This window comes from Triturus cristatus, chromosome 4_1 (genome assembly GCF_964204655.1).
Source record: "Triturus cristatus chromosome 4_1, aTriCri1.1, whole genome shotgun sequence".
NCBI lineage: Eukaryota > Metazoa > Chordata > Amphibia > Caudata > Salamandridae > Triturus > Triturus cristatus.
Genome location: NC_140585.1, coordinates 703,413,250 through 703,557,428, shown reverse-complemented (window position 1 = coordinate 703,557,428; position 144,179 = coordinate 703,413,250). Strand labels below are relative to the sequence as shown.

The 144,179-nt window shown below is 44.7% G+C and overlaps 1 protein-coding gene across 1 annotated transcript; it reads left to right on the top strand.

Annotated features, from left to right (window-relative positions):
• The first annotated feature begins 35,270 nt into the window (after positions 1 to 35,270).
• Positions 35,271 to 135,403, top strand: SMIM30 (small integral membrane protein 30). Its single transcript, XM_085653173.1, has 3 exons — positions 35,271 to 35,407; positions 49,545 to 49,621; positions 133,558 to 135,403. Exon 3 carries the CDS (start codon positions 133,627 to 133,629, stop codon positions 133,816 to 133,818), a length of 192 nt encoding a protein of 63 aa, XP_085509299.1. The 5' UTR covers positions 35,271 to 35,407; positions 49,545 to 49,621; positions 133,558 to 133,626; the 3' UTR covers positions 133,819 to 135,403.
• Positions 135,404 to 144,179: the final 8,776 nt, after the last annotated feature.

The following is a 144,179-nucleotide window of genomic DNA, read 5'->3' as shown; positions in this document are numbered from 1 at the left end:
CAAAATCCCAATCTTCCATTGAAATATTCGTGCACAGAGGTACTACAGATGGGTCAGGTAGCACTATAGACTTACAGGTACCATTATGCGACATCGGAGGCGTCTACTACACCTGCAGAGCGAGAGGCAAAGTGAGGCCTACTCGCATGGTACATCCGGGAGCTAGAGTGGAAAGATGCACCCGCAGGACGAGGTACAGACAGAGCCTCGTGGAGGAGGCAGAGTGAGGGTCTTGTGGTAGCATGGTGCAAAGGTGCCAAGTATCTGACTAAAAGTAGTGACTATTCGGACCAGACGGACAGGAACACTGCTTGGAGGAGCAGGGGAGAGCCGGATAAAATGACAAAGCTACAGTGCCCTGCGGTGCAGCAAGAAGAAAACGTAGCGATCTGCAGCTGTGGATCGGGAGGAGTGACATACGGGCTTTGGCAGTGGAGGTACACAGTGGCAACCAACGAGACTCGGGCGGCCCTGAAGAAGCGGACCTGGCGGAGGGAAACAACCAGTGAAGCGGTCGAGGCCTGCAGCACTAGAAACGGATGGTAAGAGCGTGCAGGACCCCAGATACACAAGAGTGAAGCCTCAGCATCTGCCTGGGGTGACCCTTCCTTCAGAGTGGCCTACCACGAACTAGGAGCAACGGCCCACAGAGACGGGATGATACCTAAGAAACCCCCCAGTCCGCAATTCATAGAAATCAAACCTGATGCAGTTCTGACTCTAGCAGGGGTAGAGGAGAGCTGAAGACCCTGCTGGTGCCTGTGACGCAGCCCAGGCTGAATGGTACTCACCGGGACCAGCCTTGGTGGAGGCCACAAAAATACTAAAGTGAAGCACCGGCTGACTCCATAGACAGAGAAGTACCCGCGTGGATACACGCAACACCGGCCCGGCGAGCTATGCAGGTGGCGAATTAATACTCCACAGCGGCTGAACAAAAGAACCCCATCTAGAATAAACAACCACCTACCCACCAGAATCAGTGACAGAGGCCCAATGGGGCTGATATTTGAGGTGAGGGTGGCCCTCTGGTGACTCGGCGAGGGCACAGGTAGAAAGTGAAGTGGTATTCTCACCAGGAGAAAACTGAAAGTCCACGTGGAGCATTAGACCATCCAAGGCAGGCAGCGGTGAATACCCCGGAGAGTAACTTGCACTTGTTGGACTGCTCAGACACCTCGCTATAGGCTGCACACAATAACAGGTGCTAAGGGAATGCGCAGCTCCCATCAAACCAAGCTGCAGTTTGCAAGGGAAAAGGTCCAGGAAGCAGCAGAAATTTCTCAATATCCATTGCAGTCTCTCACCCAGCCATCATCCGAGAAAGAAGACCTCATGCTGCACAATATCATGGCAGCCATTAACAGAGTGCACACCTCCCAGGAACCACGAATAGACTCAGTAACAACAGAGGTCTCACCCATCAGGGCCGACCTCTGAAATTGCATTGCCAGACATCCATACATATTATTGGGTGGCCAAATTAGCGGTTATCAACCAGTGGGTGCACCAGCCGCATGATGAGCCAACCTACCGAATGGACAGATTTGGCCTGGGTTCGGGGGGATACATGCAGGCACTATACACTAACCACAAACACCGTTACTTTATGAGTCCAACAGAGCACAGTGTTACACTTTGGCACCTAGAATCAAGAAGTTGGAGTGGCGTAATAAAGTGACCCAAGCTATACCACTCTGAGATGCAGAAAGGTTAGGTACGCTGCGTAGCTGCCAGGGCTTCGATAGATGGGACCTCATAGGAATCTCCAGAGTGGGGGAGGTTATCCCATTTACGGGCCTACAATAGGAATATGACCTAGCTGCCACAGTAACATTTAGATATCTGCAAATCAGGCATGTCTTAATAGCATCTATTTCACAGGGAAGTGGCCTCCTAGAAGCATCCCCATTAGAATACAGGCTACTAACTGACCATATGAACAGTAGGGTGATTTTCCTGACCTATCAAAAACTAATCAATAACTCTGCTGACCCTCTTCTACATCTCGGGGAACACTGGCACTCTGACCTAGGAGAACTGGAGGACGAAGATTTGCTGGAGGCCCTCACTTCCCCAAAAGAGGCAGCCATGTCGCCAAAGCTCAGATTTATCCAGCTTAGAATACTCCATAGATCCTACCTCACCTGCAATACATTAGTCAAGATGGGCAGGGGATTCGACTCCAAGTGTCGCAGAATGTGCGGGCTAGAGGGTACTTCTTACCACATACTATGGGAACGTTCAGCAGTGAAAACCCATTCGGAAGCTGTCATACAAAATATGCAGGAGGCATTAGGGGTGGACCTGCTACCCTCACCAAAGTGTTGTCTCGTTAATATATAGGTAGCAACTGATCTGAGCCATAAAGAGCAAATCTGGGTAACTATAGGGATGACGATCGCTAAACACAACACTACCCGATGGTCTATGGCGTAAGCTGCACCAACCCTCAGAGAGTGCGAGAAAAATATGGACTGGTGCATGGTGGCTGAAAAAGTCATCTATGGAGGCAGGGGCTGCCCCAGGAGATGGGAACAGATCTGGGGAAATGACACGCTTACAGGGTTGATATGTGCATTGCGCCCTCCACCCTACTAGGCGGGGTTGCCTCGAGAACGGCTGCCGTTGCTAAACATGACAATGAGACCGAGGGGGGAATCGGGGTTGATAATGGAAACTGTAACTTGTTCTGTAACTTAACCTGTTTGGGAGCAAGGGCGCTTTGGTATACTTGCTGCTGTACACTTTGTTGTATACTTAATAAAAATAGATTTCACAAAAATAGAGCCTACTCCAAGGGTAGTGGCTATGGCCTGTGTTGCTTGAGTTCCTTTCGAGAGGATGGTCCTGGAATGGCCTGTGGGGCCCCAGTCAGTTTGTGTGACACCTCCTGATGTGCCATTGCTTTTGGAGGTCCTAGTTTATAATTCCTGCCTCTCTTCCAGGCTCTAGCCACTTTTCCTTCCGCAAACAATTTGCCCATCCCATTGTATGTCTGGTGGTAATGCTCCAACCTGATGTGGCATTGCTTAGCCTCATCCACTGTCATGTTGTCTGGGGAAGTAAAGAAAAAATATATCAGCAAAAGGTAAAACTGTACATGATGTCTGCAATAATAGGCTCACATTCTCTGAATATAACATGAGGCATGTCAGCCCAAAACCACACATTGTGAAAGATAAATTAAAATTCCTCCCAAACATATACTTCTGTTAATGAAACAAGGCAAACGTACTCAAGTGCTGGCACTGTTGTTATACGAAATGGCAGTGTGAACACAAATACACTTATAACCATATCAATCCCGAGACTGAGTTTCAAGCATAATGTGGTGTACACCTGGAATTTAACACATGGTCCACATATGGACTCTCTGGTGTTGGTTATGCAGCATGAAACTGGGTATTTTTGTGGTTAATTACCTATGTGAAATAAATTATGTCAAGCAAGTTCATGTAGTAAGCCCCAGCATTGGTTAACTCATCTGGCAAATATACAAGGCCACATACATTGCTGCATTGAATGTATGTGCCAGGTAGTCAAAACATAGATGGAGGGTGGGTAGTTCTCTCCCGTAAAACCGAGCTGTTTGATACTTCACCAATATTGACTTAGGCAAATACCAGGAACCCTCAAACATAGCTCATAGCATACAGTTCCAGCACTATCATGGTGACCTCAACATATCCTAGTGTCTGTCAACACATGTCAGCAAGACTGTTTTCCTTGATGCACATTAACAAAAACCCTATCCATATCAGGAGTGTCTACATGCATGCTGTAAATTTCTGTAAAATGCTGTCAGCGGCCTTTGACACCATCTCTCACAGGATCCTGTTGGGCAGACTGTTGGGGATTGGTGTCAGAAACCTGGCCCTTAAGTGGATACAAAGCTATCTTGCAGAGCGCACTCAGAGCGTTCAGTTGGGTACCTTTGTGTCACAAACCTCATTGGTGGACAGGGGAGTCCCGCAAGGATCTATCCTGAGTCCCACCCTGTTTAATGTGTATGTGGCTCCGTTGGCGGAAATCATTAGAAGCTGTGGGTTTGAGACTATCTCGTATGCCGATCACACACAGCTGATTGTCCCCATTGGGGATGACATTGCATCCAGTCGATTAAAATTTAAAAGCTGCATGTCTAGCATCGCAACTTGGATGAGGAAGAACTTCCTACTGCTCAACTCAGCTAAGACAGAGATACTGTTGTTTGGGAAGGCCGAGGAGATCTGGTCCCCCGATTGGTGGCCGCTTGAGCTGGGAGAGGCACCTGCCCCCAAAAAATGGGCCAAGAATCTTGGCATCAGGATCGATAACAAGTTATCCATGGAGGAACACGTGAAGACTTTGTCAGGGACCTGTTTTGGAATTATGAGGATGCTAAGGAAGATTTTTCCTTGGATTCCACTCTCGGCTAGAACCTCCCTTATCCAGTCACTCTTGGTTAGCCGACTGGATTATGGCAATGCCTTGCTTGTCGGAATAAGGGAAGACTACAGGTGGTGCAGAATACGGCACGTCTTGCCCTTAATAAGCCGGCCCTTACTCCCTCTGCTCCCCTCTTGAGCCAACTTCATTGGCTTCCCATTAGGAAACAAGCTATATTTAAGATGCTATCTGTGGTCTTCAAGGCCTTACAGGGGAAGGTCCCTGCCTAACTTAACAAGAAAATTACCTTATATAATCCTATGCGGCATCTAAGATCTAGTAATTGTAATTTTCTGAAAATGGGGGGGCCGTGCCTTTTTGTATCTGGCCCCCAGTCACTGGAACTCCCTACCAGAAAATATCCGGTCTTGCACCGAGATATCCTGTTTTAAGAAACTTCTGAAGACGTGGTTGTTCTAGGAGACTTTGACTAGTGCTCATTTCTTTAAGCGCCGAGAGATCCCTGTTGGGATGATTCGTTTGCGCTATACAAGTGAGTAAAATAAATAAATAAAATAAATAAATGCTGTAAATTTCATGTGTATCAGTACTTTGTGCTATATCTAGCAGGTAACCTTCCACCATGTGGCGCAGCAGGCAGAGTGGCAGACTCTGGAGCACAGGGATCACGGTTTAATCCCCGGCCGCAGCTTAGCTCAGCATCATGTTACTTTGGCCAATAGCTCACTTAATCTCCCTGACGGCCCCCAGCACCTTCAAACCTTAAGGGGTGATATGTTCGCGCTTTACAAATATGGATTATTATTATGAATCAAGGGTGACAGAGTTGGTACCATGGATATCATCTGGTTGTAGTCAGGGGTTGCAGCTGTGACCTCTAGCTTGTTCCCTGCTAGTCCTGGTACCTCCTTTGCAGCCCCAGGCCTCAGAGGGGGCAAAACGTTTTGCTCCTTCGAGGCTAGGGGTCGCAGAGGAATTGCCAGGAGTAGCAGGGAGCAAGCTAGCGGTCACAGCTTCAACCCCTGATTACCCTCAAATGACGTACATGGTTGGTTTTAGCCACTAGAAGTTACGCCACCAGAAGATGAGCAGTGTAATTGGCTGTCACAGTGCAGACCTGAATGTGGTGCTTTCCACATTGCATCCAATGAAAAACTCCCTGCAAAGGTATGAATGTTTCCCAGGAATAGGACATTGGGTACATGAGCCCATAATTAAGGCATTTAACTGCATTTCCATGTGCAGAATGGTGGCATGTGCCACATGTACTGCAACCTAATCGGTCTGGCGGAGGTAGGATTCCTTACATCCTGTCAGGACCTGCCAAGTCATATGGACATACCTTGCCATGTTGACATCTACACTAGCAATGTACAGCAGACAGGCAGTCTGAAGATGAATTGTCCAACACCATGGTAACATAGAGTTTCTGCCCTACATTCTTACATCCCCCATGGCATCTCTGTAATTGCTCTTCTGTCACCTCATCTCACATACGTATGATATGGAGTACTCTGAGGGATGTTTAGCTACCCCTGAGGCAGGACTACAGCTGCCACACCTCCGGTTAATTGTGGCATGACTGTGAAACAAAGTAGATGATCCCTACTGACAATGTACTTACACCCTCACAGCAACATATGTTGATACACCATATGTCCTCTGTGATTACTACAACTAGGAATAACTTTGCCCCTCACACCAACATATACAGCATCTACCATAGGGAGGAAGGTTGGCTTGTGATGCCTTGCCTGCTGACAGGGTTACACAAGTTTGCCTGATTGTGAATTTTGACTATACACATAGCAACTGGTACGTGTATTGATCACAAACTATTTTAGTTTTTGAACAGCATGAATGTCTGATCATGCCTATAGTCTTTCACACTGAACTCATTTTGGTAGTGAGGTTAAACGTATGCTGCATGAGTGAGCACAGTATGATGCTAATCAATAATAGTATAAGTAGTATATTGGAAAATATAATAACTGTCTATAGGATTCCATAACACTGTAATGTTGACTATTGTTGTCTGGGAAATGTGTCACACCTCACCCACACTGGTCTCATGCTCCAACATGAACATAGGCAAACATACCATGTCCAGACAAGCTCAGCCTATCTCTTTCCACTTTGCTGTAGCATTTGTTGAACAATAGGTCATTACGTTTGTGCCATGGTATAGGTGTAAAACAATAGAACTCTGACCATCTGTAGATATTATGGCTGCTGATGGTACAGGTGCCTTAAGCATCCAAACAGAATGTGGGCAAACATGACAAAAGCAGGTAAAGAGCCATGAATCAGGTGGGCCTGCGTACATTGCCCTACATTCACATTGACATTCATCCTTGTTCATTTAACATGTTACTGTGTGCTACTTCATTGGTGAATTTACATGTACTGTAAATTGGTTATAGGGGAATGATGCTACCCCATACGCATCACAATGTTACGACTATTATACATCACACACAATTCATACAGAGCTACAAACATATACTATTTACACTCACTGGTAGCATTGGGATCCAGGGAAGACTCCACCTCGCTCCAGATGTATGGTGCAAGACCACCTACAAGATAAAAACATGGTACAGTGCTCGGTAAACATTGCAAATACACACTATCTATATATGATGCACAATCCTCTGACATCACAATGATCTGGTATATTCAGCACGTTGGACACATAGCATGTGGCAAAGTAGGGATGGAATAATCAAGAACAGATATATGCCATATGGAACTGTTTAAGGACAATTTCTGACAAATCGTGTCACTGGTGCACAGACTGCAGAGTAGGCGCAAAGCATGCTACCTTGCAACATGGTGCAAGGGTTCATGCCTTTGATGTCTATGTCAAATTCCTATCTTGAAAGGGCCACCATCTGGAAGGAATTACATTGGTAAGGGGATGACTAACTTTCTACATGTGCTAAGCAATGCAGCACACATTAGTAGATCATCAATTTGGGTGAATGATCATTACTTTGCTCCTTACATGTCACCTGTGCAGGGCATTTCAACATCAACCATTTATGTTCTGTACAGGCATGTATGTGAATTCAGGTCATGTATTCAAAGAAATGCATGTGAAATAAGTTGGTGTAACCCAGCCAATGGTATAACGAAATGTGATGGGTCCCCCCTGCAACTTACATGGAGGGGTGCCCATCTGCTGTGGACCAGTCATAAGCGCTCAGGCCAGGGACCCACCCTCCCTGCATAGTGCCGGGGAGGGCCCTGGAGCTCTAGGCCTCCCCCACACTGCGGGATCTGCAGGGGATATTGCTACGCTACTGTGAACAGCCCCCTGGGGCATGTGTTACCATTTGACAGATTTAGCCTGTATTTTGGCATCCTACCCCTTAAAATATCGTCCCTTACTGTTAAGAAATAGATTGCAAACTATTAAGATATGCACACAACTACATGCAGATGGTAAATATGTACTTACCAACAGAGCCACAAATTTCCATACCAAAGAGATATGGGAGACCGGCCTCAAGGTTCACAACATTTGTTCGCTGCTTTCTGAGCTGATGTACGTTGAGGTCGACACCAAACCCCTTGGTCATGTGTCACTGCACTCTCTCCCACAGCTCCTTGTGCTCCTTGGAGGGGGAGCCCTGGCTGACCCTAATCCAGTAGCAATCATGTTGGGCAAATAATGTGCCAGCAGCCGACATGGCCTATCCTGCTCTATACCCACTTTGTACTATACAAAATACCCCTTAACCTTACCCCTACCTCTAAAATATGAAACACCTAAATGGACTAACACCCAGCAATACAGTGACAAAAACAATACAATTAACAAATACAACACACAATTAACACAATTGGTACAAGACAGGGACAGCACAACACCGACAAGACCAAAATACTCCAAAATCACCAAGACAATCCACAAAATACCTTCTACAGCGATCAGACAAAAAAAGACTTTAAATGAAAGTGAAAGTAACTTCTCACTTCCTGGTTTGCAGCCATTGCATCATTTCCTGGGTGTATCCCACCCATTTTTGACAAATGTGTTGTTTTTTATGACTCATCAATACACCCCCCCCTATTTTCACTCTTCATCAATGGGGTAGTAGACTTCCTGGATAGGGATGGGTGTGATGCCCCTAAAGTAGGTGAGAGAAGAGTACCTACACTACTCTTTGCCGACAGTACCCTACTAATTTCCAAATTCCCACAAGGCCTCCAACAACTATTGAATGACTTTATACGGTTCTGCAATGAGCAGGTTCTGGCATTAAATGAGGCCAAAAAAAAAATAAATTATTTTTTCTAAAGGGATTGCTAAACCATCCAAAAGATGTATGTATGCAGGAAGTAGCACCCTTGAGCAAGTATCTGTTTTTGACTATCTGGGCATCCGCCTAACACCTAACTTAAATTGGGCTCCCCATATTAAAAAAGTACAACTGTCGCTAATCCACGTAAGTAAAATTCACAAAAGTATGGTGTCCAGGAGAGTGGCCCAAGATTTGAAATTTATAATATCAAAGCCCTGGAGGGGCACTTAATGGGTAGTGAGAACACAAATTGCCTTACCACCATAGAAAATCGTTTTTTAAGATCACTTTAAACCTACCCATTAGCACCCCCCTGGCCCCAATGTTTCTGGACCTAGCCCAAAGACAAATGGCCCGTAAGTTGGACTACAAGCTATTAATGTTCTGGTATCGTTTGTAGTCTGTTGAAGAGCTTGCCCCCTATCGAGCCATTACGATTGGCCTCCTGAAACAGCCTCAGGTAACCTCCATCACATGGTTTAGCTCCTTGAGAGATCTACTTAGGAGACTAGGAATGGAGGCATACTGGTTTAACCCAGAAAGGCTGTCCCTAATACCAAAGTGCAGGGTCAAAGTGATCTATTGAGAAACAATAGTGGAGAAGGAGATGGACAAATCGGAGGGTACCTTGACTCAGGATTTTATGAATCTTAAATTTGCTCCATTTTATGAGGAAACTATCGATGACATTGTTTCACCTTTGGCACGCAAATTATATATAAAATTTCAATATAAGACTTTACCCACCAAACTGTTTAGTAACAAGTGGAGCAGTAATGTTTCCTCTGACGACCTTTGTCCATCTTGGAAGGCCAGTTCTGAATCTATAGTTCATTTGCTATTTTTTTGTCCCCACTATAAATTTCTGAGGGGCAAGTGGATTAGTCCGCTGTGTAAACTAATTGGTCTTGGCCACTATCGTGAGGTACTGAGAATTGTATCTACTGATACCCGTAGGGTAATAGTCTTTGGTTTGGCCAAGTACTGGCATGCACTATGGATCAAACATTTTAAATGTATTGTATGAATTGTTTTATGTCCCTTTCAAACTGTACTTATGGAAGCCTTGTCCCCTTTTAATAATGGTTTTTATCTCTATATTGTCTTAGCCTGTGCTGTGCTATGTACTTTTTAAGGTCTTTGTGGTCGAAATAAAGTTATATGATTGGCTGACTCATCCATACAGAAATAGCCAAAGCATGATTAACGCACAACGCATTCTAATGCACAATGGATTGTTTTAAACACATTGGTGTCGATAGGTGGCTTCCGACCAACGCTCCAGGTACAATGAGTCAATATGTGGGTTCTGACCCATTCAACTGGCCTATTGTCTGCGATACTCTGTAGTGAATTGTGCAATGCAGGTAAACAAGCCATGGGCTCACTTTCTTTGCTCTTCTTTTTCTTACCTGACAGGCTTGATATGTTCGGATATTTGGAAGTTCATTGGTAAAAGTGCACCTATGTGCGAGCTTTTGCCTTCCTCGTGCTGACGTATTGAGTGACAATATATTTATGTGAAAAACACATACATATTGTGATGTGTAGAAACATTCCAAACCTTTAGTTGGTTTTGCGGTTTGTAGTATGCTCGGGTGAACGTAGGTAGCTACAGAGTAGGCATCTTTGTGGTCAAATATATTGCGTTGCTATGTCTATGAAATGCACTATTGTATTCACTATTATGCGCAACATCTAAATTTATACTATCTTTCTGCATTCCTGCCATAGGACGTGTTACGGATGCAATACAGACTCAGGGAAGCACAGTGACTGGATGGTTCAGCCAGTCTACAGAGTATATGACATCCTGCTTACCAATTAACTGGATAGATATGATAGGTATGGTGTTAGGCTAAGATGACACCTGTGATTGTCGGTAAGAAATCAAGGAGCACACTAAAATAGCCAACTTCTGCCATGAAATGTTATGGTACAGACACATCTGCTGTCTGGGCATTGTGTCTTGAACAATATGTGTGGCACATGCACAATGCACCTTGGAAAATGTCTTTGCTAAATCTGTTTACCTACAGTTTGAGAATCACGAGTCGAGCTTGAATAGGCCAGACAAATATGATGAATACCGAGTGCCACTGTATATAGCAATTCACTGTATTGCATTACTCTGCACCAGAAAGGCTTTCTTTAATATTTGCATGTGGGTGGCCAGCCGCACTAGATGGTGATATGTGATTTACTGACCCATGACACCAGGCAAACCTGCAATGTGTCAGTGAGTACTATCTTCACAAGAGTGACACTACATGTAGTTAGACCTTGGCATCTTATCTTTACTTACCATGTTATTTGTGTCTTGTGTGCAGCAACACACATATATGGAGCACTAGAGATCACAGCACACTTTGGTTATCAGTAGGACGTACCATCACGGTCACATCCATTCTTGCATGTAACAGTTGCATCCGTGCCTCTTGGGCAATTGTGCCTGCACTGGGCCTTTAAAGCTTATCCAGCACCAGCACAACATTTGCTATGTTAAATACCGTACTAATCCTGTTATGTGCTTGCAAACATTGCTGTGGCATAGGGAGACAATCTGTGCTGCACTGTGTGGCCATGTCCATTTTATGCCCCTCTATTTACACTCACAGGATATCATGTAAACTACACTGTGCTCCACATATGCAAGACGGCAGCAAAAATCATGAAATGCAGGACACTCACTCCGTCATTGCACACTGTTTGATACTACTCTCACTTTGGACTGAGGCAGAGGGTCTGTAGTAGAACACACTTTAGCAGCACACACAATCTCTGCATGTGCAGACTGTTACATATTGCAGACTTCCTTTTGCGTATGTCTTGCACAGGCACACATGTGTCACGCGTGGTATTATCATACATACATACATATATCAGAAAACATGATGTAGATCTGGGGTGAGTGTGTCACACAGCAACATACCTTTTGAAAAGGCGAGTAAGCCATTAGTCACCACTGCAGTGAAACATGGTTGAATAGTTCATCGTACTTGCGATGTTCAATTAACAAAATGCTGCCATTCACACATGATATGTGTCTTAGTCCTGTCAACGTTAGTAGTAGTACATCAGCATGCCTTTGTGTGTGCCTCCTAGTCCAAGGACACTGCATTCCCTGACACTGGCATATGTAAAGGCACATACTCAACTAACATTTCACCTTTGGGTGAATATTATATTTGTGATCTGCTCAACTATACACTTGTACACTCAGGTCAGAGGTAAACAACTATTGCAATGCAATGTAGGTTTATATCAAAATCACTCCACTCCATCTGACTATGTCCAATGAGTTGTGTATATGCACATGGATTTTTAACTGACTTTTAATCCAAGTGAAATCACACTCTTGACATCTCAGTATCCTTCAGGTGTTCAGCTGTTTCCATACAACCTATCCAATGTCATACTGCTCTGGCCATTTACTCACTGCACAATGTCATCTGATCATGTTGTATTTTTACAGGCCTCTGTTTCTCATTGCATTGCTAGGCAATGCATGGCAAATGTGTATTTTATCTACTGTAGCATGATGAGGTATATGTGACACTGTAGGCAGCAAATAGTTCACATGTTCTTTGTTTTATGGTAAGCCATACATGCATATATGTGTTCTTTCCAAGGGACTGCTTTTATAAGTTTACATGACAGTATGCCTTTGTCCATGACAACTGTCTCTCATGATCTCTGATGGTATCTGCAACAACATTAGTTCCAGCAAAACGCCATGATGTTGCATGGGAACACATTGGTGAGACACACTACAATGTGAGGTCATTCTCGGGTATGGTAGTTTGTGGGTTGTGTTGCAAGACTGTTAGCTGTGCAGCTCTTCACTGCTCAAGTGCAATGGGAGAATAATGATCAATTTTGATTTTGAAATGTGGCATGGCTGGCCTGTTTCTTTAATGTAGTACACTGCTTCACATAGAATTTCTATATGTGTGCAAATGATAGATGTGAGGCATGGCTCAATGTTGGTCAACAGGTCTGAAGACATGATTGTTATGTTTTGAGGTCGACTTCTAGTTGATGCGATGTGGGTGACTTAATGTTTACTGGGAATAATAGATTCAAGCTTTTATTTCCATGTTGAACCTTCCTATTATGTTTGGACATACTGGCCGTCAAACTACATGTAATTCACAAGAAAGAATTTTACACGATGTGGGTGCGTCGCCTTTTTCCAGCTACTATATTTTGGATCCCTCCTCCATCCTCATCCTCCAGTGGGTTCTTCTCATAATGGTCCACGTCTCATAGGACATTTGTCCTGACACAGATGTTGTGGAGAATGGCACATATTAGTATAATGTTGCAGACCATAAGGGTCGAGTATAGCTCCCCTTGACTTGTCCAAGCATCTGAACCTGGACTTCAGCACACCAAAGGTTCTCGTCACATGTTCTGGGTCTTGGTCAGTGCCTCATTGTAGTGCCGGTACACCTCAGTCTGGGGATGTGCTATTTTGGTCATGACCAATGGTTGGAGACCATATCCTTGGTCAGCTGAAAGTTACAAAGAAAAAACACCTGTCAGTGCTTTAGCTCTCTGTTACAGCTGCATTCCTAACCATGTGTGTTATGTGTACTGATTAACTCATACACATGTCTGAAGGTATTTCACAACATGTTACCTATACAGTTGGCCATAGGTTTCCACACGCCTCTTTCATTCCTCTGTTTAATGGCAAATGATGAGCATGGCCTGATACGCTGTACAGTTCCACATCCTAACTTTCATGATTATACAGTAGCTTACTGTGAAGGCTATTTGGAGATGCTCCAGATCACTCTGTTACGTGCACTCACTACATGTGTGAAATGACAGATTTGCAATCAGAGGTTTGGTTCATTGGTCCTCCCATGGTAGGTAGTGACATTGCCAACATGTATTACACTCAAACGCACACATATGTTCATGGTAAACCACTGATTTCGTTGGTGGCCTACATGACATTGGCACAGAATTTTCATAGTAAACTTACTTGACCAGGTGATTTTGGTTCATACATGTGGTGTAGTTCAAACATGTCACCTCGATTGTAATGCTATTTGTTGTCAGGCTTAAACTATTGTTTTTGACAGATGAGTTGTAATGGTGCACTTTGATTAACACATATGTATTGCAATGAGGGCCATCTTTCTGTGGGACATAACATAACATAACACGTGTATTTGTAAAGCGCACGTTCACCACTACGGGTATCTGGGCGCTGAATAACAGATGTTTATTGTTACCCAACTCAATGGTACTCATTTTATCGACCTCAGATGGATGAAAGGCTGAGTGGACCCGCTGGGATTTGAACCCGTGACCATGAGGTCGAACACAGACCCCTGCAGCAGATGCATTAGTACACTGACCCACCAGACCCGGCTGACACACTGATGTTGTTAGAATTAGCTGTCTACTACAAAAGTAAACACAATGCATTTGTTTTTCAAATCTATGTGTATGCCTCTAACTTGTAGGGGATTGTGCACTTCTATACCTTAATGTTTTCCTCATTGCTGTGGCACATGAATGTTGAGATTGGTATCCTGAGTACACTGTGGTGCCTTGTCCAAGTTGGATTGTATTTCATGTTGATAACTTTTGTATGACATGTTTGGCAGCATTGTGTTTGCTTTAATGATTTTCACATTGCTGGATTAATATGCTTTTCCGCTGTGCTAATTACTACACGGAACAGGTGAGTTACATCAGTCAAAGCGGGTGTCTGCTTATATATATGTGTACGTAGATTGTCAGTATTACTGTGACATATATGTGTGTTTTGGACAGTTGGTGTCACAATGTTATCCTGTATTAACATTTATGCATGCCTGGGACCTACACTGACATGGCATGCCGCACAAGGAAAAACATCTGAAGTCATCCAAGTCACACAGCTTTTCCACATACTTCTTCCTGTATTGCTCCTGAAACTTTGATTAACAACATGTATACTGCCATGAGTAGCACACTTGCTGATTTCCACATTATTTGTTCACACAACACTGACATTGTAGACCTTTGACTGATACCAAAGAATTTTAACGCCACTGTGGACACACTCACCTCAGACTTGTGTTGCCTTTGTACTCATAATTAGCTTGTTTGTCATGCCACTTGATTTCATTCATGATTCTTTAACCAGTGTAGTTGATGTGGTTCCATTCATCCACACAGAGTGAAATTAAACATTGCTACTCACTGATGTTCTGCCGCTACTTCCATTGACAAATGAGTAAGTGCATGTCAATGTGCCATATCATTGTGTACACATTGCAGTGCATTGTTCCCACTATGTGCGCATGACACAAGGGCCCAGATATTTGGCAAAGTGCCACTGTGCAGTGTAACAACTCCCCTGTCTGCACTGCATCACTGAGAAAGGAAAATAGTGCAAAGTATTTAGGCCATACAACACATTGCTGACCTTTCACCCTACACTGGCACACAATGTGATACCTTGCACAAACACAGACACGTTTGCACCACAGCAGGATTGTCTTTTTGCAGGAGGGGTCACAGTCCTGCACATGATGAAACCTCACAGGCCTGATCATCAATGTATGTATGCCACAGATTGCAGCACACATAGGAGGCGGGAGTGACTTGATGACTTCAGTTCTTTTTCCTTGTTACACAATCACCTGGGGAAACCAATTGATTTGTCACATTCCAAAGGTTACATGGTGTGGGATACATGACGTGCTTTATGAACCCTCGGAGTTCCATGGAGACTCCCCCACAATGACAATAGAACTCCTCCCTTGCACATAGTTTTGCTACACTGCATTTTGCCCAGTGCTGCATTATTCTGTACCTTTACCTCATTCAAAGGTACGCAAAGTGTGTCTTAACATGTGTGACTTGCGGATTTGCATGGTGGATGTATGAGACACACCCCTCATATATGGCCCTATCTCCATCAACAGACACAGAGATGGCTATTATGTCATTCATTTCTACCTGTTAATAGGTCTCTTATATCTTCTATTCTTATTTAGTTTTATATAGCGGGAACTCGACCCGAAGGTATCAGAGCGCTTTACATGTGAACCAGTTAAGTTACAGACAGACACATGCATTTGTGGTAGGCACAGGGATATTAACTGAGATGCCCAGAATCGCAGGAAGTTGAGCGTCCCTGTCGAGACTCGAACCCGGTTCACCAGCTTTGAGGTCAACCACTCCAGCCATTAGGCCACATCCTCTCCCATGTTATTTACTTCAGTTTTGCTCAGCAATAAAGTAGGTTATTCCCACATCGCCCATTCTGGAAGTTATCATTGATGATGGAGTGCCTGAATATGTAGGCATCATGCACACTCCCTGGGTATATTGGTGAACACCCCAGCCAGTCCACAATGGTATGAACATTGATAGAGGAGGTGTGCTTCTGGTTCCTGTACAGGCATCCAGAATAGAGGGTAGGATGGCATTAAAAAATGGCTGCGATATTCCTGTCACTCCGACTGTTGTGATCTGGAATGAACCAGATGCCAGCATGTGGAGGACAGACATCAGCTTGAGGGATGTTGGTGGGCCATGCAGTTGGTGGCCGAAGCCTTAGCCCTATCTGGTCAGAAGTTCTATTATGGATTCCCTCCTCAGTCTGTAGTATGTGATGACCTCATTCCCCCTGAGGTAAATGATGGAAGTCCAATGGCAAAAAAGGCACTCCCTGCTCCTGCACTGCCTATGTGGTGGAGTTTGGGGTCTCTTCATAACTCCCAGCTGAAAAATGAGCACCTCTATGGCGTAATTCAGCTTGCCAAACATTTTTGTGAAGCCAGTCTTCAGGTACCACAGCCAATGCGTCATTTCCTACGCCTGGGTTGCCAATGCGCAGGAATTATGACGCATTTCAGGCTCTGAGCAATGCTTGACGATGATGCGTCGCACATTGACAATATCATAAATATCACTACATGGCTTTTACGCTGGATTTTATGGGGGAACGCCTAGTTTGAATATTTTAGTCTCTGCATGGCACAGCCGGTTCTGGCGCAGGTATTTTCCGAATCTGGCCTACCAAAACTAACACATTTGGCAACATGCATCTATTTGTAAATTTAGAGTACTGCCATCACCGCCTGCATGTCAAAATTAGTGATGCAACTGCAGTGCAGGTTTCTCATAAATAAACCCCTTCGTTTTAAATGTGATGGGGAAGGCTGTCACCGTTGTCTGTACGTACTTCTTGATTTGGATGAGTGCTGATACGCTGCTTTTGAACACTGTGGGAGTGTTTGTGTTCTATATATATAATGTTTGGCCGCTATTACTGTACACAAAGTACAGTAATCTGAAAAATATCTCACAGTTACAATACAATACAATTTATAAAGCGTGCCGCTGCCTCTGTGGAGGCGTCCCAGGGCTAGCGGTTCTGTGGTGTACTGAAGGATTGAAGATCAAAATAGTTACATAGAGCCTACTTATCAAACAGGTAGGTTTTCAACTATTTATGGAACACTGATGCAGAGGTGGCAAAGCAAAGGGTTGGCAGCAAGGAGTTCTACAGTTTGGTGGTTACACAGCGGCAAGACACCAGACAGCCGCACTGCCCACAAAACCGCCATCCGCAACCACCACCACCTCATCAGGACCGCCAAAAGGACCTCCTTCACAGACCGCCTCGACACAATGCACACAAAAGCAAGGAGCTCTTCACCATCGTGAAGGAACTCTTCAACCCCAGCTCCAACGCCAACGACATCCCACCATCGCAAGCCCTGTGCGACTCCCTCGCCACCTTCTTTCACCGGAAAATCACCGACATCCATGACAGCTTCAGACCCCGGGTGACCCCTACAGACCACACCGCACCGAACCCACCGCACCCCACCGCCCACGACGCCCTGACAACCTAGGCCAACGTGAGCATCGAGGACACAATCAAGACCATGGGAACAATCCACTCCGGATTCCCGTCCGACCCTCTCCTGCACCACATCTTCAACAAAGCCAGCAATTCTATCGCACCCCACCTGCACAAAATCATCAACCTCTCCTTCGAGACCGCCACCTTCCCTGAGAACTGGAAGCACGCAGAGATCAACGCCCTACTGAAGAAACCCAAGGCGGATCCGAGCGACATCAAGAACTTCCGACCCATTTCCCTGCTTCCGTTCCCAGCAAAGGTCATTGAGTAGATCGTAAACACCCAGCTCACCCGTCACCTCGAAGACAACAACATCCTGGACCCGTCCCAATCAGGATTCCGCAGCAACCACAGCACCGAGACCGCCCTCATCGCCGCCACAGACAACATCAGGATCCTGCTAGACAACGGCGAGACGGCAGCCCTCATCCTCCTGGACCTCTCCGCCGCCTTCGACACCGTCTGCCACCGCACACTACGCACGCGCCTCCATGACGCATGGATCCAAGACAAGGCCCTGGACTGGACCACCTCCTTCCTCTCTGGCAGAACTCAGAGAGTCCGCCTCCCCCCGTTCCGATCTGATGCCTCCGAGATCATCTGCGGCATCCCTCAAGGATCTTCCCTCAGCCCGACGCTGTTCAACGTCTGCATGGCACCACTAGCACGCATCGCCTGACAGCACGAGCTCAACATAATATCCTACGCCGACGACACTCAGCTGATCCTCTCCCTCACCAAGGACCCCCTGACCGCCAAATCCAACCTCCACCAGGGAATGAAGGCCGTCGCAGACTGGATGGAGGATAGCCGCCTCAAACTGAACTCAGACAAGACGGAGATCCTCATCCTCGGGTCCAACCCCTCCGCATGGGACGACTCTTGGTGGTCCACGTCACTGGGGTCCCCCCCGCCCCCACCGACCACGCACGCAACCTGGGAGTCATCCTCGACTCGAAACTCTCCATGACCAATCAAGTCAACGCAGTCTCCTCCGCCTATTTCAACACCCTCCACATGCTCTGCAAGATCTACAGATGGATCCCGACAAACACGAGGAAAACAGTCACCCAGGCCCTAGTCAGCAACAGACTCGACTACGGAAACGCCCTCTACGCCGGAGCCTCGTCCAAACTCACCAACAGACTACAGAGAATCCAGAACGCCTCGGCACGCCTGATCCTCGACGTCCCACGCCACAACCACATCACCCTCCACCTGAGGAGCCTGCACTGGCTCCCCGTCAACAAAAGAATCTCCTTCAAGCTCCTGATCCACGCACACAAGGCACTCCACAAAACCGGCCCAGCCTATCTCAACAGTCGACTCTCTTTCTATGTACCCAACAGGAAACTCCGCTCCGCTGACCACGCCCTGGCCACGGTCCCACGCATCCGGAGAACTACTTCCGGAGGCAGATCCTTCTCCCATCTCGCCGCCAAGACCTGGAACACCCTCCCCCTCTACCTGCGACAAACCGAAGACCTGCTGACCTTCAGGAGACAACTCAAGACCTGGCTCTTCGACCAATAGCAGCAGCTCCCCCCCCCCCAGCGCCTTGAAACCCTCACGGGTATGTAGTGCGCTTTACAAATTATGTGATTGATTGATTGATTGATTGAACGACAGAAATTAATAAATACAATATATCCATCTCTGTGAGAATAATTGTATCATGAGATCCATGGAGATGAATATTTGCTGGGCTGCACTATGACCGGCTGCTTATTTCCATATATTATCTTTTATTTTCGACTACCAGGCAGGGCTTATTTTAGTTTGTATATTGAGATATTTTCCTCTGAGCCTGCTGGTACATCTGTATGCAGGAGCCCCCTTTGCTTTGTCCTATTGTATGAAGCTACTCTGCCAGGTAGATTTCCTTTAAATCTGTTCTCTGGCAAAACACAAGCGCAGCTCTGGAGCGTTGTATGGTGTCTTTTAAAAACATAGGTGAAAGGAAATACCTTTGAGCTCTCAACGAGCTTTCACATAACAATATAAAATGGATGACTGTTTCAGGGCCACCCAAGGAGCAGCAGCATTTGTCTCGATTTTTATCAGTTGCCCTGATCAATGTTTTAGTGAAGGACCAGACCTGCAATGTTCATAATCTGAAATTAAGATAGAGGGCTCTTCTCATTTTGAAATCTCAAATCCAGATATGGCTTGAAGTGAGGCACTGGTTTTAATTTCAAATTATATGTCCAGAGTGTGCATCTTCTGATTCTTCTATGGACGTCAATTAGGGGCCGCAACTACAACCCTTTCGCTACCCTTTGTAACCCCTGTCACCTTATTGTGACCCCTGGCTGTTTGTCAGCCTTTGCAAGTACTCTGATGGCATTATATCAGCCAAATAGTGAGCAACACTTAATTGCACTGCTTTGCTGAAGCTCTGCCTGCAGAGACATCATGATGGCCTGCAAGCTGGCCCTTGGCGGAGTGAAAAAATACGTCTAACTCGTTGCTATGGTGACCCCAGGCTGGGCCAGCCAGCGCAGTCCTTGATTTGATACATTGTATGTATCTGCTGCAAGCCTTGGCCAGGAAGCTGAGTGAATGAGCACGAAGCAAACACAGTATGGCTGGGCATGATGGGACAGTGACTAACTACACGTGCTACGGCTAGCAGCACATGTGTGTAAGCGTACACCTGCTGTACCCTACCCTAGCCGAGGATGTGGTGCCTAGTGTAGTATGTTTACCACCATTATTGAGACTGCTGACCAGGTCCCAGAGTTGTAAATCTGGTAGCGCGTGAAAGCACTACCAATGATGATGGCTCTGGCAAAAATTGCTGTAAAAGCCGCAATGATACGGTGCGGCCTCAGAGTCAAATCTGACTAATGCATGCTGCATGGGTACCAAGACTCTAGAGTGACTGACTAGAATACATGCAAGTTCGAGACTGGGCCATGAGTGACTTGCTTCACTTAACTGTCACTTTCTGACTGATTCGGACGGTTGGGCCTCGGGTGGGCCGTGGGGCAGGTGTAGTCGTGTTAGAGTGAGACTGAATGAGTCGTCACATCTACTTGACTAGAATCTCAACTCTCCAACTCTGCTTGTTGTGGTGGTGCTGGTCGCCGTGGGAAAAGCTCTAAAAAAAGCAACAAGTAAAGTAAGATAAGATTATCTGTTTTTGGAGTTGGCACAAAATTTTCAAATGCCATGCAAAACTTCAGAAATTATTTTTAAAGACCACATATTTCACGTCCAACCCTTCTAGCGGTCTAGCCATCATTTAGGTAATGTGAATATCACATTAATTGCCATTGTTTTATGTCGAACACTGCATCCTTGTAGCCACGGCATGCGCACGCCGGTCAGTGAGTGCTGGTGGACTGGCCAACAAGATATTGTTTTGAACACCACCAAGGCCGGAATTGCCATACGGTGCATTGGGCAACGGGTGGGCATTCCCCTGGGAGGCTTGAAGGGTGACGGGCAGGTTTTGTTAGTAGGGCCAGTTTTGTAGCAGTTTAGCAGTTTTAAAAACAATGCAAAGTTCCTTGTATATTCACCAGTTTTTAGATTACAATAAAAGTGTCAAGTTAACTCTAGTGATTTATTAATGTACCTGCTGGAGAGAGATGGGGGTTTTGTCTAGTGGCATTTTTCAATTATCTAAGGTAGCACTGAGGGTTAATATGCCTGCTGCCAAGCACATGTACCATGCATATCAGAGAACAATATTTTATGTGGATCGCTCAGTGGGTTACTGCTTTTGTCACAGAGATTCAATTGTTAATGTACAATTCATAAGTTACATTTGTGATCTAGAACAGTGAGCTATGAACTGTCATCTAAGAGCTAAATGGAAGATGCATGGTACATGCTAGAAAGCTATGTCTTTTTCCCAGTATTTCTAGCCTGGTTATGCTATGAAAGGTTTGTTTGGGTAGAAATAAATTCTTACGAATAAAGTCAACCCTAACCACTGTGTTATGTTCTGAATCCTGGGTGTGTGCTTCTCCAGACCAAGCACCCCTAAAAAGTGCCTACCAGTATGGATGACATGTGAATCCTACACATTGTAGTCTCATTTGTCTTATGTAACATTTCCTATACACTGATTTCCACACATATGATTCATTGTCTCTGTATGTGTGTGTGATAAATTTAGAAAATGCAGAACTTTTTGCTTTAGGAGCAGTGATTAATGGAGTAATTTTGAAATGTGGACTGTAACATCCGCATTTGTAAAGCAAGCATTCATGTCTTTGGGCATTCTGGCTGCTAGATAAAATGCTTATTGCTGGTAAGGTATGCTAATGCACAACAAGCATATTATTGATCAACACATGTTTTCTGTAGAAGAAAATAATGATATTAAACCTGGAAAGGTTAATTGGCCCACAGGTTTAGGAGTATGTATACAATGCCATGGAAGGGAAGGTTGCTGATAGAACTTGACCTACATTAAATAGTGCTGTAATCTACGTTCCACGTGGTGCTCTTCATCTGAAAGAAATAATAAAGTGAACTTGTTTTAACATTATAGGCCCAACAACCTTCCCATTTTATAATTGATTTGATATTGATAATGGCTGATTTTAACTTGACTAGTGAATTTTCCATTGTTGTACACTATTTGATATGTTATTAATCAATGCTATCTGAAACTGCATTTTCAATATGATTTGAAGTATGTCTGTTTATAGGGTACCTCCTTTGTATCTGTAGTGCTTTTTCAGCATCTGTGTGCGATGTAAGTAACCAGAAGTTAGATGCATCACTTCCTGTGATTCCACCACGTCAAAGGTCATGAAATGTTGTATCTTTTCATTTCATGGAGTCCAAAGGTTACGTGATTTAACTTCCTGTGATGTCATATGGTCAAATGCATTGTGATGTCACTTCCTATAACATCATTGGGATGGGTCAAAGGGCAGGTGATGTTACTTCCTGTGATGTCACCAGGTCAACATTCATGTGATGTCACTTCCTGTGTCATCAGGTGGGGGTCACATTGCATGTGATATCACTTCCACTACCCAGGCATTTTGATGAATCAACGTTCATAGCTTCTTCCTTCCTCCTCGTATGCGCCCAAAATTGCTCTTTTGGCAGTTGTAATGCAGCCCTACTCATCCGCTCAGGATTATTACATAGGACCTTGTTAGACCTGGCATCTTTTGGCATCTTTCCCCTGTCTTTTTGCTTTCCGACGTCCTAGTTTTGACTCTGTTTTTGCTGGTTTATTGTATCTGCACACTTTCTCACTGCTGTTAATTGTTAAAGTGCAAGGGCTCCTATAGTAAATTGTATTATGGATTGGTGTTTCCATGATTGGCATTTTTGATTTACTGGTAAGCCCCTAGAAAAGTGCACTGAGAGTGCCAGGGCCTGTAAATCAAATGCTGCTAGTGGGTCTGCAGCACTGATTGTGTCACCCACAAGAGCAGTCTTTTAAAGGGTTCACAGACCTGCTGGTGTCTGCGCGCAGTTTTTACTGCCATGTCATCTTGGCAAGTGCACCCACTTGCCAAGCCCTAACCTTCCCTTTTATTACGCTATGGGAAGGGTGCAGTGTATGTTAAAGGTAGGACATGTACTGGTATGGGTGACATGTCCTGATAGCGAAATACTGAGTATTTAATTTTTCGCAATTGAAAGGCTATCTGTCCTATAGGATAGAATGGGAGTTTACTTATACCATATTATGAGTATATCTTTCCATTAGGACAAGATCTAGAAATGGAGTTTAGTATGCCTGAACTCAGAATGTAGAAATGCATCTTTTAGTAAAGACGATTTTTATGTTCTGTGTTTGAAAATACCACTTTTAGAAAGTAGGTATTTTCTTGCTTAGTCATCCTGTGTGCCTCTGCTGGCTTGTGGGTTGACTGTCTGGCTTTGAAGTGACAGGGGCTGGGGATGTGCATTCTCTTCAGACAACCACTGGGGGGTAGGGGGATGAAGTGTGTCCTGCCTTTCTTGGGTGAATAAAGGTTGAGCTGAAGAGACCTGGGCTGCATTTAGAGTAGTGGGAAGAGATTTCCTTGCACCTGAATAGGCCTGTTCTTCCTTGGACAATGCTGTCTCCACCTCCTGCCAGGAAGCTAGGCGAGAGAGGACCAAACTGGTTTGGGCTGGGCACAGATACTCTCTGCCCAAAAGAACAAAGAGAAACTGAGTGTAAATATTGGGGCCCAGAACCCAGGAACCTGCCAAGGAGAAAAGCTGGAAAAACTGCCCGGAGGAGCACTGTCCCTTTGCTGTTTTGTTGTTTTGTTGTTTTGGCCTGCAGTTGATGCCTCTGTCTTGGGCAGTGAAAGGACTGAACTGAACTTTTCTTCACTTTTTGCTGAGTATCTCCAAGGGCTTGAGATAGAGCTTGCCTCTTGTTCACAAAGTGTCAAGGACACCAAAGACTTCACTTACCTCTGGGTACCGCCTGTGGGACAGCATGTCTCAGTTGCCACAGAGGAAAACCGCAACCCAACGCAGTCACCAAGACCATCGACGGTTCCGTGACCAGAAAGCACCGCAGAGGGTACTGCTGCACTTTGCACCGCAACCCTGGTCTCACCGATGACGACCACCGTGACCTGTGGGCACCGCACTCCGCACCGCCTTGCTTCACTCTGCCACCCGGGTCTCACCAAAGATGCTGTGGCCAGCTGACATTGGCGTCATGGCCTGCACCGTGGTCTGAGGACACCGCTCGTAAGCTACACACAGCACCGCCCCGTCCCACACTTCAGCCCACCAACGCAAGCCCCAGCGACCGCCGATCCTCGATGGCCGCTGAAGCTTGCACCGTGACCATCAGCACCACAATGAGCACTGCCTCCCTCCGTACTGCAGCCCTGGTCTCACTGACACCACTGGATAACCGCCACGGAGCCGCTGTCTCCATCACGACGTGAGGGCACCGCATGCCGCACCGCTCCGCTTACACCACAGCCTTGAGAACCGTCGCCGCTGGAACACACCACCACGGTCGACCGGGACAAAGAAACGGTACTGTTTACACGTCTTCTGACACCGACGCTGGTCCGCACCAAAGAGGTCAACTGACCCGGTTGGATTTGGTTGTTTTCAGCACTGTGGTAGCACCGGACAGAGCTACCAACTTCAGGGAACTGCATTTTTAAGGTTATTCTTGCAGAGTATAGATTTTGAGTATTGTATGTTGGACTTTTATTGCTTTGGTTTTGGTTTTGGTTGCACAGATAAATATTAATTATTTTTCTAAAACTGGTGTGGTGTCATTTTGTAGTGTTTTCACTGTATTACTGTATGTTATGTGCAGATGCTTCACACACTGACTGAGAGAAGCTTGACTGCTCGTGCCAAGCTACGAAGGGGGTGAGCAGGGGTTATTTCAGTAGTGTATCCCCCTTATCCTGGCTAGAAGGAAGGGTCCCTATTTGGACAAAGGTGCAAATAATTGACGACTAGAGACCCCCATGTCTAACAGTCCTCATACTCAATTACCGTGAGCATATTTCCTACGTGCCCAATTCATTGCAGAGTTTTACATTTTTGGCTTAAATGAAATTCATGAAAGTATTCCAGTATCAAACAGCAGACAAGGCTATTTAATCCTCCACTTTGCCCATGCCCAGTTCTGAGCTGAGTGTTTCAAGTGGGGTCCCTGTGCCTGGTCTTGTGTTTTTTGCAGGGTGGGCACTTTTTTGTGGCCTCCATCTTTGTACCCTATACCTGTTACTGCAAGTGCTACAATTTTGATTTTGTAAGCAGTTTTAGCCAGCGTGATTAATCGATTGCCCCATTTGCTTGAAAATCTTAGTACTTCACCAACCTGGTGGCTCAGGGTTATTTTACTCTTTACTGGTTGATCAGCCCCGCTGAGAATTTTATTGATACATACGCAGAAATAGTCATAACATTGCACCTGTGCCAGTGAAAGTAGATGTAGATTTAATAATAATAGATATTGTTTTTTCGGTATTGATGGTGAGTTTTCTGTTACAACAGATGATCTCAAAGTGAGCCAAAAGATGATGCATTTTTTCTGTGCATGCAAGTATCGTAGCATTGTGTGCAAACAGCAGGATTGGCACACATGTTTCCACTAGCTTGGGGACATCAAGGGTAAAGTCAGTTGGAAATGTCCTTATTCCATTTACGTAGATATCAAATAGTGCAGGGGTTAATATGCAACCTTGTCTTCCTCCAATGTTTATTCAAAGTCATCAGTGTTTTCCCTTGCTTTCTTACCGTTACGCAGGTCCATCAATATTCTCAAGAGCTTATTGCTTAGGCTTTCCTTCTCCAGAATGCTCCAAAGTACTGGTCTATCAACACAGTCAAATGTCGTCATTAGGTCAATGAAAAACATATATAGTAAAGTTTTGCAGAACTGCATTTTTTTTTTAAATATATTTTTATTGCAGAGAAAGCAAACAAATGTTTAATGATAATAACATAAAACACTGTAGCATAAAGACCCAGTCATACAAATTCACTTTTCCTTTGGCCATTAGAAACCCCCATACCCTCTCCCACCCCCAAAGTTCACAAGGTGCCATTAGACCTGAGCGTGCCAGGCATAAAGCATCAAGACCGGTACTCTCAATGGAGGCACATGGGCCTTCCCGATGTTCATTTCACTTTCCCCATATTTTGGCCCAGTGTTTGGGACAGCCCCATCTCTCATAGACCACCTTCTCTGCTAACATGTACCAGTCCATGTCCCGCTCTCACTCTCCCAGTTGCGGTGCCAGATCAGCCCTCCATAAGCACGCAATATTGCGCTTAGCCACTTTCAACCCCAATGTCATCCAGATCTGATCCATGCGGGTAAGGTCAGTTGCATCCCAGACATTCAAGAGGCACCACTTTGTAAAGGCTCCTATGTTACTCCCACAAATGTTATTCAGACAAGTAACCACTGACTCCTAATATTTCTGAATGGCTGGCCAGCTCCATAATATGAGTAAAAAACGTTCCTACTTGTATGATTTTAATTGCACTAGGCGGAACCTAAACCTTATAGGCACTTCCCAGGGGATGTCAAGGCCTCAGGCCACTTGTCATTCTCCAGGCCCGCAAAATCACGCTCCCATTGTTCCTGTAGCTGAGCTAGGGTATCAGGGGAGTGATTAATCAGTTTTCGATAAGTATGGAAAATTGCCTTTTGGGCATGTGGTTATCCAGCAATCTGTCCTCTAGTGGAGATAATTTGAGGAGCTCCTTTGGCAATGCATGTTGTATTTACAAATAGTGATAGATTTCGATGGGTGCCAGGTAGTATTCATGTTGCAGTTCATTGAGCGGGATCATTACTCCTTTTGCCCACAGGTCCCTCCTGGAAAGACCAATCAAATCCCATTTGTCGAAAACCCAGTGTTCTCAGTTTGCCCAGTTGTGCAGTGTCCCACATGGGGGTGAAATGTGTAATCCTATCTCGCCTGCCCAATGCATTCAGTGTTGAGTTCATGAGAGTGAGTTTGACTGTTATTGGACACAGGAGGGACGTGCAGCGTGATCCACAATAAATGGCCCTAAGGTAGCCCCCAATTGCATGACCTACCTATCCTTGTGAAAAGTTGGCTCTCTAAAGAAAGATGAAACCAGTGATTGATGGCAGTGAGTTGCATCACCCAATTGTATTTTTGTATGTCGGGAAAGTCAATTCCACCATCGACCGGCTTCTCATCAGCTCTTTAATAGCTATCCGTGTAGGGCCACCATCCGAGAGGGTTTCACTCTCATCGCATTGAAGTAGGTTGCTGGGAGTGGGACTGAAGCACACAGAGAAACAGGGTAGTGACATAATTTTAAATAAGGCCGCTTTGCCGAGTAGCAACTGAGTCAGGGCCCTCTAGTGCTGGACGTCTCACCTCAGGCGCGCAAGTGGCAGCTCTAGGTTATTGATGTGGAAAGTGTCAGGGTTCGTAATGATGCGGATCCCCAAGTAGTGAAACCCATCCATGAGGATATGCGCCACACATTTGCAGGGTAGTTGCGGTGCGTGTCCATGAAGGAGATAAATCAGGGGCTTGCTCCAGGTGACAGTGTAGCCAGAATATTGGCAAAACATGGTGAATATGTGCATAATTCTGTCAAGTGTAAGGAGCAGGTCTGAGATGTAGAGTAAAATGTCATTTGCATAAAAGATCTTGTCCTCCCATTCATCGGTCCACTTCAACCCTCGTACCATAAGGTCACGCCAAATAAAGTCCACTAACAGCTCCAAGACCAAGGCACAAATTCAGGGTGATAGCGAGCAGCCCTTTCTGGTATCATGCTGGAGCTGAAACACGGAGGACATTCCTCGGTTTGCTGTCATCTGGGCTAGGGGATCGCTGTAGAGAACCCGTACCCATGACAAGAATCGTAAGCCAAAGCCCAGCCAGGTTAGCACCTCGAATATGAACAGCCACACAACCGTATGAAATGCCATTAGCACCTCTAGAAAGAGCCCGAGGGCATCCTCATGAATCTCAGTGGCACGACCTAGGACACCATGCAGACACCACAGATTGAGAGGGATGTTTAGACGAGGCATGAAACTGGATTGATCCGGATGGATCGTCTTGATGACTCGGATGAGCTGGGAAGCCACTAACTTGGTCAGCATTTGACCGCTGCATTTAACAATGTGTTGGGCTGTTCGGGCGCAATCCTCTGACGGTTTGCTGTCTTTATGTATGACAACTACATTGGCCAACCTCTGGTCTCTGGGCAGAGGGACCTGCTCGAGGCTTTCCCTAAACATTTGCAGTAGGTAAGGTGTAGCATAGAAGCCATAAGCTTGTACAACTCAATGGGCAAGCCATTAGGACCCACTGCTTTACTGGAGTTCAAATCACGGACTGCCTTCACTACTTTGTCTTCAGTGAGCTCCGTTCTAGGAGTGCCCTGTCTGATTGTGTAAGGCCTGGGAGTTGAATGTCTGCCAGTTATTCGTGAGATTGGTCTGTCGTGTCAGGAAGTGCAAGGGATTACAGGTGCGTGCAGTAAGCCTTGAAGGCGTTTGGCACTCCCTGTCTCTCACATGCTCCTCCTTATCAGTCATTATTTCCATCACCCACCAATTTCCTCTCTCTCTCTTGACAAGCCAGGCCAGGAGCTTTCCAGCCCTATCACCCACCTCATAGAGGCAATGCTGAGTTGAGCGATGGCTAGCTCTAGCATCCTCTGAGGCAGTGTCTCTATAGTCCTTCTGTTTAATGGTTAAATTATGTTGGGAGCTCTCTTGTTCAGGGTCAGTGAGCTTGGATTCTAACTTGTGGATCTCCCGCTCATGTGTTTCTGTAAGGGCCCTTTTGTATTTTTTGTTCCCCACAATCAGTGAAGGTTGGCACAAGCCTAACCTCACCAGATTTCTTCCTCACCACCACAATGGAAGAGAGACATTCAGAAGAGTCACAAGGCACTATGGCCCCCTCAGCACACAAAGTTTTGAGTACAGTTTTGAGTTCATCTCTCACACTCAGGGGAAAGTGGATTACCTTGTGAACCACTGGTTGGGCATCTGCCTTGAGACTAATATGGTGCGGAAATCCTTTGATGGTCCCAAGTTTGTCTGTAAACACATTGGGACATTGTCTCGACACACCTTCAATGTCTGAAACGTGCGTGATATCAACACAATATACATGAAGACCCTCTTCATGAGCAACTTCCTCTGAATACCCATCAGGCATATCTCCGAAAGCGTTGGGGTGATCCGCACCAGGTATAAAATATAGACCCAACCTTGTTAAGCTCTGACAGCCCATGACGATACTTCCTTTGACAGCCACATAAACCTTGGTGCAAATTCACCAACCCAAGCACTCCACTCTGGATATGAAATACCCCAACATATCTATGTCAGACTCCCCAAATGCCTTGGGGCACATATCCGCCTGAACTAAACTGACTTTACCACCCCACTTGTCAAGAAACATGACCTCTGAAAGAATTGTAATTGGTGGGCCTGAGTCAGCCATAATTGGAATTTCAGTATCCCCAATCACTGCAGTACCCCATTGCAGTACCCCACGGCACCACATTTTGGGGTGCCAGTACCAATTTATTGGTGTTAAAAACTGTCTCCAACACTTTTAAAGGCCTTTTCCCCCAAGGCGCCAAACTACATCTTAGCTCAAAATGTCAATTTTACACTGCAGCTGCCTTCAAACGTACGCTTAGTAGTACAGTACAGTAAGAGGGTTATCTTCCTACCCTCCCCTACACTCTCTGGTTTCACCTGACAACGTCTGCAGCCAGGTTCATACGCTGTACCAAGACGTATGTTGTTCGTATGTTGTTCGTGGTCCTTCACACGCTGGGTATCGTAAAGTTTCTCTGTCCTCACATTCAATGTCACCCAGAAGGATGAATGCAGGCTGGCTAGTTGTCATCAAAATATTGTAAATAGATCACCATACATACCGCAAATCTGTTCATAGGATAAAGCTTTTATTAGCCTGCCACACCGTGAATTCCTCCTACCAGCCCCAACAGTAAACTAACAATATAAGAAAATAAAACAGTGACATTCTTAATGGAACCCGAGAACATAGCTTCCACTTACTTCATGAATACGACATAGGCCTCACTCCAGGTACACAGGATAAAAATGTCCTGTTCACTACTACTGATCACAATCCGGTATGCTGCCAACACCACGCTTGTGCTGCGTAACTTCAGGTAAAGGCAGTAGCCTTCACCACTATGAGAGGAGCGTTTTGGGTGCCCCATCCCGGTACAAAAAGACCGCAATCCGTGAGACAGGCCTATGTCATGGTGCACCCGCATTATCCGTGTTCACCTTTAACAATAAAATCAGCATTAAGGATCCAGACAGCAGTGCAGCTGGGCACTCAAGGCAGGGTTACTGATCTCTTGCCATGCAGAAGACTTTACGCACCCAAAAGGAACCAATGGTTAAGCAGCGAGCGGGCATTGAGCACATTGGAAGCTGACAATAGGTCATTTCGCCGAAGGCAGCTTGCGCTGTCGAGAAGATGCGACTTTAAAAGGGGTAATTTCTGACAGGCCTACTAACTGAAAGTCAGGATGTAAAATCCAAACCAGACCTTATGGTGTTGCCAGTGTTTGCTACATAGTTCGTCAGATCTGCATGTCACCACTTCATTTACTACAAACCCTCAGCAAAATCACAAAAAGTAATCGGCAAGCAGCTACACACTGCCTCATAATTAAGTCTCCCTATTTTCCGTTTTTACTGATTTTTACAGATAAATACAGACAGAAAACCATTTATTTTATTGTCTGTATTTATTTTTAAATGTGGATAAAATTGGAAATTGGGTGCTTTTTGAGTGATTCTAAATACACTTTGTCATGACTGCCAGGTCAATAACTGTGTGGATTGATAAGTAAAGGGGTTTTAAAACAAGCATTGGAAATGCATTAGGTCTCGTATTTGTTTGAGGTAGAACCATTGGAACTGTAAATAGCAATGTCTTTTACACATGTGTTATGGAGTGTATGTGGTTCGTAGTAGAATTATGTGGGTTGGATTGGAATTGTTAGCGGTGGAATTGTGTGGCATTGAGTTGTATGGGGCGTAGTGGATTTGTGCAGTGGAATTATGTGGCATGGTGTATAGTGCAATTATGTGGATAGTGGTTATGTGGTATTGAGTGTAATGGAATTATGTGGAGTGGGATTGTGTGTTGTGGAGCGGTATGTAGTGGAGTTTATGTGTTGTGTTGTTGAATTTTTGTGGCATGATATGGAATTCTGCAGTGTCGATTGGATGTATGTGGCGTGTTGTATAATTGTGTTGTTGAGTTGAATTATGTGGTTTGGTGTTGAATTTTGTGGTGTGGAGAGGAAATGCGTGCAATTGAATTTGTGTTGCGTGGAACTGTGTGGAGAGCTTGGCCTAAATGGTTTTGTTTTCTTATAAATTTGTGTGGTTGCTGTGTGTTATGTTTCTACCTATTTGTTGTACAGGGGTGTTGAGTGTAGTTTAGTTCATTTGAGTAGAGGGTAGTGTTATGCAGTGGTGTGTAGTATAGTGGTGTTGACTAAAGATGAGTGGGATGGTGTGCTATGGATTTGCATGTTGTGTTTTGTTTATATATGGAGTATAGTGTTGTTTAGTTGAAGGGTGTAGTGCGGTAAATAGAGTGGAGTATAGTTTTTGAGTGTATTAGAGCATTGCTATGCTGTACTAAGCAAACGTCTGAAAGCATTCCCAGGGCAGAGCATCCATTTTCGAAGAGCTACATACCCTGTATAATAATGCTGAGTGCCCACCTATACTTTACTCTAGTGTTGAGATGGCAGACATCACTTCCGCCTTTGAATCAAAGTTCTGTGGTTCACGTGCACCACATAGGCGAGAGAGAATTCCCAAATGAAGATACATTAAAGAGGCTATCACATCGCAACAAACAGTATACAATGTCTCATTCTCACACTACAGACCATGGTAGCGCTGTCTGTTTGATTTTGAGATCAGTAAAACAGTGTTTAACAACTCACTATACATTTAAAATAAATAATGTCTGCCCCCAGGCCAGTCTTCTAGCTGTGGGTGGACTATAATAGCCTAAATTGTAGGAGTGCGATGGTTAGTAACTGTTTTGGTACTGTCACTGGAAGCGCAGGCAGGGGCAATGGGGCTGCAAGCTGCAGTGATCCCCTGAGAATTTACATACCTGGCACTTCCTATTTTAAAAGTTAAGCTGGTCCCCCGGAAAATTCGGGTCTCATGCTGGAGCCAGCCATTAGTAAATCTTTGCCTCTGTCTTCGTGTGGGATCATGCACCCTCTGCTGCATCCACTGATGGAGGGGCAGGCCGGCTTTCGGCCATCACAGCAAGGGCTAATCTCCATATAATTATCTGCCGGGACAGGCACTTACTGTGAGGCACGCTGTGTTGTCTGTGGAGAGCTGGAGCTGGTAATGTTCACTAAGCACAGGGGTACAGATGAGGCGTTCAAGTGGACTTTAAACCCTGTCCACTAAAAAAAAAAAGTAATATCTTTCGAGTATCCGTATTCCACACATAGGGGCCTATTAGGATCCACCACCCTAGCGGTGCTGGGACCGGCCGCCAGTGATGCGGCGGTCCCGCACCAGCAATTAGGATGCCACCGTGGTGGTGGCATTCTCTATTCCCAGCATTGTGCTGGGCGGTGCTCAACGTGGCAAGCACCACGCGGTGCCTGCCACATCGTCCATGCAAATGCAGGGAGGTACCCCCCATGTGCCCTCCCCATCATCCAGGGGGCCCGCAACGGGCCCCCAACTCAGGCATCAGTATGCCTTTCTGCCGCCACGGAAAGGCTGCTTCCCGCTGGCATCCTAATATGGCTGTCAGTGTCTAGCACCGCCACCATATGCAACCCTAATCCGCCCGGTCGACCAGTCGACTGGGCGGAAAAGCAGCGGACGGTCTTGCCATCCGCCGCGGTCCCCCCCCCGCCATCATAATATGGCGGGGGAAATGGGAGGCGGGCGGGGTATGATGTAGGGCGGATCACCACCGCCATGCTTGCGGTGGCGATCCGCCCTACATCATAATAGACCCCTTAGTACCTGCACCTACAAGTTTATACACAAAATAACACACGTGTGCTGGTTTTTTCATATATTATTTGCTAACCCCATTTTGTAATTGGGAGAATAAAAAGCTGACGTGGCCACAAATGATCTCAACCTGGGATCTTGAAATTACTCACCGATTTCCTCAAGATCAGCATTAATTTGTGAGTTATTTTAATGCCAATATCGGCTGGGCAAGAAACTCAGGTAGTAATGTAGCTTAGTGGGTTATGGCGCTGAATGCTGAAATCTGTGTGTATGCAGCGGTTCTAAGTAGGTAAGATAATACTTTTGGTTAATGTGCTTGTTATGGAGCACTGTGTGTAACTGCATGTTGCATGCTTAAACAGGTTTTCTTCGGGCTCGGCCAGACATCGTTTATGTTAAGATCAGTGTTGCAGTCAAACTGATGTCCTTAGTGACCCCCTTTCTCCCACCTGGGCTGGGATTCCCCTATCAATAAGGGTGATTAGCATCAGCAGCCATGGCAGGGGAATGGAAGGGTGCTGCTGGGTTTAGACAGGCAGTAGTGGACACTCCAGCTAGGGAAATCCATCTATATAAAGACCCGATTTAAGTCAAGTAAAACCATTAAATGAGCGAAAAAGAGGAAGAGGGGTTAGGGCCAAGGTCTGAGAGAGCACGATAGGATGCTGTGATATGAGGGGCAATGTTTAGAGACAAGCTGTTTATTTTAGTGCTGGTGGTTGGAGACCGGGCCCAGGCGGCGATCAGCTTGAGATTTCGCAGTCAGATAAACAAAGGGGCCACCTGGTGCCAAAGCCTCTGAACAGGGCAGCGGGCCTCCATGGCACAGCTAACACACACTGCCATTTGCATATATAAAGAGAGACTACGCCGAACCAAAACAAAACTAAAGTGCAATGACAAGTTGGTTTTATACACAAGATGGAGTGGAATGAAAACAAAAGTATTGCTTCACTAAACAACAAATTAACTTGAGGAGTACAGAAAACTAAGACGCTGGCGGAAAGTAGTCGATAGAGATAGATAGCATTGCAGCAGGAGGGAGGCGGGAGGATCACGCGAGGACAAGAAACATCAAAGGTGCCGACAATCCTAAAACACATCAGAAACAGAAAAAGAAATGTAAAAAGGTAACAAAATAGACACAGGAGGGATAATAATTGTAAGAGGGCCAGTCGCCAGGGACAGGAACCACCTACCAAAGGGAGGTACAAATGCAAAAATTGGCCACTGAATGTAAGGGAATTTACACAGGCACACAAAGGAGCAAATGGGGAGTGAGGTGTGTAATTAATGTCACTTGAGGAGCTACAGCATGCCTCGCAGACTAGCGCACGCGCTGCTAGGCTCGACCTAAAAAGAAAGTTTAGTAAAGAGGCTTAAACAGCAGTAGCTATGCACAAGACTGATACTGAAATGTGCATATTTTCATATAAGTGTATTGATTTATCTTCTGTGGGTGTTCATGTCACTGAAACCTGGGAGGCATTCAAGCATGACTGCATATTTATTGGTCAAATAAATGCGGAAATATACCAGTTTCAGCTTTATTTTTTCACAAAACCCATAATAAATAATGATAAATAGAGATAAAATTGACAACAAATAAATATGGCTACATACAGACGGAAATGACAAAAAATAAATACCATTAAACCGGGAGCCCTACTCATAATTGCCTTTCTGCGACATCATTGCCCTGTTAAACACATTTCATCAATATGCAAATAGTTCCACTAATAGTACCAAAACTCATCCGAAAATTGTAACAAATAACACGAACGTGTGATTTAATCAGCTGCTCATTTAAACCTTTGCCCTTCTCAAAGTCGGTTTTATTGGCTGAACTAGCAAGAACTACATTTGCTTAATTCTTTAAGTGTTCAATGTTCGCTCTGAATCCTATGCTTTATGATCTACCGCCTAAAATAATGCTGTCGCTAAAACACATCATGTCCAATGAAACGCCACAAGCAACACCAATATGGCGATTTACATAATATCAAAAAAACGTATTACGTGCTTCCGAGTAGAGGGGATGAAAGCACGTGATCAAGTAGCGTCACACCGGCAACTTGCAGCCCCGCCCTCTCACGGAGAACATGGTGTTCATACGGAATACATTTCATCCACACGAGAATGTGAGAAAGAAAACAGTTAACTGTCGATAGCTAATGCGCTTTATGGGAGTTGTAGGCAAATGTCTTCATGGGATTTGTAGTAAAACGCTTATTTCCGCCTTTTCCGAATCTTGTTGCGTATGTATGTGCTGAGACGACCGTGCTGTGCCGTGCAGTTACACTTCAGTTTTGAACCGTCAAAGACGGATATCACGTAAGTGGTCTTTATATATATATATTTTAATTAATCAGGAAACGTACTGTTTTGCTAATTACTTGATCAATACGTATTGCATACAAATTATCCTTTTTTTAATCTCTTCATTTGTCATCGTATTTGCATATGTACTTCCTGTTCACTTAAATACAGCTCTTAGCGCACTTTGCATGTTTCGCGTCAACGTCAGTGCTGCGAGTATTGTTTGGTTTCGCACAGCATCATGACTTACAGTCACCCTCTTTTTAAACGTGCAGTTTTTGCAGATAAACCAAGCTTGCGGACACCTGCTGAGCACACATTCCACGTGGCATTTGATTCTGAATAGCTGTTAAATGAGTAGCTGGCAGGTTTTTTGAGTCCTTATTGTTGGGAACAAGGTAATCTGACATGAGCTGTCACGAGCGTGGTCGGCTCGTAACTGGCTCGTGTCATGTGAAGAATGTATCGTTTGAAAATGTTGGAAGGTTGAGATGGTTCTGGTGGGGAGGTTATTTCATTCGTATCTTGAACTTGTATTTGTGCAGACGTGTCATTAAAATCACGTCCCATCATCAACCTCTGACTCTTGTTTTTTTGGATGGATATCCACACTTCCAACACTTATGTGTGACATTTCCTTGATCTTAGCCTCCTTATATATGACATTACATTGCCTATCAATCAATCGTCAGTACATTTGTAGAGCGCGCTACTCACCCGTGAGGGTCTCAAGGCGCTAGGAGGAGGGAGAGGCAGCTATTGATCGAAAAGCCAGGTCTTGAGAAGTCCCCTGAAGGTCAGGAGGTCCTGGGTCTGACCCAGGTGGATGGGGAGGGTGTTCCATGTCTTGGCGGCGAGGTGGGAGAATGATCTGCTGCCGGTGTTAGTTCGGCGGATGCGTTCGACGGTGGCGAGGGCGCAGTTAGCGGACCGGAGCTGACGGTTCGGGCTGTAGAAGGTGAGTCGTTCATTGAGGTATGCTGGTCCGTCGTTGTGTAGCTCTTTGTGAGCGTGGGTGAGGAGCTTGAAGGTGATCCTCTTGTTCACTGGGAGCCAGTACAGGTCTCTCAGGTGGGGGCGGTGATGTGGCTGTTGCGAGGAATTCTGAGGATGAGTCGTGCGGAGGAGTTTTGTGCGCGCTTGCGTCATCTTTGGAGTTTGGCCGTGGTTCCCGCTTAGAGGGCGTTGCCGTAGTCAAGCCTGCTGCTGATAAGGGCTTGGGTGACCGTTCTTCTGGTTTCGGTGGGAATCCATCTGTATATATTGCGGAGGGTGTTGAAGCAGGAGGAGGAGACAGCGTTGACTTGCTGGGTCATGGAGAGCGTTGAGTCCAGGATGAACCCCAGGTTGCGTGCGTGGTCGGTTGGTGTCGGTGCAGCTTCCAGCGTGGCCAGCCACCAGGAGTAATACCATGCGGAGGTGGTGGAGCCGAGGATGAGGACTTCCGTCTTGTCAGAGTGCAGTTTCAGACGGCTGCTCTTCAGCCATTCTACGACGGCCTTCATTCCCTCGTGGAGGTTGGATTTGGCGGTGGCCGGGTCTTTGGTGAGGGAGAGGATTAGCTGGGTGTTGTCAGCGTACGAGATGATGTTGATGTGGTGCGGTCGGACGATGTTGGCGAGCGGTGCCATGTAGATGTTGAAAAGGGTCGGGCTGAGGAATGATCCTTTGGGTACGCCGCAGGTGATCGTGGTGGCTTCGGATCGGAAAGGGGGGAGGCGGACTCCCTGGGTTCTGCCGGTGAGGAAGGAGGTGATCCAGTCCAGGCTTTTGTCACGGATCCCTGCGTCGTGGAGGCGTGTGCGCAGGGTGTGGTGGCAGACGGTGTCGAAGGCCGCAGAGAGGTCCAGGAGGATGAGGGCTGCGATTTCGCTGTTGTCCAGCAGGGTTCTGATGTGGTCGGTGGAAGCGATGAGGGCGGTTTCGGTGCTGTGAGACATGTGACAGCTGAAGTGATACTTTTTCACGAGCTATTCCAAGCAGTGAAATCCATGAAATTCGATAATTGTCAAAAAGTACCATCTTCAGTCCTGCCAAGTACCATGCATCAGGGGTTAGACTAAATCAGTTTAGTGCTGATGTCTGCATCACTGCACTAAAATGCATTAGTTGTGGACAATAGCACTCCTGGGGCCACCACAGACAACAAAGGGTGCTGAATGAAGCTGCTTAGCAAAGGCAGCTGGCATGGTAATTAGCTACTACTTTGACATCTCAGTAACCTGAGCCAATGATTGGTCCAGGAAAACACTAAGGCGGCAGCTTTGGTTTTTCCTTGACGCCAAAGGAAACAATCAGCGCCTTGTGCTGCTGCGACCCCTCACAGTGCTCTCTGCTTCAGGGGAGGTCCTGCTGGCAGCATTTGTTTTTTAGCCTGGCAGGTGAGCTTCAATCTTGAGCCCTCTTGTCACGCCCATGCCTCGTCAGCAGCCTCCCAGGCCAGATATTGTACTGCCTGCTGGGCCAGCACCCCCTGTGACACTGCCTGCAGCCAGGAATCACTTGTTACTACACGGCGGGAGACAGAAAGACCAGCGCCTGCCTCAGCAGTAACAGTGCCTCAGCAGTAGCAGTGTGGTAAGTATCACTGTAGCCGGGAAGTTGCATTAAAGTGACTTTATTCTGTAAAAGCTTCACCCACGATGGGCAGAGACCGGCCGGCTCAGATCCAAGAAGAAACTGACATCGTCAGCAAGAATCCTAGCCACCCGATCTAGGGGACGGGCCGCGTACAACAACAGTACACTAAAATGCCACCACAGAGTTGATTATAAACACAGCAGTGTGGCTTGAACTGGAACCACGAGCCTGCAAGCAGGAAGTGCACCACGAGCCACACCACTGTGCATCACATCATCTTCCCCCCCCCCCCCAAAACACAAAAAAAACTTCAAAATTTCTAGAAAAATCCAGAATTAAGGCAAAAAGCAAAACCAACTTTAATACATTGTATAGTCCTTATATGTACCTAGTCTCATAACTTTGCGAGACCTGGTGCATGCTACTGTGGGTGCAACACCACTAACGGCGGTTACTTTCTTCAGCACTTGTGAACAGATCACAACTAGGGGTGGTATATTCGCTGTCTCCAGCAGGTTGTACCACTGCGTCCAATTTAAGCCTAAACCAGTGCATTCCTTCTGAATAATGATGTTGGCCTTTTAGTAACACTGAACTTTTACTGGCCCTTACTACTTTCAGTTGGTGCTGAAAAAATGGATTTCCCTTTTTTCACTATGATGGGTTTTTTGATCACGACTTAATCCTCAAAAATGGTAAAAGTGCCATGCTTGTGAGTGTTGTTGCCAGACTGTGCCATTTTAGTCTGTTTGCCACAAGCCTAGGTATATCCTTTTCCTTAACAGTAGAATCAACATCTTTATCCTTGATGACCAGTTAGTATTTTAACCAGGAAGGGAACAAAGCAGAATGAACTTGAATTAACTCCTGTGGTGCAATGTGGTGTTGTGTTGTTCTCCCAGATTTTCTGTTTGATAAACTGTTTCACATTCAACACTGCTGCTATGCCTGTTTGGACACCCTCCTTAATTACCTTGTTCCCTCTCTCCACCAAACCATTGAACAATAGTAAATAGATATCAACCCTTAAGTGTTTAACATCATGTTTGGCCAGAAATTGAAGCATTTGCTCTGATACCGAATGTGACACATTTGTAGTAACTAAAGTTCTGGGAGATCCCTCTATTGAGAATACGTGTTCCAGGAATTTAACAGCAAAGTCTGTAGAGGAAAAATTGGCAAAAGAAAAATTTAGCCACATTGAAAAATAATCAACCAAAAGAATGACATATTTCAAATATCATGGCAAGTTTATATAAGGTCCTGAAAAGTCAAGACCTAATCTGTCCCAAGGTGTGTCAGGAATGTGAACTTGATGCAGAGGTACTTTGGTTGATAACCGAAGCACACTCTTCTCTGAATGCAGACAGTGCTGGTGCTTGTACAATTACATCTTTTAACTTTTCAAAACCTGTTTGTACTTCTTCAGACCAAACAAATTACTGACCCTTCCTAAGTAAAAGCCTGAGTGGTTCCAATGATAAAACATGAACTGAAACAAACCTTCCGTAGTATCCAGAAGAACTAATGAGTGAAGCTCATTGCGGTCTGTAGGTGCAATTTCCTCCTTGATGGCCTTCACTAATGAAAATGTAATGCCCGATTCTGATATGGTGTGTCCTAAGTTTTCCAACTCTTTGGTAGCAAATGTTCATTTATCATTTCTAAGTGTCCTGCACCTGTGTATTAGGATGGGCTATGCCTTGTCAAGAATAATGTTATGTTCCTCAAGAGAATTTGCTAAGACCAGTATGTCATCCTGGTAGGCCTGGGCCCCTTTTATGTCAGTAAACAATACATCCATTAACTTTACTTTTGAAAGATGCTGTCAGCTGATGCGAGCCCGAAAGGTAGCCTGAGATATTTGTTGGCATAGAAAGGCATGACAAAAGCTGTCCGTTCCTGAGAGGCATCATCTAAAGCAATTTGATGGTAGGCCGATCTCGAATCTATGACGGAGAACCACTTGGCGTTGCCTAAGTTAACTAGCATTTTCTGTATCCTAGGTAGGTGATGACAGTCCACTAAAATGTTAGCATTCAGGGTTCTCAAGTCAGCGCAGAGCCTAATCACACCTGATTTTTTTTCATGCGACTACGATTGGAGCCACCCACTGAGATGACTCTACAGGTTCTATGGTGCCTTGGGTGCATAAATCCTTAAGCAATTGTTTAAACTTTTCTCTGACAAAGTAATTTTTTGCACTTTGTGAACAAAAGGTTTGGCATTGGGTTTAACTCTGATATGGTGTACAAAACACGCAACAGACCCAACCCATTCTGTGAAGAGTTCCTTGTGTTTAACCAAAACTGTCTCCAATGGTTCTTCCAAGCTACATACCAACTTCTCAGGTATGTTGCCTAGCATAACTGGAACCAGGAACCAGTTGTAGACCCATTTTGGCTAGGTCCTGCCAGCCAATATTGTTCTTAATTTTGATAGTGATGTACACCATGGTGATAGTTTCTCTACCTGAGCACTGTATCTTGGCCATAAAGAAACCCAGTATATCAATAGGTTTCTTGCCAAATGCTTTGGGATTAATATCGTTTGTAGATCGCACTTTCAACGTCCTTTAGCATAGAAAGTTGTGTCATGGAGGATAGTTATTGGCGAGCCTGCGTCTGCCATCACCTGTAAGGAAAAATAATCAATTATAGCATCACAAATGGGACCTTTCACAGTTGTGCGCAGCATAGTGCAATCAACCGTCAAAATCACACTGATAGAAGGAACTGTTCCCTGGGTAGGCCATGGCAGGCTATCAGGATAGCCAGGGATACCAGCACTGAAGCCTCACAGAGGTCCACCACTATGATCATTCCCACCTCTGTCCATGTTGCAGTTTGTATTGCTGTTAAAACGGAAGGAGGGGTACCATGGGGCAATCCAACCAGTGAGAGGGACGCAGCATAAAAGGGATAATACAGCATACAGCGAACACACCGCCCTAATCAACTAAGGGCAGTAGATAGCAACAGGCCCACGCCTCCTTGCCCTTGGACACTCACCGCATAAGCAACGCTATCAATGCACCCTCATTTTTTGCAGTTACCAAGCTCCCCCCAAATTGGTCCTGTCCAGCCTCCTAGTGATCCACTGCCGATGGGCTGCAAGAAATAGGACTCAAAGTTCAGTACTCGCAGACCCCCCCTCCAGGATAGCCCACTTGATGGTCTCCCGTCCCATAATAAGGTCCCAAAGCAGTGGGTCCAGCTATCCAAACCACATTTCCTCTTTAAACTGTGCTGTGCCCTCCAGGCATCTTCCAGCTTCCCAGCCAATCCTGGCAAAAACAGAGTAGAGCAGTTCAAGTCAGTGTCAGTCACGCAGTTCAACTCTCCCTTAAGGAGTAGATTCCCGTCAGCTCTCATACCCATTTGTGAGGGAGGCAAAATGGGAAAGAATAGCAGATGGTCCTGGTTTGGAGAATACACGGAACCAATAGTCAGTATCTTACCATGTAGCCTTCCTTCTACTAACATATATCATCCTTCCTTATCTGTTCTGACCTGTAATGTCTCAAGGGGACCCCCTCCCTGATCCATACCAGAGACCACGTCAACAGTCGGATCGCTACAGGTAAAGCCATCGCATCCAAATGCCACATCCCTCTAACGGGTAGGCCTCCCTTGGCCCCTTGCCATCGTGCAGTGTCTCAACTCAAAAGAATACCTAGAGCCTAGAACCTAGGACACAAACAAGCAGATCCTACCTCCCTGACCCCAGAGCGGAATGGGAACAGCCAGCTGCCCAAACATAGGTATGGAGAATCTCTAGTCTACCATGCTACCACCATCCAGGCAAAGTTGACTTGGTTACTGGGGTGTAAGCGTCACACAATCGGTGAAGAGACCCCACTCCCACCTCAATTCACCCCCATCAGCCCCCTACATTCGCTCCAGACATGGGGAATCCAAGCAGTTAACAAACATCCTCCGACACCCAGTTCTCGTTCCTGAAAACCTGCAAAAGTCATTCCCATCCCTGCCGGCAACCAGCGGGCCACAGTAGTGAGTTGATTCCACACAACAGGCCAGTACATGATTGTTCACCTTCAACGATCTAGCAATTTGAGCCCTTTTCCACAGGCCGCCCCTGTACACCTCCCAATGGTGGCCACAATGTAAACCACCGTCCACTGCACTTCACCCCAAATGGAACCAGCTCACCCATCACGGTTCTTAATGTTAAACCAGGTCCTCTGCCGTTTGGGGCATCATACGGCCTCTGTCTGCTAGTGGAAGTGACATCCAGGGCGAACTCCTCCGATCGGTGATCAGACCAGGTATCTTCCTCCGAGTCCATGGAGCCCTCTTAAGTGAGCCCAGTGGCAGTCAACACCTCAGCTGCCATGTCCTCAGCCGCCTCTTCCTTCAGTGACTTCCTGACTTGTGTATTGTTCAATATTTTCCTGCATCTTTTCCGTGCACACCGGTGCTTCCTCGGGCCACTTCTTGCCATCTTGTCTCTCGTACCCTTCATCTGGTACTCTCAAACCACTCCCACGCATCGGAAGGAGTCAGGAGTATGTGCAGCACACCCAGGGCTCGAAAAATCCAAAATATTGTACTAGTCCTGCAGGACTAGTACCTTGAAAAATCTCCTCGACCTAACTGCAACCTACTTGACCTCCGTCTCTGAAAGCGGAGTAAATGTGACAAGATAACAAGATTTAAAGGCATCTTTATTGCTCATTAACTTTGTGAGCAATAAAAATGCCTTTAAATCTTATCTTGTCACATTTACTCCGTTTTCACAGACAGAGGACAAAAGGTAGTTTGTCTTCCTACTCGCCAGAAAGGGCGAGTAGGACCTAAAAACAGCTCGCCCTCGTTAAAGTTAGCTCGCATATGCGAGCGGTCGAGTGGATTTTTCGAGCCCTGAAACCATTGAGAGGCACCCACAATTTAGCTAGAAATAAAAAGGAATATCGCAGCCCAAATTTGTGGAGTCCTGTCTTGACTTCTGTAAAGGAGGCCCTTTTAGCTCGAACAGCAGTAGTGAAGTCAGGGAACATGATCACTGCTGTTTTCTCGATATGAAAGGGATCATCTGTGCGCGCCCTCTAAAGCAAAGAGTCACGGTCCCTACAATGGAGCAACTAGGTTACCACTGGCCACGGTGGCCGTCCCGGTGTTGGAGGCGTCGCTAGAACCCTGTGTGCCCTTTCAAGTGCAAAAAAGGGAGAAATGTATGTGGGTCTTCATCCACTGCTCCAGGAGGGTGACTCTATCATTGCCCTCCACTCCCTCTGGCAGCCCCGCATTCTGGTTGTTATTGTGCCTGTTGCGTCCTCCTGCATCTTCATTTCCTGTACTTAAGATCCACACCCGCAAGATGTGCATTTGTTCCTCTATAATCAAGCAATTGGCTTTTAACTTTATCAGCCAGTTTGCGATGATCTACCCTAAGAAGGCCCAGTTAAGTGACCACCACTCCCAAGCTGGTGCTGCAGTGTTTCCTTGGAATCCACAATAGCAGACAGTATTTTATTCAGTGTGAGCTGCAGAGCAGGCGTCGGAGCTTCTAGACCAGGTCCCGGGGCCAACCCCTCCTGTGTTGCCCCAGTGTTTCTGCAGATGGGCCGCTGTCTTTTTGCCTGGTTCTGCCCATCATCCCGGCACTACCAGGCCACCCACCGGGCTCTATATCGGCAATTCGCTCAGTAGCTACTCTTATCCACCTCACAGTGCGATGTGGTGAGTGCCCCCAATACACCAGATCTGTTCACTGGGGCACACAGCCACTCGCCTCCAGTCTCAAGCCACCTCCTCCTCAGCGGTTCACGATGCGTGTATAGGCCCACGCCTGAGTAACCTCTGATCCGAGCACATAGGATCCCTACCATGCAGCCAGAGCTCTATCCTGGACCCCTGCCGAATCTCCATGCAGCACCGGTCCCAGTCATTCTCCAGGGCTGCAATAACCAATCAATGACAGTGGATGAAACCAAAGTCCCTCTCTTCAGGCAGCCCTCCTTGTCGCTTCCCGCAGGTGTGCTCCCGAGGTGCCATCTGCAGAAATTGTCAGGAGGTGGACCTCCTCGCCACCTCCTGGGGTCTCCTCTGGGACACCACCTATTGTTCAGGCCTCTTCTCTAGGCGGCGGCTGATTTAGCACTAGGCCCCAGCCACCTCGTGTAAGGGGGGACCTAGTTGTCCCACGGGGCAATCGCCCCGTGTTCCGTTTCCTCACCTGCCGTGCAATCTTTAGCTGCTGGGTGGGTGGGGTTGTCTGCCGTCACCACCAGGGGCTTGGGGGGGGGGGGTGGGTTCAGAATTGGGCCAGGCCCTAGGCCGTGCAATGCTGCGTCTCTCCAGGCATGGGCGGGTGTTGTATGTCAGTTTTGTTTCGTATCAAACGGACCCCAGACAAAGGTTCTGGCTCTTTGGTGCAATTCAAGGCTGCAGTCTACTGGCTCAGGGGGTGCCGCTGCGGTCGCAGCCCGTGATGCCCAGCACGATCGGGCACGGTGCCTCTAGATGCACTGTCTTCTTACAGGGCTCCCTCTGCGATCGTTCTCTCCATGGACCGCCTACTGCAGCTGCGGCACACCCTTGCGCGCTGTGTACTCTTGTTATCTGCCGGGATCAAGATTGCATCCCAGGCGGCTTCCAGGAGATTGTTAGTAGATATAAGAAGACTGTCGGGAGAGGAACGATTGCTTCACACGTCCACCATCTTCATCGGCCAACCCCTTGTTGAGTCCTCACTTACTTTGTTCCACTACTGTTTAGTGCAGTTCTGTGTCTGGGACTTGCCTGTTTTCCTCCTGTTGTATTCCATCACCCGCTCGCTTTTTTTGGCATTTTTGTTGTTGCTGTATTTTCCCTCCCACTTCCCGCCTCTTGCTAATCCCGCCCACCTCCACCCAGTGCCCTTTCCTCCTCCCATGACCTACTCAATGAAGGTTGCCTCTCAGATGCACCGCTAGTGTGCTGAAGGAATGCCCAAGGCAAGTCCTCCTGCACCCATCCGAGCCTAGACCGTGCCAGGAACCCTGGCTCTCCTACCACTCGAAGATACACCGCCTACGAGCCCTGGCGCCGGACTCCGCCACAACAACAGAGGCTGAACCTCGCCTGGATCTGTGATGGGACCTTTTACCTGCCGGCACTGTCTCTTCTCGTGCAACACAGGAGCGTCTGCAAGCACGACCACAACCACCACGCCAACCATGACCTCTTCAGAACAACTCCACTGCCTCCTAGTCAATACATGATCCACCGAGATTTTGGACACCATCTCCTCCCTCACCCAACGTCATTTTCTTCACTGAGACCTGGCTCAACACCACATCTGCGCCCGGCATAGCCTCAGCAAAGCCTGACAACTACAAGATAGCAGACCAAGACAGCATCAACAAATACAGAGGTGGAATCACCACCCACAAAGAAACCATCCACTGCGCCACCACCACAGACAACACCACCTCAATCATGGAACACCTCAACTTCCAACTCCCAACTGACTACAAAACCTCCAGGACCTCACCCCAGCTTTTGCGACTTCATCCCAGAATTCATCGCCCCACTCACCATTGACTCCAAACACTACATCTTCCTCTGAGACCTAAATTTTCACCTCCTCGACCTTCACAACACCAACACCGCCAACCTCCTCCAAAACTTGAACAACAGCTGCACCACCCAACTAGTTACTGACCCCACACAAATCGAAGGACACAAATCAACCCCATCTTCACGGCTAGCAACCGAGTCTAGTACAACTATGTCACCAAGGTCACCTGGCCAGACCATGCCATCATCCACATCACCATCACAGAAACCCCCTGGTACCATCACCAAGCCGCCCAGCACCTCACACCGCAGCTGGAACAAAGTATCAGAAAGCCTGTGGACTGACGACCTCAACACCTCGTTGGATCAGCGATTGCGCCAACAGTTACCCCGGTCAAGCCTACCAAACTCAAGAGATCCTCCAAACAAGCCAGTTGGGACACCATGGAACGGAGAACCACAAAACACAAGCAGCTTGAAAGGAATTGGCGGACCAGGAAGGAGCCCACAGACTGAGCCTCAGTCAGGACATCCCTCAAGCAATACCATCAACTCCTGAAGGAGTCGAAAAGGAGCACCCATGCCGTCCGCAATTAAGCTACTTCTAACCACAGCAAAGAACACCTCAATGTAGAGAGTCCTCCAACCCCTCAGATACCGAAAACTTTATAACCTTTTCCCAGGAACTCTGCAACACTCTGGCACACTTCATCCACAACAAGATTTCCCCCATCTACAAAAACATCAAACCCCAACCCAGTGCCGCTGATATCCTCAGCCTCCTTGCTCCCACAGATGCAAACCCTGACCACCTGCTCACCACATGGAACCAACTCACCACACAAAATACCACCTCAACACACAAAATACCACAGCCATCATGTATTCCGTCCACTCAGTGGAACCCCTGTCCCCACCACATCTTCAGCCTTGGAAGCAAGATGATCAGCAACAAGCTCGCCGTCATCTTCAACTCATCCTTTACCACAGCCACCTTCCCCAAAGAATGGAAGCACACAAGAGTCAAATCCTTTCTCAAGAAACCGTCCGCCGACTCCAGCGAACTCGAGAACTACTGTCCCGTCTCTCTGCTCTCCTTTCCCGCCAAAGTTTTTTTAAAGGCCATCAACCGCCAACTCGCGGAACACCTTGAGAAGAACAATCTTCTGGACACCTCCCAATCCGAATCTCGCACCAACCACAACACCGAAATCGCCCTGATAGCTGCCACCGACTACATCAGAACCCTCCTTGACCGGAGAGAAACGACAGCCCTGATCCTCCTTGAGCTCTTGGCAACAATTGACACCCATACCCCACCACACTCTTATCAAGAAGCTTCACCACATTGGAATCCAAGGAGACACCCTTGAATGGAACACCTCCTTCCTCACTGGAAGAGGCCAAAGAATTGGCCTACCACCTTTCACCTCGGTACTCGAGAGCATCATTTGCGGCGTCCCTTAAGGCTTGCCCCTGAGCCCTACACTGTTCAACACCTACATTACCCCCTTGGCCAACATTGTCAGAACCCATGGACTTAAAATCATACCCTACACCGACACCCTACTCATCCTTGCACTATCAGAAGACCCCTCCACCATGATGGTCAACTTCCGCAAGTGCATAACGAGTGTCGTCAACTGGATGAAAGACAACTGCCTAAAACTCAACACAGAGAAAACAGAAGTAATTTTCAGGAACAACACCTCCCCATGGAACGACTCCTGTTTGCCTTCCGAACGAAGTCCCTCACCCACTCTGACAGACCTTGACTGCAGCCTTGGCATCATTTTGGACAGCAAGCTTGCCATGTAAAGCCAGGTCAATACAGTCTCCTCTGCCTACTTCCTCACTCTTCGCATGCCCAATAAGATCTTCAAATCGATCCCAACACCGGATGTACTGTCATCCCAGCTCTAGTCACCGTCCGGCTGGACTACGGCAACGCACTCTACGTAGGAATCATCTCGCGCTTCCTGAAGAGACTGCAACCGTGCATAAATCAGCAGCCAGACTCTTCCTCAACCTCCCAAAGCGGACTCACACCACCCCCTGCCTCAGGAAGCTCTGCTGGCTCCACATTCAGAAGATATGTCAATTTAAGATGCTGCTCCACACTTATATAAAACCCTACACAATCAAGGACCAGCATACATTAACCAATGTCTCAACTTCCACCAATCCTGTAGACACCTGCGCTCCGCCAGTGTCTCCCTCAGTCACACCCCTCACATCAGCCTAGGCAAAGTGGATGATGCTCCTTCTTCTACCTCTCTGCGAAGTCCTGGAATGACCTCCCCCTTCATCTCTGGGCATCATCCTCTACTGGAATTCTGGGAATGACTCAAGATCTGGCTGTTTAACTGTACCGTCCCATCGCAGCAGGGCCTTCAGCACCTGGAACTTAATGGGTGATTAGCCATGATTTATGTCTTATTTGATTGAAAGTCAAATATGCCACTCTTTATTTCAGGTAAAAAGGTACAAAGCCCATCCATCAACCCCATATAATGCACGGGTGGCAAAAGACTCCAAATAAAAATGTACAGCGTTACCATCTGGATTTAAAACATTTTAATCTTTGCAATAAAAGTATATTAAGTTTTTCTAAGAGTATGCTACACCTCGGCCCCAAATTTATGAGTTCCAGGAGTCATTTTTTTCCCCCATTTCCAGCATAACAGTGCAGGTTTTATTTTTATGCCGAGGTGTGGCAGTGATAAGGACATGGAGTCATGAGAGGCGGAGTCATGCAAAACAGAGGCTGACCATCAACTTATACATTTACGCAGCTGACTTAGGCAGCTTAACTTACTGCAACCTCCCCACATTGGGTACTTTACCTAAAGATGGATTGTCATCCCAGCGTTTTATTTAGGGCTAATTAAGAGTTCAGCCATTTCACCATGGGAATCTACCCTGGAAACAGTTTATCGTTCCATCAAATTTATTAAAGCCATTACATTTGAGCCTTCCTGACCGCCAGTACCCCTCCCCGCGATAGGTGCCTGGCTGGGCCCTTTGTGAGTACCCTTTTCTCCTTTTCACTCCCACACGTTGTGCACCACACGGTCTTGCAGTCATCCCCGGGTGCCCCGTCATTGTGAGGTCCTGATGAGACCCCATATCGATAGTTGGGTCAAAACGTCGTCGACTACTTGAAGCGGACCATTTTTTCAGCCACTATTATTGTATTAGTAGGCTGCGAGTACCTATCATGTATTGATTTAATGATCATCTTAGTACAATTTGCTGAAACCTCGTTTTTATGTCACAAACAGTCACAACCTTTAAATATAGGTTTCACAATCACTTGGGACACCAGGCACTGGATTTAAAGTAATGTGATTTCAGTATTTAAACAACATGATTACATACTAAATTCGTGTTGTATGCATTTTCTCTTTCAGACATCCCTTTGCCTTCGATTATTGTGATTGTGCTATTACATAATAAGTATTAATTGTTGATTGTCCACAGGAACCGTTGTTTTTGTTAAATCAACTTATTAGAGGATATAAACTTACAGAACATAATATCATGTCTTTATTTTGAATCTTCTCTCTATTTCTGCAAAACTTCTTTCAGTGTCTTATATTTCTCTTTCTGTCTCACAAAGTATCCCATTAAAATTAGAATGCATTATCTCCTCCATTTTCTTTGGCACTCTTGCTATTTTCCTGACATACTTCAGTGTACTTCGTCCCGCATTTAATGTATCTCACCATAAAGTTTTTCTCTTTTGTCCAACATCAATCATTCTTCGTCTGTATTCAGACTTGTCGCAAGCGTTTTTTTCTGGGTTTTTTTTGCCATCACTTCATGCGTTTCTCTATTCACCTGCATGCCACCCTTTTGATTCCATTATTCTCTCTTCCTGTATACAATTTCCTTCTCTGCCAATTCTTACTGTGTCATCATGTTACCACTTTGTTGTCACCCCTAATGGGGGTTGTCCCTTATGTTACCAGTCTGTATAATTACTTCCCCGCTTTACTCACCATCCCGTTTTTTGAATTTGTTTTTGTGTCTTTCTTTTTTTCTAGGTGCCTGACAGCATAGCTCTTTTCTGAAGTATTGTTGCAGATTCTTTAAAATATACTGTGTCTTTGGCTCTAGCCTGGTGAGTATTGCCCTCTCACCACATACTATTGGCTGTCTTTGTCTATCATTCCAACTTCTTTGCATTGCAGTGGATAAGGCACTGTTTAACATATGAAAAATGCATTTAAATTGCACATTAAATTCTTTCTCATAATGCCTTGTATACAATAGGCAATCCTCTTGTATTTCTTTGAAAGAAATCAACTTTTTTAAATGTCTTTGGCAGTGCGTTTGTGCAACCCTGACATTTAGGTAATTACCTCATTGTTTTTTTATTTTCACACAGGTCTGTTTTTATAGATCATAACCACCACTATTACCACTACCACTACCACAACCCTTACCACAGTCGCCATTATCAGAACCACATCTTTACATCTACCACCATCATTACGACCACAATTACCTTTGTGATTACAACAGTTACCCCCAGCATCACTACTATCGCCAAAAACAGCACTTCCCCACCACTGTTTCTGCCACAACCACCATATTGCTCCTACCACCTTTATCCCCACCATCATTACATCGCCACAATTACCTCCACTATAATTATCATCATTGCCACTGTTACCATTGCAGCCACCACCATTACCACGAACACTATCGTCACCAACACCTTTTTCACAACTACCAGCAGTAACACTACCACCATTATTACTAGAAAAGCTAAAATGTCTGGACTTAAAAGGCTAACACATACAGATGTTGGCATGAAAACATTTTGTTTTCATGGATTCAGTCTTCAATGCAACATCTATTGTATTTTCAATGCAGGTTTATTTATCTGTCATCTTTTGCACTTTATGCCATCCTTTTTTGTTTGGACAGCTAGTGGGCTGATCCTGAATGTGCTAGTTAAGGGTGATGGGATGATGTGGTATTGCAGGTTTTGGAAGGAACTTTCTCCTTGTATAACTCTCCACTTCCATTTTAAACCCCATGGAAATAAAAGATAATTTGGGAAGAAAAGGAGCAAAAGAAGAAGAATTGAACCACTTGGTGGGTAAACCCCATTCTATGGTAAGAAGACCCTCTCTTGACTTGTACTTCTGAAAAGTCTGTCCAAAGTGAGCACAACGTGTTCCCTACCAGTCTCTTGGAGCCCATAATGGGTGGACTGCCTTGGAACCCTGAACGAAGGACAACTGTAGACTGGTCCTCATGGGTGCCCTTAGTGGGTGAACGACACTCCTGAATACACAGGGACCCTGCAAGTGGCTTAAGGCCTTGGGGTGTACTGTACAGAGTGATCTGCCTTGAGGACCATGGGAGTGCCTCTGTAGGAAGACCCCTACAAATAATGCAACTACCATGGGTTGCACTGGAGGTCTAGGCTGTTAATTACACCTGTTTCTTCAGAGGAGGAAGCAGCAGTCTGAATGGTTCATGAAGAGCCATCAAGATGTCAGCAGCTAAAATCTGTGAAGCAGAATGCTGCAAAAGAGCATTCCTTGTGGCTAGAGTGTGGTATTAGAAATCCATTGGGGAAAAACCCATGCTATTTTGTCCAGTGAGTCGAAGGGTTCCTAAAGCGAGACAGACGCTCATGTGTGGCTTTTTGGAAGGTTGCTGTAAGAATTTGTAAGTTTTTATTGAGGCGGAGAAGGATACCTCTCAATCAATAGCCACAGTCCTTGTCAGGGTGAACCACTAAAATCACCAAATGTGTCTGTGTAAAGTATTTATACAGTACTCAAGCTGTAATAAAGTAAATTCACAACACGAGAAAACTCCAAACCAATTTAGAAAACCAAATTAATGTTTAATAAATCAAATGACTCCAAAAGGACAAAAACGGAATAATAGGATTCGGAGCTATGAATTTTTTTAAGTTTAAGGTTCAGAATAGTACCAAAAAGCATTAAGCGGTCATCTGGTTGCGCTTGAGTGATACCAAGAGCAAGTGATGGCTGACTACACTGAAGAGTAGTTCGGATATAGAAACCAGGTTCAATCCAGTCAGAAATTTTACCTTCGGCCTCTGGAATGGAGGTTCAGAATCCTCAGTGGGTCAAAGCAGTAGGCTGTGGACAAAGAGAGCCCTCTGTCAGAAAGCCGTTGGATGAGGTCTTGGTTAAGCCTATTTACTTTTGGCGGGAAAACGAGTGGGAGAAAAGGCCCATCTTTGGCCCAGAAACCTTTTGCACCTGTGTGCGATAATGTTTTCCACCTTCTGACAATCACTTTTTTTGAGCTCAGATTCTTCCAGTGGAGCAATACTGCAGGCTGCAGCCGAACGATGCACCACAAGGCTGCATACCTTCTACGTATACGTAGTGAGAGCAACCTGAAATTTTGACCCAGCAGCAGTGCACCTTCAGCGAATCTACTTGGCAGGTTGGATATGATCCTCCACCAGTTCTCAGAGCAGAAAGTTGGCAACATTTGTTAGGAGGAATACACTTTGACACCAGCGAAGAGTCCACCGCCTTGGAGACAGCACTTGAGGGTCAAGGCTCACTGCATCAGAGGCCAGCAGCTGGGTCCAGGGTAGGTCCAGTTGGTCAGCTGGTAATGGAGGAAACGTGCCTCTGGAAGATTATTTTGTCCCTGTAGGTAAAACTGGAGGTTCTATTGATCACCCTTAGAGTCAACTTATTTGTGGGAGAGGAGGTCCAAACTTAAGGGCTCTTCTCAGGTCACAGACAACAGGTCAAGTACTTTGTTTTTCTTCAGTTGGTCCAGAAAATGTTTTGTATGGGGTGCTGGTGATGCCACATTTATGCCCAGTGCCAGCCTGTGTATGGGTTAAACTTCTAACCACTCCCTTACCAATGGGGTAAAAGTTTCCAGGGATGATCATACCTACTTTTACAGTACGTCCTGTATGCCATACTACAAACAGTCCCTCACTGCCTCTCTCTGCTTAATGCCAGTATAGCAGAATCGTTTGTCTCTTGTGCAGAGCACCTGTGCCTAGGTGTGGCTAGGGAAATGAGCAAACCTTCCCCTGAGGCCACTCTAAACCAGTCGGTGGGGCAACTCCTCTCACTGGCCCTGTTGCCTGAATGTGAAGGGGGCAGGCCCAGGTATTAGCTACATATGCCTGTGACAGGGTAGGCCTCTTTGAAGGTAAAGAAGTTCCCGAGCACAGCCCAAAATCAAAGCCTTCCAGAGGAACAGAACACCTCCCCAAACTCGAGGCCTCTGTCTCATCTCTGGGAGCAAGTTCACACCTTATCAGAGTGGCAATTCAGCTCCAGTGGGAAGCTCATTCAAATGTGCGTCTTGAGACTTTGACTTTGAGCAGGCAACTTTCTAAAAGTAATTATTCTAAAATATTCATTACATATCTGACATTACCAAATATTTGGGCTTGTAATAAATATTTTAGCAAGTCCAAGAAATAATTTTGTAGCTGTGGCCTATGCATAATATAACCTCTTTTTATTTTATTTTTTTAAACATTGTTTCATTTTAATATTGGATCTCCATGCAGCCATCCCTGCTGCAGGGAAATTAGCTTTCAGGGCTTTCTTTTACTATAAGAATATGTTTAACATAAAAATATCATGGTTTACATCTTTTTATTGTGTTTTCAAAACAAAAACCACCACCTACATCCAACAGGCCGGTGGGGAAACATAAAGTAGATGAGGGGAGAAAGGAAATTATGACTAGAAAGAAAAGGAAGAGGAGAGAGAGCGGGAAATTAGAAACACAGCGCTGGCTATTATCGTGTGTTACTAGCATATATCATCTTATATCTTTAGTTCCCGGTGTGAGGCTGTCTTCGGGTCCTGGAAGAAATCCCTAGTTAGTCTGAGCACCCGTAGGTACATGGGACATGTAAGTTCATTAAATTCAGTAGATGAGAACTTCAATGTGGATCTCCAGGTTTTATCAAAGCGGGGGAGTCTACGTGATATGCTAGCTGTTATCTTTTCCATTCCTACTATCTTCCATTCCTACTATCTCCCATAGCTTATGTAGCCAATCCAACCTGGTTGTGACAGCCTCCTTACCCTCCTTAGCCAATATCACCTGCTTGGCTGCCCCCAGAGCCTGCGTAATAGCTCTTCCCTGGCATGATCCAAAGGAGTATGTTAAAGTGTTGGGAAGGCAAAGTAGTATGTAACTTGGGAATCGTGGCAGGTCGGTGTCGTAGGTAGTACTTATTTCAGGTATTGTGGAGTCCGAGAGGGCTGTATCTTGGGGCATTGCCACAGTAGATGGGTCAAAGAGCCTACTTGGCCACAGCGGCTCCAACATTGAGCGTCTCCCCCTGGCGCGCCACCCTGTCTGAAGTATAGTACCAGTAGTGCGCTATTTTGAGGAACATCTCCTTACCTGCTGTACTGCAGGAGGAGGCTCTAGCTCTGTGAACGATGTCCTGCCATTCTTTTGGAGAAAATTCCTGCACACATTCTGTTTCCCATCTACGCTGCGCTGGTGTCTTACTTCGCTGTGTGGGTGTAATTAAAAATGCATATATATCTGACAGTAAGCGTTTGCCTGAAAGTCTAGTTATTAACCATTTTTCAAATTTTATTAAGGGGCGACCTGCGTGTACGCTAATATGCGGTTGTGTGACCCACTGCCTTATGGCCAGGTACTGCCAATACGTTGTTTTAGGTAGGCCGTAGCTCCAAGACAGCTGGGGGAAGTCAATTATCCCCTTCTCATCAAAGAGATCGCCCACCCTTTTGCAAATGGCTTCTTACCATGTAAGGTAACCCTGTCCAGAGCGAGCTGGTGGGAATTCTGGGTGACCAATGAAATAAGTCAAAGGGGACTTAGGAGTAGATAGACCCTGAGCCACCTGAACCTTATCCCATTCAGTCATCGTGGCCCTCAACGCCGGGGAAATGTAGTCCCCCACTGGACGGTGTCGCCTGTGAAGCCATAGTACCTTCCTCATATGTATACCCGATATTGCCCGATCATTAAAGCAGCAATGTTTTTCGGACATTTGCCTGTACCATTCTATCATGTACCACAGTTGGGCTGCTTGATAGTACTGCAGTAGGTGTGGGACCCGCAGCCCACCATCCACCTCCTTCAAGTATGTTTGATGGCGTGCCATACCAGCCTTTTTCCCACCCAAAATGTGGTCAGCCAGTAGGTGCTGTAGTTTGGCTAGTATCTGAGGGGGCCTACAGCGGGAGAGTCTACATTACATACAGTATGTGGGGATGAATAGCCTTTTTTTACGGCAGCCAGCCTACCTAGCCATGACCAGCGTGAGTTGACTCCAACGTTGGAGTTCTGCCTTAGTGTTGGACAGTAGGGTGACGTAGTTCTCGCGTGTCGTACGGTCAAGCGTGGAGAATATTTGGAGACCCAAATAGGGGATGCCCGACTTAGCCCACCCAAAGGTAAAGTCAGTTTTTAGCCGCCCTAGGTCAGTGTTGGAAATGGTTAGGCTAAGAGCTTGTGTCTTTTGAATCTTAATCTTAAAGCCCGAGACCCGACCAAACTCTGTGAATTCCTGCATGAGTGGAGGTATAGAGGTAAGTGGTTGAGTAAGAAAGAGCACCACGTCCTCAGCATAAAGAGAAATCTTGTGTTCCCTGTCCCCATGTAGATCCCAGTGATTGCGGCGTGTTGTTGGACACGCTCCGCGAAAGGCTCCATGTACAGAGCGAATAGTAGGGGTAATAAGGGACACACCTATCGGGTGCCTCTCCAGATTTTAAAGGTTTGGACTTGACCCCTTTTACACTAATCCTTGCCTTCGGTGCTTTATATGTGCTATTGACCCACTGTAAAAACCGCGGCAACAAGCCGAAACTCACCAAGGCCAGGCACAGATATGGCCACTGGACCTGGTCAAAAGCCTTCTCGGCATCAACTGACAGGAGCAAGGTCTGCTTCTGGGAGCGCTGGGTCTTGTCGATAAGGTGAAGCAAGAGCCTGGTGCCGTCGCTGCAACCTCTTTCGGGATGAATCCGGACTGGCCAGGATCCACCAGCCCTTGCATGTGTTGTGCTAGGTGAGCCGCTAGTATGCTAATGAAGGTTTTTAGGTCTACGTTCAGCAAAGAAATGGAGCGGTATGAAGCACACTTCTTCTGTTTCTTGCCCGGGTTTGGCAGGACCACCACTGTGGCCATGCGCATGGAGGGAGGTATAGTTCCTTCTTTGCTGAAAGAATGGAAGAGTTGTGTAAGTAGTGGGACCAAGCTTGGCGCGGAGGTCTTGTTGAACTCTGAGGAAAACCCATCCTTCCCCAGGGCCTTGCCCGACGCACAGCCCTGAATCGCTCTCAATACCTCATCTGGCGTGATGTATGCATCTAACTTTTCTGCGTCCACAGTCAGGACAGAGGCGACCTGTGCCTGAGCTACGTATGCCGCAGCTGCTTCCTCATCTAGGGAATCTGCCGTATAGAGAGCTGTATAGAAGTTTTCGAATTCAAGAGCTACTAGATAATCTTCTTGCACTGTATTACCGTGGGGGGTTTCAATCTCTACTATTTGGCGTTTAATTATTTGGGAGCCTACCTGGCACACCAGTAGCTTCCCGACCTTATTCCCCCATCATAAAAGCGCAGAAGGGAGTATTTAACCCTATCGAGGTCCAGCGCTTATAGTTGCTTGCGGGCATTTGTAAGTTGGCGGCGGGTCTGGACAGCACCCGTCTGGCGGTGCACCATCTCCTGTTCTTTGGCCTGAAACTCCAGTTGGCCCCTTTTCTCCTTCCTGTCCCGGGTCAGTTTGGCTGCTATTGAAAGAAATTGTTCCCGAATGACCGCCTTCAGTGTGTCTCACAGTAGGTGTACATTTGTGTGACCATCATCGTTGGTGTCCAAAAAGGTTTATATGGCCTCTTGGACTTCTTTAATGTTGGCTTTATACGTAAGCAATTGATGGTTAAGTCTCCACACCCTATGTCTCTGAAAGTCACCCTCTAACTGGCAAGAGAGGCTAATAGATGAATGGTCTGAAAGCGATGCAGTGCCTATGGTAGTGTCTAGTATCCCTAGAGTAATTTGTGGTGTAGTTAAGGAGAAGTCTAGGCGAGCGTAATAGTGTGCCGCTGACAAAAAGGTGTAGTCACAAGCCGTAAGATTGTGCTGTCGCCAGGCATCTACAAGTCCCACCCCCACCAGCCACTGTTGCATCGATGCTGATAGTGCCCCAGGGTGACCCGTCCTCTGTGTGGTTCTGTCGAGGGCAGGGTCCTGTACTATATTGTAGTCTCCCCCCACTATAAGATTTCCCACCTGAGTTTTCCAGGACCAAGCTTAATGCATCCCGAAGAAACGCCTCTTGTCCTTCATTTGGCCCATATACCGTTGCCATTGTATAATTGTGACCTCACACGACCACCCGTAGTGCCAGCAACCTCCCTGGTATTTCTGTCTGCACATCTAGTTTCTTTCCGGAGAAGTGTGTCGCAAATAGAACAGCTACACCTGCTTTCTTCCCTGACATAGATGAAAAGAATTGGCGATCAAACCAGCGAGACTGAAGGCGTGTCCAGTCTGTGCGTTTTAAGGGAGTTTCTTGCAGAAAGCTTATATCGCATCGGATTTCCTTGAGGTGTGTCAGGAATGCCCACCGTTTTGCTGGTGTGTTAAGGCCCCGGACGTTGAGGCTCAATATTAAAATGCTAAGGGGTACCATTGGGATATTGTGGGTGTGTGTACGTCAAGCCGGGGTTCCCTTCCCTCCCGACAACCAGCAGCCCTTTCCGCATGGTGTCCTCCTGGTTGCGGGGGCTACCCGGATCTTTCCAGTTAAGGGACTCCCAGCCTCGTTCCAATAAAGTAGCTATCCCTCCCCTCGTGGTGCGTAGACATTGAGAGGGCCCTACCTCTAGCTATGTTGGTCCCTCTTTGGCAGGAAGTCCCTTCCTTGCCTTGTCCCACCCTTAAATATACCGTCCGGGACTTATGAGAAGGCCCTGCATAATGTGTATCCAGAAATCCCCGTTCAGGGTCATACCCAGTTCCATAAGCCTCTTGCAGCGTACGCAGCCATGAGTTGTCCACAAATTCTCAGTTCTAGCTGGGGGGTGTTGCGTCAAAGAGGCGCAAGTGAGAGAAGAAAAGCAAGAAATCTGTACGGGAGGTGAGCTTAGAAAGTGTCAACGACAAAGAGACTGCTCATACTTGGGCACCTGTAGCACCATGGCACATGTGTCCGTCTAGTTGGGTGACATTGCAGCACCATCTTTTCATACAGTGGGTGTGTCCCGGATCCGCCGGCAGCCAGCAGGTCGCAACGGTCTGGCAGATGTGCTTAGGGCACCCTCATTCTGTTGCTTGGTCTCCTCCGCCGTTCCTGGCCTGCAGCTAATGAGTGCCTTTAGTTCCTTCTGACTCTCCTTTTCTGAGGATCATGTACGCGAGTCTTTTCCAGTGCGGTGCCCTCTTCTCGACTTTAATGTTTGCTCAGCTCCCTCATTGCCCGGGTGTTGGTCCTCCGAGCCACCGGCCACAAAGTCAACCCCCAGGGCTGTCAGCGTCTCCTGCAGGGACCTCACTGCCTGTGTATCTTTATTCCATATGAGGAGTAGTGTATAGGGATGGCCCCATCTGTAGCAAATCTTGTGATCGCGCAGGAATGTGGTGACAGGGGGCAGAGTCCTGCGGCGTTGGAGCGTTTCTAGGGAGAGGTCCTGGTAGATGCCTACTTGTAGGCCTTTGAACTGGATATATATAAGGCGGCCTGCCCTGTGCGTGCAATCCTAAATGATCTCCTGGCCCTCTAGTGCCGGGGCAACGCATCAGAAAAGCCGGAACACAAAATCCTCCAATTTCCCTGCATCTGCGCAAAGGGGTACTCCTTTAATGGGAACATTAGAGCGCCGGTGCGTGACCTATTTTCCAAGTCTTCAAGTCTCAGGCATAATTCTTCTTTACAGTCTCTTAGGTTCATCAGCTCCTGTGCGTGCGAGTTGAGTTCTTCCTCCCTACCGTTGCCTGCCTTTTCCAAGGAATCCACGTGGTCCCCCAGCTCGCTAATGTCCATTCTGACCTGTTTACAATCTGTGGAGACCTCTTGTCGCAACCCCACAAAGTCGTCCCGTTTCGTGGTAAACAGCTGTTCCATGAAGCGCTGCATAATCGGCTCCTCTTTCTCCTCGTCAGACTGGCCTAGATCCCCTTCCTGACTTTGAGATGGTGACAAATCCGCAGCTTGCCCATTGGGTCTTTTGCCCCCTTGTTTCTGTAGGAGGTCTTTAATGTTAGCCTCCTTCCTGGCATGGCTGGACGCCATTTTGGTAGATCCCCCGGTGTGCGTTGAGCAGGTCTCAGACCATCTCCAGTACCTTTTTAATATGCCTGACTCCAGGTGAGTTCAGTCAGGCGGTTCCTCGGCGAGCCTCACCACGTGTGTCCTCTCTGTGAGCCTTAGCCTTGCCGCACTGGCTTCCCTCGTGCTGGGTCTCTCCGGCTTTCCGCCTTAGAGACCAGTGGAGATCTGGCTTTAGGGATCTATGTGTCGCTGTCTTTTATCAGGCCATACAATAGTTTACTGTATCCAGATGGCCCTGGCCGCCTTCCATTCCCAGGGCGGACTCTGGCTTCGCTTGGACCCTGTCCCCACCACCTCCTCTAAGGCTTGAGTAGATCCCTGGGGCTAGGGCAGGCCCGCCCGACCTCCGACGTCTCAGTCGAGGTTTCCTCTGTCCCACATCAATCAATCATGGAATTTGTAGAGCGCACTACTTACCCGCGAGGGTCTCAAGGCGCTGGGGAAAAAAAAAGGTGGGGGTGCTGCTACTGGTCGAACAGCCAGTTCTTGAGTAGCCTCCTGAAGGTCAGCAGGTCTAGGGTCTGTCGTAGGCTGAGTGGGAGGGTGTTCCAGGTCTTGGCGGCGAGGTGGGAGAAGGATCTGCCGCCGGTGGTTGTTCTTCGGATGCGCGCGACGGTGGCGAGAGTGAGGTCGGCGGAGCGGAGCTGGCAGTTAGGGACGCAGAAGAGGAGTCGTCTGTTGAGGTAGGCTGAGCTGGTCTTGTGCAGTGCCTTGTGTGCGTAGATGAGGAGTTTGAAGGAGATTCTCCTGTCGACGGGGAGCCAGTGCAGGCTTCTCAGGTGGGGGTGATGTGGCTGTGGCCTGGTACGTCGAGGATGAGGCGTGCAGAGGCGTTTTGAATGCGTTGCAGTCGTTTGATGAGCTTGGCCGGGGCTCCCGCATAGAGGGCGTGTGTAGGAGAGTACGATCTGCTTCACATGGGTACCCTCACTTTTTGCTGGTGTTTCACTGTTTTTCGACATCAGTCTGGCTGTGGCCCTGCTAATCGGGACCACAGCCTAGCTCATTCCTCTCTAAAATGGTTTCCATGTACATTAGGTACATATCTAATTGGATTCTGGAGTGCCTTATAAGCCCCTAGTATATGGTATACTATGTACCTAGGGCATAGGTACCTCAGAGGCCTACCAGGGGCTGCAGCGTGTATTATGCCACCCCTGGGAAGCACTCCAAAATGACACCACAGGTCTGCTACTGCAACCTGGGTAAGGGTGTGCTTGCACCCCTTACTGTGGTATAGGCTACCTATATCACTACCTTATACAGACACATATAAACCTATAAGCCACTCCTATGGCATGCCTTGACAATCCTGAAGGCAGAGTGCTTGGTTTCATGTGAGAGGGTGCCCAAGCATGAGCTGAGCCCCTCTGCAGCATTCGGAAATACTTCCTTATGGCCGTTCTGTGATACAGCCATACCATATACTCTTAAGTGCATTATAACCTCGCGGTAAATGCCAACTTTGGAATGGCTGCATCAAAACATGTCGTGCTTGGTGTCAAACGCTTTGGAATATTACCACCCTGCCAGTTCTGGCGGCGGGGGTAGCATTCCACCCTTCTAGAGAGACATGTTCATACTGGCTTAACCCGGTTAAAACCTTTCAAAGCCCTGGCATCACAAAATGGATGCCACTGCCACAGACACGGGTCTGGCCTCCTGCTGCTGGAGGAAACTCCGGCAGGGGAGGCCTGGACAATAGGTTTCCTGTTACAGGGAGGTGTGACCACCTCCCCAGACAGGCTGATGTGTATTGGGGCAGGGTGGGTGCATTCACAGAATGCTTTTGAGACACTGCCTGGGGCACACAAGGTGTCCCTGTGCATAGCCCGGTTCAAACTGGTTGCAGGGGCACTCAGCCCCTGCTCTGGCACGAAACTGGACAAAGGGGAAGGGGTGTAACCACCCCCACCCCAGGCCCACCCATAGGAGGAGCCTTAGAGGTAGTCCATCCCCTAAACTTAGTATAAGTATAGGAACCCAGTCCCTAGGACTTCAGATTACCCTGGACGAACCTCTGAAACATATTTCCTGGACCTTCGACTTTCTATCACGACTTCAAGACAGAAGAAATCTCCCTTGGGGTCAAGGAGTGACTCCCCTGCTTGGCAGGCACCAAAGAAGCAACTGACCGGTCTGCATTACTGAAGCACCCGCCGGACGCCGAAGTCTCTGCATCCCCAGAGGTGGATTTCCAGACTTCCCCGAGGCTACCCTGAGTCCACAGCAGAGCTGAGGCCTGTGGCTATCGTGGGTAACGTGGAACCATGACCCCTGGACACCGTGAACGTTTGCAGCAACAACACCTTCCTGATCATCCTCGAAGTTGTGCTTTGGGCTCCGAGTAGCCCCAGCCTTGAGCACCTCCTGCACCGAAGATTGTTGGCCTCCACTCCACGAGTGACCCGTGGGCCAGCTCCAAGTGCGACCGCTCGAGGCTCCTTTGCGATCACTAGCCCGTTGGCTAGCATGTCCCCATGAAGGCAACTCCACTTCTACTTGTGCTTTTCTGGTTGCTCCGGACTTGTGCTTACTTACCCTCGCTGGGTGAGTCCATCAGACCTTGCTGGTCTGCACCGCAGTCCTTTCTCTGATTTCCTGGGACTTGCCGTTGCCAAGGCTTGTTGGGTCTTTCCTGGTCGCCGACACCGCAGCACTCGACAGACTTCGTGGGACAGCTCGAATCCGGCTCGTGGACTTCGTCGATGCCTCCTGGACCTCGTGGCTGAAGAGTCAAGACCTTCGACAACTCACCTGAAGCACCCAACATCTGTGGGCATTGGTCCATCCTGCCCTAGGTCACTGGCAACTGACCCAGACTCTGTCCCCTCTGCTTTCAGGTTCCTTACATCCTAGATCCAGGCTTGGATCTCTCCGGACACTTCTCCTCTTCTCGGCAACAGCAGTTCTTTGCAGGCTTCCATTGGAATAGATGACGCAACCCGACGCCAAAAGGCACCTATGCACCTGGCTTCCCTGGGTGAGGTAACTCAAGTTCTCCGGTACTCTCGAGGGTGCTAGCCCTAGAACTGTCTAAGTCCAAAAGGGTTTGGTCCTAGTTCGATTTGAAGTGTCCCTAATCTTCAAAATTCCAACCGCGACATTCCCCTTAGAAAGTAATAGGAACCCGCGGTTGTGTTTCCACACTGCATATGGCTCCCGTGGGTCTCCGACGTCCCTACCTTGGATGGTTCTTTGGGGTCCCAGCGATTCTAGAGGTGATGGGCACCTTGCCTATCTCAGTCCTGGTTCTTATACCACTATTTTAGTATATGGTTTGTTACGCCCCTAGGGCCCAAACATGTATTTGTGCTTTTACTGATGCTTAAACACTTGTAACTGAAGTACTTCGAACTCCAGTCTCATAAAGAGACTAGATGGGTGTGATTTCTTAAATACATATAGTTTGAATTTACACCTGGTGTGGTTGTCTTTTCATTTGATCATTCAAGAGATTATAGACTGGTAAAACAAGCTGCCTTACATTCCTTCAAGACTTAGCCTGAAGGCTGCTCTCCATAGCTACCACTAGGATAGCTTTCACATAAGGTTGTCTTTAACCTATCGCCATAAGGGGTTGTTTGGACTGATACAAGGTGCCCACTAAAACTAGTGGACAGCATATATCAGGCCACCTTCTCACATTGGTGTGCAGCGTGTGGGATTCCAGCTTGCTATTGTTTTACCAGATAATCTCAATTGAATTGATCAACTGAAAACCACTAAAGGTACCTAAGGTACATATAATATCAAGTTTAGCTAAAGTAAGTTCTACTGAACTTAGAGTTGTGTGTCAAGGGATAGCACACCCTTTCTACAACTCAAGAGAGTTTAGTAGGCCACACTAGTGTAGGTAGTACAATACACCACACCACATTAGTAATGTCTAACCAACCAGGAACCTCTGATTCCCTACCAGGAACCAGTGAGCTCCTTCCCTACAAGTATGAGGATCTCTCCTTTGCTAGACTTAGGGCCTTATGCACCATTAGAAAGCTGAAGACAGGCAAAAGTCCATCCACACAGCATCTTATAGAGATACTGAAACTGGATGACATTACAAGTCCTAGTGGGCCTGTAGATGGAAACAGTGTGGGTGGGGCAGCACTTGAGACTGGGTCCAGAGGTGGAAACTCCCCTGATCCTAACTCTGATGCTGACCAGACTGGTGACAATGACCAGACTCTGGTGGACACAGACCATCAGGATGAGGACAATAATGCTCCTTCCTTCATTCCTCCTGGTAGGCCTGAACACAGGGCTAGAATGGATAGATCTCTGTCAAGGGGATCTATTCAGTCTAACTCCTCTATTGGAACCTCGATTTCTTCTCATAGAGGGAGGGAAACCTCCCAGGAGAGGAGAGAGAGGCTGCTGAAGTATGAGGAAGACGAGTTCAACCTCAGAAAGCAGCAGATGGCCTTAGATAGGGAAGCCCTGGAGCTCTACAGAGCTACTAAAAAGGAGGGACTAGAGTCCCTTGGTGGCAGCAATTTCCCTAGAGATAGGGAGAGGTCTTATGACCATAGAAACCTAAGTAAGATTGTCCCTCCCTACCAGAGTGTGGATGACATCCACAAATGGATAACTGCCTTGGAGAGGGCCTGTAAAGTACAGAAGGACCCTCAAGGTCAGTGGGCAGCAATCTTATGGCTCTCCTTCGCAGACAAAGGTAGAGACAAGCTCCTTACTGTAAGAGAAGAGGATGCTGATGATTACAAAGTCTTGATAAGTGCTCTGATAGATGGGTTTGGCCTAACCACTGAACAATACAGGTTGAAGTTCAGAGATACCCAAAAGGCACAGAATCAGGACGGGGTTGACTGTGCTGCTAAGGCTCTGGAAGGTTGGTTATTGGGCAGTAAAATGTGTGACTTCAAAGGATTGTATAATCTGATAATGAGGGAGCAGATTCTTAATAACTCAAAATCAGCTGTTGCACCAGTACCTGGTAGACTCTGACCTGACCTCTCTCCAAGAATTGGGAAAGAAGGCAGACAAATGGGTCAGAACCAGGGTGAGGCAGAAAGTACAGAACCAAGGTGGTGACCCTAAGAAGCAAGTTTCTAAAAACTCCGATAAGGGTGGGGAGAACGGTAAAGACCAGAAGTCTTCACAAGGGCCCCAGAAATCTTCTTCAGGGGGTGATTCCCAGTCAGGAAAGGGAAAAGGCCAAAAGAAGCCCTGGTGCAAAATCTGTAAGCAGAAAACTCACTGGACTAGTGACTGCACTAAGGCTAAAGAAAATACTCCAACCACCACCAATGCCCCTAAGGCACCTGTTCCCCCTAGTACAGTTACAATTGGTGGTAGGAATACACAGAATAAGGGTGTAGTAGGGTTGACCCTGGTTTCTGAGATGGACTCTGGCCTCCTCAGAGTACCAACTCAGGCTGTGCTTGTCAGTGATGGGGGCATGGATATGTCCCCCTTTGTGAGCCCCAGTAACCTGGGCAAATACAGACAGCAGCCTTTAATTAATGGAGTACAAGCTTGGGCATTCAAGGACACAGGAGCAAGTGTCACTATAGTGACAAAAGATCTTGTGGATCCTGGGCAGATTTTACTTGGTGAAATGTACCAAGTGACCAATGCTAGCAATGTCAGAACAGACCATTCTCTGGCAGTTGTTAACTTCTCCTGGGGAGGGGTAACTGGCCTTAAGAAGGTTGTGGTAAGTGCAGACCTACCAGTACAATGCTTGCTTGGCAATGATCTGGAAACTTCAGCTTGGGCTGAACTGGAACTCAGGACTCCTGCAGAAATGTTAGGGATCCCTGCACATGTCTTTGCTGTGACTAGGTCACAGGCTAAAATGTCAAAAGCTGGACAGGCCCGTATTCTGGAATAATGGACCAGGTGCCTCACAAGAGGAGCAGCAGTAGGGTTAAGGCAGAGCCTTCCCACCTGCCTCAGGAAACTGATCAGTCTCCTCAGGGAGATGATCTTGAGCCTGAAGAAGGGACTGTCCCAGAGGAGCTTGAACCTGATCAGGTTGAGTTCTTGGGGACAGGGGGCCCTTCCAGGTCTGATCTGAGCCAGGAGCAGAAAACCTGCCCCTCTCTTGAAACCCTCAGACACCAAGCTGCTGATGAGTCTGCTGGGAATGCTAGTGGCACCCATAAAGTTTATTGGGATGATGGACTCCTATACTCAGAGAGTAGAGACCCCAAGCCTGGTGCATCCAGGAGGTTGGTTATACCTCTGAAGTTTAGGGGTTTCCTATTGACACTAGCCCATGATATTCCCCTAGCAGGACACTTAAACCAGACTTGGGTCAGAATTGTTCCTCACTTTCACCGGCCACACATGTCTGAAGACACAAAGGAGTTTTGTCGCTCCTGTGTAACCTGCCAAGCCAGTGGCAAAGCAGGTGGCACTACAAAGGCCCCCCTGATACCACTAGATGTGGTGGGGGTTCCCTTTGAGAGGGTTGGGATTGACATAGTTGATCCCATGGATCCTCAAACTGCATCTGGACACAGGTTTATACTGGTGGTAGTGGATCATGCCACCAGGTATCCAGAGGCAATTCCCCTAAGGACCACTACAGCACCTGTAGTGTCCAGAGCTCTCTTGAGTGTGTTCTCAAGAGTAGGCTTTCCTAAGGAGGTAGTATCTGACAGGTGCAAACTTTATGTCCAGTTACTTAACTGCTAGCTATGTGGAAGGAGTGTAAAGTGAATTACAAATTCACCACACCCGATCACCCACAATGCAATGGTTTAGTTGAAAGGTTCAACAAAACCTTAAAGGGCATGATTAATGGACTCCCAGAGAAGCTTAGGCGAAAATGGGACCTTCTCTTGCCCTGCCTTTTATTTGCATACAGGGAGGTGCCTCAGAAGGGGGTTGGCTACAGCCCTTTTGAACTTTTGTTTGGTCACCCTGTCAGGGGTCCATTGTGTTTGGTGAAGGAAGGATGGGAGTTACCTCTCAAGCCCCCAAAGCAAGACATAGTGGACTATGCACTTGGTCTCTGCTCCAGGATGGCTGAGTACATGAAAAAGGCAAACAAAAACCTTGAGGCTAGCCAGGAACTGCAAAAAGCCTGGCATGACCAAAAGGCTGTACTGACTGTTTATCAGCCGGGACAGAAAGTGTGGGTGTTGGAGCCTGTGGCCCCAGCAGCTCTCCAGTACAAGTGGAGTGGACCCCCCACTATTGTTGAACAGAAAGGGGAGGTTACCTACTTGGTAGACCTTGGAACCCCTAGGAGTCCCCATAGGGTTCTCCATGTCAACAGGCTGAAGCCATATGTGGACAGGGCTGACATGGGCTTGCTCATGGCAACTGATGAGGGACAGGAGGAAGAGAGTGACGCACTCCCCGACCTCCTCTCACAGAACCCTGATGATGGGTCAGTTGATGGTGTAGCCTTGGCAGGCAGCCTCACTGCCCAGCAGCAAACTGATTGCAGACATGTTCTCAATCAGTACAGACATATGTTTTCACTGACTTCAAGTCAGACTACCTGGTGCACTCATGAAGTGGACACTGGGGACAGTCTGCCTAAAAAAAATAAGATTTATAGGCAACCTGACCATGTCAGGGACTGTATCAGGACAGAAGTCCAGAAAATGTTGGATCTGGGTGTGATTGAGCCCTCAGATAGCCCTTGGGCTAGTCCAGTGGTCCTTGTACCAAAACCTCACACCAGTGGAGGAAAAAGAGAGATGAGGTTTTGTGTAGACTACAGAGGCCTCCATGCAGTCACCAGGACTGATGCCCATCCAATACCAAGCGATACCAAAGGGGATGATGGACGGAGCGTTTGAGCTAATCAAACACTCACCACCAGTCAACTGATCTGGGTTTAATACATCATCATTCTTTAGCTCATTCCACCACCCCAGTTCAGACATGGCCATATGCAAATCAGTCTGACCCTGTGCCTCATGGGAACAGTCCGCCTGAACTGTCAAGCCATGTCTTGACCTGGACCAGAAACCAGCATCCTGGGACCGGTTTTGGGTTCATAACCCTCATCAGCCAGGCTTTCTTGAATCCAGTGGCAAAGTGAGCAAGGGACCCACGTCTGGGCATACCCTGCCAACTCACTGGGGTGAATGTATGACATTGTTCTGCATTCTGTCCATCAACTACTGTTTTTTGCATTTGTCACCTGAGTGGGACGGGTATGCTCAGACGTGAGTCCCGTGCTCTCCATGCCACTGGAATCAAGCTATCCTGGCTGAAGGGGGGTGAAACCCCGAACCCGCTCCTAGGATGCTTGGTTCCAGTCCAGGGAGGACCTGGCTTGGCAGTTCAGGCTGGACTGCTCCCATGAGGCACAGGGTCAAGACTGATTTGCATATGGCTGGGTTCAAACTGGAATGGCATGGTGACCAAAAAAACGATGGATTTAGGCCCAGATCTCTGTACTGGGGTGAATGTATGACATTGTTCTGCATTCTGTCCATCAACTGTTGTTTTTGCATCCAATATCAAGGGCAGATGAGCTTATAGATACTTTGGCCTCAGCCAAGTACCTTAGCACATTCTACTTGTCAGCAGGCTACTGGCAGATCAGACTAGCTGATGATGCAAAGCCAAAAACTGCATTTTCTACCCCTAGTGGGCATTATCAATTTGTGGTAATGCCCTTTGGTTTGAAGAATGCACCTTCCACTTTCCAAAGTTTGGTGAATACAGTTCTCACAGGCCTTGAAGGCTTTAGTGCAGCATATCTAGATGATATTGCGGTCTTTAGCTTCACCTGGGAGGATCACCTGGTCCACCTAAGGAATGTTTTGGAGGCCCTGCAAAACGCAGGCCTAACTATCAAGGCTACTACGTGCCAGATAGGGCAGAGTCAGGTTGTGTACCTGGGCCACCTTGTAGGTGGAGGCCAGGTTCAACCATTGCAGAGCAAGATCCAGACCATAATGGAATGGACTGCTCCAACTACCCAGACCCAGGTGAGAGCCTTCTTAGGCCTGACTGGGTACTATAGGAGATTTGTCAAAGGGTATGGATCAATAGTGACACCCTTGAATGACTTAACTTCTAAGAAAAGGCCCAAAAAGGTTCAGTAGACAGCTAGCTGTCAAAAGGCATTTGATGACCTGAAGCAGGCCATGTGTACTGCTCCCATTCTGCAGAGTCCTGACTACTCCAAAAAGTTCATTGTTCAAACTGATGCATCTGAATTGGGGGTTGGGGCTGTACTGTCACAGTTGAATGAAGAAGGTCAGGATCAACCAGTAGCTTTTATAAGCAGAAGGCTGACCCCTAGAGAGAAACGTTGGTCAGCTATTGAGAGGGAGGCCTGTGCTGTGGTTTGGGCTCTGAAGAAGTTGAGGTCATACTTGTTTGGTACTCACTTCCTTGTTCAGACAGACCATAAGCCCCTCTTATGGCTAAAACAGATGAAGGGTGAAAATCCCAAACTGCTTAGGTGGTCCCTTTTCCTACAGGGGATGGACTTTACAGTGGAACATAGACCTGGGAGTAACCATGCCAATACAGATGGACTCTCTAGGTATTTCCACTTACAACATGAAGACACAACTGGTCAAGGTTAGTTTAATGTCCCTGCGTTTGGGGGGGGGGGGGGGGTTGTGTAGGAGAGTAGGATCTGCTTCACATGGGTACCCCCACTTTTTGCTGGTGTTTCACTCTTTTTCAACTTTAGTCTGGCTGTGGCCCTGCTAATCAGGACCACAGCCTAGCTGCTTCCTCTCTAAAATGGTTTCCATGTACATTAGGTACATATCCAATTGGATTCTGGAGTGCCTTTTAAGCCCCTAGTATATGGTATACTATGTACCAAGGGCATAGGTACCTCAGAGGCCTACCAGGGGCTGCAGCATGTATTATGCCACCTCTGGGAAGCACTCCAAAATAACACCATAGGTCTGCTACTGCAACCTGGGTAAGGGTGTGCTTGCACCCCTTACTGTGGTATAGGCTACCTATATCACTACCTTATACAGACACCTATAAGCCACTCCTATGGCAGGTCTTGACAATCCTGAAGGCAGAGTGCTTGGTTTCATGTGAGAGGGTGCTCAAGCATAAGCCGAGCCCCTCTGCAGCATTCAGAAATACTTCCTTATGGCTGTTCTGTGATACAGCCATACCATATACTCTTAAGTGCATTATAACCTCGCGGTAAATGCCAACTTTGGAATGGCTGCATCAAAACATGTCGTGTTTGGTGTTTGGTGTCAAACGCTTTGGAATACTACCCCCCCCCCCCCCGCCAGTTCTGGCGGCGGGGGTAGCATTCCACCCTTCTAGAGGGAGAGACATGTTCACACTGGTTTAACCCGGTTAAAACCTTTCAAAGCCCTGGCATCACAAAATGGATGCCACTGCCACAGACACTGGTCTGGCCTCCTGCTGCTGGGGGAAACTCCGGAAACTCCGGCAGGGGAGGCCTGGACAATAGGTTTCCTGTCACAGGGAGGTGTAACCACCTCCCCAGACAGGCTGATGTGTATTGGGGCAGGGTGGGTGCCTTCACAGAATGCTTTTGAGACACTGCCTGGGGCACACAAGGTGTCCCTCTGCATAGCCCGGTTCAAACTGGTTGCAGGGGCACTCAGCCCCTGCTCTGGCACGAAACTGGACAAAGGTGAAGGTGAAGGGGTGTAACCACCCCCACCCCAGGCCCACCCATAGGTGGAACCTTAGAGGTAGTCCATCCCCTAAACTTAGTATAAGTAAAGGAACCCAGTCCCTAGGACTTCAGATTACCCTGGACGAACCTCTGAAACATATTTCCTGGACCTTCGACTTTCTATCACGACTAGAAGACGGAAGAAATCTCCCTTGGGGTCAAGGAGTGACTCCCCTGCTTGGCAGGCACCAAAGAAGCAACTGACCCGTCTGCATTACTGAAGCTCCCGCCGGACACCGAAGTCTCTGTATCCCCAGAGGTGGATCTCCAGACTTCCCCGAGGCTACCCTGAGTCCACAGCAAAGCTGAGGCCCGTGGCTATCGTGGAACCGTGACCCCTGGACACCGTGAACTTTTGAAGCAACAACACCTTCCTGGTCACCCTCGAAGTTGTGCTTTGGGCTCCGAGTAGCCCCAGCCTTGAGCACCTCCTGCACCGAAGATTGTTGGCCTCCACTCCACGAGTGACCCGTGGGCCAGCTCCAATTGCGACCGCTCGAGGCTCCTTCGCGATCACTAGCCGTTGGCTAGCAGGTCCCCACGAAGGCAACTCCACTTCTACTTGTGCTTTTCTGGTTGCTCCACACTTGTGCTTACTTACCCTCGCTGGGTGAGTCCATCAGACCTTGCTGGTCTGCACTGCAGTCCTGAGACTTGTCGTCGCCAAGGCTTGTTGGATCCTTCTTGGTCGCCGACACCGCAGCACTCGACAGACTTCGCGGGACAGCTTGAATCCGGCTCGTGGACTTCGCCGTGCCTCCTGGACCTCGTGGCTGAAGAGTCAAGACCCTCGACAGCTCACCTGAAGCACCCGACATCTGTGGGCATTGGTCCATCCTGCCCTAGGTCACTGGCAAGTGACCCAGACTCTGTCCCCTCTGCTTTCAGGTTCCTTACATCCTAGATCCAGGCTTGGATCTCTCCGGACACTTCTCCTCTTCTCGGCAGCAGCAGTTCTTTGCAGGCTTCCATTGGAATAGACGACGCGACCCGACACCAAAAGGCACCTATGCACCCAGCTTCCCTGGGTGAGGTAACTCAAGTACTCCGGTACTCTCGAGGGTGCTAGCCCTGGAACTGTCTAAGTCCAAAAGGGTTTGGTCCTAGTTCGATTTGAAGTGTCCCTAATGTTTACAATTCCAACCACAACATTCCCCATAGAAAGTAATAGGAACCCGCGTTTGTTTTTCCACACTGCATACGGCTCCCCTGGGGCCCTGACGTCCCTACCTTGGGTGGTTCCTTGGGGTCCCAGCGATTGTCGAGGTGATAGGCACCTTGCCTATCTCAGTCCTGGTTCTTATACCACTATTTTAGTATATGGTTTGGTACGCCCCTAGGGCCCAAACGTGTATTTGTGCTTTTACTGATGCTTAAACACTTGTAACTGAAGTACTTCGAACTCCAGTCTCATAAAGAGACTAGAGGGGTGTGATTTATCTTAAATACATATATTTTGAATATATACCTGGTGTGGTTGTCTTTTCATTTGCTCATTCAAGAGATTATAGACTGGTAAAGCAAGCTGCTTTACATTCCTTCAAGACTTAGCCTGAAGGCTGCTCTCCATAGCTACCACTAGGATAGCTTTCACATAAGGTTGTCTTCAACCTATCACCATGAGGGGTTGTTTGGACTGATATAAGGTGCCCACTAGAACTAGTGGACAGCATATATCAGGCCACCTTCTCACAGCTTTTCCATAGACGAGTCTGCTGCTGACGAGGGCCTGGGGGACTGTTCTTCTTGAATCTGTTGGGATCCACCTGTAGATCCTGCGGAGCATGCGGAGGTTGTTGAAGCAGGAGGAGGAGACGGCGTTGACTTGCTTGGTCATGGGGAGCGTTGCGTCGAGGAGGACTCCCAGGTTGCGTGTGTTGTTGGTGGGTGTCTGGGCTGCCCCCAGTGCCGTTGGCCACCAAGAGTCGTCCCAGGCTGATGGGTTGGAGCCGAGGATGATGACCTCCGTCTTGTCCGTGTTCAGCTTTAGTCGGCTGCTCTTCATCCAGTCGGCGACAGCCTTCATTCCTTCGTGGAGGTTGGGTTTGGCGGTGAGGGGGTCCTTGGTGAGGGAGAGGATCAGTTGAGTGTTGTCGGCGAAGTAGATAATATTGAGGTCGTGCTGTCGGGCGATGCGTGCGAGTGGGGCCATGTAAATGTTGAACAGTATCGGGCTGAGGGAAGAACCCTGGGGTACGCCGCAGATGATGTCGGAGGCCATGGATCGGAATGGGGGGAGGCGGACTCTCTGGGTTCTGCCGGAGAGGAAGGAGGTAGTCCATTCTAGGGCCTTGTCTTGGATCCCTGTGTCATGGAGGCGTGCACGTAGGGTACGGTGGCAGAACGTGTTGAAGGCGGCGGAGAGATCCAGCAGGATGAGGGCTGCGGTCTCACCGTTGTCCATCAGGGTCCTGATGTCGTCGGTGGCCGCAATGAGGGCAGTCTCTGTGCTGTGGTTGCTGCAGATCCCTGACTGGGATGGGTCCATTATGCTGTTTACTTCGAGGTAACGGGTTAGCTGTCTGTTGACAATCTTCTCGATGACCTTGGCTGGGAACGGGAGCAGGGAGATGGGCCAGAAGTTCTTGAGGTCCCTCGGGTCCACCTTGGGTTTTTTGAGTAGGGCGTTGATCTCGGCGTGCTTCCAGCTCTCTGGAAAGGTCGCGGTCTCGAAGGAAATGTCTATGACGTTGCGCAGGTAGGGAGCGATGGAGCTGCTGGCTTTGTTGAAGATGTGGTGCAGGATAGGGTCTAACGGGTATCCGAAGTGGATTGTGCTCATGGTCTTGATGGTGTCATCGATGTTCACGTTGGTCCATGCTGTCAGGGGGACGTGGTCGATGGTGGGGAGCGAGTCCGGTGTATCGGTGTCTGTTGGGACTGTCCGGGTGTTGAAGCTGTCGTGGATGTCGGCGATCTTGCAGTGGAAGAAGGTGGCGAGAGAGTCGCACAGGGCTTGCGACGGCGGGATGTCGTTGGTGTTGGAGCTGGGGTTGGAGAGTTCCTTCACGATGTTGAAGAGCTCCTTGCTGTTATGTGCGTTGTTGTCAAGGCGGTTGCAGTTGCCCTCTGGCCGGGGGCCTCTGGCAAAGTCTCCTAGGGCCTGTGCTATGGGGCCTCTTTGCTGTGGCTGTAGCTCAGGGCTCTCATCCGAAGCTGACCGTCACGCCTCCTGCAGGCTGAACTTGCGGGCCTGATCGACCCCAGTGTCCTTTCCCGTAGGCCTCTCTCCTACACTTCCGTGGCAGCTTAGGCCTCACCTTCGCGCTTGTTAGTCAACCCTGCGCCTCCCCTTACTTTACAGGGGAGCAGACTCCTGAATTCACAATGGAACTCCCGGACCTCTCCCCCGATCGGCAGTCAGGAAGGGCCCATCCGGCGATTTTTACCACTCTGTTGCCTGTCTGTTGGGGCTCGTCGCGGCTCTCGCTGTCGCAGACGCCACCTGCTGTTGTTGCGGCTTCGGTATGCTCCACACCCAGGGAGGGCCTCTGCTGTCCGCGGATCGAGCAAACCACCTTCAGTAATGGGGGTCGCCGCTCCACCAGTCGCCCAGGTCCAGAGGTGTCTCCGTCGATCGTGCGGGCTGCAAGCGACTCGCCAAGCAGTTCTCTTCTCCTACACCGCAGCTGCTTCACATGCAGGTCACCCACAGCCCAGGACGGCCACCAAAGCTGCTGAATTTCGGCCTTGCTCGCAGGAGCTCCGCGAGATGGCAGCTATTCCGCCGCCATCTTGGCGACGCCCCCAACAACATTATCATTTTAAATGTTCTACTCTTAACTACCCTGCCTTAATGGCACTAAGGCTTATATATATGGGGTATGTTATTCACATTTAAAAGGAAGGTTTAGGCCTGTCAAGAGAAAATAATTTTTACAGGTTGAATTTGCAGTTAAAACCTACACAGCCAAGCTACACAAGGCAGGCAGGCGTGCAGTCCTGTTTGCATTGTGACAGCAGCAGGTAGGTAGCCCAGTGAGAGGTGCTGCCCACTGGCGACAAAGTCCCTGGGTGCACTTTGCGCACTACATACTAGGAACTTATAGTTAAGTTAAATATGCCAATTTGGAGGGATGACAATTTCATCATGTTGATAGAGGGGGCACTGGCCCTTTACTACTGGTCAGCAGTGGTATAGAGCAGAGCATTCTACAGCCAATAAAGCAGTCAAGGCAAAAATCGAAGGGTGCATCATGCAAAAGATAGTCATTTCTAAGACTGGTCCCTCGCAGCACCCTGCAGGGAGACTTACCACTCCCATGGGAGTTCTCAGTGCTGAGGCATAAAAATCGGTAGAGTCCATCAACATTGATGTAGTCAGTCCCAGGAAGATGCTCCGTGAAGTCCTTAACCTGTAGTGAGATGGACCACCTCAACAGTTTAGGTTTCTGACTCCACATTTGCATCAGCCATCTCAATGGTCAATGGCATGGCTAAACCTGAAAGTGTGCCCTGAAAAAGCATGCTCTCAGTTTCTTCAGTGCCCAGATCACTGAAAATGCCTCCCTCTCAATTGCACTCCACCTTTCTTCCTGGGTGAGTACCTGATTAAGACTACAGGTTGGTCCTGGCCCTCATCATTCAGCTTCTAGAAAACCGCTCCTATCTTGCGCCCCGAAGAAACTGTCTACATGAGAAACTTTATTGAGAATTCAGGTGCCTTTAGCACTGGTGCAAAATACATGGCTTCCTTCAGGGTGTCAAAAGCTTTCTGGCACACCTCTTTCCAGATCGCCTTCTTAAGCTGCTTCTTGGAAATTGGCTAAGTCAAGGGGGCTGGTCGATAGAGATAAAGTGCACAGACTTGCACAGCCAGCAAAAAATAGTCAAGACAAAAATCTGTGGGTAGACTATGCAAAAAATGATTATTTTAAACAGTTGCTTAGTGCACTCTGTGACAGAGTACACTCACTGCAGCAAAGACATTTCAGTCATGATACAGTGTTCACCCATGAAAGCCCTTGTGGGTCACCGAAGGCATCAGAGATGGCAACTTAATTAAAAAAAAAAAAAAAACACCCATTGTAGTTGGAGGTAGCCGGCCAAATCACCAACCGAAAGACTCCCGATACAGACCATGCTGGTGTGCTTCCTTCTATCTTAGTCGGAACCTGGAAGCAAGCTGGAGGAGGAGGTAAAGTCAGATGCCCTTCCAACACCGAGAAGAGAGTGTAGGGTGGAGGTAGAGCTGATCGGGACTGTGTGTGTTTTGGGACTTCCAGCTGGTCCTTAGCAAGCTTTGTGTGTGTGTCTGTATTCATGTATCTGTTTACTTGTGCCCCATGTAAACAAGGACACCTTCTTGTGATCACAGAACACCAGTGGGTGCATCAAAAGCAAACGTAGAAAAAGTCAGAGTTTCGCGTCCACATTAAACAAACACCCTTGCCACAGATCAAAGGCATGACCCACAGAGTCCAAAACGACCATCAAACATTTACATATAGTGTCCCAGAAGGGCAGGAGTAATGGCGATTGTGGTTCAATGTTTTGAGGGGGGAGCCCTGGAGTAGCAGTGAGTATATTCATCTGCAGCACTAAAAAATTTTAACACAGGGGGATCAGGCAAATGCCTGATAGCGCCTGAGAAACTAAAGGGGGCATGTTCATGTCACCACTTCAAATTAGAAATTCCCATCACAATTAACCACAAATTAGCCGCACCTACTAACATTGCCCAGCTAAAAGGGGGACTAATCAATGCCCTCTCTCTGTGCAGACATTGCCAAGATATCAGAGATGTAATAACAGAGCAACAGTTAGACTTCCTATTTATCACCGAGACCTGGCTGAAAGATTGGTGCAACCCGGATATAGCGGTAACACTGCCACCATGATTGTATACGATCTGTAGGAATGACCGAGAAGACACCAGAGGAGGAGGGTTGGCCATAATCCTCCGGGATACACTTCACTGTACCAATTTTGAATTAGACACACTTAAGGGAGCAGAAAGTCTTGGATTCTGTTTCTCACTAAATGCCTCTATGTCCTTTTCAGGAGGCCTAATCTATCGGCCACCTGGTCACAGTGCCACGTTCATTGACTCACTAGGGGACACCTTAGGTCATTTCCTACTGAGATACGCCAACTTCACTTTATTAGGTGATTTTAACCTGCACCTAGAAGACAAAAAAGAGCCAGGAGTAGACAACTTCCTTCAAATAACAGAAATGTTAGGGCTGATCCAGATGGTGGTTGCTCCTACACACCGTGCTGGCCACACACTGGATGGGGTCTGCTCTAACTTCACCCTCCTCTCTGCTGACCCACCTATCCCACAAATATGGTCCGACCATAACTTCGTCCCCCTCACACTGAAGATCCTGTTGACGAGTCGCCTTGACAAACAATCAACTAGCCTGCAGTCCAGGCGTAATTGGACACAACTAGCACGCAATCCCAAGTTGGCTATTACCGCCCAGGCTCAGGTGCCTGCCCTGGTAGGGAACACTGCAGCAGACTCGTGTCTCTTACATAGTTGGATGACTACAGTTAGCAATGAACTCATCCCACAAGATAAACACAATAGAAATGAAAAGAAAACAACCAAGAAAGCCCCTTGGTTTACACCCACTCTTAAACAAGCACATATTCAATGCAAACAACAAGAGCATAAATGGAGAAGGTGCTATGACGCAGCAGAGAAACAAGCATATAAAATAAGCAGAAAACTCTACCACACACAGATTAAACTAGCCAAAAAAGAATACTACTCAAACAAAATGCAGGAAGCTAAACTCAACCAAAAAATCTTTTTCTCAGTCGTAAAGTCCTTTACCAATCCCAAAGCACTACAAAAAGAATCACCCCCTTCCCAGAGGCTATGCAATCAAATATCAATCTTCTTTGAAGAAAAGATTATGAATATTCAAAAGGACTTCATTACGGACCCTGTCCCTACTAAATATGCCGCCTCGGAGCATGAACATGATGTCACTAAATACTCCATTTGCTCATTTGAACCAGTGTCACTGGATCAAACTCGCGAAACAATTGTAGCATGCAAATCAGGTTCTCCCCTGGATGCCTGTCCTCCCACAATTCTCCACCAAATTGTTGACACAGTTAACCCAATTATAAACCAGATTGTCAACTCCTCCTTAAGCTCAGGGACGGTGCCAGATGACTGGAAGTTAGTGATAGTGAAACCCTTGAAAAAGAAGCCAAATATTGATCCATCTGCCCTCTCTAACTTTCGCCCCATATCACTGCTTCCTTCATTAGGAAAAATCACAGAAAAATGTGTTCACAAAGAACTAACCAAATTTATAGAGGCCGCCAACTCCACCCACCCATACTCCACCCCCAACAATCCGGTTTCCGCCCCAAGCACTCCACTGAGTCTGCACTCGTGGAAATTACGGACATTCCAAAAATGATAGCTGACAGAGGCAGGAAGGCTGTGTTGATTCTATTCGACCTATCGGCCGCGTTCGATACTATATCACACAGTATTCTCCTATCAATTTTATTTATTTATTTATAAATTTATACCGCGCTAGAATCGACTCTAGCATAAGAGTATCTCTGCGCACAGAAAGACAGAAGAAGAGAGGTTGGCAGCTACAAGCGACGGGAGAAAAGAAGGCACAACACAAATACAGCGTATTTCCAGCTAACGCAGTGAAAAATTACTAAAATAAAAACGTTTTGAGTTTTTTCCGAAAACCCAAGAATTCGGAACATTGCCTTAACTCATAAGGAAGATTGTTCCATAGGGTCGGGCCTGCCACAGATAGAGCTTTCCCCCCTTGTCTACTCTTCTTAATGGTCGGTACTTTAAGGTGAAGTTTACTGCTGGATCTGAGGAGTCGAATAGGATTGTAAGGAATGAATTTATCTTTCCAACAAGGAGGACCAGAGCCATATATGGTTCTATGGATAGGACAGCATGTCTTAAACCTGATCCTTTTATAGACTGGGAGCCAATGTAATTTGTCAAGAAGTGGTTTAGAAGGAGTTCTTGGGGGGGCATTCATCACCAGTCTTGCCGCAGTGTTTTGTATTACTTGGAGTTTTGCTAGGACTCCCTGATTAGCCGATAGCAGGAGTCCATTGCAATAGTCCAAGCGACTCAACACTAGAGCCTGAACCAAAGTTTTTCTAATGGAATCAGGCAGTAGTGGAAACACTTTACGTAAGAGCCCAATAGCATGAAAGCATTGGCCAAAAACCCAGTTGCCATGTTGCTTATAGGTGAGCTCACGGTCAAGACGGACCCCTAGATTTTTTACGACCATTTTGGGTTCAGGTACTTGTCCCAGTTCACTTGGCCACCACTCTGAAGTCCACAGATTTCTAACCTCCCCAAAGAGCATTATGTTGTAATCTACTACTTGGTACGTTCCTTCCCCCCCCTCCTTTCTCCTCCGATTGGTTCCTCCCTCTCCCTGTCACCAACATTCCATTGCACCCTTCCTCTGTTCTGCTGGATCCTGTGGTGGTGAATGACCAATAAAGAAGAGTTCCTCCTCACCTGCCTTCTGGTCATCTTTATAACACTGGCGACGAGGATGGGATGGTCATCTTTATAACACATTACTTCGGCCTTGCTTACGTTGCATTGGAGATAGTTCGCTTTCATCCAATTCGCAACAGCTTTCATGCCATTTGAGAAGGTCTCCCTCACTTTGTCGGTCAGATGTTTAAAAGGGAATATGAGCTGCGTGTCATCAGCGTATGAGACAGGTACAAACCCGAATTCTCTCAATATGTTGGCCAGGGGTGCCACGTAGATGTTAAACAAAGTAGGGCTTAAACAAGAGCCCTGTGGCACCCCCTTGGTGATATGAGTTGCTGTCGACCTAAATGTGCCCATGCTGACAGTTTGGGTACGGTCAGACAGAAAACTCTTTAGCCAGGTTAACGCTGTGCTTTCTATTCCAATTGCGGTCAGACGTTTGATTAAGATATTGTGTGATATAGTATCGAACGCCGCCGATAAGTCCAATAGTACCAGGATCGCAGAATACCCTCGATCCTGGTACATGTGAAGGTCGTCTGTCACCGACAACAGAGCAGATTCAGTACTGTGTCGGGGTCTAAAACCAAACTGAGAACTGTCAAGCTTGCCATGTAGTTCTAGGTACTGAGAAACCTGCTTATTGACATGTTTCTCTATGACCTTCCCTAAAAAAGGGAGTAGCGAGATAGGCCTCAGATTGGATAAATCAGTCCAAGGAATGGAGGAGTTTTTTCTAATAGGCCTTACCAATGCTTTTTTCCATTCCTTAGGAACTTGCCCCTCGGTCAGGGAAAGGTTGATGAGGCTTTGAATCTGAGGACTCAAGCTTTTTCCTACAGTCGGTAAAATTCTTGCTGGAATAATATCAGAAGGGCTTCCGCTTTTAATTTGCCCCAGATAACATTCTGTCTCGCTCAAGGAGATAGAGGAAAAGGATTGCAGGTATGTATCTTCTATCTCTTTATCCAGTTCCATAGGTGATAGAGTATCATCTATAATGGGTGGCTGAGAATTTAGGATATTGTCGTGAATCTTGTTTATTTTGTCGGTGAAGAACTGTGCTACTTCATTACAGAGTTGTTGTGAAGCCAATTCCAAAGATTCACAAGCTGCTGGTTTCACAAATGATTGTAAAGTTTAATATAATAGTCTAGAAGAATTTCCTGCAGCTAGGAGAAGGGCCTGTAAGTGGGATTTTCGGGCACTGCGAATTTCCTTATGATATTTAGAAAGGGCTACCCAAAAATGACTCTTATCCATATTATCATGGGTTGATCTCCACACCTTTTCTAATTTTCTTACTTGCTGTTTGAGAGCTCTCAGATGTTCTGTAAACCATACCTCTTGTTTCCGGGCTCGGCAGGGTTTATAGGTTTTTATAGGAGCAAACTTGTTTACCACCTGGAGTATCGTCTGATTATAGTGATCTAATGCTATATCAACGTTCTCTCCAAGAGGGATGGGGCATCCAGCAAAGGATTCCTCAAATGTTTCTGGAGTAATCTTGTGCCATGGTCTACGCCTAATAGGAAGGGCTAGTGCCTGGGTGGAGGCTTTACCCAAGTATGAGGAAGAAAATTTCAAGACAAAATGGTCTGTCCAATTGACCTGAGTGGAGGAATCAAATAGCAGGGTATTAGGTTTGTTTGAGAAAATAAGATCTAAAGTATGCCCTGCCAAGTGGGTAGGACCAGTATTTATTAAAATTAGACCCAACACGGACATATCGGTTAGAAATGATTGTACCTCAACATTATCCTTGAGGTCACAATGCATGTTAAAATCTCCTAACAGTAAGAACTCATTATCAGGGTCAATATGCCTAGCCAGTACCTCCAGCAACAAGATATTGAAATTGGTATAGGGTCCGGGGGGACGATAAACCAGTGCCCCTTTATAACCAATTTTCTTTGAGAAGTTGGTTTTGAAAACCAGAATTTCTAAATCTGGGTTACTTATTTCCTCTAGGATGGTTACTGATAAATTATTTTTGTACACAATAGCAATGCCTCCTCCAATTTTGGTAGGCCGATCGAGCCTGGCTATTTTATAGCCCTCTGGAATCCCTAATGTGATAGCAGGGACAGAGTGTGGTTTTAACCATGTCTCTGTCAAATAACAGAGTTCAGGCTGCGATGAAGCAATCATATCCCACACTTCACTGTAATGTTTAGATAATGATCTAATGTTACAGAGGAGTTGACGACTCTTATGCGAATCATCTAGGAAGGTGATAATAGATGGTACTTCAAGTGGTGCGGTTTGCAAATAATCAGCAGAAGTTTGATATTTACAGTTCCCACATGAGAAGGGACCCTCCAAAAAACACCCCTCCTCCCTCATGCAGCCCTGAAGTGCCGGCTTACGAATACACAACAGCTCTTCTGAAGAATATTTTACCAGGGGTTTCATACCAGTCATCAGCTGGGTAGCAATCATGGCCATAACCTCTGGCCCCTGGCCTCGTCCAGTCGCGGACAGGCGCAGACGGGCTTCTCTTTGGCTTGTCTTAGGCGCGTTCTTCGGCACACCCCTGCGCGCAACCGCTGCGCGCTTGGAGTGACGAGCACCCTTTGTAGTCAAGACTCAAAACCAGTGGTATCTCGAGCACCGCCTTGGAATGGCTAAAATCCTTCCTTTCCAAGCGCAGACAAGTCGTGTCCCTTGGAACTTTCCTATCTGTTGAACGCACCATCTCAACCGGAGTGCCTCAAGGTTCCACACTAAGCCCATTGTCATTTAACATTTACGTGACTCCACTCATCGCGCCGATTACATCGTTTGGGATCGAAGTTACTTCTTACGCAGACGATACCCAAATGATCCTATCCCTACATCAAAACTCCAAGGACGCAGAACTCAACTTCAAAAGATGTCTAACCAAGGTCCTCCAGTGGATGAAGGATAACTACCTTAGGTGCAACACTGATAAAACCGAGATCCTACCAATAGGGAAAGAGGTCTCATTCTTGCCAGGCGAGTGGTGGCCGGAGGGTACATCACCCCTGCCTGATACGGTGAAGGTAGCAAGAAACCTAGGAGTGCAGTTTGACTCCGCCCTCACCTTCCAACCACACACAGTGACGGTAGCAGGGACCTGCTTCAGCCTTATAAAGTCCTTGAGAAAATCTTTCGATCTGCTTCCACTCGCTGCAAGGAAATCAGTAGCAGTCGCCCTAATCCTTTTGCGACTCGACTACTGCAACAGCCTCCTGGCAGGAGCCAGCAAACCAACGTTAAAAAGACTCCAAGTAGTCCAACATGCAGCGGCGCGGCTGGTTTTAAAACTACCACGAAGGTCCTCCGCAGCCCTCAAAACCCTTTATTGGCTCCCACTACATAAGAGAATACTTTTTAAGATCCTCCTAATCACCTTTAAAGCCTCACTCAAAATAGGGCCAAAATACCTCTCATCAAGATTCACCCCCTACATTACAACCAGAACCCTCAGGTCCTCATCAGCCAACCTGCTCAAACCTCCCAGTTTTAGATGCAAAACAAAGGGAGGTAAAACAATGGCTGTATTACGTACCAGAGCCTGGAACCTACTGCCTTTGCAACTGAGAATGTTAAAATCTGAAACACAATACAGGAAGGCACTATAGCCTTGGATCTTCGGATCTTCAGATGAACTCTGCCTCTCTCTCGTTTCAGAACTTCAGAGCTTCCTCTTACCTCCGTACCAGCGCCAGGATGCTCCTTTCGGAGTGGCAGTCTTCGCTTTATAAATACCGCTTTTCATTTCATTTCATCCTACCCCCTGGCAATCATCCTCTGCAGGGAGAAAGTTGCCAAAGTCACAAGGCATGGAGGATCAATGAGCTCATCAGAGGTTTAGCCTGAATTCAGTTGCTCTAGTGGCCGTCATTTTGGTGTGTCCTGGGAATTTGTGGGACCCACTGACTTCCGGTTCCTGGACTAGGCAACCAGGCACAGCAGTGCAAATCTAACTTTTTATTGGTGTATTCAATTTTTTGTGACTGTTGCTTTTAAACATGTGTCAATTCCAATTGGTATGTCTTTTCAATAGTGTAAGGAGAAATATGATACATTTGTGAAATAGTACTGACATGTACAGTGAAATGCCTGTTTTCCTAATGTTGAGTTCATTATGTACACTCAGTGACAAAACCATTAGTGCTGACTTGGGAGGGAGTGATGGGGGGGGGGGGGATTGGGGCTCCAGGGGTTAGCAGAAACCATTAAAGGTGCTTCAAGCATATGGGCTCTAATCTGCATATAGGGAGTTAGTTGACTTTTGCATCCCATATAGCTTCCATGCCCTCTAGAGGGTTTTCCCATTGGATTTGCCCCTTGCCATTTTGTACATGTTAATGACTGTAAACAGTGTTTAGGAATGTCTGCATTAAAATACTTTTCTTTTTAAAAAGCAGAAGCACTGACTTGTCAGTGATTAATTGTGTTTTGTTAGACCTGTCATCCTTAGAATGGTCTTCCCCCAGCTTTCTGCCTGCTTACCTCCACTTTTTGCTGTATCTTTTTGTTGGCCTTAGGACTCAGAACTTTAACACTGCTTACCAGTGCTAAACTGCATCTGCTTCTCCCCTACACGTGGTGACATTGTTATATACCTGATTGGCATATTTAGTTTATGTATAAGTCCCTTGTTAAGTGTTATACCATATGCCCAGGGCCTGTCATCTAAATGTTACTTGTGGGCTTGCAGTACTGGTTGTGCCACCCACCCAAGTACTCTTTCAAACATGTCTCAGGCCTGCCATGCTGTTTACTGCCGTTTGGACTTGACATGTAACACCACTTGCCAAGCCTTAACCTTTCCTTATAATTCACATAGTTCACCCCTAAGTTAGGCCCTAGGTAGCCCTAAGGGCAGGGTGCTATGTAAGTACAAGGTAGGATATGTACTTTTAAGTTTTACATGTCCTAGTAATGACAAACAGCTACATCTGTTTTTCACTACTGTGAAGCCTACTCCTCTCATAGGCTAGCATTGGGAATTCTTTTAAACACTTTAAGCTGTAATTCCTGATTAGAAAGGAGTAGCTAAATCATGTTTCATATCTTTGGAATGGTAATGATAAATCCTCTTTAGTAGTAATGTTGGATTTGACATTGTATTTTCTAAAAGAGGCATTTCTAAAATAGCAATCAAAAAACAGGAGGAGGTAGAGGTTAAGATTAGGTTCACCCTCCTTACTAAATACAGTTCCCCAACATCCGTAATACCGGTATAAGGAACCTAACCATAGGAGGAACAGGGATTCCACTGAACATGTGTGAAAAAACCCTCTTCCCAGGAAGAAAAATTATTTTCTAGAGTCCCCTCACCCACCAGGGTTGCCCCTCGCTGGCATGCTTCATCATTGGAATCCTCTCAATCCGCTGCATTGTGAGGCGTGCTGCGACTTGCGAAACTACGTTGGAGCACTGAGTTTCGCAAATATGTGTGGTGCAGTGATGTGGAGTGGGAAACAAAAAGGTTAAAGATACCTAGCTAGTGAGCTAATATTTTATTCCTGCTCCTAGTTGGTATGTTTAAAATCAGGGCTTAATAATAGGGAAAGACTAAACTTTAATGGGTATGGTGTCCCTTGTATTGGGTCGACATGTTTCGAGCTATTCCCTAAAAGCTCTTCTTCAGGACCACACGAGGACGAGAACAATCTATTCTTCCATTAGTTAAATGACAGTTCGTTAAACAGCACTGAAACCTGTCCCTCCTTCTAAAAATAAATAATTGGAACGGGCATGGTCGTAGAAACATATAAATTCGACAACCCATATTCAGTGGGTTAACCGGTGAATTGTTATCCATTCGTACCACTCCTAAGCAATCCTATGAATAGGAAACGATGAGGTGAACACCTAATTTGTATACACCTAATACTTAATACATACAGTTAACCCCTTCGGTGCCACGCCCTTTCCCCCTCCTGTGCCGGGCGTCTCCCACGCGGGTGGGTTTCATGACGAGATAGTCTCGTCATGGGCACAGCGCGACCGTGCTCCATGATGAGACTATCTCGTCATGGGCACAGAAGAGGTTAAACACTGACCTGCTGTATCTGTAGGAAATAAAGCAAAAGTAAAATTAAAAGTCACCTGCCTACCAGCCAAGCTGACAGCCCTTAACACATGTGGCGTCTTATCTTGATCAATGTACTCCTCTATAGTTGGGTGTATTTATCAACTAATTTGTGCGATCATCCGACGTGGAAGAATACTTTCACACACGATGTCTGGTGAAAATAAGTGGTTATGTACAAATTAAAAACACCCGAAAAGAGAGACGCAACATGACATGCAACATAAAACAAATAACTATATACATATTGATGACACATACTTTTGTTTAGGCAGTATTATGCCTCATGATCTGCAGGGGTAGAGGAGCTTGTAGTCACATCCTAGAAAAGTAATGGGGATATAGAGTTGTAACTAGAGTTGAATGAGAGAAGAAGAACCGGCAAAGCTTTGCTCCCGGTACCTCGACTATCCCTGAAAGGAAGATTGAAAACCCTATTAGTTCCTAGGGAAAAACGGAACTGAAGGAAAGCAGGTTTAGAGAGACTTACTTCATCAAAGCGCACCTCTTGGCAAATCACCCAATGGCACCCCTGGAGACCGCATCTAACCACGTGTGTCTCCCGATGGCCATTAAGTTGTTCCGGATCAGCCTAGTCTTGCTCGCTCGGATGACAAGACTGTATTTTACACAAAATGGCCACTGCATCTGCCATTATAGTGGGGCCATCCATATTGGGCGAATGACTGTGTGCCCAGATGGTCGTGACTGATCAACCTGGTGACCAATAATTGAACATTAAATGGAAGTAATTACAAAAACAATACCCGTACGATGGGACATCCAGACGGGTGGGTTGCGATTCGTACAGAATGCTGCAAGTGTAAAGGTCGACCTGCTTGAAGCGCAAAGAAGGCGACAGCTAGACTTGGGCTCTTCTTAAAATGGCCTCTGAGTATGGAATAGTGGTGGGGCCATCTTGGACTGTCTAGAAACGTATTGTATTCAGCGAAAGTCACTGGATTTTACAGGGTTAGGTGGTACCAAATACATAATTGTATACACGTTATTTTCTTTCTGGGAAAGCCTGAAAAACCACAGCTATACCGTGTTACTTTTGGATTGGCCGCTGCTTTTAAGATCATGATGGGGACACCTTGGGTGATCAGACTTTTTAGATGAAGTCACCTAAGGTGATCAGACTTTTCAGATGAAGGTACTCTTGTGTTATTAGCGCAATGAAGTAGCACCAGTGTGAGTATCGTGTTAGGATCGTTCTTTCACTTCTGTTTAGTTTAGGGAGTGAAGTGGTGTTCTCAAACACTATATTACAACTGGCAGAAGTAGCGTTACAGATTCATTTAACGAACTTTCCCCACAGAATATTGTCATTTAGTCATTCAGTGTCCGTGTGCAATTTATAAACCCATCGTTGTTCTTTCTCTAGGAATCTGTGTTCTAAATTGTCAATGTGCTTGATATGTTCTAACACCACCCAATGTAGATCGTTTGGAGTGTGTTGTATTTCGTTAAAATGTGATGTCATTTTTGTGGTGACCCTTTGGCACCTGATGTTGCTGCGGTGTTCGCAAATCCTGGTGCTAACCTTTCTAGTAGTCATACCCACATAAGGTAGGTTACATGTGCATGTAATCATGTACACAACCCTGTGGTATTGCAGTTAGTGAATTTACGTAATTCCCAAATCATGTTGTTGTTGAAAATCACTTTTTTTGTAGTGGGAGTCAGGTGACACATGCTGCAGTTCCTGTAGGGATAGTGGCCCATCGGTAGAGTGCTCAACACTTGTTGGGTCTTCTTGTTTCGGGTTTGTGGCAGGTGAGTAAATCATTGAACAGATCCTCTAAGAAGAATGGACCTATCATACACCAAGACATCTGGTATTCGAGTGCTGCAAGTGGGCCCTGACGGAAAATTTCTTCCGTTAGGTGCAAACCTGGTTGCACCTAATGCTCAGAGTGAGGGTTGCTTCATTCCTTTCATGACAGAGGGGTCATCACTACCCAAGCAATTAGAAAGGCCTGGAAGTCCTATATGCCACAGAGAAACAGCAACATAGAATCTGCTTCAAAGCATGGGTTTATTCCATTCTACCTCCTTTAGTCATAAGAATGTAAAGTCTCAGAGAGTATTGAATCGGCCATTTGAGAAGGGTCATTTTTTCCCCCTTCTTTTTTAATCAAAAATCATATTCCATCAAAAGAGTAGTATCCTACTCGGAGCTGCTTGGGCTGTTTCCAGTGGGAAAACATAAGCAGTGCCAAATCACAAGCATTGTTTGGGGTTTCCAAATTCATAATGGGGGTCTCAGTTTCTAATATCCTCTTTGCTTTGATATCTGCTGCATGTGTATCTCACAATGTTAAAACTTTACCTCTGATCCTTTAGTTAATAAAACTGTTATTCTGTGTGGTATTGGCAAGGGAGTAGCCAGCCATCTGGCACTATGGCCCTGATTACTAGCGTTTTGTTTTTGATGCAGGGATACTAGAAGGACCGGGTTCCCGATTATGGCAGTTATCCTTGTATAACGATTTGGCTATTATAAGGTTTCTCACTCGAAAGGGGAATAACTGCACAGATCCAGAAATAGTGGGTCCTTTATTGTGCATATATTCACCATTGTGGGGAGAAAATCACTCACATTTTCCAATCTGCTTCGAACAGGTCGGAAGTGTCATGGGGTCATCTTACTAGAGTTTGTAAGGTGGGGGCTTAAGGAGTCCAGGAAGTGTTAGACCTTTCTGGGGGTACTATTGTCTGCACCCTTATACTGATCAGGAAGGGTGAAGATAGTGCAGCTGGCCACATCTGCAGAAGTTAACTGGTCGCCGCAGTCTCCAGAAATGCAGTTCTCCGGTCTGGAGTTTGTGGACCTGAAATCATCTCGCCCAGAAAGGTGTAACCTTGGATCACTTTGCCCCGTTAAAAAGGAATACTGATAATTCTGTTTTCCTTTCTGCAGCTTTGTGTTTAGGTCTCGCCTACGCAACGCACATGCGCTGCATAGGAAAAAGACCTTTAGCCATCGGCACAGCTTTGCGGGCAAAAACGTGCATGCGTTGCATTGCTTCCAGTGGCAACGCGTGCACGTCTGGCGATTCCCTTGCGGGAGCGAGCGGCGCCATATGGTAGCAATCAGCGTGCCTTGCTGCTCGCTCCCGCAAGGGAATCGCGCAGGCCTCCCCCCCCCCCCTGCTGCCGCGCGCGCTTGTTCTACATTCTCTTCAATTATCTCCGCATCGCTGAATAATTGTTTAGCTGCAGTTTCCCTTTCTTTAAGCCACTCCATATTTCCGTATTGTGGCTCTTCACCAAATCCTTGTTAATTTAGCGTCCCGCTACCAAACAAATGTTGCGTTCCTCTCTTCCCGGTGTCAGTTTCACTATCCTGGCCACCGTCTTACCGCTTGTTCCGGACCCAGTCCTGCGAACGCAGCTCTCAGGCGGCCTCCAACAGCTGCTCCGCAATAGCCTGTCGACACCAGGGGAGCTCCGCGCTGTGTATCCTTGTACAGCATTTCGCGATTTCTCCATTCCTCGGGGTGCTCCTGACCGAGGAAGTGTGCTGGAATTCGGCACAGGATGACGAACTCAAAATGATCAAATCGACTGTTCCCAAATCTGAAACAGACTCCAGCACGCTCGGGATTGCTTCAACAGGATTTTATTGTCGAGCCACGGTGTTTCAGGTAACTCGTTTCGACTGCACAAGCAGTCGTTGTTAAACCTGTTGCATTGCCATTTTTTCACTTATTTATACCTTTTTATAATTTAAAGTGACAGTGCATGAGTGGGTAAAGTTCGAACAACACTAAAAAAAAGTGACAATGCATCTTTTACACTCAGTGGCATTCACTAGGTAGAGCCAATATATCATTTCATTAACTCGATGTACATATTGCAGTGGTAAAATCCCACAACAGTGTACAAATTATTTAAAGAATATATTTTCAGAGCGTTTTTACATTTGTGTGCAAAATGGTTAACGTCCATTCCCATGGACTTTTCAAACGGAATAGTATACAACCTCACCAAAATTAGGACAGCAGGATTTGCTGCATATCTGTCCTGTCTGCCCAAGGGCGCATCCAGCTGACATCTAACCCGGCCGTGAGGTGGTGCCGGAAGTCAGTCCACACTCGGAATTTGAGTTGCACACAGCGCTCTTGAAGGGGGCGTGCAGGATGTCTGCACCCCTGTGCTTGTGCAGGTTCTGGTCTGCGCACAGTGAGCTAAGAGTGAATCCGGCTGCAGAGCCGGACGATGCAGACTCGAAGCACGCCGCCGCCGCAAAGCCACCAGGGTGGAGGAGGGGCTCTTTTTGTGAACAAGACGTCGCAATCTTTTGGTTAGAAAAGCTGAAGTTAGTTACACGCCATGGTTTACTGCACACGCGAGGACTAAACTTACTCAAACATCCCCAAGCAAGGCCTGCATTTTGAATAATAAACATAATCTGGAAATGGTCTCCTCTGCATATATTTATGGCCAGCCAAAACGATGACCAGGAAGGATACATATTGATTTCTGAAGATCAAACACCCGCGCCATAGAACATTCCGTGCATACGAGCATAATTTAATGTAAAGCAGGTCGGCGCTGTTGGATGTTAATATCAGTAAAATGGCTCACAGGACGGGGACGCATGCTGCGGGCACATCTCCGAAACGCAAGACTATTTTTGTGCAATGCTGAACGTGTCAAAATTCTGCTATCCCATCGCCCCCAACTTCCGTTGTGTTTCTGCTTGAAGCCTAGTCTGAGACCGCCGCTTGCACCTCTATATGTCGAGGTGCAGTCTGACCTCTTGCATCTTGTACATGGGAAGGATAGGCATGTAAACTGATGGATCATGAACATTCAAATGTTACATTTCATGAATCTTGTGTCTAGTATTGAATTGTGACCATGTAACCTCGTGCTTACTTTTGTAACTGAATTCTTTTCACCCATTTTGTTTCAATAGATTTAGGCCTCGTGTTCGATTTCTCTTATTTTGGGATACGCGCGTGCGAAAACCAGATGGCCGCCGCTCATTAAGCTCCGCTTTTTTTCTCGGAGCCGTTTTTAACGTCGAAAATCGGCTATTTGCATAAATCTTTCTACTAAATTGCTCCTGGCTGTCTTGTGGAGCCTGCCTGCAGCTGTGTGGACGTTTTCTCAGCGCCAAGGTCACTGTGTGCAGCTTTTTTCTCCTCCTGGTGGCTGCTTGGAGCTCCTCATCAGGTACTGCCCAGATTTCCTGTCAGGGGGGCGGAGCAAGTTCTCAGGAAAGGGCCTGGTTTTGGCCTAACCACTCCCACAGTCCATTTTAGCTGCTGCACCAGCTTTGCTTGCTGCATTTTTTCTGCATTTAACATCTTTATTTGTGCTTTGCAATTATTTACTTCTTCATTTTATTTAAACTACGAAAATGGAGAATAAAAATGCACAAAATCCCAACAATAAAAGGAAACAACAGATTACTCCTCCTCCTGTTAAGTCTAAAGTGGTGGAATCAAGTGGAACCCTCTTTGTCTTTAATTCTTGATGAAATTCATGCGCTACGTGCCAACACTGATAATATTGCGTCAGAAATAAAAATTCTGCTTAAAGATATGGCTAGCATGTCGATGAGGGTCTCGGATAATTCCATTAAAATACAAGATAATAAGGTCAAGATTGATGCCTTTTCACCTCTTGTGGCTAAAATCTTCCCAATTTCTGCTCATTTGCTGGATATTGAAAATCGTAACAGACAATATAATCTACGTATTTTTAATTTGCCAGAAGATAGTGAAGGCTCTAATTGCTAATATTAAATTTCCAGAGAAATTTGAAATACATAAAGCGCATAGGATTCCATCTCCTCTCAATCTTCATCATACCAGGCAACGTCTAATGATTTTTAAGGTCCTTCGTCATCATCATTTGGTCTTGATAAGAAAAGCGGCACGTGAAATTCCATCATTAATGGTTAATGGAAATAAAAAATGAATTCACCAGGACTTCGCCAAAGAGACTGTTAAGATTCGCAATACATTTTCTGATTTGCGTCCTCAGTTGCGTGGTCTTGGTTTTAAGTATGGCTTATTTGATCCTTCAACGATGCGCATCTGGAGAGATCATTTTTCCAAGTCCTTCCAACGCCCAGAAGATTTGAAATTGTTTCTGGATCAACAGTCGCATCACTCGCAGCATTCTATGGATACACATGACTCTGCAACTTGAATATTGTTATAGCTGATATTTCTGACTAATTTTTGTCACTCCCTAAATGTTGGGCTCCAACGGTTTTGTCATGCTTGTTAAGTGCGTTTCACATTTCTTATTAATGTTTCTTTGTGTGTATCATTTTTGTGTCGTCTTTTTCATGTTGGTCTGTATATTCTTTTTCCTATCCTTTCCCTTTCGCCTGTTCTGGAGCTACTATTTTTCATATTCTTTCTTTACTCCTCATCTTCCTCTTCTTGACCTTTTTCTTTTTCTCTTCTACCATGGCAAAGGTTAATAACATTAAAGTAGTTTTATTAAATGTTAAAGGTTTACGTCATCCAGTTAAACGTACAAAAATGTTAGATTATTTAGGTAGTTGCAAGGCAGATATTTGTTTAATACAAGAAACTCATATTGATGACAAAATCTTAGCTTATATGAAAAAAAGTGGGTTGACAATATTGTTTCTTCTCCTGCAATTGGCAAACAAAATGGCATGGCTATATTTTTTTCAAAAAAACTACATTGCCAAATTTTGAGTACATTTTCAGATACTGACGGAAGATATGTCATAGTTAAAATTAAGGTTAATGATTCAGTTGTATTTTTACTAAATGTTTACGGTCCTACTGCGTATGATCTCTAGTTTTTTGGTCTACTCTTACAACTGAACTATTAAAGTTGGGAAAAGTTCCCCTAATTGTTGGAGGTGATTTTAATGTTATATTTGATCCTTTATTAGATCGACTATCTCTTACAAAATTTCGTCCTCCTAAGGTTTTTTTATGTATTTTCAAATAATTTATTCAAGTCACACAGTTAGTAGATATTTGGAGATTGCACTTCCCTACTGAAAAGAGTTTTACATTCTTTTCTAATCCACATAATTCTCATTCTAGGCCCGTTTATTTATTGGTCTCTAAACAATTAATGAATTCTGTCATTACTCCTAAGATTGGTAACATTGATATTTCCGATCATGCTTTGATTTCTTTTGTTTTGAATTTAAATCCCTCCTTTACAAAGCAATCTAGATGGCGAATGAATACCGATATTGTTCTTAATAAGTGTAATAAACCTAAGCTTTTAAATGCCATTCAAGAATACTTCCTTTTTAACCCTGAAGGTTCTACATCTATGGTTAATAGATGGGACGCTTTTAAAGCTTATATTAGAGGTATAAATATTTCTTTAATGGCACACGAAAATAAAACCTTTAACGCAAATATTAAGCACTTGGAAAAGCAAATCGCAAAATTTGAAATACTTTTTATTACGTCTAATGACTCTCCATATAGACTCAAATTGCAAAAACTTCATTATGAATTTCTCAATCCTCAGCCAGAGAGCTGGTATTCAGATCTCTAATTCTAAAGCCAGGTACCGTTTCAAATCCAACAGGCCAGGCAGACTTTTAGCTAATTATTTGCGTATAAAAAAAGATAAAACTCAAATTAATTAAATTCATGGATCTAATGGTTAAAATTGCTATAACACATAGTGATATCATTAATTAAATTTTGGATTTTTATTCTACCCTCTATAACAAACCCAATTTTAGTGATGTTTCTTTGATTGACTCCTTTTTAACTAAATGTGGTTTACCCAAGATTTCACAATCAGATAAAAGTGGGCTTGACTCACCCATTACTCAAGATGAAATTTTATCAGCCATAAAATCTCTTAAAAAAAAAAAAAATCTCCTGGTCCCGATGGTATTCCTGCTGAGTTTTATAAGGAATTTCAATTACAGTTTATCCCCTTTTTATTTCAACTTTTTACCTTCTTTGATTCTACAGGAACTACCTCAGGTTCTTTAACTGAGGCTTTAATTATTGTACTTCCCAAACCTTGACACACTTGTATCAAATTATCGGCCTATCTCTTTAATTAATCAGATTGTAAATTATATGCTAAAATACTTGCTTCCAGATTGTCCCCTGTGTTAGATTCTATTATTCATCCAGATCAATCTGGTTTTATGAAAAATAGATATTCTGCTAATGATACAAGAACCCTGTTACATGTTATTGAACAAGCTTCTATATATATCTCTATCATTGGGACTTCTCACATTAGATGCTGAGAAAGCTTTTGATAAAATTCACTGGCAATTCTTATTTCATACATTATTATCGTTTAACTTTGGTGACACATTTATTCGCATGATTTTTGCTTTGTATTCTGCTCCTAATGCTCGTTTATTTATCAATGGCCAAATATCAAACCAATTTTCCCTTTTTCGAGGTACAAGACAAGGTTGCCCTCTCCTCCCACTTTTGTTCCTTGTAGGTATTGAACCTTTACTTGCGTCTATTAGAAATTGTGATAATATTAAGGGAGTCAATGTTAAGGACGTCATTATTAAAACCTTAGCACATGCTGATGATGTACTTGTATTAGTGATCCTTTATATTCATTCCCTCCCCTATTAGAGATTATTTCAAAGTATTCCACAGTGTCTGGCTATAAATTGAATACAAATAAAACTGAATTTTTTTCTTTTGGATAATTGTAGTACTCCTGATATGTTACCTATGAATGAAATTATTTGGCAAAAAGATAAATTGAAATATCTTGGTATCCTGTTTTCTTCATCCATAAAGTCTACAATAACATTTAACTGTGACGTTCTCTTAAATTAAAGATAAAACATCCAAATGGTCTTCACTTCACCTTTCATGGTGGGGAAGAATGGATTCTATTAAAATGACTATTGCTCCTTAAATCGTCTGCACTCTTGCCATGATTCCTGCACTATTTTCATTAAAATTTTACAAAGATGTTGATAAACTTCTCTCCAAATTTCTTTGTAATAAAAAATAACCTCGTATTAGATATAGTAAATTAAAAATGCCCAAATGTAATGCTGGTTTTGGTTTACCTGATTTTTTTCATCATCACAAAGCGTTCATTTTATAACAAAGTTCCATGTGGTTTAGCCACTCCCCTGTAAATAATGCACCTAAATGGCTTCTTATCGAGAAATCAATAATGGTAAACACCCAAAATATCGATTCCAAAATATCGACTGCCCAGAATATCGAAGTTAAAATATAGAGTGGACAGAATATCGACTCATCAAAATATAGATAGGTCAGAATATCGAAATTGGGGTACAAAATATCGATTACCAAAATATAGACCTTAAAAATATCGAATACCATAATATCGAATTTTAAAATATAGATTACCATAATATCGAAAAAAAAAAATTGTGTTATGTATGGTAGTATATGTGTTAAAATGATGTATTATTTTTGTAATGTATGTTTAATTTATTTCAACAAATGAATGTTATGTAATTTAATTATTGCGTAATTGAATTCCGTAGCGGGTTGTGGGTTTATAGGGGAATAGGGTGGGAAGTAATTTAATGATGGTTAATTAAATGTTAATTATATTTATATGTTTTGATAATTAATTGATAATTAATTATTAATTGGTAATTAATTTTTATTAATTGGTAATTAATTTATATTAATTGATTAATTGATAATGATGTTAATTGTATTTGTAATTATTAGGAGCGGGTTGTGGGTTTGTAGAGGAATTGGGCGGGAAGTAAATTAATTGTAATAAAGTAACTAATTATTTTTTTATTTATGTGTATTGATAATTAATTAATAATTGGTAATTAATTTGTATTAATGGGTAAATAATTTGTATGAATTGCTAAATAATTTTTATTATTTGCTAAATTATTTTTATTAATTGATAATAATGTTAATTGTATTTTTTATTATTGGGAGTGGGTTGTGGGTTTATAGGGGAATTGGGTGGGAAGTAAATTAATTGTAATAAAGTAAATATTATTTTTTTAATTTGTGTATTGATAATTGATTGATTTTTAATTGGTAATTATTATTAATTGGTAATACATGTTTATCAATTGATTATTAATATTTTTAAATGGTAATTAATTGTTATTAAACGGGTAATTATTTTTAATTAACTTTTTATCGGTATTGATAATTAATGTAATCTTATTTTAAACTTAAATCATTACTTTCCCTACTTTTGCACTCTCAGGAGTGGGAATAGTATTTTTTACCCTCTGCTATCCAACTCTTTCCCTACTGGTGCACTCTTTGGAGTGGGAATAGCAATGTTTGGCCTCCCGCTATCCAACGCTTTCCCTACTGTTGCACTCACTGGAGTGAGAATAGTAATTTTTACCCCTGCGCTATCCAACGCTTTCCCTAGTGTTGCACTCTCTGGAGTGGGAATAGTAATTTTTACCTCTACGCTATCCAACACTTTCCCTACTGTTGCACTCTCTGGAGTGGGAATAGTAATTGTTACCCTCCCACTATCCAACGCTTTCCCTACTATTGCACTCACTGGAGTGGGAATAGTAATTTTTACCCCTGCGCTATCCAACGCTTTCCCTAGTGTTGCACTCTCTGGAGTGGGAATAGTAATTGTTACCCTCCCGCTATCCAACGCTTTCCCTACTGTTGCACTCTCTGGAGTGTGAATAGTAATTTTTACCTCTACGCTATCCAACGCTTTCCCTACTGTTGCACTCACTGGAGTGGGAATAGTAATTTTTACCCCTACGCTATCCAACCCTTTCCCTGCTGTTGCACTCTCTGCAGTGGGAATAGTAATTGTTACCCTCCCGCTATTCAACGTTTTCCCTACTGCTGCACTCACTGGAGTGGGAATAGTAATTTTTACCCCTACGCTATCCAACGCTTTCTCTACTGTTGCACTCACTGGAGTGGGAATAGTAATTTTTACCTCTACGCTATCCAACGCTTTCCCTACTGTTGCACTCACTGGAGTGGGAATAGTAATTTTTACGTTCTCACTATCCAACAAAATCTCGACTTTTTTAAATTACTTATATTATGTTTACATTTTAAGCTTTTTTATATTATATTATGTATATTTTATTTAATTGTTTTTAATATTTAATTAATTTTATATTATTTTTAATACATTTAAAAAATTCGATATTTTGGCTAACTATATTTTGACAGTCTATATTTTGGAATCGATATTTTAGTACTTACCTGTTTGTAGAAAGGGAGTCGATATTCTGTCCCTCTATATTTTGGTGTCAATTTTTTGTGTAGTCGATATTTTGTCCCTCGATATTTAGTCACTGAACCATCAATAATTGCTCCCTTTCCATTACCCACTGTGTTAACCATGTCTAATAAATCATCATTTTTTCATAATTCTGTTATTCTTAAATCCACTAAAATGATTTTTATTGATTTAGATTTAATTTTTCAATCTCCCATGTTTAATACAGAAGACATGTCATTATGGCATGACGCAGTAATTAAATTAAATAGAAATATAAGATTTTGGTATTCATGGATTAATGCTGGTATTTTTTTATCTTAAAGATGTATATTATAACAATGCATTTATATCATTTGATGCTCTACAAACAAAAATTAGTTTACCTCAGTCTGATATTACCAAATACGAATTTTTATGTAATTCAATTATAGATTCCTTTCCTCATGGTAGTCCTTCTAATGTTACAGCTGATTTATCAGTTTATATTCAAACGGTTTCCACATCATCTCATGGTGCTTCTATTTTATATAAAAAAGTATCTAATTCTCTAGGAACCAACATTAATATGATTGCACTATTTTGGAACAATTAACTTTCTCTCTCCTTATCTGTTGATATATGGAAAGATATTTGGCTTAGTAATATTTCTGGTTGGTTACCTGTTTGACTTTATCAAACTAATTCTTATATTTTATTCAACTGTGTATGGACACCTTTACGTTTATTTCAAGCTAAACTTCTTCAATCTGCAAATTGTTGGCACTATAAATTACATTCAGGTTCATTAAAGCATATGCTATTTGATTGTCCTTCAGTTGCTAAATTTTGGACAGAAGTTTGGGATATTATAAAAAAGATATTAACTAGTCAAGATGACCTTTTATTTAAAATGTTAATCTGCAAAACTGCTGTTTTGTCGCATAAATGAAATGCCTTAGAAGGTAAACTTTTCACTTTTCTCATATCGGCTGCTTTAAAATCTATTACATTCTGTTGGAAAGATGTTTCGTTATTATCAGTACATGCTTGGTGGTCATGGGTGATTTTTACAAGAAGAGGTGCACAGTTATCTTTATCCGGGATTGGTCATTATTCTAACTCTTATCACTCTTTTTGGAAACCTGTTGACATATATTTATCTTCTTAAGTATATATTTATATCTAGTTTTTATTGCAATCATAATAGACAAATGTTATTGTATAGTACCTCTATATTTGCTTGTTAATGCAATAATTTTAGATTTGTTTCCTTTTCATTCCCTTTTTATTTTTTCATTGATTATTTGTATTGTTTATTATCTAATGCAATTCACTGGATACTTTTGTATCTCTATATGATAATTAGGTATTTTCGCTCAATAATATTTTTCTGTATTGTCTTTATGTCTGCTTAATCTGAAAACTCAATAAAATCATTTGAACACAAAAAAAAGATTTCTCTAATTTTTCTTTATTTATTTAACATAGCTGGTTGTTGTCACAACACTGTGGTATAAACATCCTTTGGTGGCAGCATAAATCGATTGTCTAAGATGCTGATGTTTGGTGAGTGACGCAGGTCAGAGTTAAATTCAAATGACCCTCCTCATTTCTGCACACAAGTGGGTGGTCTTAAAAAAGTAGCAACCTAAGTTGGCTAAGTCTGTGCCTTTTAAAGAGAAACTCGCTATATATGGACAGTGTTTATCTGCGAATAACATTAGTGCAGGGACTAGCGAGGCCTCATTTCACAGAGAAAAATATCGGCCATCTGTTCACCTTTTGACAATCTGCAAATGCCCGGACATGAATCTTAAGTAAAACTTAACATAAAATCGTCTGCAAAATATTTTACATGGTCTTTTTGTTTTTATTTAATTTAATTATTAGTTAGGGGTTATTAGGGCAGCCGTAAAGTGTTGTTTTATTTCTTATTTACTGTTTATAGTGTGTTCTAATTAGTGTGAAAAATACTGGCTTCAGGAGATTTACCTAATTCTGTACCAGTAGGGACATTAAAATACCGGTCATGCCGGTGTAAAACCGTCCAGGTGGCACCAATGGATCCAACCTCATGACGCTTTCTCTCACCACCAGTCATTTTGTGCCTCTTTAAGTAACTATTCCAGGCTCCTTTTTCATCCCCACTTTCTCCAATTGTCACCTATTCTCTTATCTGTCCCACACTCCTTTCTCTCTTTCTACCCTTCTGTTTTGCTCTGAGTCAAAATCTGAGGATCAAAAATAAGTCACGGAGCTAAAAAAATGTAAACTAGTGCCCACTACCTGAAATCACTGGCAAGCATTAGGTTCTGCTTGCAGGAGGTCTTTTGGTAGTTAATTTCTGTACAGTAGCTGTATATAGAATATTGCATTCACCAGCACTTTCATTTTTACTGTTTGAGTGTGTTTAATGTCACAAGGAGACACACATTTCGTCTTCCTCCCCTCTTCACCGTAGCTAACATAGATTTCACAGTTATAATAAAAATATCACAAACAACCACTACAAAGCACTTCGCATTTTAAAGAAGTAAGCCAGCGTACTATTTGTTAAAACTCGTATTGTATGGTGCACTAAAAAAAAGAAGTACGCATAGCAACACTGAAATCAGTTGATCCAATTATGAAAAGCAGCTCAATCACATATTTCTGCTGTAAGCATAAAATGTTTTAAGAATATATCTCATGAAAAGGCTCACTTACCTCCAGGAAGAAAGTGAGTGTGTAAGAATCAGATGTTAGAGTGTTTAGTTCACATTCAGTGTGCACAAGGATTCCTTCCAGCTTTATTTGAAGGAAACATCAAGGGTAGAGAATAAAACCATTCCCCTTTACCAAATCATACATAACAAACCATTACAATAACATTCCAGAATGTTACTTTGTTTGATGATATCTTCTTGGGAGTTGAGGCCTATTGTGGCATCATGCACCAGAAGGTGCCTTTAAGCAAGACTGTAACTTGATCATGTATCTTAAAGATCAAGACCCTCTCACTTCCAGGAATTCAGTTCGAATCCGAGGATGGTTTATTGTATAACATCAAGAGCATAGCAATAAGAAGCGCTGTAGAAAGCAACAATATAATAGTATACATTACAACAGTATAGCAGTACATAGGTTAACATCAGTTTGGATGGTTAACATATAGAGGAGGTAGAGGGTATGAGAAGTGGTAATTTAACATATATTTCAACCACATCCTATCTTCAATGCCTGACTCCACCCCTTCAACCCCCCCCCCCTTTCAGCCCCATGAGCATATCTAGTGATTTTCTGTCTTAGTATAGAACACATATTTGGATGCCACCGACATTGCCTCTGAAGACAACATTAACAACCAGTAATTGATTTGCTCATATTTGTGACACGATAATTTGTCAAACCAATGGCCATCTCTACTTGGCAGGCTGGGCTCCAGCTCTGCTCAGCCTTCGTCCAAAATCAAATTAATTGTTCGTGCTTTAAAAACAATAATTTTAATATATAAGCACAACAACATACACTCCTACTGAACGCAGGCGAAGGTGACATCATGACGCTTTAGTAAATGAAGTGTATTGGAGTCATGGACGTCATTCTGATGGATACATCTGCCAGTGGATTCCTAACCTTGTGAATATCCCCTGCGCCAGCATTCCACGGAACTTTTCTTTCCCAGCACTCCACGTCGACGACGTCATAATGCATCGGCTCCGCTCGCGACTCCGTACGACGTCACCGGAGCCATAAGAAGCCCACGTCGGCGTGATGACGTCAGTTTCCTTTTTTCCGCGCCGTCGACGCGCAACGGTTTTTTCCAGTGCTCTCTAGCTACTTTGTAGTTTGGCTGTGTTACTGTTGAAAATTTGGTATGTCTTCGACGAGGAAGTCGGGCTTTAAGCCCTGTAGGGAATGTGGAGGTCTAATGTCCATGACTGATCCGCATCAAGACTGCTTGTGGTGCCTTTCTTCGGACCACGATGTGGAAGATTGTGCGTGCTGTAGGAGGATGAATCCTAAAGCGCTGAAGGAGAGGAAGACTAAACTCTTTATGAAGAAGATCGGTGAGGAGAAGAGAGGGAGGAAGAAGGAGAAGTCGAGGCGGGAGTCATTGACTTCGAAGAAGCATCATAAAAAGAGAAAGCATTCTTCTCAACGTCGGTCCTCGAAGAGCAGGAAATCGAGATCGACTTCGCCCTGTCAGCGTCGAAGCAAGGACTTGTCACCTTCTCCTTCTCCTTCGAAGTCTCCGAGAGGATCTCCTTCGCCGAAGCGGACTCCAGCGCCTTCTTTGGCGCAGTCCCCGGCGCAGTCACCGGCTCCGTCATAGGCGTCGACTCCGGTTCGAGTGGAGTCGGAGGTCTCTATGGATGAGCAGGAACAGGAAGAGCCTGCTCCGGTGCCTGATGAATCTGCGGCTCCGGTAGAAGACACTGCGGAGCCGACGCCGGAGACTCCACAAAGGGATACAGGGTCTGTTACTTATCCACAATTCCCGGCTCCAGGTACCGATTCAACGCAATTTCTGAATGCCATGTATGGTATATTTAATAGGGCGGCCTTCCCATCCGGAGCACCAACTGGTCCCGTGGGTCCAATGGCATATATGCTAGGGGTGCCGCAGCATTATGCTCAAGCCCCCTTTTTGCCCTTTATGCCGATGGCGTCTTCGTGGCAGTTTCCGGCGCCGATTGGGGATCCGTCGAGGCTTCGGATAGATCATCCTGTTTCGGAGCCTTCTTCGACGCCATTGCCGACGCCGTCGACGCCGCATCCGGTGCCGCTGACTCCGGTACCTCTGGCTCCACTGACGCCGCATACGACGTCGACGACGCCGGCTCCCCGGATTCGATCAAGAAGGGAGGCCCAGAGGGTATTGGAAGAAGGAAGGTATAGAGCAGAGGTGGAAGAAGGTGAAGTCGACACTTCTTCGGATGAGTTTGAGGGAATAGAAGAAGCAAGTGGTTTGGATACGACCCCAGAGTGGGAGCATACTTCTGCAAGATATTCTCCACCACAGGAATTAGCACCCTACCATGTGGTAATTAAGAAGGCCGCAGATCTGTTAGATTTGCAGCTGCCCTCTGTGGAGTACAAGTCTAACTTGCTTACGGAGGTGTTGCACTCTCCGACATCAACTTCGGAGCCTTTGTTGCCTTTCAATGAGGCCATCTTGGAGCCGGTTTTGGAGGTGTGGAGGAAACCTCTTTCTTCTCCGGCGGTTTCCAGACAGGTGGCAAGAAGGTACAGGGTTGCACCTGGGGATCCTGATTTTTTTGTCAACGCATCCATCTCCGGAGAGCCTAGTTGTGCAGGCTTCTTGTTCGAAACATGCTTCGGGTGCTTTCCCTCAGTCTCCAGCAGATAGGGAGTCCAAGAAAATTGATCAGGCGGCTAAAAAGTCTTTCTCTTCAGGAAGTATGGCACTGAAGTCATCTAATGCCACGTGTCTGCTGGGGCGTTATGTTCATGCCTTGATGGACTCTATTAAATCTTTAGCCCCTAAATTGCCTGAGGATGATAAGTCGTCCTTCTTGGAGGTAGTTGCGGACACTCAGGCAGCTGCCAGACAGGTGATCCAGTCAGGGCTGGATACGGCGGACTCGGTGGCAAGAATTATGGGGTCATCTATAGCCGCGAGAAGACAGGCGTGGCTCCGTTCCTCTGGATTCTCTGTGGATGTTCAGGCCACATTGGTGGATCTGCCATTCGACAGACAGAAACTGTTTGGGGAGAAGGCAGACTCTGCCCTTCAACGATTTAAGGACAGCAGATTGACGGCAAAGTCCTTGGGTCTGCAGGCACCTTCTAGGGGTTCAGCTTTTCGGAAGTTTAGGGGTTTCGGAAGATCATCCTTTCGCTCCTTCCGACAGCCTCAGCAGCAGCAGCAGCAACAACAGAATCCCCTCTATAGGTCCTATAGAGGGAAGCAAAGGGGTCGGAGAGGTTCTGGTCGCAACCCCTCTTCTTCCTCCTCTGCTCCCAATGAGGCTTCAGGGAAGCAGCCCTAGATCCCCCATCCCGGATCATGTAAGTCCTGTGGGGGGTCGGGTGTCCTACTTTCTACAGGGTTGGAAATCTATTACAACAGACCTTTGGGTTTTGAACCTCGTAGAGACTGGGTACGCCCTTCCCTTTCGAGAGTTTCCTCCCCCTTACCCTCCTTGCCAAGGTTATTGCTCGGAAGACCATCTGCTTCTCCTACAGAAAGAGGTTCTAGCCTTGCTTCAGAAGGGTGCAATAGAGGTGGTTCCGGAGCAGGAAAGGGGTCAGGGGTGCTACTCCCGGTATTTCCTGATTCCCAAAAAGAACTGCAGATTGCGTCCGATTCTGGACCTCAGAATCTTGAACTTTTACCTGAAACAGAAGAAATTCAAGATGCTGACCCTTGCGCAGGTTCTTCAAGCGTTGCAGCAAGGAGACTGGATGGTGTCACTCGACTTGCAGGATGCATACTTTCATGTCCCAATCCTGAAGTCGCAAAGGAAGTATCTCCGTTTTACGGTTGGGTCGCAACACTACCAGTTTGCGGTCCTCCCGTTTGGTCTTACTACCGCACCTCGAGTCTTCACAAAGGTGATGGCAGTGGTGGCTGCTCATCTCAGGAGGTCGGGGATTCCGGTTTTCCCCTACCTGGACAACTGGCTTCTGAAGGCAGAGTCCCCAGAGATGGTGCAGCGTCATCTGCAGGTAACATCTGAGCTGTTATTCGACTTGGGTTTCTCGATCAATGTGCCCAAATCTCACCTGGTGCCCTCTCAACGCAGCCTGTTCATAGGGGCGGTACTGGACACTACTGTGTGTCGGGCATTCCCTCCTCCTCAAAGGATTCTCGACATTCAGGAAATGGTCCCTTTATTCCACAATGGAGCGGTTGTACCAGTTCTGAAGGTCCTTCACCTGCTCGGTCTGTTCGCCTCCTGCATTCTGTTGGTCATCCATGCACGCTGGCACATGAGGGCGCTCCAGTGGTGCCTCCGCAGGCAGTGGTATCAGCACAATGGAGATCTCAGGGAGTCGATCAGGATCTCCGGAGAAGCTGCAGCGGATCTATCTTGGTGGAGCGTGGAGGGCAATCTGTCCCAAGGAAAGCCCTTCCATCTTCCTCCATCGGTGGCCACAGTGATAACGGATGCATCCACCCTAGGGTGGGGTGCTCATCTGGGGGATCTGGAGATCAAGGGTCTTTGGTCTCCAGAGGAGAGGTTGCTTCACATCAACCTTCTGGAATTGCGGGCGATTCGTTTGGCACTCAAGGCCTTCCTCCCTTCCCTTCGCGGTCAGTCTGTTCAAGTCCTGACGGACAACACTACCGCGATGTGGTATGTCAACAAGCAGGGAGGAGTGGGGTCGCGTTGTCTCTGCAGAGAGGCTCTGCGTCTCTGGTCCTGGGCTTAGGACCATCAGATTTGTCTGGTGGCAAATCATCTTGCCGGGGTGCTGAACGTGCGTGCGGACAGTCTGTCGGCAGTTCTCCGCCGACCACGAGTGGAGGCTCCATCCGGAGGTGGTTCGTCACGTCTTTCGGACGCGGGGAACCCCTTGGGTGGACCTGTTCGCCACCTGCGAGAACGCGCACTGCCCGTCATTTTGCAGTCTCCAGTATCCGATGCAGGGGGCGTTAGGGGATGCGTTTCAGTTCAGTTGGGGCTCACAGCTCCTTTACGCATTTCCTCCCATACCCCTGATTCCTCGGGTTCTGAGGAAGATTCGCCAAGACCGGGCCCAAGTTATATTGGTCGCCCCGGATTGGCCAAGAAGGGTGTGGTATACAGATCTTCTCCACCTCTCCTCGTGCCCTCCGCTCCGTCTCCCTCTGAGGGCAGACCTCCTCTTGCAGTCGGAGGGGCAGGTTCTACACCCCCCACCTCCAGAGCTTACACCTTCATGCCTGGAGATTGAACGGGGCAACCTGAGTTCATTCTCTCTCCCGCCTGATGTGGTGGACGTTATTTTATCGGTCAGGCGACACTCCACCAAGTCCATTTACTCCTACAGGTGGTCCAAGTTTGTTAAGTGGTGTGGAGAGAGATCCATTGACCCTTTAAAAGCACATCTTTCTGAGGTGCTCCAGTTTGCCCTTTCCTTGGCTCAGCAGGGCTGTGCTGTGGCCACGGTCAAGGGCTATCTTTCGGCCTTATCAGCTTTTCTATGCCTTCCTGATCAACCGTCGCTGTTTAAATCTCCGGTTGTTCTGAGGTTCATCAAGGGCCTTACAAACATGTTTCCTCCCACTCCTTTTGTAATGCCACAGTGGGACCTTAATCTTGTTTTAACCTTTCTGATGGGGTCCCCATTTGAGCCTCTACATAGCTGTCCTTTAAGGTGGTCTTTCTTGTAGCCATAACCTCGGCAAGGAGGGTGAGTGAGCTCCAAGCTCTTAGTTCTAAACCCCCTTTTCTTACATTACATGCTGAAAGGATGGTTCTTAGGACCAGGGCTGGTTTCCTGCCGAAGGTTGTTACTCCGTTCCATTTGGGGCAGTCTGTTACTCTCCCTGTTTTTTATCCTTCTCCACATCCTTCCAAAGAGGAGGAAAGACTCCATCGCCTGGACCCGGAGAGGGCTGTGAGTTTTTATCTGGACAGGACTAAAGACTTTCGTCTTGACGATCAACTCTTCATTGGCTACGTTGGTCATTCGAAGGGTAGAGCGGTGCACAAGCGCACGCTATCCAGATGGATCATCCTTGCCATCAAGATCTGCTACGCCCTGGCTGGTAAGACTCCTCCTGAGGGCATTAGAGCTCATTCGACTAGAGCTAAGTCATCTACATCTGCTTTGGCCCGGGGTGTTCCTGTGGCAGATATTTGTAAGGCCGCGACTTGGGCCTCCCTCCATACTTTTGCAAAGCATTATTGCTTGGACTCCGAGATGAGGAGGGAGGGCCACTTTGCGCGCTCTGTGTTGCAAGACTTTCTGGTATAGGAAGGTGGACACCCTCCTCCGGGAGTGGGGACTGCTGTGGGAATCTATTCACAAGGTGAGGAATCCACTGGCAGATGTATCCATCAGAAGAACAAGTTACTTACCTTCGGTAACGCTTTTTCTGGTGGATACAGTATCTGCCTGTGGATTCCTCACTGACCCACCCACCTCCCCGTTGTTCACCTTTGTATACCATGAAAGAGGTCTTGTTGGAATGTTTTTATACTTTCTTGTACATTAGTAGGAAATGCTTGTTTATTTAGAATTCCTTTTATTTGTATGCTATGTATATGTGTTGGTATTCTGTATACTGTGTATACTTGGAGTTGTCATTGGTTCGCCTGTTTGCCTCGAAGGCTCGGAAAAAATGGGTGAAACTGACGTCATCACGCCGACGTGGGCTTCTCATGGCTCCGGTGACGTCGTACGGAGTCGCGAGCGGAGCCGATGCATTATGACGTCGCCCACGTCGACGTGGAGTGCTGGGAAAGAAAAGTTCAGTGGAATGCTGGCGCAGGGGATATTCACAAGGTGAGGAATCCACAGGCAGATACTGTATCCACCAGAAAAAGCGTTACCGAAGGTAAGTAACTTGTTCTTTAGGTTTTGCCAGGAGTTGCAGCTGTGACCGTTGGCTTGCCCTTTGCGACCCCTGGCACTGCCTTTGCGTCCCTTGGCCTCAGAGGTGGCAGCAAGATCAGTGCCAAGAACACAGGAGTGGCTCCACATTCTTTATATTCAGACAGTTTCTTTATAATAATAGTGCATAATATTCTATTATTCTCAATTAGTGCAATAAAATATGGAGCACACTTAGCAGAAACTGAACCTTTGGTGGCGGTTGTGGTAAGTAAAATATTTTTTTAAATGTATGTGTCTGTGCATGTGGGTGAGAGTGTGTTTTATGTAAGAGAGAGCATGTGTATATGTAAGCATGTATCTGCATGTGTAAACATGTGTGGTTGAGTGAAAGTGAGTGATAGTCAGTGACAGGTAGCGAGTGAGATTGTGTGGTCCAGATTTACTATTCTTTGATGCGAGGCAACACTATACCAGCGATGTTGTGCTGACTTGCATCAAGGGGAGAAAGAACAACCATTGGCATAGCCAATAGGTCTCGCTTTTGGGACCTTGTAAGTATTTAGTTATGCAGCACAATATACTTGGTGCAACAGCATTAACTGTTGCATGATTAAACACACATAAGGTCCCAAAGGCGAGACCTATTATGCCAATGCTCGTTTTTTTTTAGTGCCACTGGCTCCAGGAACATGACACTGATTTTGAAATTGATTGGTTTAAATCAAATTATATTTACTAAAGTTCAATTGAAAAAAAAAAAAAAAAAGCAAAACCCGTGTATTATTCAAAAACAAAATCTTCAATGCTTCTAATATGATAGCAGACTTTTTATTGCTGTTATTGGAAAAGTAAAAATCCACAAAAGCAGTTTGATCCCTCGCTGTCTGATGCAAAATGCAATCTTATGCTGGACTTTGTTTTAAACTTCACATTTGAGTGCTTTTTTTGGACCACATGTTCTCGTTCTTCTTACCCCTCAATCAAGCTTCTGGGTCCTGTTAATTATCTTTCTTAGTTTTCTCCACCTAATATGGAAGACTTCATTTCCCCGGTTCATCATAGCAACCCCTCAGGTTCACCTGCAGAATTTCCCCCTCTCAAGATCCATAGGAACCTGTTAATATTAGACGATTCTCTGCCCAGAGCAATTTTAAATGCTTCTCTAACAGCAAGGCATGTCCCCAAAAGTTTGAGGTTTGCCTGTGTGACTCCCTTTCTTGGAAACCATAGCTAAATCCTGACAATCTGATGCGTTACTGCCTGGTTTCCCAACTTCCTTATTTGACTGAATTGATGGAAAGGGCTATTTTCCTCTCGTTGTATAAGTTTGTTGCGATTGACAAACTCTTATAGCCCGCATAAGTGTGTTTTTTCTGTGGCTGTTAATTTAACTCTGAGCAGGATAGCTTGCGTTGTTTTGCTGATAAGAATTTTCCTGTCACTCGTATTATGTTGTATCTCTCTGTGGCATTTGACACAGTGGATCTTCAACTTCTACGGGGCAGGCTCTGGGTATCAAGGAATTAGACTTATCATGCTCCTTTCTCTTGATTAGTTAAAACCTCATCAAGTTATGTTTCTCTCGGATCGATATTATCTCTTTTTTTCACTCTTTATATAATTCCTCTGGCTCACCTGAATCAATCTTTAGGATTTTTATCTCTTTCTTTATGCAGATAACTCCTATTTATTTTTAAAGATCCTGGGTGATATTAACAGTTTTGCTGCTCAGTTGTTTAATTCCCTCCCCAAAGTTGAGAGCTGGATGACTTTTAAGCACATTAAGATTAATGGAGATAAAATACATATTCTGTGCTCAGGTAGGCAATTTCTGCTTTGCGATCCTGTAGTATTCACTTAGTAAGGTAACGATTAACATGTAGAGTGTGTGTTGTGTTGAATTAATTTTCATAGGAATGTTGGCATTCATTATTCTTGTGGCGGTAACTTGCTGCTGTCTTTTGGCAGGGGTTAGAGATAAAGAAAACTCCAATAATAGCGTGGACAGCTTTATTCCTTGGACATTACTATAGACCTTCCTTTTTGTCACCATTCTGTGGGTTCCAAGCCACCTCCCAGCAGGCTGTTTGAAAAATCTGGGCATTAAAATGGACACTCGTAGATCAAGATATGGTTAGAGCTTCTGTTTTCCATCAGTGCATATGGAAACATTATGTATTGGTTTCCTTGTTTACTCAAGGTGCACATTTTGAAAGTCACTTTTAGACTACAGCAATTCAGTAAATCAAGTTTATTCCGAATAATGCCGCTAGGCTCACTCTTGGATTGAAGCTGAGTAGTGTTATTTCCCCAGCTCTAGCCATGCTGCACTAGCTCCCAATTGGAGATTTTGTGACGTTCAAATTGCTGTGCTTAGTTCATAAAGCAATTTAAGAATGATATGCTGAGGTCAAGGTACCAACGTCTTCTTTAGCTTCCAAGGTTTCAGCAGAAAACCTTAGGTGGCTGTGCTTTTTTCTGTGTCAACAGTAAATTGAATGAAGCCTGAAGACCTGGCTTCTCACCTCAACCCTGCTAGCATTCTTTCTTTGTTTGGTTTGCAACTGAAGGCTGTCAGATTACTTGTGTTTACATGTCACTGCACCAAGATACTCTTTAGGGTGTAAGTTGCACTTCATAAGTATTAAACCTAATCTAATTCTGTGCCCACATTGCGGGTGGCAAAATTCCACTGAGTTTTTGATCCAAATAAAATTGCACCATTTGTAAGAAGGGCCTAAGTGAGTAATTAAAGTGAGCAATCTCTACCTTTTCTATGAAGGACCATGGGATTTGTTAACTGTGGACATTTTTGTAAAATGGTGCAAAATATTTGCTAGCCCGATTTCCAAATAATTTGTATAAAAGCTAGGCATTTATCATTTTTTTTCTTTCAATCATTATTTCCTTCCTTCTTTTGTTTAATTTTTCTCATATTTATACTTTCTATTCTTCTTTCCTTTTGCCTCATTCGTTCTTTTCATATCTTTCTTCCTTTCCATTATTTAATTAAATTTTTCTGCTTTCTTTCTTACTGGCCCTTCTTCTAGCCTTGACCTTTCCTTCATTCTTTCTTTCCTCCTTTTTATTTCCTTCTGTTTCTCCTTTCCTTCTCTTTCCTTTCATTTTTCTATCCCTCCTGCTTTTATTGCTTTCATTCCATCTTTTTTCATTCCATTATTCTTTTCTTCCTTTATTCAAGTTTTCGTACTTCATTTGCCTTTGCATTATTTTTTCTTTGGCATTTTTATTAATTTCTCTTTCTCATTCACAGCGTATTTAGCTTCTTTAGCACCATTTGGCCCTTGCCTGTCAGCAGCCTCATGTCATCATTATTCTTGTCATATTTAGCTTCCTACTTCTGATCAACTGACTCACAGATAAAAGTTGGTTGTAAAAACAATTTTATTTGCCTCAGTGGAGCAACAACTTCCTCCGCTGAAGCAGTTCTAGTGTGTCCTTCAATACACCTCAGCCATTGTGTAGAGGAAGTTAGGAGGAGAAAAATAACAGGGTACTTAACTTCTTGTCAATGCTCGTCTTATCCCCTTTTCGAGCTAGACAAAAAGGTATCAACAATGACTAGGTTTTGCTTTGTCTTTCTCCCTTGAGCTTGCATTCCTGTAGAAAAGTGGAACATTTGATGAAGGCAAAAACAAATTTGTGATTAAAGGTATAAATAAAACAGAGTAATCATTTTTTTATAAAGAGTCAGTTGTTTAATGATAATTCAGATGCTTGGTTCAGTATTGAGAAAATCTTTGTTTCGTATTCATTCTTAATCACAATAGAAAGGTAATAGCCAACGCATTTCGTTCCAACATTTTAGAACTTTTTCAGGGCGACAAACAAATAAAACAATCAGAGGAACTATACGAACATAAATCATTATGAACTATGGATAAAGTAATATAAATGACAGAAATCAAAGACCACAGTTTAAGTGATTTTGAAAGACACAACAAAAACGCTGCATTTTAAGTATTTAACATAAATGTACAGATATCAGAATGTCACTCAATATTCTCCAAAGTTTGGCCCGACAGTGTATATTTAGTCTATTGTGCAGAAACCTATACAGGATCTAGGTCCCCTGTTCTCATAACCATCCACTTCATAGTATACACTATGTTACGATATCAGTATATTTCTTTGTACGTTGAGCATAACCAGTATAAGATCTTGTCTCCCTGCTGTCATAATGTTCAACCTTATAGTATGTGGTGTATCACAATGTCTGTTAGGTGTTGGCATTTAGTAATGCAGGATAAACCTTCCTAATTTAAATATTTTTCCACTTGGTTGAAAGTAGTAGCAAACTGAGCTCCCAAAGCACTGTCTGTTAAAACAGTATATTGATTGTATTTATTATTGTGTTGAAAAAGAAACCATTTTTAGCGAATAGCTTGAATATGAAATCACTTAGCTTATTAGAAGAATTAGCTTGTCTTGACTTTTCAAATTGTTTGTAACCTGAAAGTCCTAGATACAGTATGTTTTTCCATGTTTTGTATCATTGTTTAGCTATATTTCCAGAATGCTAGATCAAAGGTTGGACAATGACAAATAACAGGTTGTTTATGGGAGAAACTTTTCAAACAAACATAATAGTTAAGAAACCACTAAGTAACAAGAGCCCGGTTAAGTAAAAAAAGAATGGGGCATGATGAGTAAACTTCATGGGGCTGTGCGGCAGTAGAGAGAACAATAGTCATGTGAAGAGATACAAAAAAAATATACATGGGTGTGAATAATAGTTGCTTGAACCATGTGCAATCAGCTCTATATTGGTAAACACAAAGTCTTAACGATAGCAGTCGGCAAGAGAGAAATGTTAATTAATTACAATGTATGAGTCTAGTGGTTAGGTATTCTAGTAAATATTCTAGCCAACGTTATGCATTGAATGGAATTATTTTTTTTATATACAGATTAGAACAGTTTTAAAGCAGCCAGTGAATTGAAAAATCAGTTGCCAGTCTTCATGCCAGTCAGATAGAGAATGAGTAACAATATCAATTGTGTGAGAGTTGAGTCCCATGTGAGAATGGAAGAGGAAGAACGTGATATAACAGAAGACTGCATATCAACTAAACAAACATAACATTGAAAGTTAGAAGTTAGTTTATGTATTTGTGAATACAAAGAGTATATATAGGCCATATTAACAATTGTGTGAAAACAGAACACCTTGTTATATTGCAAGAGGTCAAAAAAATTGATATACAAAACTATTGAAGGATGCCAGTTAGTGGTGCAGATGGACTGCTTCAAAATAATAGATAAAATGTATAACAGTAAAAAAAGATTAGAAAGCACACCCGTAGTGTAATAGAACATAAGAGAAACCCTATTAAATAACCATTGAACGTTTCTTTGCGTACCTGTACAGGAAATTTATGGCTGGAATGGTTCCATTTGTGTGGAAACCAGATTCAATTTTGAGATGGGTTCAAATACTAGAGTGAACCAATAGAAGTGATTGAAGGCTCCAATACTTGGTTTGAACAGAACGTATACATAAGGGCTACATTGGAATGGCAATTGGATTAGCCAGGGCATGTATACTTGCACTATTCTGCAAGGGGCAAAGCCCTGTATGGATCAGTAACTGTAAGTCTTAATAATAAAAATGACTCTAGAAAGACATGACAGTCACAAGAACATATCAATAGTGTTGAAAGTTCATAACGAAAAATATTTAGATAAATGTGATTATAAAAGCTGCTAAGAAAACTAAAGTTTATGTGGGCTGAATAGTAAGCAAGTCAGAGGCCGTAAAAGTTTGGTAGATCTTTAGATATCCATGAACTCCATTTTCCAAATGACAGAGTTCAGTTTGAACTAGCAAGTATGGATCATAAAAGGAACATTGGCGTAGTCTGCACATTGTAGACCAAACAAATAGTGAAAAGAATATTGTGAGAAGAATGGTGGCAATAGATTTTAAATATATATGACTGAGCCACAAAGTGTTGAAAATGTGACAAAAGCTTTGGTTGGGCAGAGCCTATACACTCGTGTCATTTTGGAAGGACACAAGCTCACCCAACTTGTAATGTTGTGATTGCTATATAGTAAGTGATGAAGAAATAATGCTGTGGAAAGACTTATCCATATACATCAAAAGACTGATGCAGAAAGGGAAATGGAATCAACTCATATTGAATTCCATATTAGGAAAATATAAAGTAGATATCGCATCTTCTATGACTTGACTTTCATGTACACAGGTGCCATATTGTAAGGGACAGACACATTTAATATATATATATATATATATATCCTCCATACGACAAAGAACCCACAATTGGAAGCCCACTCTCAGCGTGCACAGTACTTTATTTTGCCAGGCGACATGGTTAGCTCCTCGTGCACAAGACATACAATCAGCCTTACATCCCCTACGCGTTTCAAACATCACGGTGCTCATGTTCACAGGAAGGCATATGCGGAACAGCAGTACGGCAGGTGAGTTTGTTTAGAATATAGTCCCGCCCAAGGGGGCGTTGTAGCACAAAGCATGATGGTACTTGCAGTTTCTCGTGATGATCCTTTAGTAGGAAAGATAATCCTATAGTAGGTTTGCCACTGCCAAAGTTCCTTTACCAGAATTAAAACCCCACTGGGTTGTCGATGTGCACACCGGATCGCTGCCAATGCCGTATTCACCCTCAGCAAAACTGCGCGCTGCTCCTTCAGCGTTGATATCGTATCAGCACAAGACCCGCTCTTCTGCGGTGGGGGCTATCCGCGACCTGGGAAGGCCGCATATATTCCATACGACAAAGAACCCACAATTGGAAGCCCACTCTCAGCGTGCACAGTACTTTATTTTGCCAGGCGACATGGTTAGCGGGTCTTGTGCTGATACGATATTAACGCTGAAGGAGCAGCGCGCAGTTTTGCTGAGGGTGAATACGGCATTGGCAGTGATCCGGTGTGCACATCGACAACCCAATGGGGTTTTAATTCTGGTAAAGGAACTTTGGCAGTGGCAAACCTACTATAGGATTATCTTTCCTACTAAAGGATCATCACGAGAAACTGCAAGTACCATCATGCTTTGTGCTACAACGCCCCCTTGGGCGGGACTATATTCTAAACAAACTCACTTGCCGTACTGCTGTTCCGCATATGCCTTCCTGTGAACAAGAGCACCGTGATGCTCGAAACGCGTAGGGGATGTAAGGCTGATTGTATGTCTTGTGCACGAGGAGCTAACCATGTCGCCTGGCAAAATTAAGTACTGTGCACGCTGAGAGTGGGCTTCCAATTGTGGGTTCTTTGTCGTATGGAATATATATATATATATATATATATATATATATATATATATATATATAAAATATAATGTTAGATGGCTCTCTCTATATACTGGGTAGATGTAAGAGCAGTCCTTGTCAGAGTGCAGACACAGAAAATAAATGTCCTGACATTTTAATGGCCTAGATTATCAATTCTATTGCCCTTCATTTTTATTTAAAAAAAATGTCATTCTATCTTCAGTCCATATTTACAGCTCACAAGCGGCAGATCCATCTGGTTTCTGCATGTCTGTGTCTAAGGTTTCTTTCTCCTCCTCTTGGGTCGAATTTATAAGGGTAAATACCATGTGATTTAAAACGACCATCCTTCTCTTCAGAGAAACAAATGTGTGGATAAGAGGTATGCGATGTCTTTATTTTTACATATCATAACAGGTTCCTGTATTCTCAATTTAAGCTGTCTCATAGTTCTTCCTACATAAATATTGTGACAGTCAGAAAGGATAATTTAAACCACATTGGTACTGAGACTGATCTTGTAATTTATGGATTTCTTATAACTGAAGTTCAGTTTTTTGTTGAGACACAACATGCATACTGAGGAATTGCCACAAGTGAAAAAACCATTGGGTTGTGGAAACCTGTTCACTTTGTCTAATTTGACAGCTGTTGAGTAACTGTAACTTACAGTTCCTCTGATTTGTGAAGTTTTTGTTGTTATTGGTTTATTTTGTTTTCAATCTGTTTATTGACTTTCATTTTTACGTTACAAGGATAACACAAATAATATAGTATAGCATACACTGATCAGCTTAGTGTTGTACAATCAGTGGAAGTTATGCTGTCATGCAACTTGCATCAGCGACATAACGTAACGTGTTTGTTAAGCTTGCGTTCACCAAAGGGTTTCTTTGCACTGAATAACAGATGTTTATTGTTACCCAACTCAATGGTACTCATTTTATCAAACTGAGAAGTATGAAAGACTGAGTGGACCCTCTGGGATTCGAACCTGTGACCATGAGTAGACACATTAGTCCACTAAGCCGCCAGACCCAACACAACATAACTGGGTGGCAATAGCGGATAGGTTCAAAGAAGCCAGTAAAAGGAAGGCGGATACTAAAGGCCAGCTCTACATTATGATACATGTCTAGAAGTTAAGCCCCTGCATATATGGGTACTTTAACCCCTGCAAGTAGGTGGAAGAGGCGGGACTACAGGGGAGACACTGATAATGTTGGTAACTCATCATATAATATGTAGTAATATAGCAATTACAACTCTAAACCAATAGCATAAAAAACCATATGACTTTGACCCCTCCCCCCGCCCTTTTCCTTCACCTATCACAGTCAACAGAATTGCTCATGCCACTCCCATTAGGCATCCACAACTAAGGCTTACTGAGTATGCTTGAGTACGAGATGGACAAATAACAGATAGCAACAGCAGGCTCTAATTCCGGGACTTCCTACGAGGGGTCTGCACCATTTTCTACCTAGGTCAGATGATTAGTTTGCAGGTCATGTAGGATAGTGTCCCAGTAAGTGGCATCTTTTCTTAGCACAAGCTGGTCTTCTCTATACACAGCCAAGCTTGCGGCATGTGCCCAAGTCAGCATCAAGCGTGTCCAGGCTACAAATGGCGAGGGCTCAGAGGACTTCTACCTGTGAGTAATAAGGAGCTTAGCCACTATGATAGGTCTTGGAAGCGGGAAGTGGCTCTGTATTTCTCGTGCCTGCAATACAATTCCAGGAGACATATTTCCCATTTGTGCAAGTTCGGGCGTTTAGTGCATGTGGATAAACTCAATGTGATACTGGACCATTAATTATGTAGACTTGGGTAGGCCTATAGCATGTGTAAGTCTGTATCTGTCTGAGCAGAGTGAGGGCAAGTGGCGTCTGGTCTTTGGTAATGATTTATATTGGCGGGAGTAAGATGAGACCTATGTACAATATATAGTTAAATTAGCTTAAACCTGGCATTATGTGATAGGTTGGCAGGATATGTCCAGGCGTGAGTCCTTTCCTCACTTTGCCATTGGATTCAAGCTAGCCTGACTGATTAGTGGCGTTACTCCGTAACTGGTACCAGGATGCTTGTTTCTGGTCCAGGGAAGACCTGGCTTGGCAGTTCGGGCTGGACTGTTCCCATGAGGAACAGGGTCAAGACTGATTTGCATATGACTAGGTCTGAACTTGGGTAGCCAAGTGAGCTAAAGAACGATGATGGATTTAACCCAGATCTGTGACTGAGAAGTGAGTGTCTGAAAAGTTACAGCTCTCCTTCCATCATCTCATTGTGTTTGCTTTGTTTGCCCTAAGTTGGCAGGTTCTGCCCAGCCACGGGTCCCTTGCTAACTTTGCCACTGGATTCAAGCTAGCTTGGCTGATGATGGGTGTTACCCCGAACCCGATCCCAGGATGCGTGTTTCCGGTCCATGGAAAACCTGGCTTGGCAGTCCAGGCTGGACTGTTCCCATGTGGAACAGGGTCGAGACTGATTTGTATATGGCTGAGTCTGAACTGGGGGGGGTGAAGTGAGCTAAAGAACGATGATCGATTCAACCCAGATCTGTGACCTGGGGGGAGTGTCTGAAAAGTTTCTGCGCTCCGTCCATCATCTCCTTGTGTTGGCTCTGTTTTGTGTAGCGGACTGATCCTCAAACAGCAGACTGAAGTGCCAATGTGGCCTGATGGGGTCGGTCCTGGTGGATGAGTCACGCCAAGAGACGTCCTAATCTGACATCTGTGGCATGTGTGCAGCTGAGTGAGCAGCATAGTTAAGACAATGTAGTCTTTCTAATAACGTGAGCTGCTCACATTGTGCGTCCGTCAGATCGCTATCGAGATCATGTGCCTCCCGGGTCTTCCAGTCCAGGAGCGTATACTCTATTCTAGAAATGCCCCTGGTAAGTAGGTACTTCGTAGTCCCCTTTATTCTGATGATTTTTGGATTGTATTTGGATGAATTGTTTTTATTTTGAGTGTATTGCAAATTGTTTTATTGTTCCTTTTTTTGATAAAATGGTTTTTAATGTGTAATATCCTGAGAAACAAATTGTTTTAATACATTTCAACTAATTTCTCATTAATTTCAAGTGTTTGTGCCAATACGAAGCAATTTCAAAGTTGGGACAGTTGTGATTATTGGACCAGAATGAATGAGATCTGGAGTGTGAGGTACATCTAAGGTGTGGACAAGAAATATTCCCAGAGGACGCCTCTGTACCAAAAGTAGTATTAGGAAATACAGCTTCGAGTTGCTCAAATCGTTAAGCTAACCATTACGGCAAGTCATCTCTATTTTGAGGACGCTTTCCCATCACTGAATGAATTATGATTGTGCTTATGACCATGTCCTGGTTGCTGAGGAGGTGTTCCAGCCGGAGCCGCCTGGACCATGCAAGACACATATTGTATCACGCTTCTGTGAATATGAACTAACGATTCATGAAATTGACGCAGCTCTGCGTGTGTAACACCACGATAATTGGGTGTGGTGTAAAACCCGCCAATACGGGCCATGAGGTTACGTCGAAGGACATAAACGGACCATTGTAACAGGGTGGGGTAAGGCGCCATTAAACCAGATGGTGTGCTCCCAAGCTGAAAACTGAACTTCAAGTGACCGATAAGGTCTATAATCCCGGAGAACCGCAGCTTGTTAATATTCATGAAAGTTATTATCATTCACATCCACCTCTGGGAACCTAACCCAAGAATAAAAATCCTTGAAGCGAAAAGTAGCGTTTGCTTTAACCACAAAGATAATGTTTGCTCCCGCAACTGAGACTCCATGTTGCGTCAAATGAGCAGTCAGTGCTCCGCGAATATGAGCAGCGATATCAATTGCCATTCTCTGAACAGAGAGGAAAAGAAGGAAAATGGTAGCGCAACCCTGGGTCTTAAAAAAGGAAAAAAAAACTTTTAGAATCCAAGCTTGATAAACCTATAATCTCTTTAGGAGGTAAATCATTCGCACCACGGACGTCTCTGGTATTTGGTGAGAGGGTATTGTGGACAAGCACGATCGCTACTCGGGGGTCTCGCGAATAATTACCAGACCAAACGTTGGTGGCGCCATGTTGCAGGGATTCTGCACATACCCAGAACTATGCACAGGATTATGGGACCTCAGTGTACTGGGCTAAGCCTTCCTACCACCTTAGTGCCCACAAGCCCAGGACTGCCTAGCTATAGTGTCTCACTTGCTCTCCTACTCCGAACGGAGAAACCAATGATTAGACACCCGAGAACAAAACACACCCGGATCTCTCAGGAATCGCGGTAACAAGACACACCTTTTTCGCTCACATTCTCGTTCTTGTCCACAATAAGATCTGACAGAGACATGGAGATAGTTTTAAACTATTTATTTTAAGTAACGTGCTCTAAAATGTAGAATACGTGCCACAACAAGCATAAAGATGCATAACACCAATATCATTAGCATTGCAGTAAGGCCATATATCATAAAGGGAGACTTCATTATACAAAGACTATGGAGAAAGGACTACAGTGCCTATGCTCCCGCCCTTTAGTAAGCAGAAGTATTATTATATAATAGAAGATCTCTGGGCTTTGTCAGTAGACCCCCATACGTCAGGCCATAGATCTTATTTCAACATCACAGGTGGGTGTTGCTCTTCTCCCTGGAAAGGTCCCTCTCCAAGTGTGTGTTACCTAAATGTGCATCCCCATATTATCAAAGTACGAGTTTCCAGCAAAAATAGCTGCCTTGGTATGTTTTGTGTAAATGCTAGGGCCTGAGCAGAACAGAATAACCAGAGTCCGTATTTATCGACCTTGCTCACAATGTTCAGACTAAACTCCTGGACCAGGCAGAGAACGAGCGCAGCAGAGAGTTCTCATGTGAGAGGCATAAACAGAGCTTTGTAAAAATAAAGACATGTAGTGTCATGCGCAAAAGTAGCATCATGGCTACTGGGCTCATGCTAACATAAAGATGTCGACAATGACTCTAAGAACCACGTGACACCAGGGCCTGTCTTAAGAAGGCCCTAATGTTTTTTCAAGATTTTAAGATAGGCTGACTGGAGCTCGCATAGGTTGCTATAAATGCAATCCAGTCATTACCCTTGTTCTTTTTTGCTTTTTTTAATCACTGAAAGCGTGTTTGCTCTATTCAGTTGTCTTCACTAGTCTCAGTAACAGTGAGCACAGTAGTATTGTATCTCCTAGCTTCTAGGCATGCTGCTATCTATAACATTATTACATTCCACTTTTAAATTAAAGGATTTATAGAGTTTGGCTAACTGGTCGTCTATTTGTAGTGACATTTCACTATACGAGCATGGTAATATTTAAGAAGTAGTCTCTGACATTCAATTTAAAGTATATGTCACTACATTGCAATCAATTCAGCAAAATACAAATGTCTGCTAGCTCCACATGGCTCCAGAGCAAAACAGTGGTCCAGAATACTGTCACCTATATTGAGACGAAAGTGTGACGAGGCATAGCCCATATCTAATGCCTATGCTGCTCATCAGAAATTTACCTGGTGGTTGCAAGGAGCCAACATATTGTCTCCATTACCAACCACACACACACCATCCTCCAAACAATTGAAATAGGGTGCACTCCTATGAAGCTTTTGTCAAGGAATGTCCACTAAAGCAGACACAAATTCTACTTGCATACCCGCAAAACATGGTGCCTAAAGATGAGGGCATCCTCCCCTCGTTTCTTCTGCCATCCGCCTATTGACTTGTTCATAAGCAAATGCTGGACTTCAGATAGGAAATGTGGCAATAACAGGTGAATAGGATACTGATGAGTAGGCCTGCGATCTGCCCCTGAACGTATTGAGGGAAGATCTAGAGGACCTTGTCTTGACTTTCTTCATGAGACAAGGAAATGTGGCAATAACAGGTGAATAGGATACTGATGAGTAGGCCTGCGATCTGCCCCTGAACGTATTGAGGGAAGATCTAGAGGACCTTGTCTTGACTTTCTTCATGAGACAGTATCATATGACTCAATTAATACTTTGACCCATAATGCAACCTAGAATTTGAGAGGTACTCGTTGAATAAAGCATTTAAAGAATGAGAAGACCTTGCTACTTGACTTTGCAAACTGCCTTATGAAGTAAGCTGCTTAAAGAGCTTCTTTCTTCCCAAAATCATTCAAATGATGTTGACTAAAATGAGTGGGAGCTAATGCACTGGACTTTTAAGCTGGATACAGTGAGACTGTAGGACATGTTCAGCATATGTTGAAAGGTGGCAAGGACTGGAATGACAGATGAAGAGGTACTAATAGATGTGAATCTCTGCTAATACACTGTGCTGACCTCGCATTCATTTATTTGTCAATTTTTTTAGTCAAAAGTGCAGTTGCTAGTGCCTTGCAATGCAGTGAAGAACAGTTTGTAAAGTATGGCCACTTAGGACTCAAATCCACACGTCCTGCGTGGCACATTGATAGGCCAAAGGGTGATAGCTCTGCTGATTCATCTCCAATCAGCAGTATGAGTGAAAGACTCTTCATGGTGGAATGGATGTCTTTCTGTCAAACTAGCTTAAACCATGAGCAGATCTATTCGATTGGTAGAACATTAAAGTTACAATTGGCTCCTCACACTGCTGTCTTCGTCTTGGACAGCTGTGCAACCTGCAACATAACATGAACTGTGCCTGGTATTTTTTATTGAACCAACTCTCTCACTTTCACATGTGGATGTATTACAGTGAGGGTAATCAAGGTAGTGATCAAATTAGAAACTTTAAAAAAAACCTTGCTATGTAGTTCTGCCGGAACGTAAAATGTGTTTTTATAAGCGCATGTTCACTCAAGGCCATCTTGGCGCTGAATAGCAGATGTTTATTGTTACCCAACTCGATGCTTCTCATTTCTTTCGACCTCAGAAGGATGAAAGGCTGAGTGGACCCGCTGGGATTTGAACCTGTGGCCATGAGGTCGTACACAGGCCCCTACAGTGGACACATTAGTCCAGTAAGTTACCAGACACTATGAGTGTTTTGAAAGTTGCCTGCTACACATCTTGAGCAGTGTCTGCTGTTTTTGTGGACATGGGAATGTTGAATGATATACAGAGTACACATTGATAAGACAATTCAAAATATTGCCCAACCCATCGCCTTGTACCAGTGTACCTTCAAAAGTGAGGGGAAGAATAAGCACCAAAATCTTCTTGATCAGGACATAATTGAGCCAGTGTTGGGTCTCACTTCATAGGTAACCCAGACTGTAACTGTGCTAAAAAGGTAGCACGCAAATGTGCATGTGCCCAACACAGTGATGGAAAGTGGGTGATATTCTAGGTCACATCTCAGTGAGATGATCATTTGGTTGAATGAAACTGCTGCCTTCTCCTAATTGGACCTCTACAAGGGCTACCATTTGCTAGAGCTATATGAGCAATCCAGGTTCAAGAACACTCTTTCTAAGCACATGGGGCTCTTCAGATACAAAATACATAGTTTCCGAGTGTTCACAGCTGCTAACATTTTGCGGGAATACATCAGACGAATCCTCAGGTCCACTAGAAATTGCCTCAGCTGCAGTGATGACACTTGTGTTTGGCCCGATCAGGAAGAGCATGACCAAGATACCAACCACACCTTGCCACAAAGAGTGTAGTCACTCTTGGAGAAAGTGGGACACTCAGTGAATGATGACAAAAGCAAACTAGATCGGAATAAGTAGACGCTCTTTTGCTACATCTTCTCCTGATAAGGCATTCACCTTTACCCAGAATCTTTCTACAATTCAGCAAACCTCACTTCCAAGGAAATTGTGGTCTTTTTGTTCAACATGGCAGCTACTACACTTGACATATTCTACACTTCACAACGAGCTCCCCACTAATGAAGCTGACAAAGAAAGTCAGGCTTATTAGTTCACAGACTACGATGAAGTGTTCAAGTTTTAGCAAAATACACCATGTGACTGGCAGAGGTCACGTCTGCTTTATTTTTCTTGACCACCGAGCAAATTGTGGATGCTGGTTCGGTTGATCAAGGGGCCATTCTAGTGCAACAGAAACCAAAAAAAGAATCACCTTGTAGTATTGTGTTACATGCCTGCTGAAGTTACACAGACGTTGAGAAAGCATACTCTCAGCATGAAAAAGAAAGGCTAGGGCTGCTGTGGGCATATGAGCACAATTATATGTCTCACTAAGGCAAGCCTTGCACAATTGTCACGAATCATCAAATCCTGCCAAAATTCTACCCACTATTGAGGGGTGAGGCATGTGTATCATGGAGTATTACTTTAGAATTCTTCAAAAACCAGAAGACAACACTTACAAAAGCTTCCCAGGAAGACTCTACTTTAGAAGAAGTCCAGAGTCATTTTGAAATACAGATGACTTAAAGCCATCCAGTTTTTCAGTGGATGTCAGAAAAGAAACATAGTCCAACCCAGTAAAGAAGTTCAAGGTCAGCTCTCGATTACATCTGGGAGTCTGCTGCTTGGAGAAACTCTGTGTGACACAACTAGCTCTGCACAGGCGAGTGATGAGCTTTGCCTATGAAAGTCGTCATGGCATGTTGCCAAAACTTTTCCTAGGAGTGGTGTGGTTCTCTTGTGTTAGATTCACTATTTGGTACAGTTACCCAGTCCTGACACTTAAGCAAAGGCACAGTATCAGAAGCTAATCATGTCAGACGGACTTGCATGGTCAACAGTAGCCACCAATTTCTATTGGCCATTGGATTATGGGCATTACTTGTTCTCATTTACAAGTACTCCAGACTTCCCATCCTTCAATAAGTGTCGACCACTTTGGCGGCTGCTGTTACTGTACGAACCGTCCTTGATAGTTTGTTTGCAGCGTGAGGTGTCCTATCTATGTATCTTCACTGAAATGGAATTCATTGTCAGACTTGGAGAAAAGTTGAAAAGATTTGTTTACCACTTGGTTATTGAATATAAAAAATAACAGCTACAACTGATCGGAAAGTGGCTCAACATACTGCTGCTTTGTCTTTGACAGCGGCGCAGCATTGTTTCTATGCTACAAAGCGCACAGAAACAATGTCACCATTTGTGTGGACGAAATCAAAGCTGTATGCAACCAGACAAAGATGGCTTGCTAGTCTCCCCTTGTATGATATACCAAATACTTGGTAAGAATTATATTGATGCAGATGTTCTAACCAGCAGATCTCAACATCAGGCAGACAGTGGACTGGTAATCTGCCTGTACAAGAGATCCAAAATAGTCATATCACCATAAGTGGACACTGTGGTCATGTCCTGTGTGAAATCAGTCTCAGCTGGATGTATACATTACAATCCTCAGCAGACCAGCTTATAAAAAAGGTATATAAGAAGCAGAAGTACTTACACAATTGTATAATCAACAAGTCACTATGAGTGACTGTTCTGAGAGCGTGGTGTGCAGTAGGTTGGCTCTGCAAGGAAACACTGTGACGCACTGTACAGTATTTAGCTCGGAGAGGCTAATGCCTGATGGTGTTGAGCACTCGCCCAGGTATTGTCTTTGTGGTGGCCAGCGAATGTTGGCTATAGGGGTTACTGACCGAATAGTATGCAAGAGCATAGAAAGACCATATCTGTGTCAATAGTTTTATGAGCATTTTCAGCTGGTGAGTGATGCAGAGGTTAAAAATATAATAGATTTCCAAGCCAGTCCACAGAAAAAAGTCCTTAATGCAGATATACTTGGGAAACTGCAATTGATAGCAAGTGGTTGAATCGACAATTATATTGCTGTGAAGTGCAGTATTTTGTTTGAGGTTTCTATGGAGTTTGACATGTTACTCTGAGGAATTATATGGGTTATATTTCTGACTAGCCATTGCGTTTGCAGTTACTTTTGCTGTATGAGTTGGCATTTATTCATATGTGCAAATGTATTCCGCAGTATGAGTTTTTCCAAGATACTAGCCTTTGAGTTAGAGCATTTGGTGTATGAGTAGATCCTAACAATGTTACAAGATAATGTCCTTGAAGGTTGAGCTTTACATGTGGGATTACAGAAGTGTGAAATAGATGCTCCTCTTCATAATGTCCCCAAAGCATTTGTACTAACAGTTCTAGGGTCCCCAGGACACTGATATGGTGCTTTGCAGACTTCCATAATCTTAAACATGTTTTAATCTACAAATTGTCATGAACAAATTCTACTGTATGTATTTGAATAATCAAAATATTTTTATATTGCAAATTTTTGTTGCAAACGTCTTGAACTAATGTACAGCTACAATTTATGAATGGGCAGGACCACCATTAAACTGTGGAGTCTTTTGAAAATGGCCATGATTGACACTTGGGTTGCATATTTTGACTTATGGCTCATTCTTCTCAGCCGTACTGTCTATATATTTGTCTTTGTGGTGGCCAGCGAATGTTGGCTATAGTGGTTACTGACCGAATAGTATGCAAGAGCATATAAAGACCATATCTGTGTCAATAGTTTTATGAGCATTATCAGCTGGTGAGTGATGCAGAGGTTAAAAATATTGGAATAATAGATTTCCAAGCCAGTCCACAGAAAAAAGTCCTTAATGCAGATATTCTTGGGAAACTTTGCAATTGATAGCAAGTGGTCGAATCGACTATTATATTGCTGTGAAGTGCAGTATTTTGTTTGAGGTTTCTATGGAGTTTGACATGTTACTCTGAGGAATAATATGGGGATTTTTCCGACTAGCCATTGCGTTTGCATTTACTTTTGCTGTATGAGTTGGCATTTATTCATATGTGCGAATGTATTCCGCAGTATGAGTTTTTCCAAGATACTAGCCTTTGAGTTAGAGCATTTGGTATATGAGTAGATCCTAACAATGTTACAAGATAATGTCCTTGAAGGTTGAGCTTGGCATGTGAGAGTACAGAAGTGTGAAATAGATGCTCCTCTTCATAATGTCCCCAAAGCATTTGTACTAACAGTTCTAGGGTCCCCTGGACACTGATATGGTGCTTTGCAGACTTCCATAATCTTAAACATGTTTTAATCTACAAATTGTCATGAACAAATTCTACTGTATGTATTTGAATAATCAAAATATTTTTATATTGCAAATTTTTGTATTTGGAATCATGAAGCCATTTTTGCTTTAAGAAACCTTAATAAACAGTAATATCCAAACATATCCACTTAAATAATGTTGGTGCCCCACTGAATTTCTTTGTACAATAAACAATTTAATGACATGCACATCTGTAATTGAAAGTGGAAGAAGAAGGCATAATATTAATTACAAGTTATACAAAGACAAAATGTCATCATCCAAAGAGCCAAATTTGAATGCATCTCAAAAAGGTTTGCAAACGTCTTGAACTAATGTACAGCTACAATTTATGAATGGGCAGGACCACCTTTAAACTGTGGAGTCTTTTGAAAATGGCCATGATTGCCACTTGGGTTGCATATTTTGAATTATGGCTCATTCTTCTCAGCCGTACTGTCTATATATTTGTATGATCAAAGTTCAAGGGTGTATAAAATGTCATTACAGGCAACTCCACTCACCAGCCAAAATGTGTCAAAGAGGCTAAACAGAAATGTGCCAAAGAGGTTACGCAAAATGATTTGATAGTTGGATCTTAGGACAGTTACATGTTTAACAGCTTAAGAAAAGCTGATCATTCCTTCTTTGTCAGACTGGCTAGATGGCATATGACATAATTGACCAGCTGAACATGCTGACATGCTTTCAGTAGGAACTAGAATATTTGTCTGTGTTTCCTATTGGCATAGTAGTCATGTTACTGCATGAATTATGTTCATCTTGGTCAAACGTTAGGTTGATGTGCTTCGCCTAATGCAATTTAAATCACCCCTTAACACGAGTCCGCTTCATCCAGTATTCTCACCAGCACTAATGGGCATGTTGTTTTGAGGATGGAAGGTGGATACGTTTACCAGAAGAGATAATAAATCATGTAATATGTCCAAGAAGTAGATGAGGGGAGTAGATCTACTCAGATACATCATTGGGCGATGAACCTGCAGCATGGCTATTGTGGCAACGAGGAACGTGACAATATTTAAACACTTGTTGCCTAAATGCACCTCCTCTAGAGGGGTAATCTGAAACATATGAAGACTGCTAAAGGAGGGCGTAACTTAGGGGAAGTGGAAATACCAGGCAACCTGAAAACAGCCACAGGGCAGGGTAATTAGTGATGAAGAACGAGATATACCTAGAGCAGATATTGCAAAGAACTATATAGGGGCCCAACATAAAGAATAATGCTTTAAACTCATACAGTTGGTACCTGACATTGCAACGCCTAAAGATCGTACTATGGCGGGAATATGCTGAATATGTGGCTCGTTGGATGATTCCACCCCCACAAATGGTGCACATGTCCAAGAATACATGACTGCTGGAAAGTGGTGCTTGGACGTATTCAAGAGATAACGGGCTAACCCATTCTGGGGGATCCACCCTTACTGATTAGATGGTGCCGCAGGCAGCATGCTGCTCATGACATGAAAATGATTATGCATGACGTAGGTGGCAAGCATAAGCTATTCAGCAGCATTTGGCACCCATTAATTGACTATCTGCACTATGAGGACATTAGATTTATACTACTGACACTGCCAGAAGGTGTTTCAGGTACATTGTGGAACTACCGAGGCGGGCCAAGACTCTAATTAGAGGCAAGAATGGGGCCAGCATTGTTTGTGGGGAAGGAGGCCTGGTGGGAGTTAACCCCTTCGCTGCGGCGGGAATTCCGCCGCAGCACTGTGGGGTGCGGGGGGGGGCAGCGCGGTGGCGCTGTGCTCATGACGGAGCCACTCCGTCATGAGCCACGGTTGAGCTGTGCTCATGACGGAGCGGTTCCGTCATGACTCCGCCCAGTTGCGTTGTCCCCCCGCACAGGCGGGGAAACAGCGCCGCGTGGGCGGAGCGGCCGCCAACGGTCGTGGCATGACGGAACCGCTCCGTCATGAGCACACGGCAACCGTGGCTCATGACGGAGCGGTTCCGTCATGAGCGGGGAAGGGGTTAAGTTTTAAAAGTTTGGTAAGCAAGCTATCTACTTAAAGTCATTCTGAAAAGCAAATCACACAATGCTGAAGGGTGATTTATATATGGAAACTGTGAGACCTTTGTTTTACACAGCAGCTATTATTGCCAAACTACAGTTCAATGTCTGAATGAAAAGTTACGCTGATGTGCTGACATCAACTTTCTGCCTGTGACAAAGGAGTACCATGTTTAATATCATAATTATTCTATTACAATTCTGAGTGAAGGATCAATTATTACAGTTGTGAATCAAACCCATCCATATCATACTGCAAATCTGTATCAACTCTACGTGCCACTAGGGAGTTTGTGGATATACTGCCAACTAATTACTCGGAATCCAAAGAGCTCAAACTATATGTACTTGCAAATAGATATTTATAATAAAAGAAAATGTCATCTCCATGTTATTGCTGCCTGTCTAACATTTTAATTCAAACTATTTCTCATCGGAGGAGATACTTGCCACAATGTATCCCTTTTCTAGTCTGTTCAATGGTTTCATATGTAAGTTGTTTCTGTTCTCAGAAGCTTGATAAACACAGTATAAGGAGGCCACAACACAACTCTTATACAATGCTTTGGTTGCTTTTCTATGGATTGTAGTAGCTGTTTTATGGGATGCCCGGTGCCTTAATGGTGGCCATTAATAAAATCACCACCTGTCGATTGCATGTGCTCTTTTTAGCAATAGAAAGGATGAGAGTAAGCATTACTCTCTTAAAGGGTTGCTAGTGAAGGGACCAGTCATGACCGAGGCTTAGTGAAGGAAACCAGAAGTAACATTTCTCCTCTTACACTTTCAATGTGTATGAATTATGGGGCTGTGATGAACTGTTTGTGCCTACTCTAAGCATGTCTGTCAGGTTAAGGCTTTCTCCTGGCCCTTGTACGCTGTGCCTGTCCAATCAAGTGCGATATGTAAAAAACATAGAAATTAGGGGATGCGAACCTTACAATCTAAAACAAATGAGCCCTTCTTCACTCCCCAGTCACTCAACCAGAATGTTAAATGCGCAATATGGCCCTAGCATGATAACCATGTACATTTGCCAAGGATGAGTAAGGTGGTGTGCTACTTCAGTGGATAACATTTCCTTTTTATAACCTCAGGATACCTCCTATAGTGAGCATCTTTAAGGCATTGTGCTTTTCATACCATGGTCAAGAAGTCCTATAGTGAACGTCCTTGTTTGAGGACAGAGTTGTAATTTTCAGCATAACATAATGGCGCCTGCAATTAAACACATCAGTGATGTTCTAAATGTCTTATGCAGGGGTGTGGAATTTAATAACATATTTACTTGTCCATGGGGCAGGTTGCTTCATAAATCTACTTGCCCTGTAACAAAATCCACTTGTCCATTCCATGCCATGTAGTTTAGTGACAAATTATGACAGCAATCTCATATAAGAGCTCTGATATAGCCTCCCCGATTATTCCAGGGCTCATACCTTAGTAGGGTTTGAATACTACCAATTACTTTATTTTGCCACCTTTCCGCAGATCTAAATACAGGGGTTGAAGGTAGTTGTAAGCAATAGTTCCAGAATTGGAATTCCCGTTTGAGTCTATGCAAACCTACTAACATGCATATTTTAAGGTTTTTCACCAGCTTTTCTCTTATCTTTTCCCATACTGAGAGAGGCTGGAAATTTACTCCTCACAATGGCAGACTGAAAACTGCCTCCAGGGTTGGGAAAAAAGTGATTGGAGGGAAAGTGAACTTGCAAAAGCTCAACAGATTTTCTCATGAACAAATCTACACATTGCATGTTTGCTCGTGCTAAAATGCAGTTCACAAATATTTTCCAGGACTATGATTTCTTGACCTACTTCTGTAAATACTTATGAATTAATGCAAGCCATAAATATGCACTAATGCAAGGACATAGACAATGGGTACACTTTTGAGAATTTTCTCTCTCTGTGTGTATATACCGGCTGGCTTCACTATGAGTGACTAAATTCTGCTGTTTCTCAAGGAGCATATTGGCACACAAAGTGGTTTTGTCCAGTGCCAGGAACTAATGTGGCAATGTGTGCTTTTTGAGATGAAACCTTTTTTTGTTGCTTTTTGCCAATGTTTGTTATAATGGTGAAGGCCCGGCAGCTTCCACACCAATAAGGTTTTACAAAAAACATGCCAAAACAAGACACGCATTGACAAAACCAAAAGGCTGACCACCAATTTCATATCTACTAACTTTGCCAATGCTTGTTTATTTTTGTGTTTCCCATAAACTTGTTGAAACTGGTTACACCAATTTTCCATTAGCAATGTTTTGGGGAGATACTGGCATGCATCAACACATTTTATAAATGATGCTGCAAAAGAAATGGTGCTTAACATTTTTCAGTAGTTTAGCAAAATGTTTTTTTTTCTAGTTGCATTTTTTTGTCAACATTTTGTTCTGAAAGCAAAGAATCGTTCACCTTGCTTTCAAGCTTCTGCAAATATTTGCATCTAATCAGAGCATTCTGGGAGCATTATACATAGCCTCATACTGCTAAACATTTAAAACGTGTGTACACGTTTGTACTGAAACCACTGTCAGAAATGCAGTCCGAGCTTACAATATTTCCTTAGAATGCTCACCCGAATAATAAAGAATTTGCATTAATGAACCATAAATACAATTTCGAACTGCATTAACTTATGAGCACAAAAATGATCTTAACTACAGACAATGAATTTTCTTGATCAATAATGTGGTATGGTAATCTGGCATCCAAAAGGTTTGTGCTGCAGGGGTCGGGCCTATTGTCCCAAGGACAAAACGCACATTAAGACTTGTTGTCCTTGACCCCAAACAATATGTCCTGGGCTTCAGGCTATAGGAATTCCACACCCCTGCTTAAGCATTTGCTCTTTTGGTCACCTTGCTCTCCAGGATGCACATGATCAAGCCCTGATTTTACTGGATGTGTTTCAGCTTTCTTTATAAAAGTTTAATAAATTGTGTGTTCCAGTTGCCCCCCCCCCCCCAGTCCCCCCCCGAGTTGCTTCCCTCTCCATAATGATAATCATCATACTGAACACACCATTCTATAACCACTAAAATCCACCTGTCTACCTTCAAAAGATTGTGCATCTCCTATTGGTATGCTCTGCTGGTCTAATGACCAGAGCCATAGATAAACTCTTTACATTTGGAAAAGATGCTGGGTTGCTGAGTACAGGAAGGTTAAAATAAACTGGTTTGTGCTGCATACAGTGTAGTGTATTACCCGTGCTTGACATGACTAGGAAATACTTATCCTCATTATCACAAACATAGGACTTGATATGATCATGTTTTCTGTTACAGCTCATTGCCTTCTGGTAACACAGAACATCTACTTACCTATGGCCACGTAGTATTTAACACGTGACTTGTTGGCAGGGAAAACAAGAAATGGTGTTACCCTCACTCCCATCTGACAGTGTGCAGCGTCTTTATTCCCTTGCTTCTGTGCATTTGCTTGAACTTCAGAAAAAGTACATATGGCTTTCTATTTTTTATAGAAGAACACACACTCTTGAACTAAACATCCTAGCTTCCTAGATAAGGAGCACAGCTAGCCTATAACAGTGACAAGTGTGTCTGCCCAGACTTGAGCCCACGTGGCCCTCCATATTGGACCTCATGTGCGGTGCATTTGGAATGTTTTCTCAGCTTTGCGCGCAATATTCACATGTGGCCATTCCTGTATGTTTAGTACCTTGTACAAATTATGGAATGCATTGCAAGGAAGCCTGATTGACTTCAAACACAATCTTCTGACATCTCCGATTCGTTTTCACTATCTATTGAACTATGTGCAAAGGGCATTAGGATGTGGTAGAGGCTACATAATTTGTTTGTACTTCAGTGTTCCCATGTAACTACATTGTCCTTGTATTACCATCTGTTCCTTTATGATTCATTTGTTATGGTCTCCTTGCAGCTGATATAGACTGACCAATATTAATGCCTTTTCGTTGATGGGACATTGGGGCTTATGCAACACAAGCATCGAAACGTTGGCATCAAGTACAGGATTGTATATTTGCATCAGTTGACTCTGACCTACCCTGATTTATAACTAGTTTTTGGTCCATATGTAGTTTTCTTTTTGCACTTTACTCATGTTTCAACATGCACTTTGCCGTCAGTGCTACAACTAGATGTTCGTACGTCACTGTTAGCATGTTGAATATGAAAATATTGAAGAATTGAACCAATTAACTTCGATTCTGAGATTTTCTGTCCATGTAATAACTTGAATGATGTTTTCTATCTAGATAATTGAATGCGTTTCGTTACTGAATTGAATCATTTTCAGGAAGTTCTCGCATGATATATTTTGTACATAATTCCTATCGTTCTCTTTAAATCAATCCTTGCGAGCCATTGTTTCCTTTCTTGTCAATAAACCCAGTTTTCATTGAGAGAAAATGTTACCCCTGGTGTAGATCACACTGTCAGTTTCTTATTAAACAGTGACATCAGTCATATCTTGACCAATTAAAGCTTGAAGTATATTTTTGTAATGTGACATTATAGAAATTGCAAATGAAGGATTCTGATTTGGATAATGTTGATACAGTGCGCATTTCTCCATTTTAATAATTATGACTGTGTGGTAATGTGTATTAGCATAAGTATATTCTAGAATGCAGGGATTCAAAGGTTTGAGCCCGGTGGGCATAGCTAGATAGGTGGCTGAGCTGTTCTTCTGTTGAAGATACTAATAGCCCTTTTATCAAGAGCTTGTGACTACACCTTTTCATTGAAGAAAAGGACTTTTTAACACTGGCGACGACTGGAACAAGGACAGCTCAACTCCATAATCGTTGTCTAGCTACTGCCAGGAGGGCTTTGAGACCGCATTTACATGAGAGTTGGATTCTCCTGGTACATTTCTTATGCTTGCGACTCGCACGATGCACTGCTGGCATCTAAGTGAGTCTTTAGTCTGCCTTTCTACTGATTTCAAGACCGGTGAATTATCAACTTTGCTGGCACTAACGCTACTTTGAAGAACGAGTGGCTTGCTGTGTATATTTTACACTGACCAACATTCATATTTATTCATTGTTCATTACTGGTTTTATTTCTCTTTATTTTCTGCCGTTGTGTGCTCAAGCCGATTTCCGCCATTGAATATCCCAGGCAGGTTGGCGCTTTGGAGTTCAGAGGCACGAGCGTCACTCAAGCGAGAAGAGCTTACAACGCTTATCCTCTGTGCCAGCGCCGTGACGCACATCTGAAGTCAGACAATCTCCACTTGACGCATCTCCACAGTGACTTTGTCGATGTCTGTCGCGCACAGCGACAGTTCCGGTATCCTCACCGGCATGTCAGTTGTAGCGAGAGCATTTTCTCTGTTTGACACATCTTCACGTTGATTTTGTCGCCGGTCACGTCTTAACAAGCACAGCAGCAGTTCCGGAATCCTTACCGGAGTGTCAGATGCAGCTGGTACGGGGGGTGGGGTGGGGGGGGGGGGGGGGGAGTACAAGCATGTTTTGCGGCTCTTTTGTTTTCGCTGACTCGGACAGCACCACTCCAAGAGCCCTCCCGGCGTGTCAGTTACAGCTGTGGGTGGCTCATGGCGCTGACATGCACAGCGTGTTGCTGATTAGCTATTAACGACATTGAGGCCTTTTTTTTTATTATTATTTCCATCATTTCATTAACGCTGAAAATGTATTGTTGTTTGGCTTTATAGGGGTATAGCTAAGTGTTACAGTTTCAGGATTTGGTCACTAAATAGTCCTGTAAACCCGATGTGAGTTATAAGAGGTGAGAAGGAATTTCAGCATAGCGCTTATGCAGTAGAGAATAACAATTTTAAAAGGAAAGAAGAAAACACTATACAATGTGTATTGAGCACTGCATTCATATGTATTTTGGTAGTAAGTTGTGAGGGTTTTATTTTATTGTCCGACAGCTAGTACTATACAGTAATGTCACAAACGTTTCTCTTTCTCTCTCTTCTTTCTTCTCTTGAGTTATTTGCTAAAATTCAATAATGCAAAATGTTACAGCACCACCATTTTTTCTTCTCCTGGTTATCCTCCCATAAAGTAGGCAAATGGAAAAAGATGGTTTAAAGTTATGCACGTGTGTGGCACCTCTTTTAGTGCAGAGAGGAGGACAGATTTATTACTTAATTGTCTTAGTTCTGAAGGGCAAGACGTTTTTGCCCACCTTCTTTATGTAACTGACAGTATTGATGTTGACTTAAATGAATGAGACATGTATACATAAATGTGATTTACACGACTTACCCAAAGTAAGCCCAATTTTAAAACGTTATTTTGGGAAAAGAGTACAAAAGGGAGGAGAGTCAACAGAGAATTATGTCGCAGATCATGGACGTTTAGCATCTTTATGCAAGTTTAGTTCATTGATAGATGAAAGAATTGGACATCAGTTCATGTTAGGTTACAGGATTGAGAAAGTGCGTGAGGAACTGTGGCTCAAAGATGAACCTACTTTGGATGAAGTCTTGCTTGTCCCAAGAAGAATTGAGCACTCTTTTGAGTGTGTACAAGTAATAAAGAAAAGAGTTTAACAAAGATGTGTGTTCTGTTGGCTGTGATATGAAGGAGAAAGTTTCTACTAAGGGTGGGGAAGCGAAATTACCCCACATAGATAAAGATACTGCTAAGGCCGAAGATAAGAACGTGAAGAAGTGTTTACATGTGATAGAGGCTGACATTTTGCAAATGATAAAGCAAGTCCTGCTCACAAGTCTGTGCACATTTTGTAAAAGAAAAGGACATTTTACTGTGGCTTGTAGGATAAAAGGTTTCAAGCAGAGGGTAAATGAAGTAGAATCTGACAGAGTGAGGAAGCCCATGATTTTGAATGCTGGCGGATAGTTCCTCAAGTAGGAAGCAAACGTATCTTAGACTTTATAGAAGTGAAGGGTGAGCGAACGAAAGTTCTATTTGATTCTGGTGCTAAAATTACCATTGTAGCCAATACGTTTTATGAAGACAAGTTGAAAGGAAAAATCACGTTACTTAAGCCTGACAAAATACCTTGTACCTATGGAGGTGATCCCATAGAACTGCATGGGTATTTTGTTGGTTTGGTAGAATATGAGGGATGTTTACCTCTGGGAAGATATATGCATCTAAAAAAGGAGACCGTATTTTGAGTAGGTGGCATAAAAGGGATTTAGGTGTCACGTTAGACCCTAACAACAATTACCCCCATTGTTTTAAAAAAAACTCAGCATGTTAATCTTGCAAGTCATAGCACTACACTCCAAGATGAGTTAAAAAAGACTACCCTCAGGATTCAGTGGAAAATTAGGCTGCTTGAAGGGTTATTGTCACAAGGTCAAACTCGTTCCAGGTTATGTTCCTGTATCTAGCAAAGTACGTGGTGTTTTGTTTGCAGTGAAGGAAGAGATGCGTTGTGAACTTGACAAACTTAAATCTCCAGGATATATTGAGGAGGTAGAAGGGACAGCTTGGCTAGCTCCAGTGGTGGCTGCAAGGATGGCTGATGGTTCTCTGATATTATGTGTGGACCTTAGACAGCTTAATTAGTGTGTCTTGGTGGATAAATATCCCCTTCCTAATTTTGCAAATTTGTTGATGATGGCAGGTAAAGCTAAGGATTTTAGTACAATAAATCTAACTTCTACTTATCATCAGATCTTGTTGGATGAACAGTTAAAAGATCTGACTGCATTTGTCACACCATTTGGTACTTTTAGATATGTAAGGTTGCCATTTGGTTATGTTCCGGCAGTCTCCGTTTTTCAACATACCATGGAGAAAACCTTGCACGATGTAGTGGGTGTCTGCTTGTATCGGGATAATATACTGGTATATAGACGTGAGGAGGTGGAACATGGCAGAAGAGTTAGACAAGTCCTGGACAGGGTTAGTGCGCATAATCTCACCATCAAGTTAGAGAAGTGCAGATTTGGCGTCGGCGAAATTGATTATCGGGGCTACTCACAAACTGCTGATGGAGTGGTCCCAAAGGCAGAACTAGTAAACGCCATTAAAAATATGGCCTCTCCCTCATCCAAAGAAGAACTTATGTGTTTTGGGTGATGGCTGAGTACTACAATAAATGTATTAATGTATCAGATCTGTGGTAACAGTTGTGGTGGTCCTCTGAGGAAATCGATTAGGAAAACTCGTAGTCCCTTGTATATGAATGATTATGTGGTCTAGCCCACTTAACCTGCTTTGACATATTGCACATTGTTTCTCTATAGTCTGTTTGCTATAGATGTTGGGTATATATTTGTTATCTCTTTCTTGACAAATGTGTTGTTATGCAAATGTCTTTACCATGTTATTCCCTCATTAAATTTTCTGTTTGTATTGTTTAGGTTTCTTGTTCTTATATTTCATTATATGTGGGGGAGATGTGTGGTAATGTGTATTAGCATAAGTATATTCTAGATTGCAGAGAAGGGCTAGAAATGTTGGGATCCAAAGGGTTTAGGCCGGTAGACGTAGCTGGATGGGTGGCTGAGCTGATGTTCTTTTAAAGATACCGATGAACCCTTTAATCAAGAGCTTGTGATTACACCTCTTCATTGAAGAAAATGACTTTTTAACATACTTTTTCCTATACAAGCTATATATCTTACTACTGTTCATTTTTTTCAATAGATTAAATTGACCTCCTTGGTTCAGTAAAATCTGAAAATCTGCAACTTCCGGATCACAATTAAGAAGAACATGGGGATGTTCGTGAACATTGTTAAACTATTGCCAGTTATCATCTCGTTGCTCTCTGTGCTTCCTGTGGCAGAAGCCATGGATGGGGGGGATGCAATTGCTTTTATCTTAGGAATTGCAATTAGTGTTGTTGGTTTTTGTGCCTGTTTGGGGTTCTATGCCAGAAAAAGACATGGTGATGTAGGTATGTGAGGATATGTTGGATTAATTAATGCCAAAGCTCTTGTAATGTGCATTTGCAGTGCACATAATAGTGTAAGGAGGATACAATGTATATCTTGTTCATATAATATGCAAAGGACAGAAATGTCTCATTTGGTTTGATAAGGAATAACAGTTGCAATCTTTTAACAATTAATCACTGTTTATGACACTTTTGATGATATAATTTGATCTTTTGTTAATTGCGCATTAGGTAAAATTCTCTTCTCCTTGCCTAACATGAAGTATGTATGTAAACCTATATTTAATATATCTCTTGTAGCTCCCTATGCTTCTTGAGAGATCTATCATAAAGTCGGCTCTGGCACAAGGATTTTCAGAGCCCTAGGCAACATATTTGTCAGTTGGGTGTTTCATGTTTCTTCGCAAAAAGACCATTTTTGAGGCCATTTGTTGCAATCTTGTGCACTCGAGTCCGTTTGTGCTGTTGACATAGGACAGCTGACTGCAGTGACAAATTATCTGTTAACCTTGCTGCTTTCATGCTTTTATGTGAAATGTTTCATGCTTTCTAACATTTCTGTTTGAAAGTCAAGGATAGTGTCGGCCTGTAGAAGATCACAGTTTCAAGAGACCAGAACACAACAGATAGACTGCTGCCACATGGAGCCAGACTGGTGCCACATTGAGCCAGATTCACCGAGGTTTTTCAGTGAGTGTGTGTCTCATTCCTGACTTGGTGTGACTTGCTCTTGAATTTAATGGAGTGAGACACACAGGAAAAGGTGTAGTAAATTGGGCCAATGGTTTTTACAGTTTCACTAACTTATTTCTTTTATTGTGTATCTGAAGTCCAGGCATGAGAATTTAGGAGACACAATAATATTCCATTGAACAAAGTCTGTAGTTTTACTTTGTGAGTGAGCAATACAGCTTGTAAATTCCCTGTTTTCTTTTGGTACATGAATCTCTAAGAGAATCCTCACTGGCTTTGTACCCCATGGAGTTGCTGCTTTGCTTATTCGAAGTGGATGGACTGTAAACGTCATTAGGAAACCGCACTATATGTTAAAATATGAATGAAACCGACAATAACCAAACAACATGTATAAATTCACTGTCAACTCCACCTCGGATAAACTAATATGGTCATTTTGCAAATGTGTGTTTTTATGCTTTGTTTATTTACATACAATATATTTACTGTATGAGTACATCTGCTGTGCCACTACATTGAACTATATCACATCAAGTAAACATCCCTAGTGAAGCTTTTAATTGTTCGAAAGAACCCTATTATAAAGCATTCACTTCAGAATAAGAAACCGCATTGTCTTTTTTTCTTTATTGACCTGCCTATTTGTTTGCTAAATGAGTATTTTGTATTAAAAACGGGTATTTCATGATTCACTTTTTCCTGTAATGAATGGGGACTGAGTTAGGAAAATGATCATGTTTTAGCAAGAAGACTAGCTCCTTTGTTATTTTCTATTGTATAAAAAAAACCTTTACAATAATCTTAGATATTGTTTTCTGTTATTTGACTGTAAGGTCAGTACCTGAATATCCCTTTTGTATTATTAAAAAGTGCCTAATTAAATTTGTTTCAAAGACACTGGACTTGTCTACGGTATATATTTCAACACGGTTAAGGTTTTCTCAGGCCGTCTGTTACAAAGAGCAAAACAGACCCTGCTTGCTCCAAATCTGAAGTATGCGCATGTTTCTAACTAACCAGGCCCTTTCTCTTCTGCTGGTGTTAAGGCAGGCTTGGACATATTTTTAATATGAGTCTCTTATTGCTTTAGAGTTATGTTATTTATTTTATTCTCACGTTTTTCCAAAGTGCGCTCACCAAAAGGGTTTCATCGGGCTGTACAATAGAACAACCTAATTTGCTGTGCATCCATTACAAATAACAGGAATAAAGTGCCAATAATGTGGAATCATTAATATGTTTTACCAGTGTGAAAGGAGACATTAGTGGAAGTAAGGGTGAGATCTCAAGCCAGAGGGAAACATGGTAGTTAGGGAATGCAGAGGTGAAAAAGCTGAGACAGGAGTGGAAACAGAGTGTGAAATGGGCTTGTCATCAGACTAAGGGGTCTATTAGCATGGCGGTCGGAAAATCACTCAAAATCAAAATTATTATGCTCCGCAATGGAAATCCGACCGGTGCGGTCGGATAGCAGCGGTTAACATTGTGGCGGGCGGTGCTGCCAGCAGCACCGCCGCGATGTCCAAACAAGCATGTCCTGGATGTCCCTGCACTGTGTTGCAGGCACTGCACAGTGCCTGCCACCTGGTACAGGGACATGTAGTGCACCCACACACACCCCCAACACATTGGGGATCCACAATGAACCCCTGGAGACATTCTCCGCATGCCTTTCTATAGCGGTTCCACCGCCGCGTAAAACTGGCTACCTCCGGCATCATAATCGTGCCAGCAGTGCTAGGCCCTGATCCGCCGCAATTGTAGCGATGCAGCTCCGCACTCCAGGCAAGCCGGCAGACTGCAACCAGTGCAAAAGTGGCGGGCGTAAAATCGCACCGCTGCGGTCACGACCGCAATGCTAATCGGACCGGCGGTGTTCAGGGCTTCGATGGCGGGTGAATGTCCGCCGCTGGTCCGGCGGTTGCTACCGCCCGCCCGGCGGAAGACGTCCGCCCTCCATCCTAATGGACCCCTAAGTGAGGGAAATATACCTTTTCTGCGTCGTTGCCCCAGAATCTTTGCCTTTTGTTGGACCCCATCTTTTTGAATGCTTTAGAACTCTGTGCTCTTTAACCCTGCGAACCAGTAATAAAGTGTGTGTGCTCCACCTTTTAACATTGTCAAATTTGCATATTCCTAATTGTTATATTTAACTTCACTATAACTTCCTCCTATATGGTACAAAGTGTACCCAGAAGCTGGAGGTTAAATACCACTGATGGGCTGCAGCAGCTATTGTGCCATCCACTACACTGGCAGTGCAAACATGGCTTCAGGCCTGAACTTGTAGCCTGACTATTAGTGTAAAAACTGCAATTTGAGTTCTCAAACTAAACCCTTTTGATTGGTCAAAACCTCCCTTTTAAATATTAAGTATCCCCTATGTAGGCCTTGGGTCCCACAGGGCAGTATACGTGATATTTAATACTACGGCATGGAGAAATTTAATGTTAGCGTGCTAATAGAGACTAGCACCTAAAAGCTATTTTTCATTGTAGCAGGCCTAGTTGCCCGATTGTAGGAAACCAGAGTACAGGTTAAACAAAGAAACCACTATTTTTGATAGTTATTAAAAATACAATTCAGTGGTGAATTCGGGTTTGTAATACATATTAAGGAAAAGTAATTTTTTGAAAGTTACCATATGCCTTTAGTGAGGCTAATTTGCATTTGCTGTCCAACTTCTCCCAGCCACGGTTTAGCATTTGAAAAAGGCATGAAATACCTCTCAAGAGCTACACAATAGGTCACTGTGATGGACAGGTCAACCTATATGGGCAGCAATGACTCCTTAGAGCTCTGTAGAGGTATGGGGTTGTGAGCATCTTTTTGGACATTACAGTGTCAAATACTGCTCAAGTGGTGTAAAAGCCTGCATGACAGATCTGCTAAGTTTTTACATAACACTTTGGGGTGAACTTGAAAGCAAGAAACAAGATGGCAAGACAATTTTTGTTTATCTACTGTGGATGCTCTGAAACCCTGCTTTTGTCCTAGCAGACTTCTGTCCCTGAATTTTGTTTGGACTACAGTGGCTGCTTCTAGCTCGACTGTGGTGTTAGACATGGGGGAACACAAGGATTGTCATAGTACACTCCAAACATACTTCCCAAGCCCTCAGAGCCCAGGTTTAGTGTGGCAGAAGTCTTTCACCAATTTGAGAATGTCCAAAGTGAGCAATGTTGGCCCTGAGAACTTGACTAGGTTATGCCCAGGAGTTATTCCCACCCACTAGCTACCACCAGGCATAAATGTGGCACCTCCTTCAGAACACTGCTGGAACTGAGAAAGAACAGGAGAGGACTGGACCTACTGTCTGTGATCTGAGAGGAGCCCTGAGGGACTGGACCTGCTCTATCTTGTATCCAGGACAAAAAAGTGGATTACAAGGCTTACTTGTTCAAGCTACATGGATACAACAAGCTACAAGAGGCCTTTCCTGCAGCTTCTCAGCTGACAAGTGGCAAGCGGACTCTGTTGTTGACCCGTGATTTACGCACTGTGAGTCACTAAGGGCCTCCCCTGAGGTCCTGGGTGGCCTTTGGAAGTGTACTACTGTTGTGGATTGGGACTAAACGGGCTCTAGGCCTTATTTAGAGATTGACAGACAAATATATACATGCTGGGGCTACGGAGTGCTCTGTGTATCTGAGGGAGAACCCATCGTCCAAATTGTGAGATGTCAGCCAGCCCAGCTGACATCTCTTGCAGTTACAGGAGCTGCCTTCATCTCCAGGGCGGGGGGGGGGGTGTGGGGTTGGTTGATAGGGGGTTGGGATAAAATGAGAAGAGAGAGACGCAGGCTGATGTGGTCAGTAGCTGGGTGATACTGCGTAACAGGGTTTTGTCACTTGAGAGACCTGTATTTGCTAGATAAATTACACATTGGACCTGGGACTCCTAAGGACAACATAGGTTGGAGTTAATGGCACTCCCAAATAAAAACGCATACCACACGTTGGGGTTAGTAGCACTCCAAAAGTCAACTCTGTGCATATTTTTAGGTAGAAGGTTCATGTAAATATCAAATACTCAGCAATGCTTTTTCTTAGAAATACTGCTCGTGCAGAGAAATACATAATTAAGTCTTTAGTCTCTGAGCAACCAGTTCAAATGCTAAAGTTGAACGGATGGGTCCAGAGTTGGAATTAACAAGAAGCGCTGGAGGAAATCACAGAAAGGGCACGGAGGAAATGTCTAGTCTTTTACAGCGCTGGTGCTTGGTCCTGCTATCTACTGTTGGAGGAGTAGTGCACACTAACCTGATATCAAGTACTTAGTCTAGTTCTTGCACCTGACTGATTTTCGAAGAAGATCTCAGAGCCTTGGCCCAAAGAGTTGTAAGGAGTCCAGAGTAGATGCGCAGGTGGGAGACATCAAGAGAGCTGGATCCACGGAACGTACTCGTAACTATGGACTTGAAGGAACCTGGAGCACTTCTTGCTTCTGGCAGGATTCTTCAGGTGAGTGGGAAGGGTGAAGCTTGTTCCACATCGAGGGAGGCCAAGCAAAGTCTCTGGTTTATATACCCTCTCAAAGGCTTGAATGAAGAAGCTAGTTCATGTGGGGCACATGGCCTTCTGGAAGGTTCTCGAACCTTGGAGAAAAACACGTATTGGTGCACTCGCTTTGACTTTACAGGAAGGGCAGGGTCAACATAAACAGTGGAACCAACAACAGGAAACAAATGGATTATTCTTGCTCAAATGTTCACAATGGAAAACCACACCAGGCCCTAGTAACAGCGAGTGCAAGGCATTCTTTTGGTTCACTGGATACTGGGGGAAGCTTGCAAAGACTCAAAGGGAAAACACACCAAAGCTCTGGTAAACAACAGGTGCAAGGAGCTCTATGGGTGCACGGGTCTTGGGGTACGGGATCATGTGAATGGGAATCACAGGGTTATGATTGGACATGTGGAAAAATGCAAATATAATAGATTCATAAGGCTGCTGGGGGAGCATCAATTATGAGGGATGCTGGGAAAACCAGTCATTAGGGAGTTAGGGCACTACCGTTATGAGGGATGCTGGGAAAAAATAAGTCATGAGGGAGTTGGGAGAGCATCAGTTATGAGGGATGCTGGGAAAACCGTCATGAGGGACTGGGGGAACAATGCGTGCATAGGAGTAAAGCATCATGAGCTCTGTGCACTAGACCACTACGCACAGGTAGTAAGAGTGGGTTGTGACAGTTTCCCTCGCAAGGAATAACCTACAGGTCGTGATTTATCTGGGTGACTGCCATGGAAGGAACAAACCAGAAAAGGGGCATGGGGATTGCTGACTGGTTGCCAAAGCTGTTCTTCAGGATCATCCCCTTTCCAAGCAATCACATAAAACAAGCTTTCTTTCTCATGCTTAGAATCAAAGATTCTCCGTACCTTTAAATTTCTAATGATCACCCAGTGTTAAAGGTGAGAGAGGGGGAACAAGACCGGTTTGGCCACAATAGGGCTTCAGACAGGTGCAAGGAGCTCTATGTCTGCATGAGTCTTTGGGTGGGGAATCGAGTGCACGGGAATCGCAGGGTTATGGGTGGACATGTGCAGAGGTGCAAATGCAATAGAATCATAAAAGTGCAGAGTGAGCATCAGACATGAGGGTGTTGGGGGAACATCAGTCATGAGGGAGTTGGGGGAACATCAGTTATGAAGGATGCTGGGAAAACATCAGGCATGAGGGAGTTTGGGGAACATCAGTTATGAGGGATTCAGGAAAACAATCCGCCATGAAGAAGTTTGGGAAACATCAGTCATGAGGGAGTTGTGTGAACAGCAGTTATGAGGGATGCTGGGAAAACATCAGTCATGAGGGAGCTGGGAGAAGCATGGAGCATGACAATGGGGGAAATCTCAGTCTTGATGTCATAGCGTGCATAGGGAGCCATAGGGGTACAGCACCATATGTCCTGTGTACTAGACAACTACACAGAGAAGGCAAGAGGGGTTTGTGACGGATATGGTGTAGGAAGCTGGCTCCGCATATACTATACCAAAGTTAGGTATAGTGACCATAGAGTCCAGAGGTATAAGAGAGGCTAAATTAAATAATCACTCACAGCTCTATTTGTGGTAGTGTGGTTAGCAGATCGGCTTATCAGGAGGGTTTGTCAAGCATTTATTGTAACCCTGGGCGACAAATTCCGTTCCGCTCGCGGAACTGCAAAATTTCTGCATTTTCACGCAGAAAATGTCGAAACTTTCGCGAAAATGTCGAAACTTTCGCAATCCGTGGCAGAACGGAAATATGGAGGGCAGGATTCATTCTGGCACGATGCTCCTGTCACAAAAATTAAACCTCAACAGGAAGCACTTACAGATATAAATAAATCAGGTGCCCGAGTTGAAGCTAAAATTCAGTAACGCATTAATCAGCACAAAACATTAGTTAGCACGGTCGAGGCTAGGTAGGTGTGCTTTTCTCCCCATATCTACCGTCAACAATTTGCTGTAATCCTTGATGGAGCTCTGTGCTTCCATGAATTTCTCGAGCGCAATCTCTGTGTAGTTCCCGACACAAGGAGGGTCTCTCTCCTCATCTGCTGCTCTGATCGGTCTCTGGCCCTTTATAAACAAGAGGCATGTGAAATGCATGGAAGCCCCGCCCGTTTGGCCCTGGCCCACACACCAGCGGTGTGCAATGTCTTCCCGCCCTTTCCCCACTATGATGGACAGCTCACTCGAGGGACCCCGGCGCCCATCGGTGCGGTGGCAACGTTACAGACACATGTGGTCGCTGTAGGCAACTCTTCTGGCCCTTTACGCAGCTTTAGTGTAGGAAAAGCACTATACATTTATCCAACGAGGTAGCACTTACTGATTAGCCTTCAGAAAGTACTCCAGTTGAGTAGAGGTATTGAACAAAACGGTGGCATCTTCTTGGGTAAATAATAAATATGCATGGCAGTATTCATTCTGGTACGATGCTCCTGCCCCAAAAATTAAACCTCAACAGGAAGCACTTACAGATATAAATAAAGCAGGTGCCCGAGTTAAAGCTCAAATTCAGTAACGCATTAAAATCATCCCAAAATCTCTGCGAGCATGCGAAATTTCGCGTGTTCGCGGAGATTTTTTGCCGGTTCGCGAAATTTTGCGAAAGGCAATTTCGCCTACCCTTAATTTATTGTATTCACTCAATTAAGGCTAATGTCACATACTCAGAGCGAGTCCAGACCAATTAGGCAAGTATAAAAAAGGTATACTTATAGTTTATTTATAGGACCAAGAAGGACTTGGTACAGGTTGGTCATAAGTACTTTCAAATGCATGACTGTTCAAGGATATGCAGTTGTTCTTGTAACTGTAACAGATACAGGTTGATACCACTTTTCAGAATACTTGGCATTGCACAGTAAATACTTTTTGATTACTTCTGGCTTACTTTCCAATACTGCTCACTTTTTCCCATATATTAGCAGTTCTACATAGAACACTTTCTAGACCCAAAATCTCATTCAATGAGTCCCTGTTGGAGGAAAAATGGTTATCAAACTCAGAATTAAGTATTGGACTTACAAGGTTGAGGTTTCGAGGTAAGGACAAAGGTTCCCCAAGGTCCAAGTGGGGACACTGGTTACACCACCAGTGGCACTGGGGTGGCTGGGTGCAGAGTGCAGGGGCCCAACGTTAGCCAACAGGCTAAGGGTGGTCTTTGGTTGGGGTCTGCTGGCAAGCAGGCTACTTGCGTGTGGAAGCAAAGCTCCTGAGGTTGCGGCCGGTACTGCAGGGGCCAACGACTGACACAAGAACCGCACCACCAGCGGCACTGTGGCGGCCGGGTGCAGGAGGTAAAGCGGACATCGTGGTCCCTGAGCTTCTCATTGGAGACAGTCACTTTCTGAAAGTTGCAGGCTCGTTTTGGAGGACTTCTTGGAGGCGACAAAACAACTGGGAAGGCGACTGGGAATCTGGGAGGATGCTTGGACACAGTCGGTTGGGCCACCAAAGGTCGGGAAGGCGTTGAGGGCTGATGTGTCTTAGGCGTCGGTTTCCTTAGTCTGTGATTGACGGCGTCAGTTGGACAGACTCGGTCGGACTTCATGGACTGCTTCAGTCAAGGGAGCAGTTGTTTTAATACCTTCAGACGCGATCAGGGGGACCCTTCAAGTAAAGGCTGCAGGTTTAGTTTCAAAGCTTGTGGGAGGTCAGGTATCACTGGATCCCAACTTCGGATCGCTGGGGGGGACTGAACAGGTATGTGAGTGGATGTCTGAGTGGGTCTGTGAGTGGGTGTATGAGTATGAGTGGGTCTGAGTGTCTAAGTGAATCTGTGAGTGGGTGTATGAGTGTCTGTGGATCTGTGAGTAGGTATGTAATTGTGAGTCTATGAGTAGGTGTGTAAGCATCTCACTGAGTGAGTGGGTGTATGAGTGGGTCTGTGAGTGGGTATGAGATTGAGTGGGTCTGTGAGTGAATGTGTGAGTCTGAGTGGTGCATGAGTGTCTGAGTGTCTAAGTACATCTGTGAGGGTGTGTGTGTGTCTGAGTGAGTATGCATGGGTGTATGACTGTGTCTGTGAGTAGGTATGTAATTGTGTGAATCTGTGAGTAGGTGTGTAAGCATTTCACTGGGTCTGTGAGTGTCTGACCTGGTCTGTGAGTGGGTGTGTAAGTGAGTGGGACTGTGAGTGGGTGTGTGTGTCTAAGTGAGTCTAAGCAGGCTTGAGAGGGTCAGTGAGTGCGTGTATATATGTCTGAGTGGGTTTGTGAGTGGGTGTGAGTGTCTGGGTCTGTAAGTGGGTATGGGAGTGATAGTGCAAGTGGGTCTATGAGTGGATGTGAGTGTCTGTAAGTGGGTGTGAGTGTCTGAGTGGGTCTGTGTGGGTGCGTAAGTGTCTGAGTGCATGTGTGATTGGACCTGTGAGTGGGACTGTGAGTAGATGTATGAGTTGGTCTGTGAGTAGGTATACTAGTGTCTTAGTGGGTCTCTGAGTGCATATATACATATTTTTTGTTTTACAGCCAAATTCGCAGATCTGCCACAAAGTTACATGGGGGTGGTGCTGAGGATTTCTGCGAATTCTCCCACGTGAAAATTCAGGCCTTTTTCTGTCCCCTTCACGGGAGCCTCACAGACCCCTATATTGTGCATGAGGTCATGGTACCTTTACACTTACCCCTTCTAATTCATTTAATACAAATTTTCACTGCCAGGGACCTTTGCCCGATATCTAAAATGGTAGCTCCACCTTCTACTGAGATTGCAGCCAGCCAATCATAGCAATACTGGTGGCTTGTAAATCCACAATTCCTCCACGATGGCTCAGAGTCCCATAGATATATATATTTGTTTTTGCTTGAAAATCACAAAAACTACTGAACGGATTTACACCAAATAACAGGCATTGAAAATGCAATAGGTCTCGCCTTTGATTAAGTTAAAGCCATTTGCTTTGCTAATGGTTTTCTATAGCAAAGCAAATGGCTTTAACTTAATAAAAGGCGAGACCTATTGCATTTTCAATGCTTGTTTCAGAATGTTAAGAGTGATCTGAAAGGTTGTATTTTTCTCAAGGAAAGTGAAGAAATGAAGGAAGAGAGTGAGGAGACGGAAACAAGGCAGAGGGGGAGAGTGACATACGGGGGTGTCGGGCGTCGAGCGAGAGAGCGAGGGGAGACGGAAACAAGGCAGAGGAAGAGAGTGACACACGGGGGTCAGGCGTCGAGGGAG

Bases quoted from the DNA above. Each gene is read 5' to 3' on its own strand.
- SMIM30 (XM_085653173.1), top strand. From the start codon at position 133,627: ATGGGGATGTTCGTGAACATTGTTAAACTATTGCCAGTTATCATCTCG.